Raw genomic sequence first — 121,896 nt, forward strand, 5'->3', positions numbered from 1 at the left:
CAAACATATACGTATAATTTGTAAATCAAGTAAATTCAGTTGAACTAAAGAATAAATGAGTTACGGTACCTAAGAGAAAAACATAAAACAATGATGAAACATCAAACTCAGCTAATACTAAATTATTGTAGAAAGAAAAGGATTACAAGGTTGTCTAATAAGTTTAAACGTGGAATAAATTTCCAAATACTGGATAAATATGTGTTTTCTTTTTACTACAATAGTTTCTCCAATATAATTTGTTGATCTGAAAGTGTTGATCTAACATTGGCGACATAAATGTGTTAGTAATTTTGAATTAGGTATGTTTGCACGAGTACTAACTTGTATTCGATAATGTTTAACTTTGACTTTCATGTAATTACATTCCTACAATGTACAGCTTTGGTTAACTTAGCCCATGATGCCCGTTACGGAGAAAAGTTGTGGTTAATACGTAAGGAATTTCTGAAAACTAATATTCTATTATTTTAATTCAAAAATTTATATTTCAGCTTCATATTTTGATCTTTACATCAATGTGGCTAGCATACCGAGTGGTTTTGTTGTACGGAACACTCCTAAGGTATTTGACAACGGAGGTTTTTGGGTCCTCTCTCTAAAAATAGTAAATTTTAAGACCACATAAATTCATTTTAGAGCTGTATTTAAATGCACCTATACATTGGTATTTGTATAAATTCTAGTGTACACCCATTATGTTCGTATCTAAAAGAGAAGCTTTAGAAGTTGCGTTAAAACAAGCACAAATTCAGCAGACTGTGATACGCAACTTAGCACTTCAGATCCAAAAAGCTTTAGGATTTCAAAATATTACAATGTAACATTCAAATTCAGATTTTATAAAAATATATTTTGGACAAGATTCTTTGAATTTAAATCATCTTTGACTTCTACTATCTAACTTTAAACAGCCAATGCTGTATACTATCGACGAACTTGGGCTTTAAAAGCAAAATCTATCCAAAATAATCAATCATTAGTTTAAATAGGCTTTTGCCGTCCTTGCCAGAATCTCTGCGTAGTGAGAGCAACGATCACTTCGACGTATTTACGGCAACAGGCAATTTGAACAGTTGCTAGCTTAATTTGTACAACATTTCGTTAGCAAATCCAAATATGCCAACACTTTTTTCTTATTAATGAAGAAATGTACTGTATAAATGTTCAATAAAAAGTTTTTAAAAAGGTAAAGGTAACTTCCACCAATGGCCGGGCACGCTTGTATAGACGGGCCGCTAAGCGGTCACCCATCCAAGGAGCAGCCATGCTCAACGTTGCTTGACTCAGCTATTTTGCGATAACCGCCCTGCCATGCCCGCAACGCTGTGCCAATAATACTAAGAGGAGGCCATCAACCCGTTCCTAATATGTACCAAACTGATTTATTAATAATAAAGTCTCATCTGCACAGCTCTTGTAAATTAGATATTTATGTACACGATAGATTATGTAATACCTCTTTCATTACCAGTACGGAGATAATATTTTGAGTGTAGGCTGATTGTATTTTCTTTGGAAAGTAACATTCGTAGAATTGCAAGCTTTTTAATCTTGTGCTTAGATTGTGTAACCCTAAAATAATATATGTTTTTATTGGTAAATGGTATACGAATTCATACATATAGTTTTGATATTGTACTCCAGAATAGAGACGTAGAGTATACTATATTTATAACAATAAATTAGGCCTACTATTGTCATTTTCTTTGTGGCTATTAGAGAACACATACGAAAACTTTATTTTATCAAATTTTTATTTTTTACAAATATTAAAACCTATTTTCCTTAATGCTCAGCTATAAACATACCAAAAACCTCCTTCTGGTTTAATTAATATTTCTAAACAAAGCAAGTAGGTACTGGTAATATCTCTAAAGGAAGGTTGTAATATTATGTTTCGAAGTTGTCATCAGTGAAAGTGATATTGTAACGCAAGTTGACAAAATTTACATTTTCCTTCCAATTAGTTTAGATTCCAAGTTTGATAAATGTCATTTTCAGCGCTGTTCCCACTGTGACATGGAACTTTCCCCGTGTAGACTCGGCACTTTGTTACTGCTCTTTATTGGTTTTTCATCTTCACTGATGCTCACAAAATTCATAACACGTCAGTTTCGTAAGTACTGTAATTTATGTACATCGTTAGAGACGTCTGCACATACCTAAATTTAATCTGAATATTGCATTTTTATTGGTTTATTGGCATTTAAATGAAATGTATTTTTAAAAGCATATATCGACAACGCAGGCTATTTTTAAAGCAGACAGTTACAATAAATGTTCAATAATATGTAAATACAGCGTACATGATGTATTAGTTAAAATTTCATCAAATATGGTCATATATTTTTTGTATTTAGTAATATTTCACAAATGTAAACAAGTATACCTACAAATACTGATTTTTAATATTTGTTCAATATTCGTTAATTAAGATTTATGTCCCAACAAATATAAATATTTGAAATGGTTATGACAATTTGGTTTCTGTTTAATGAATAAACAAATCTGAATCTGAATAAAAGAAATTCTAGTGAATTCAAACTCAATCAAAGAAACCTGAGGTTTCTGAATCAAACATTAAAACACAAAAGCTACTTTTTCATGATATCATATTAAGTGTTATAACAAAACTTGCAAATTACTACTTCTAAATTAAAACAAATGAAATGCTGCATTTGAAAAGGAATACTCTTTATGGTTTTTTCAATGTTCACAAATTCTATTTAATTGGTATTTTATGTGTATTATACCTTTATCCAAAGATTCATCTATAGTTTTTGTTTACATTCACTACGGAAAATGTGTGTCATTGATTGGCTTCTCCGATCGACTATTGGTGAATACTGTTAAGAAGGTTACCCATAAAATCGATAAAATAATTATATTATTTCAGAATTTACTTATTTTGGTCTACTTCGAAAGCATTTGCTAATGTTTTTTTATCATTAAAAATTTCTTATCGCTAGACTTCTAATTTTTTCTCAAAATCTATTTTATCCTCCCAATATTGAAAATCAAAAAAGGTCTATGAGTTTTAAAAATAACCAAAGAGTTATACACTTTTTAAAACACCTAACTCAAAGTGTAACTGACAAATTTAAGCCATTTTCTTTGAATAATTTACACCCAGTAGAGTATTTTTCTTTTTTTTTACTAAGAGTATACTGATAATAACATAAAAACCTTTCTATTAAAATCTGCTGATAATCTACTGTTATTTACAGTGGTATACATCTGTTATAAAACTTGTAGTTTTTTATGCTATGAACGGTGCATGAAAAATGGTGCTTTGCCATTACAATAGTTTTCTCTTTTATTATGTAAAGGGGAGAAACAATTTTAGTTACCTTTTTATCCAACGTTCTAAGCTCGTAATTATTATGCCACGCTTGCAAGTAGTCATAAGTATCTGTTTTTGTGGCGTTGAATAGAGACGAGATCTAAATTGTAGAACATTCCTGCGCTCAAATGGTGTCTGAAAGCTGTAATACAGGAGATAGCCAGTCAAATGTTTCCACAGGTCAATTGTCCAGCTTTACGTGTCCGCGGGTGCGCCCCTATACACCGGAGTTTTTCAATGACATAACAAACCAGGAGAGTGATTCAGCTCGTCTCAACGCCCTCTACTCCTCTGCTATGGCTCCCCGTACAACTACAACTGCTCAGGAATTCTACAAGGACAGGTATGTTACTTGCTCTCACAATAGTCGTGTCATCTGGTGTTCAACATGTTTCTACATTGTAATGTAAATAAGAAAACTAATAAATGGAACCACAAACATATTTTCAATTTTGAGTTTGATAGCTGTCCTCCTTAATTTAATTTTACCTGTTGAGCTAATGGCTAGCTAACATCTTATCACACTTTGCATCAAACTAACTTTTATTAAAGTTACAACTAGTTGTGAAAAAAAATAGCATCGGAAAAATTGTGAGTTTTCTATAACTATACAAAGGTTGTGATTTTTAAGATACTTGCAATTATTCATCATCTCTCTTGACAAATTGTATAAACCAGGTCATGATATGGGGGGGGGGTGATGGGTATGATTCTTGTATGCAAATGTTTTGTTGATAGTTTATTTAAGTTATCATGGTTCTTTTTCATTTTATAATGTACGAAGTCTTTCTTTGATTTAAGGTCCCACTTTTCCACGTCCTTTTTATTTTTATTTTCTTCGAGTTTTTCTCCATTTGGTTAATACTCTTTAAAATAAATCTGATTTATACATTTTTATTTTTGTGAATACTGATTGAACTGTTTATACTGTTTTGGAATAAAAATATAAGAAAGTTTTTATTTCAACACATCGTCATAAAATTTCCAAGTTTTACACAACTTGTATGCACTCCATACAAGGTTAAAATAAAAATGTAAAAGCTATATTTAATACTGATAGTCAGTTTTTAGCATTAGATCAAGTTTATTTAGCCTAATGCTATTTACAAGTCACGTTAACTATTATTGTTACCACTATATAGTATTTTGCTTAGGTACAGTCTTATTTTGTCATATTTTTCCACAGCAAATTTCCCCTTCACATTTTATTCCTGAGTTTTTAAAATGGTTTTGTTTTGATTTTAACAGTGTCTCTATAAGGGTTACGTTTTTCACATTTTATCTCATTTCACTCTCAATGAAAAGTTCACTTTCATTCAAATTAGACCTACCTCTAAGTAATTTTAAAATGATACTGCATGTAATTTAAATTTATAAATACCTGTTGTGAGATTAAACAATCGTTCTCGCCTGTTTTAACTGCTTAACTCTCTATCATCGAGTATCGTTATTTAACTAATGCTAGATCTCTGCAAAAAACATAGGAAATCCAACGGGAAGCACCAGTTTATTAGACAGAGGCAACAAGACATCGGCGATGACTGCATCAAAGAAGCTGTGTGTGATAAAGGTGCCAAATTTCGCACTATTGATGGATCCTGCAACAACCTGGAGTTTCCGCAATGGGGAATGGCAGGAGTCCCGCTTGTCCGGATTTTACCTGCTTTCTACTCAGACGGTAAATCACGTAATGTATACTCCACTTAATACACTATAGACTACTGTACATATAGCATATACAACCGAACTCTGATTATGGGATAATTGGGGCGATGACCCCGGGTTTATCCTAGGATATGTAGAAATGTATAGACTAAAAATATAGCACATCATTACTGAAAGCCATCACGTTTAATAATAGAGTACACTAATTCGCTGCCGGCCGCGAGTCTGATCCTTAGCTTTTAATGTGAGGCTAAATTTAAAAACCACGTGAAAAATAAGAACTCGTCCCAAATCTATAAAATGTTCACTTCAGAAACTTAAAATGTAGTCCCGGTTACAATGAATTGTTAAAAATACGATTTATTTATTAATACTAATGGTTTATAAGTTATGTTCAAAATATAGTTTTTGTTATGGGAAAATCTGTTCTGAATATAAATTATAAATAATTAGTACTAACAGATAACCGTAATTTAAATAATTCATCAGCATTGAGATACTAAAATTTAAGTTTATGAAATTACATATCTATGGGTTTAAGACGAGTTGCTATTTATAACACAATTTTAAATTTTAGCCCCATGTTAACAGCAAAGAATGAAAGGAACGAAACCAAGCAAATCCCAATACAAGGGCAGGCCCAGAAAGTGATTAAAGTTAGACCATTGGTACTATGCGGTCTAGATGAGGAGTATACATGTTTGGGTTTCAAATATATTCTGCCAAATAAATGTTGTATTAATTATTGTAAAATAGCTATATTTTAAATTATTGTAATTACAAATTTAAGTAATTGTTTCTATAAAATGAATTAAAGTCTCATATTTAAAACATGGTTAAAATGCTTCATAATGGGTGCAGTTGTTAACTGGTTTTACCAGGGAACCAATTATGAAAATATCAGCATGAAATAAATTGAAGTAAAGCAATAAAATTAATGTGTTGTTGATAAAAATGATATTTTAAAACATATGCTGGCATAAGGGCATTGTACAATAGTGTTCAAAGGTAATTCCGAGGTTTTAAGGCGTTATAGTATTTTTATTGCATTTTACTTACAATTATACAATATGAATTATGTTCAAGACAGAACATTTAAATTGTGTCAGATTGACTGCTAAACAACCTATAAAATCCAACCAAGGGCACCGTTTGGCTTCTTCCATAAATCATAAGTTTGTGATTATATTATTAAAACAAACTCACCCTGAAAATAAAACTAAGTAGAAAACTCTTCCTTTCACAATCACTTTTTTATTCAAAAGGAGTTTTATAGCGAGCAGAAATGTTTTCAAGCTCATAGCTCATTTTTTCAACCAAATATTTGAATCGTAAATATGCAATCTTATCGTGTTTCAATTTAAAGTACCGTACGTTATTATCTTTGTTATGGTACTTTACATATATTTCGTTTTGATATAATTTTGTTACAAGATACATATTCAATATAATGTATTCGTTCAGTTCACGGAGATAAACGAATATGAATTTGCGCAAATGAAAAAACAAAAAAAGTCTAAAATCCTCCACGTGCATGCACTACGTCGCAACACCGCCTGAGCAGCCTGGCAACCGCTCAAATTTACAAACCCGTGGGTTTGCGCGATCAAATTTACAAATCCACGGTAAATTTAAAAAAAACCTGCGCAGTTAAATCGGAGTTACAAATTAAACATTTTGGCTTAAAAAACGACATGCCCATAATAATGACTGTAAGATTTCCATAAAGAGGCCAATAACCAATTTTGTTAACCAACCGGTCAAAAACAAATATTAATATGGCAATTTAATAACAAACTAAAAATCAGTACACTTTCTACTATCTTGTATAAGAATTTAGACTTATATCATTTATTTAAACGAAAATGACATTTAAAAATTTTAAGTACACTTAATATGATACCACTTAACCATAACATATAATGCAATATATTTATTCCACATAATGGCTTAATAAAATTAAAAAATAAAACATTGAATACAAATAAATTGATAATACAAAGACCTTACTGCCCACTAAATAACTAATAACCATCATATATTATGAAGTAATAACAATAACAGTAAGTATACAATAAATAATGAGATAACAATAAATAATATAACAGTAATAATGTTAATATATAAAAATATAACAATAGAAATACAGTATTAATGTAACAGAATGTTGTAATGAATACCTAAATAACAGTGAGTGATGTATGAGAATGTATGCGTGTGTGTGATCTCAATTGGATCACAAGTTTCCGAGTTGAGTTATGAAAGTAGCAGTTTACTTTTTATCAATACTGTAGACCTTGTGTTGTGCCGACTCTCACAGATAACAAACTTATCGAGGCAAAAGGTATCATGGGCTGCATGATGCCACCACTACGCCGAAGATCGTCGCTTTCCGTCGACGTGAAATAATTGCATTATTTCTACTAATAATACGCCCTACACTGTTGTATGTATGTGCTGCTTGATGGGCGTTTTGCAACCAAGAGAACCAACAAGAGAAAGCTGGAATCGTGCCTAAGGAAGGGCATTGAGATTGATTACGCGTCATCCCGGTCTGTACGTAACACTTCCATTCGTAGGTGTTTGCTGGTTACGACGCCGGGAGAGTACGCTGCAGGAAATCTACTCCGCGGGGCAGTAATGTCAGGCTTACCACACATTAAATACATCGCCCGTCGGAATGAACCAGCAGAAATGTTCAGTCCTCGTCCAGCAGCCACCTGCTGTAATAGCTAACAATACTGAGATGCCAAACCATGCCTCAGTCAAGGACGTAACCAGCGAGTGGGTCCAAGGGGTCCGAACCCCCCCCCCCCTCTAAATGTTTTAGCAAACTATTATTATCCTGTTCACTACAGAAAAATATCAGTTGTCTTGAACCCCCCCCCCAAATTTTTTCCTCACTACGTTCTTGGCCTCAGTTGTCAACTGTGTAAACACAACTGTTTTCTAGGCTGCAATACCCGGCAACAACACCTTATTGGGCTATGTCACTATGTCTCTACAGCTATTTTTCAGAAATATACCTCAGCCAGTAAGCAAAGCCCAGTCCCTGAAAATCGCGACGGGTGGATGGAGCAGGTGGTTTTAGTGTGTAAGAATCACAGATATCCTTGCCTCAGCGGACAGGCCGGCTTGCCATCAAAGATCTGTTTGAATTTTTTTCCCACCCTGGTAACCAATAAATGCTTAACGTCCCATAGCAGCAGCCTTGTCTCACTCTACTATTAACGTTTTATTGTTGACGAATCAAAGCCTGAAAAATCTTGTATTTATTTAACTGACTAACTGTATTTAAAATTATGTACATTTGCAAAAACCACTGATTGACCAGTAAATAAAATTATTTCATATACGTTGATTTTCGATATTGGATGAAGGAGCCACTTATAAAGCGCTTTCTTATGCAATAATGGATAAACCTGTATATTACTGATGCAACTTAAATTATTAATACCTTAATATTAGGTGTGGAACAGTTTTCTTTAGTTGGGTTATTGTTTTTATTATTATATTTTTTAGTCGTTTCCTTTAAGGTAGAAAAATTTTACATTTTTTTATTACTTTACAAGGATTTATAGACAGGAATTTTGGACAATTTTGTAACCAGAAATAAAGAAAAAAGCAGAAAATCAGAATGAGATTTTTACGGTATATGTAGACTAGTTATGAATTCATCTAATGACACACTTTTAACAATTAAATTTCTAATGGTATATAATTTATGAAAAATGTGTTTTCAAATAAAATATTACTAGCATTTAAAGATATTGCATGTATTTAGATAAAAAAAATATGCCTTCAATCCTCTTTTATATACATATTGTACAGTGTTTTCGGTTGTTATCTGTTACCCTCACCACAAGATATGCCAAATACTCGTACTACTTTAAATTCCTACTACTCCTTGTAGAATGACAAAAATACTTTTTCCTATTTCTCTTGTTTTCAGAAATAGCCTTTTAAAGAGCGGTGCCTAAAATTGTTAACATGAAAGTTTTCAATTTAGTCTAAGTCTAATAACATCAGTAGACTACACAATTTGCTCGTCAGCAGAGTTGAAAAATGTAGGGATAATGAAGATCGGATTATTGTTGTGGCCAGAGAAGTGTCCACTGCTGTCTAACAAGTTGACAACTTAGAGGTGGGAATGGTTTTCTTGTTATGAAATGTAGCTTTGAATGAAACTGTTAATTTTATGTACTATATGAGGAGGTTTTAAGTTCTTTTATTTTATTAGATACAGGAGAGTTTGCAATCTTACTGAAAATTTAGGATTGAAATCTTTGTAAATGGTCTATAATAGATTTTACACTTAGGAACTTCCCCTCAGTTGTGTTTTGTAGGTCCTGTTGGGTTCAAGATATTTTAGAATTTATGTGATAGAATTAAACAGGTATGAACAAAGTGAATGTATCAATCGAAAACAATGTTTCAACAGCAAATAATCCAGCCAACTGAACTGGATGGTTATAAAAGACTGCACTTGAATTTATTCAGGACGGCATAGTTGTAACAAAGAGAGCAGTATGGAATGTAACATTGAAATTGATTTCTTACCAATTCAATGTAGAAAATTAATGAGATAATAATATATTAGCAAGGGATGAGTGGCAGAGCCAGTTTAAACTTCTGAGGGGGATAGAGTATTGGAATGTTTAAGAAAGGCCCCTCCCACGGAGTTTTAAATTTAAAGTAATAAATTTGTCTTAATTTAACTTTATATACATTTTATTGCTATTACTAACAGTCTTTATCAAATAACATAATATGACATTGGCTTTTGACTTAACGTAGGTTTTCAATAACAATTACTCTTATTATATTCCTGCATTGTCCATGTTATCCAAATAAAAACATAATTTATATCATGAATATATTCTTTTTATAGTTATTTTACATTTCATAAACTGAATAAAATATCTTAAATTTATCCATTTAAAACTGGATTACTTAAAACCCTTAAACAATATTATTTTTTGAATATAATACTTTCTATTTATATTTTATTGCAATATATTTATCATAAATCAAAATAGTAATTTGCTCATATTACTTTTCAACAAATTCAGGAAGAAAAAAAACTTTCACAAAAATCTATACACTAAAACAATTCACTAAAACACACAAAGAAAATAGTAATAAGCAAAACATTTTCATCAGAATAGAGATTATACATGTACTCATTAAATATCAAACGTGACAGTCATTCATTACATAGTTTTCACCAAAGTCAATTCTTTAAAAAAAGAAGTAGCTCAAAATAATTTATTAGAGCAGCCCAATGGCATTTGAGATTGTGTATGGTGTAACTGGTGTTGCCATATCGCTGCTGATCATCAGCTGTTCCTGTAGCTATAATCACTACTGTCAACTTGATTTACTTATTGTCTGAAAACAGATAAATGAAATCAAACAATTTTTTATTGCATCAAATATTGAGATGAATCAATAATCTTTGATAGATGTAAAACTGGCAACAGGGTGTAGAGGGAGGATTTAAATGCTAACACCACCATCAGACTATTTTGGTGTGAGTTGATCTAGGAGTGGAGGGCTTCTTAGTCCTAACTTAACCTGGTGAAATAAGGCATTCTTAATCTTTATGTTAGTATTTAGCAAACACTGTTCACTAAATAGTTGTTAAAATCACTTATTCAAATATTCAAACTGTTTTTCAAAGTAATTGAATACTGTATTTGAATAGAAGAGAAAATCCAAAGTTATGTAATTGTAAAGCATATTCACCTGACTCCATCAGGAGTACTTTTTCATCTTTCACCTGTATATTAGAAACACCTTATCTATAATTAAGTAAAAGTAATTTTTTGTATTTGTTTATGATAACACCAATATCTATCTCACCCTAATTATTGTTGGTTCGTGATTGTGGCAATCTGTCATCTACATTTTGAAAAAGCTGTGAACATGAACTGAACATTTTGACTATATTCTTTTTTTTAATTGTTCAGATATCATTATAAAATGTTTCTGGTAGAGGTCATTAAGCGGAAATTGATATACCATGATAATTAAAGTGCTACTTTGTAATGTGTTTGGTAACTACATATATTTATCTATATTTCTTGTAAACAGTATTATCTAGGAACAAGTTTACTGACATATTTAATTTGGTTGATTACAGGTAAGAAAATGATGCGGAAAAGTGTAAATGGTGACGATCTACCGAGTGCTAGAATGCTTCACACCACATTGCTGACAGCTCCTACCATCGCCGATGATGTAGCCACATACGCAGTCATGAGCTGGGGACAGCTGATCTCCCATGACACAGCCAGAGTTATGGATCAACAACCTAGTTAGTATACCATATAGAGCATGAACTGGGGAAAGCTGATCTCCCTGACACAATAAGAGTTATAGACCTATAATCTATAGATATATATAGAAAATAATCTCCAAAATGTAACAGTCTGACCCAAAATTTGACTTAATTAATAAATATTTTACTCGTTCAGCAGACAAGATTTTAAAACTAATATAAATTTTCAATTGATCTTCAATTCTTAGATTGGGATCAAAATTCAATTTGAGATGTTGGAAAATCTTAAAAATTGATAATATATGTGATCTAAAGTTCGGGTTTCTATTTGGGGGTTAACCCTTGAGACCCATGTTTAAAGGGAAGAATGAGATTTAAATTTATTTCTAATTATATCTAAAAACATACCTGTCACTAAATTACATGAAAAACATAAAACCAATATTTGATACTTTTTTATTGTTTTGTGAGGCCTTTCGATATCAAGGATATCTTCTTCAGACACATCACAATACAATAAAAAAGTATTAAATATTGGTTTTATGTTTTTCATGTAATTTAACAGTGACCAATATAAGCTCCATCTACAGCATACCTGTCACTAGTTTAAAAAAAAATTTTATTTGATGTTTTGTTTTCCTTGAGCCTCAGGACAGTTTCTGTTTTGAACATTGGATTTTCACTGGTTAAGGTTATGAGAGATATCCAAGTAAAAAAAAGAGACAACGTATACAACCAATGACAGTACTATAATACAATAATACTATAATACAACCAATGTACCAGTGGGAGAACCAGTGGGGTGTTAGCAATTTTACTCTTCTATCGTATATAAATCTTGGTGGACCAGGACCCAAAACCGCATCTCTCACTTGCTAAGGTTTAAGAGCCAGCTGTAATTGGCCACCTTGATTGTAGCTCCAAAATAACAATGTTAAACCCCTTACGATCTTATTTTTAAATGTACAATTATGGGAGGTGTCGCATTTTAAAGATATAATAAATACATATCTAAATGTTTTTAGTTTTATCAATAGTTTTATTGATTATTCATAAAAATATATCTAATCTTTTTTTAAATATTCAAAAGGTATACACTACACAAATACCAAGTGTTTGGATGCGTATTAATTATATCTTTAAAATGAAACACCTCCTACAACTCTAGGGTAAAAAATAATAGTATAAGTTACATGGGTTATAACATTGTTTTTATGGAGAAAAACTCAAGGTAGTTTCATTCACTACATTCAGCCAGCTCATCCTTGTTCAATCTTTTACAACAAGGTCAAGTTCCCTGATCTGTAAGGGAAGTTGAAATGACTGAGGAACTTATTTGACATTTCAAACTTTTAACTTCTCACTATCCATTAGACTTTTGTTTTAATATAAATAAATGTCCATGTCTTGTTTAATTACATGCCTCAAGCCTGCTTACATTTGCTTCTGAGCCCTCCTCCAATGTAACTCTAGGCTTTTCTTCAATGACTGTATTTGTAGATAACTCCTTACTTGCTGAATTTCTCGTTTCTCGTTATTTGTTTTTTCATAAAAAAGGAGAGGCTGATCTCCTTTTAAGCCTTATTCTGTCCGTCCTCATGGGCCACTGGCCTGTGCGAGGATCTTATCAAATAGAATAAGGGGGAGAGTCGATACAGTACGAGGTCGATGGTACTGATAAAAAGTGCAAAGGTCACAGACTGGATTCGAACCTGCACTATCTCTAACTCAGACTCAAAGTCCAACGACTTAGACCACTCGGCCATCGGCACTCCAATGAAATATCGTCACACTCACCAACCACATCACGCCTCATATTTATAGTATTTCAATGGCTTAAAATAGTTTTATATATTCACTTTTCTTATATCACACATCACTGTCAGTTAAAGAACAACTCTTAACAACACTATAGCCTTCTCTATACTTAACAAACAGCAAACGTGCCAATGTAGCAACTAGGCTTGTTCTAAAACACAACACACTACACAAACAGCAAACGTGCCATTGTAGCAACTAGGCTTGTTCTAAAACACAACACACTACACAAACAGCAAACATGCCATTGTAGCAACTAGGCTTGTTCTAAAACACAACACACTACACAAACACATCAGCACTGGCAGGCTGTTCTGCTGTTTACATATGTCAATGCTTATGTTCATTCACTCAAGTAGTGTCATAACTTCAGTGTTATAAGTAGGTTTAACAAGTAACAACTATTCTATTTTAAATAAATGGGAAATGTACCTACATTATTCAACCTAGAAGCCATATTTGCTTGAAAATATCAATAATTTTGATATTTTTGACCCAGGTTCTTGGGGGGGTGGAGTTTAAGCCCCTTGAGCCCCCCACCTGGGTGCATAACTGACTGCAAGTATATGTTCTAAAATTATTATTTGGAGATTGAATGAAAATATCTGAGAGGTGTTTATAATATTACACTTTGAAAAGATTATAATACAAAATGGAATCTTTTGAATGGGTGGTGCTCAACTCACCTCTAACAACAAAATAATGTTACAGACAATGGAATGGCGCAGTGCCTATGTTGCAGTACTGTAGGCACAGAGCTGCCTCCCTCCATACGGCCTGGCAACTGTGTGCCAATAAGCGTTCCTGCTAGTGACCCATTCTACTCTTCTTTCAGAGTCTCTTGTCTCAACTTCATGCGATCAATGACTACTGATGATAAGAACTGTATCATCTCACCTGCTCAGTTTGTAAGTGTACAAGATAATGTTCCATAGATGGTTTTGTTTCCATTTTTAGTAACAATGCTCAATAGGTAATAGTCATGTACTTTTAACAGATCTGCAACCAGCTCTGTAAGTGTGCTGAAATTGCTAAACCGCTAACACTGGGTAATTGAGTTCAACACATATCTTATACTGGCTTACAGAGCCACAGCTACAAATTTTTCAAGGGGGGGTAAGTCCTAAAATTGCCGCCCTTTCCTACAAATCAATTCCGTCAGTGCATAACTGTTATGCAGCTTCCTGTGATAAAAGTGAAGTTTTTAACTCCTTTATTTGAAAGGACAAACCAAATAATTTTATATAGTATGTAACTTTTTGTATTTATTTACATTGTAAAAATTACAAAATGTTAACATTACCATGATTATATACTATGTCATTAATATTACTTCTTACTATTTCAAAATTTTTCACAATAGCACAACCAACAAAACTAATATTTGACATTCTCTCAAGTTAAGAAAATCTACTAGCCGTAATTATAAAGGAAGACTTTGTATAAAAGCACACTAAGCTCTGCATAAATTACTACGTGATAAAAGAAGAATGAATTTTATTTAATACAAGTTTTCATGATTTTTTGCTGCAATAATTATATTTACTATATCAAAATAAATTGTATGACCTTTGATTTTCAACTGATATTGTATTTAAACTTTTCACCCTGTTTGTGATGATATTTTCTAGTGATGTCGTATAGTATTAGTTTTTCCTCTACCATTACCAAAAGTTTGTCTACATATACCAATTTGTCAATAACTTCTTCTGACATTTTCTAAGGAACTTGAAACAACACAAAGGAACATACATACAATCCACGAGACTAAAGGAATGTTAGATTAATTTGATGTTGTATGCGCATGGGCGGACCTTTTGCTTCTGATGGTTGCTGTAACACGTAAAATTTGAATTAGGCGTCCAATACATGTTGAAGTGGCTCAAAACGTCCTGAGACAGGCGCTCAGATGGCCTCAAAAAGTAGGCGTTCTGCAAAATTGTAATAGCGTATTGACTCAGACTCTTGCTTCCAACAATCTGCTCCTCCAATGCGTGTCCAGCCCTAGTATTAAAGATTTTTTTGTAGTACATTTCAGAAAATTCTTTTTACACTATTATATCTTGAAAGTGTTAGTTTTTAACATCAAATTCAATTTTTAATTTTGGACTTGGTTCTAGTTTAGTTTAGCAATTATATGCGAATGGTAAAAAAGTCCCGGAACGGTTTAATATATTTTTTACCAATATAGATAAAGTAATGAGACTTGGTATATCAATAATAGCCATAAATGTTTTTTATCCCTTATGGGGGACGGCCCACGAGGAGTCAGACAAAATTCTTAAATAGCAGCATAGGTTGAGTTTTATATCAAATTAAAGGTCTTAGTTAGTAGAACACATTGCCGCAAACCGGACCTCAAAAGGTTCACTCTAACTGAAATGGCGGCGTTTTAAAGTTATTCGTCATTTATCTGTGATGCGATGAATTAGTTCTTCTGTGTTGGCAACATTCATTGCAACAATGGGATTTCCGGGATAGTGTATTGGTCTTGAAAACTCATTAGTGTTTACATCCTTTCTATTCAGTGAAAGTTGTTTTTGACATTCCTGTTGAAAGTCCAACTGCAGGGTCATTAACTGTGTATCTTATCATTCTGAGGGTAGAATGCGTTTAGACAGGAAACTTAATTTTCCTCATGAGCTGTTACAAAGTCGATCTTAAGTTAAGATTTGTAAAGTGTAGATTGGGTTTAATTTAATTGTTAACAGTGACTAGTTGTGAATCTTGTGATAGGGATGTCTCTGACTGAGACTGAGAGAATAAACCTGCTTATGATGAGGGGGTATGGTGACCGTGTACGATCATATGACGAAGTTGTGCATTTATTTAATGACACATTTCCGGACCGGCCACCAATATCAAAGTATACCGTCTGTAGAACAGTCCAATGATTTCTAGATACCGGCAATGTTAAAGACCGTCCAAGAAGTGGTAGACCTTTATCTGCTACTGACGAAAATACATCCATAGAAGTATTACAAAGTTTCATCGAAGAGCCACACACATCAACAAGAACTGCAGCAAGTAATCACGGAATAAGCCATGTTTCAGTGTTAAACGTTTTAAAACAATACCACTATTATCCGTATAAGGTCAGATTGGTCCAGGAGCTTTCGGAAGACGATTTTGACAGATGAGTGGAATTTTGTGAGACAATGATGAATAGATATGTACAAGATCAAAGTTTCTTAGCAAAAGTTGTATTTTCAGACGAAGCTACCTTTACACTTCATGGCGATGTAAGTAGGTATAACTGTTGTTATTGGAGCGACGACAATCCTCACTGGATGAGGGAAAGCCATACCCAGAAACCTGAAAAAGTTAACGTGTGGGCTGGGATTGTTGGCAATCATATTGTTGGACCTTTCATAATCAATGGAAATTTGAATGGGGTGACATATGAATTGATGTTGAGAGAAACCATTATACCGGCTTACGTGCTGTGTTGGGTCGAAGTTATAACACAGTATGGTTTCAACAGGATGGTGCACCACCTCATTATGCTTTACAAGTACGAGCGCTGCTTGACAGAAAGTTTCGCAATCGTTGGATAGGACGTAGGTGAGCAATAGAGTGGCCACCTAGATCACCTGATCTAAATCCTCTTGATTTCTTTTTATGGGGTTATTTAAAACAAAGGGTTTTTTTAACTAAGCCTGCCAACACAGAAGAACTAATTCACCGCATAACAGAGGAAACTCATCAAATACCTCCTGAGATGATTCAAAAAGTTATTGAAGGCTTCTACCACAGATTGGGCTATTGCCAAGAGAAACTTGGACAACATTTTGAACACTTTCTATAACTGTAAGTACTAAATTTTCAATTCTAATTATTAAATTAATGTTATCTTAATGTAAGAGAATGACTTATTTGGATAAATGACGAATAACTTTAAAACGCCGCCATTTCAGTTAGAGTGAACCTTTTGAGGACCGGTTTGCGGCAATGTGTTCTACTAACTAAGACCTTTAATTTGATATAAAACTCAACCTATGCTGCTATTTAAGAATTTTGTCTGACTCCTCGTGGGCCGTTTAAGGGATAAAAAAGTTTTAATACCTTAAAAAACTAGACATTTATGGCTATTATTGATATACCAAGTCTCATTACTTTATCTATATTGGTAAAAAATATATTAAACCGTTCCGGGACTTTTTTACCATTCTGTATAATTGTAAAACTCAATACTATTCTATTTTACAAGATAGTGGATAAAGAGTTATTTACTATTTTCTATATCTTATTCAGCATTTGATTGAATGGTGGATGCTCGATTTACTCCTATATTGTGTACACATGGATAACCTAAGCAAATTTCAAACACTGCTGGCATATTTAAAAAAAAGAAGTACTCCTTTAAAATACACAAGAGGGGCTTATCTAATGCACTAGTAATATAAGCAAATATTATAAGCTGGTTGAACCAGTGGTGAAAATTGCTTCACTATAAGGAGTCATACTAACACTATTCTTAGAACAAAATTGTTGCCTTACGTTTCTATATAAAAATATATTTTAAATCTATTGTATAAACTCACTATCAGATTTCAGATGTAACACATTACGTTGATGCCTCTTTTCTGTATGGCTCAGCAATCAAAGTGGCTCAGCGCCTACGAACTTTCAGTAAAGGATTACTGAAGTCTCAGCTAGTCAATGGATCACATTACCCACCCAACTTGCGGGAAAAGAGTCGTCACTGTCCCCACAGTGAAGCCTGTTACGATGCAGGTATATCAACAACTTTTCCTTTTTGTTATTACAACCTAATTCAACCAAGAGTGGAAGCTACAAAAGAGTAACTGATTAAATGGTAACATGAGAATGGATTGACATTTTAGAACATTCCAAATCGAAAGCTAATAAGAATGCACTCCTGTAGTGACCTGCACTTACTTGTGACTGTGATATGTTCAACAGAGTAAAAGGAGGGGAGGTTCCCTTGGGGAAAAGGATTTAATTTTACAAGTAACGTTAGTATTATATTCAATTTTGTATTTCATCCATTTTCAGTTTAATTCAAATAAACATTTCTTATGAGTGACAGAGTTTTAAGGATCAGCAGGTCTCTCTTAAAATTGTGTCATTGTCTGTCAGCCTATGCGATAACTCTTCATAGGAAGTCCTTGAAACTTGGTACATATAAGAATGATATTGATTTTGGGGTCAAAAGGTCAAAGGCATCTGTCCATTGTAAGTCTTTCCTTACATGCTGACAGGTTCTTTAATACTCTTTTGTAGGTACCTCTCCTGCTATGTTAAAAGTCTTTATTATGAGTACTGCGATTGTTTTATTTATATACATACAGAGAAAGTGAGGCTACCAAATTATAAGTTTGAGTTTTATCTTCAAAGAGCATATAACTGAAAGATAAACTGCCACATCCAAATTAACATTAAAAAGCAATCAAATTCTTTTTTAATGATTGCAAGGGAAGTTTTGAGTTCATCGCTGTAAACAATTTCTGTCCAGATGTCAAAATCTCTTGCAGTAAAAATTCCCTGCAATATTTGTCTTTGTCTGTTTTGCATTTGCGTCTTGAAATCTTAAAGGAGCTGGACTCCTACTCTGTTCTATAGATCGCACATTGTTTCTACACACAACTCTCATTCCTTTACAAAAAACCCCAACATATGTTGGGGTTCAAGACTATATAGTCTTCGAAGAATTCAGACTCTGGCACGTGTTCAAGTGCATATTAAGATCACAAAAATTTCATATAAAAAAAATATTATTATTATATCATATTTTAAAATGTTTTTAAAGATTCAATAAATACTGTTTTTCTTGTCACAGGGGATGACCGAATTAACCAGAATCCCATGCTAGCTGTGCTACAGGTGATGTTCCTACGCTTTCACAACCATGTAGCGGAGCAGTTGTTGAAACTGAACGGTCATTGGTCGGACGAGACATTGTACCAGGAAAGTCGCAAGATTGTAGCAGCTGTGGTTCAGCATATCACTTACACAGAATACCTCCCAATGATTATCAGTAAGTAAGAAAAACCCACCATTCTCTAAAACATTTTATGACTTAACTAATACATTACGCTTACTATACAATACAGAGGGTCAGGTTAATTGAGCAAGATAATCACCAACCACGGGTCACGGGTTGGTTGAGATTGATCTGTCACTGTGACCTTAAGTGTCTATTGTGACATAACCCTGAAATCTATATTGCTCAGGTCAAAGCCTAGAGGCCTTAATAATCCCTAAGACTTACCTAGGAGATCCCAGCTGAGTAAGTTTAAGAGATGCTTTGTAAAGGTGTTTCCATCTAGTCAGGGCAATTGCTTTGCGGTCACAAATGATGTATTTAGCAGCCTCTTTGGACTCCCAACAACCTCTGCCCGAGCTATAATGTCTCATCACTCGTATACAGCCACTTATAACAAGTTAAATAGTTCATTATTCAGTTTTTAAGGAATCTGCTAAAGCACCCCCTGTATGCAGCATCCCCCAAGGTAGTTCAATTTTAAAGAGGGTTAATAAATCAATTCGGGTTATATAAATCACCAAAGCTTCCAATAACCAATTTCAGATGGCACTACAATTTTCAAATTAGAGGTAGTGCGGTGGAGTACAAAGATAATACTTGTTTCATGTACAGTATTACCATAAGGTCTTATTACTATTGAAAATAATATTATTCAATGTACTATGTAGAACGTTATGAATAAAAATAAATGCTATATTATATTGTGTTGCACTTTACAAAACCATCCACTTGGTATTGTATATTATTTTAAATAGTATATACTACAGTAATAGTAATATATATAGTAGTAAATGTAGTATAAAAATAGTATGCATTTAGTTCTTAGTTGGGAATTAAATACATAGTAATAAATCATAATTCAAAAGAATTAGATTTTCATCTTTTCCAGAGTTTTTATGTCGACCAGCGTTGATAGAGAAAGAGTTGGTAGGAGTAGGGGAGAAAATAATTTTCTATCCTAACTTCTGAAAGGTATAGTGAATATGGAATGGGTATTCTTGGTATCTAGGAGATCTAAGGATCTTGAATTTAAATCTTAAGTGATAAAGTATTATTTTGCTTTTACTTCAAAACAACAAACATGTTTTCACTTGAGACAAAAAGCTGAGGAGACCTTTCAATCCACCTAATACTAAAAGAATCTTTGTTCAGCTTCTGAAGAGACAGGATATTTGGGATGGGTAAGAATGGGGAATTGGGGCTGTCTTATACTCCTTGTGATCCCATGGTACCTCCACCATATTGGGTATTTTTTTCATTCATATCACCTTAACAAAAGGAGAGGCTTTCTCTTTTTAGTAAAGCTGTCATGGATTGGCACTTCCTCATGTTTAAAATTAAAAACATCTTTATCACTAAGGGAGCCCCAACCATTACAAATATCATCTTCAACAGAACTAAACTAGACCTGTAGCTCCATAATTTTGACACTCACGTTCAGGGTCGTACTCAGTTTGGCAAGCTCCGGAAAAGATATTCCGCTGGGCCCCATCATGTCCCTTACCGCACCGTCCATCAACACGGTCCCTTCAAATCAATGTGTGGCAAGGCCCCAATATAGTTGTCTGAAAAAACCAGTCTGTGTATGGGCCACCTCACAATTAGTGATGTGCCATTCATGGATATCCATTGAGTTGCCCTGATGTATGTGACTAATCAGTTTTTGCTGTACCCGGTGTAGGTTCTGTTGGCTGGTATAATCCAGCAAGAAGTGATCCCTCCTGGAGCAACACAAACATTACCCATATGTTTATTAGAAACTTTGTATATCCCAATCATTCCCCTTCTTATGTACACAACTGCCATGCAATGAAACATATAAATAAAACCACTACATGTAGTCGAGTTTTTTAATTTCACAACCTCTGGTGTTATACTTTTAACTCACTTTACTGCCGATTATATAATTGAGAATAAAAGACATTAATTTATTTTCTAGGTCCCAATGTCTTGGAAGATCTGAAACTCTCTAGCAACCTAGGGCAAGTGCTAAATCAGTACGACAAGTTTCTAAACCCCGGAACTTTCGTGAGCTTCACTTCTGCAGCCTTTCGAGCTTTTCACTCCATGATCCCCCCTGATATCCAGTGAGTGACTCACACTGTTCTACATCAAGCATGTCTTAAAGTGTTGTCATATTACCTTTAAGTAAGATTAGATGGATTATTAAAAGGAGTTAATTGGACCAATGCATTTTAAACTTCTTGTAAATTAGTAGCAGTATTTAAAATAAAAATATATTTCTTATATTCAATGATACTAAAACTTGAAAAAAAGATTTTTACTAGACTAGATACTAACCTGGAGACGGTAAAATTGCTTTTTTGCAATAAAATGAACAAAAAACTCTATGAGGAATTGTGGACATTTAAATTAGGTAGTAATTTCGGGCATTTTTGTAACCAGACCAAAAAACTGTTATACTGTAATAAGGATATATTTCTTTACTATGGCATATCTGTTGCAGATTATTTAATGATAAAAGATCCTTAGTAAAAGTATTCAACCTTAGTGATGTTTTCTTCAAACCAGACACAATTCAAAAGCCTGGCCTGTTCAACAACTTTGTTATTGGTCTTACTTTCCAGCCTGCTCTGAAAATGAATGAGGCCTTTGCAAGAGAGGTTAGTATCATTTTGACTACTTAACATCCTCTTTATATTTAGTCAAATAAACCACTATTGGAATCATTTATGCTAATGTAGTAGTTTAATATAATCTCCAGTCGAATACATCAGGTCTGAAGTAGGAGAAGCAGCTATGACGGAATGTGTGAGTAAGCGAATATCTATCATTGTATTTCTTCATAATGAGTGATATTATGTATGTCATTATGTGATATTCTGGTGTTTTGTATGCTATGTTCATTGTCTCAGACAATAAAGAAATATCTTGATTATGATTATGATCCTCAACTGGCAACTTAAACAGCCACTGTTATACTTTTCCTTAAAATGATAAGAGATGTCTCCTTAAAAACTACATTATGAGAAATTTATTTAAAAATATAATTATGATAAAAATTAATTTTTAACAGAACAGGGGTACTGAAAAGTGATGAAATGTATTTTTAATTGGTTAAACAAACAAACAAATTAAAATACGCACTGTAAGTCAAACAAATTTCAAAGGTTGAAACTAGGAATCTTTTTGTGATTCTGGATAAATAGGTTATATGTTGGTTGGGTATTGTTAGCAGGCTTTGTATTACTTTTGTAATAAATTAAAATGAGTAACAAAAATGCGTCTCATTTCAGCAAAATGTGTCTCTATTTAATTAACTTAAAGATAGTTATGGATCATTACTTTGAACCAAAAGTACACTAGAGAAATCAGTTTAACTGGTTTTAAAATTGATTGATGGTTAACCTAAAAGTTATAAACTTAGTACAGAATTTTTAGAACTAGATTATTTAAAAAACAGAGAAAGTAATGTTTTTCCTCTGAAATTTGTAAGAATGCTAAGTTGGTAAAGTATATATGGAAAACACTCCTGGCTTAAATCATCTATACTTTTTGTTGTGGTAGATAACAGAGTTGCTGTTCAAGAGCAAGCAGGGTCTGGGTGTTGATTTAGTCGCAGCAGACATCATGCGAGGCAGGGACCATGGTCTACCAAGATACAACCAGGTCAGGCTCTCTTGTGGGCTGTCTGTTGCCTCTGACTTTAATGATCTCATGCAGGATATGCGTGGAGAGGTATAACTCCTTAATTCTCTTTCTGAATTTTATTCAATATTGTGTGTACAAAGATTTTAGTCGTTCATCACTGTTTTAACAACTAATTTTAATTTTTTTTTAACCAGCATAACTGATATTAGTTCAGTAACTAGCCATCACAGGAGTAGATTAAGGGGGTGGAGGCAGTGATTAGCCCTCCTTAATTCTGTAACATCGCAACTGGTTGGCCATCCGACCAGGAAACTGGGATTAAGCCGGGAATCTCATTGTAGCACCTGGAAAACTTAAAACTCGATTTTTCTAACTCATAAGGTTTATGAAAACATGAAATAATTTAAACAGCTTTTTGAATTGGGAGTTGATTATTCTAGTACATTGTATTTTATGCTTCTTTGATTCCTTTAATTATGAATAATGAAGGTTGTTTAATCCAAGGTTGCCTTCACTATTGTAGTTTAGTTTATTTTGGTCAAACCTACTCCTATGTCACATCATGGTGTTTCAGAGGACATGGCCACAATCTAGCAACCTGAACCTCAGCTTTTCTTGTATTTATTTACTTTATAGCTGGAAGGTGTTGTTAGTTTATTAAATAAACGTCTTTTTATGTTGTTGTGATAGTGTGATTAAATTCTTGTGTAGATTATAATTTGAAGATAAATACTAAATGTAATATATATATACCAATAATTAAATTTGTTAATTATGCTAGTATTTTAGGTGTAACTGTGCAGAAGGATGGCCCTCTTTTTAAGAGGAAGCACATATCTAGTACACTGATCTTCCAGTTCTCTAAATCCCTGGGTTCCTTCCTAACCATCTTTCAATCAGAAATACTTGCAATAAACCTTTGTGCCTGGATCAACCTATAAAGAAAACCAGAGGGAGCTAAGATCTGCATCTTATTGGACAGTCAAGCTGCATAGAGGTCTCCCAGCAGCTTTACTTATGTGGCCAAGTTGGCCCGGGACTGTCTACTACATAAATCTCTGGCTATCTATATCAGTATCTCTTTGATGTGGGCACCGAGGCATGATGGGATTGGAATGAAAAAACTGACAGGTCGATGAGAGCTGGAGCTACGTCATGACTCATAAGCCTAGAAAGCTTTTGTGGTTTGACTAAAGGTCAGGTCAAAAATGCTGTTTTGAAATGGGTGGCTGCAGAGCCTTCTCTTTACTGAAAAAACCTATCAGATATGAGAAAAGCGAAGCTGTCATGAGACTATCGATAGACAGTGAAGCTAACTCTGTACATTGGACATCGCTTTATTCTATAGTCTGCTGGCTGGACATTGCACACCTAACTACCATCTGTTTAGTAGGGCATCTCTGAGTCAGAAATATGCCACTTCTACAGGGACTTTATTAAGGAGACCACTCTATACACCATTTGTACTAGGTGTAGACACCTGTACAGGGCATTACTAAAACCTAATGGAGTGGGACTTTTAGCTCCTAAGACGTATTGAGGTTTATCAAGAGCATCAAAGATGATCTGAGTCTAGATTTCAAGTTAACTCACAATATATCTTCCTTTAAATGGATTTAAAAAGTATTTACTCATAGTTTAAAAAGTATTTGATCATGGATTCGGCCATCCTAGTATTACTCTTTCTTCTCTAAGACTAGACTTAATCTAGTCTAACAGTTCTTTACAATTATCTGTTGGACTACTGGTACATTCTTTTCAAATATGAATATTGATCACTTTTTTTATCAACTCAAAGTGTGCAGCTAGTACAAAATCAGTTAAGAGTATTCATTTTCTACAAAAACTGGAAATTAAGAGATTCTACAACCATTAGCCATGTAAATATTCTGAGAGATGATGAGGGTGATGCGGGATTTCTCTTCTCCATTCCACCCTATCATATCATGTGCACTCAACTGTCAAGCTAAAATAACCAATCAACCTCAACCTTCTAACTCCCGCCCCTCAATCCCCCAAACTCCCTCCCTCAATCGTCCTGCAACTGAGGATTAAGGGTGTCATTATGGGGGGTCTTGGCATTGTGGGGGTTTTGGGGTGTGTGAAACATCCAAATCAAGTGGGGGATCAGTGACATTACTGGGGGGGCAGGGCAAAATAGATCTGATCCATCAAAGAGTGACCAGATCTATGTCCTTCCTAAGCGCCACTCTGTATATTGAGTCCACAGAGGTGTTAACAAAAACACTCTATGCACAAAGGTGTTAACAAGAATGCACAAAGAATTACTTCTTTGTCAACCAACGACCTCTCAATCCTGGAAACCAAGCTACTGAGAGCCTATGTTGTGATTTACCAGGTTGATAGGCATGCTATTCAGGATGTAGAAGTGAGTTAACACAAACTACACACCTAATGCACCTATCTGCAATCTTTTCCATAGTTTTAAGTAGATAAGATTTTAAACTAAGAGGGCGATATGATTTAGGCTCACACAAGGGGCCAGTTTTCTAAATGAAAATCACCTCCATCCCACTCCATTGTTGTCTCTATATGTCACAGGATATTACTTGACATTCAGCAAGTATAGCAAAATCAAATAAAGCCCCTGCTGGAGAGGGGCTGGATAAATCCAGTGCTCTCCTCCCCAGGTGACTTGAAGTGGATGAGTTCACTGCCTGTACACTTTGCCCAGAGTGAACAACTTCTTAACAACACGGTTATTCCAAATAGTGGATCAAGGCATTGGTTGCTCAACATGAGAGACTACCTCATTACACCCAGATTGGTTGAAACCCGGAAAGTGACTTCTCATAAGAATGGTATGGGCCCTTTGGAAAACTTTCTGCAGTGTGGATGTTGAGACACACAGATCTCCTTATTCAGTCAAAGTGGCTTTATATTCAGACCACTTTATATAAAATAGGATCTATTGGGAGAAGCTAAAACATGCTACAAAAATTATCATGTTGTACAAAGAGGCCATTCTACATTACACCCTGTAGCATTCCAGGTTTTCTGTGGTGCTATTATGACAGTTGTTATTTTGAGCTGCCCAGAGAAATAATCTTAAGTAATTCTATGTTACTTAGCAAAAGTAGCTTCAACGTTTTCAAAGTACTGTAGGGCACATAGGATGATGTGCATCAATTATTATGTATATGTGAGTGATTCCGTCACAGTTACATCAAAGGCTAATGACATTTATATTCAATAATTTGTTTTAAAAATGGTGAAGGGTAGGAATCATTAGAGTGATACATTTAGTTTGTCCCAATATGTGGTGCAAACAAAAGGATGTCTGATGATACCTAGATTAGTTACAGTCATCTCCTGTATATAGAGTATTAATCATACTATCAGATTTCAGTCCAAGGGGAGAATCATTGGAATTTGAACAGTAATGATTTGTTTTAATTAACTATTAGTATTTTCACACTTTTTGAAAACCTGATATATCTCCAAAGAAACTAAATTCAGATTTTTAACTTTATAAATAATAAACAAAGTAGAGTTTATAATCCAAATTCTGTATAAACCATTTCTTTCTAGAATTTTCAGTTTATCTCCAAGTCACAAAAATTTTACAAGTATATCTCAACAACAAAGAGATGGAGAGTTAAAATAACTTGTTTAGAATCTTCATATTACACAGCTACTTTTGTCTTATATTACATCTAAAGATTTCAAATGTAGCTGTTTTATAGCATTTTCATAATAATGATACAGATTAAACGTTTTTATGTTCTGTGGCCAACAGGCAGTGGAAATATTGAGTAAGCTATACAGTTCAGTTGATGACATCGACTTGTACCTTGGTGCAGTATTGGAACAGGCAATGGAGGGCAGTATAATGGGGCCTACCTTGCAGTGTATAATTTCTGAACAGTTTCGACGGTGGAAGGATGGCGACAGATTCTTCTACACTTTCAAGAACAGTCCTGGTGCCTTCTCTCCTGGTATTGTTCTTAAACTATACAATTTACTTATATATGCCATATAATTGTATATAAGTTCTCTATGGCCAAATCTAACTATTATATGGTCATCATTCTCAATTTTCATTTAAAATCCTCTGTATCCTTACTGGGTTATAAAATATATAATAGCACAATATAAGATTTTTGAATGAAATTGAAAAACCTTAACACATTATTGGTACACAGAGTAATATATCTTCTAGAGTTTGCAAACCTCAACTCCTACGATATATTTTTGGCATCCTCCTCTTTAATTTAGGAGACAATGTTCTCAAGTTCACTCCTTTTCCACTGTTGATGACTGGGTGGTGTCGTGTTAGTAGAGAATGTGTTGTAAGTTTATATGTAAGGATTCACCATGTTGAGAGTACCTATACATTTTTTATAATGGGCAAGTGACTACTCTAATTACTGGCTGAGCAGGTCGCAATGAATGATACGCAGTTGAAATAAACTTATTACAAAAATGTATAGTAAATTATAACTAAAAATGTATTGTATCATTCAATTTAAATCTATATATTAATGTAGCCCATGTTAAGGTAAAGTTAACACAATTCTATATGTAATGACTTCGAGAGAATTAATAGTGATCTAAAATATTTTAATACTGATTTACTTTATACTTATATCATACTTTTCAAGATAGATAAGAAACATAAGCAATAATTATCTTCCCCATTTACATCGTGAGTTTAAGTTATTTTTAGTTTTTCAAAGTTTTAATTGTGATAAAATCCACATCCATTGTCCCATCCTTAAGTATAAAAAGGGAATTGTATTACACTATTTTTTTAAATTGTGGTTTCAGGTACATATCGAAAGTTTGATTTCTTGTTTAATAATTTTACCAACAGTTGTATTCATGTTGTAAGTTACAATATTAAAACAAGATATATTATTTCCAGCTAAAATGGTTTTTGAAAAAGGCATAAATATGGCTTAAATGGTTTAATGACACAATAATAAAATTGATGTTTTTGTCAATAACAATTCATGTCTTTTCTAAAATACATAATATGTGCTGCTCTCTTGTTTCACGTGTGAATTTTATACATAATGCATTTTTACTGTGGTTTTCAACATAAACACATTATTAATATTTGAAATAGTTAAAGATTGAAAGTGTATAAATTATTTAAAATTGTATTCAGTACCATCGATATAGTATGCTGTTAAATTAGGTAGCAAAAGATTATATTTTAAAATTGAAAAGAAAATATTCATAGAATGGCCTTTACTTTATTCAACTATGCATACAAGTCATACTATATGAGTCTGTGCAACCTTATTCTTTCCATATGGTTGCACTCAAAATTATCAGATGATCTTTATATTCTGTTAGACTACATTTGTAAATTGAAAAATATACCATCTTATTAAGAAATATGTTGTATAAATTGTCAACTTAACCACATAACTTCATGCAGCTTAAATTATAATTAATAATGTAGATTTTTTAAATCTGTTCCTCTAAAACTATTAATTTGTCAAGTTGTAATCATTTAAATATTTTCAGTTAGACTGAATATATTTGTACGAAGCATTAGAATTTCAGATCCATCCAATATTTGCCAAATAATTTACTGTTACAGCTCAGTTTGCCGAAATAGAAAAAATGAGTCTGGCAAAAATAGCTTGCCTTGTGGCAAATTTGGGGATGATGCAGCCCCAGGCATTCAAACAACCTAATTTAGGGTTAGTATTTATTTTAATTTAGATTTAATAAAAGTTTAATGTCACTTACAGCCTTATTCTTTCCATATTGTTGCACTCATAACAGTTGTTTCAGTGTTCAAGTTCATGAGAGGGGTAAGGTTGACCTTATATTTTGTGGAAACTAATACTTCATTGTTATCACAAACATGTTTTCTGAACATAGCGGACCAGTGCTTACTTCATACAAGAATCAGCTGAGTTCTGATCTTGATTTATAAGGATTCTGCTTAATGGTATTCTGCTTGTTACTTCCAGGAATCTTTCCAGGTGCAATGTGATTCTGGTTGTGACAGTATCAACCAAGTCCTAATTTCAAACCAAAGTTATAAAATTGGTATCTTATAAAATTCAACATTTAATATTTTAGGCCTATTACTTTACTCAAAACAACTATAAATGTTTATAAATATTTGTCAGGTCTCTTTTGTCTTATTGCAATATCATGTTTTTATACACAACCAGACGTATTAATAAAATTTCATATCCATTTAATTTTAACAGATTTAATTTTAACACAATTTTAAAGATCCCTTCCAGCTCAGTTGGAAGAAAGATAGATTTCACAAGAGGCTGTAATCTCGAAATGTCCAACTTAAGATGCATTATTATAAAGATGTTTGATCCGCACACTGATGGGACAATAACCCTCAATATTAACATGTTAATACAATCGTAACATTTTCAAACAATTAGAAAGTCTATAATACTGAAATCTTACTAGAAAGAAATGTTTGTAACCATATAAATTTCTTTGTAAAAACGTGGACTTGGATTGGTTACAATTAGTTCGTAATTATGTTCATAAACATATTCACTTATAACGAATGGTTCAACTGTATATACTTTTATAACTTTACACAGCTGCCGTCTTGAAACCCTAAAAGTTATTGAAAAATAAGTAGGAATAAATAAATGTTGCTTGGAATTACTTGGAAATGTTAGGAAAAGTGTTTCAATTTTTTTCTTGTGAAATACTTGTGATAAAAATTTTGCCCAAGTGCAAATTTATCAGTTTAGGGCTTTGTTGGGAATTAGTTGAGATAAAAATGTTGCTCCAATGTGAATGGACTTTTCTTTGGTATAGACTGACTAACAACCTCGTAAAAGCTATGTGCATGCACTGCCTTTGTACCTAGTTAAGTCTGGATGTTTAAAAAATTATGCCAGTTATCATGTTTACAAGCTTGCGTTATACACATACATACACAAACATATATATATATACATTTTCGGATAATTACCAATTAATTGCTTCGTTTGATTATGGTGGTTAGGAATTCTGAGTGTGATGATGAAGAAAATCCAAAAAAAATCATGAAGGCGATTGCATAAGGTAGAAATCTAACTAATTCTATAATTCAATGATTAAGAAAACTGTGCATTTTGGGTAAAAACTAATTTATTAATCATTCACAGAACACTGTCCAGCTGGGGTTATATCTATCTTTAAGTCAATCCATTTTTAGATATGTCCTCTTACAAGAGTTCTGGGATATCTTCAATTATTGGTATACATTTACTATTGAGTAAAGGAAAATAAGATGAATATAGGAGGAAATGAAATGATAATGCCATTAAAACTCCCATTTGATTTATGACATTTACCACAATAACTAACAGAATGTGGATCATGCAATTTTGCTTTTGGTGCTATAGGTATCAGGAATGTTTTGTTTATTGTCATTCAGTTTTTCTGATGTTAAGCCTTATGGGATGTTCATAGCCATTTTATTTCAATGGTTTAGTTTCCATGCGTACTAAATCTTATGTCTAAGGTTTAGACACCCGAAGAAAAGGACCCATAGTAGTTCTTGAAATATAATGTTCGATTTTCTATAACATATGACAATAGCAAATGTCTGAAACCATGTTATTCTTTCAAAACATCAATTGGCAACAATGAGCTTAAAATCAAGAATATTAATCAGATTGTGTTTCCTCTTGTCTCCATGTAAAAGAACAAGAGGATCTTGATCTACTTAAAAGTGTATCATTAGTCCCTTAGCTATAAATAATGGTGCATCCAGTTCACAGCATTCTTTGCTGAGGCTGCATCAAAACAAGAGTGATTAATTTTTTGCTGTTTCTAGTTAATAATTTTCTCGGAAATAAAAATTGACAGTTGAGAGCATCTTGCAAATGAGCATGTTTTGCAGTTTTCCCTCCTTCAGCCCCTTAGAAGATGTGGTTTGGTCACCAATCAAAATTCACTGTGAAGAAAGCCGTCAAGGAACGATTCAATACCTGTGCAGTTATTCACCTGAAATTCTGTTTTTATAATGCTATTCCATATTTCATTTTATAAAAAGTGAAAAGATAAGATACTGGATATTCAATAAACTGTAGTGACTTACTGGCCATCTTTCCTCTTTAGACAACTCATCTTTGCCTACCGAGGCAAACCAGGCACTGAGAGAACTTAATGCACTTTCACTCTTGCAGTCCCATTTAGCTGCCTCTTAATATAAATAAGAAATACTCCAGGTCTGTTTTTCAGATTGGTGGAGGTACGGTAGTGCGTTAGCTGGATAGTTTTGTTGATATAGAAAAAGTTATTGTTTATATTTGTTCTTATACTATCTTTGCTCAAAGTAAAAATTTATGTTAATGAATAGTACTTATTTAAATGTTTTATTAAATAGGTAATATGATTATTTTTCTTAACTCATATTCTGTTAAGTTGGTACACCAAATTTAAAACATTTATAAGAACTTGTGAATGTAAACCACTAATTGATGTATTTACTTTATTCCAGATCAAACACATTGGTACCATGCACCTCAATGGAATCGATGGATCTCAGTCCCTGGTTAGATTCAAACAGATAACAAAGCAATACACAAACATTGTCCTCAATTCATCTCCTCATTTTATTGATAATTTTACTGTTATAAACATGTCATTTTCCATTTTTATTGGAATGCTTTTGTTAAGTGGTATGTGTCTTGATTTGTCAATGTGTTAGTATAATACAATCACTACTTAAATTTGTTATAAACGCCTAGTTTTTATTATACTCCCTCATATTAATTTAGTACAAACTTAAATTTGTATTTGGAAAAGACCTGAATAAATATGTTGTATTCATAACATCTTTTCATAAAATGTGTAATTTGGCTAGAAATAAGGTTGGAAGCAGGGTGACCAGACGTTCGGCTTTAAAAGAACATGTCCTCCATTTTAATGTTTGTCCTCCCAGCTTTTGAAAATTATGTAACATGTCCGGCTTTAAGGCGAACAATTAAATGTTCAAAAATAGTAGCATCACATTAAAAAAGGCCCGAAGATAGGTCATGAAAAATTATTGCGGCACACATGTAATGCCATGACATTGTGAACTACTGCTAGATTCAGTTGTATGATGAGTGTTGTCTATAGAGTCACTAATTCACTGTTGCTTCTACCCGTTCAGCTGCAATGGCACTACTACCTCTTGATTTCCTATTTATCTATTATGAATGATTAATTTAGATTTTAAAGTAGTTAACTTTGTTAGAATACATTAAATATATTTCTGTTACAGTGATAATTTATGAAAGATGTATGTTAGATTATCTTAATAATAATGTAATGAATCAGTGCAATGAATTAATTCCAACTATTTCAAAAACCTTATTTTTAATATCATTCTGAAAATTTGGGTACTGATCAGCTATAATTTTTAAAGAGAAACATTATAACAATAAATTATTAAATCTTATGCCACATACAAACCAATAGCCTAAAATAATACTTTTATCTATCAATATGCACTTTAATATTATGAATTCCTTTTATTTTTAGATTTATATGTCAAAACAAATCCAATTTGAGTTCTTTTCTTTGTATTACAAGCAGTACAGTACAAATTTATCATGTGCATTTCTTAATAATGTATAAATACAGAGGAGTCTCGCTAATCCGAACTAATTGGGATCAAACAAACCCATTTATGTAATGTATTGTACTATACACAGTTCGTCCTAATACTGTACACGTATTTACTGAGTTTTTTAATTATATAATGCACCCATTTTCATTTTTTAGGTAATTATTTGCTATAACTGCGCATTACCGTTATAAATAAATATAAGAAAATCTTAATCTTAACCAAGTTCGGATTAATCGAATGTTCAGATTAAACGTGTTCTGATTAGTGGGACTCCACTATACATTATTTTCACAGTTTATGAGAGTATTTAATCCTATCCTCCTTTTTGCTTTAATGTCCTCTTTTTTCATCCCCACAATTCCTCCTTATAGGAATTTCCGTCTGGTCATCCTGGTTTGAAGTGGGCCGTCACCGTGTGGTGGCCTCTTGAGTCATGCCATACTGTACACAACATGCCCAGTATTGTATGCCTATTACATTTTTATCAAACTAGCCTATTAAGTCTTCTGCATTGAATTACTAACTTACTTAAATTGTCAATTGTAGTAAAATAAAATCTGTAAATGATAATTTGATAAATATATTAGTAACAGTTTATTTGAATGAAATGCCTGTACCATAGCAATTCATTCTTTGTTTGAAGTTTATTTTTGACGATGGAAGGATTATGAAGGAAACAGGATTATTCCTGACATTAGCCATCGTTCAGTGAAGCAAAATATATATATATATTTTTTACAATTGAAAATGATCAAATTGTTAGTTCTTATTTTTATCAAATATTTAATATACACCAAAAATTTGTTATTGTTTTTCAAATAGCCTAAAGTGAATGAACAATTAAGTGTACATAATATTAGTAAATTTTAATAATGTATAGTAGTGAAATAGTGAGGTTCAACGCTCTGTAGTGGATGACTCATGCTCTTCATCCTCACTCCTTATTAGTGAAACCGCTCTGACAAGTGTTCACTTGCTGCCCACATCATATGCTTACTTCTTTCTTTGGTCTGTGGACTTGACGACGGGATCTTCTGTATTCTATTGATGGAAAATTGTCTAGGGAAAATTAATTAGTCAATAATAGAATATACAAGTAAATTTCTTCTAAGATTGTTTGTTTGGGAAGCTGCCATGTGTTGTGTAAAAATATTTTACATTCACACATTCAGTATGATTTTGTATTCACACATATGGAATTACATCCAAAGAAGCTATGTCAACTTTTTGGAGTTTTTCATTTATTAAGAAATGATGATAGTTTATTTTTAAGTTACGTATGAACTATCGTTACAAAATATCAATACAACATTCAATTGGAAGTGTAAATGTTACATTTAAAATTAACTTTATAGTAATAGAAAACTGGTCATCTACATAGAATTATTTATTTAGTTGGAGTTTTATTAGTGACCTGATATTCCGCCACCATATAGCCAAGCCTTGAATTGGAGCAGCCAGTTTTGGTTGAGTTAATTTTTTCATAGTCACAGCCTTTTTAGATCAGTTCTCTGATTACAGAAAAATATAACAGGAATTTTGAACACTTCAAGAAAATTATGGGCTTTCAAACAAGGAATTTTGTCATTTTGTATATAGGCTCAAGAAAAAACAACTGGAATATCATGATTTTAAATTATTTATTACTTTAAAATATTTTTATTTCATTAAATATTTTGGTTATTACTATTAATCCTATTCCAAATAAGCAAGGAAAATAGTATACAATTTTTGTTTGTTATTTATTAAAATAATAGATTTCTTATAAATAACACCCTATGACCAGGGGTGTTATTTATAAGCAATGTAGTTACACCAGGACTACATTGCTTGATCAAGCCCCCACTTTGCTGTGAACTTCTTTTGTTTCTGTGGTCACAAAATAATTTCATACATGGTATTAAAAAAGATATGCAGATAAAATAGAAACTAGTTTATTTACATGAATTAAAAATGTATAAATATTACTTCTCCGGTACTAAAAGTAACAAAAGTATGAAATACAAGCAATATGTGTCCTTTTTAACATTTGTTGTAACTTGTGTGTTCAAAAACAAAGTAAAATCTATACAGGTGTATGCTCCTAAAATTTTAGTAAACAAGCGATCGATACTTTCAATTTTGTTACATGAAAAAAACAGCATCTTTATTTACGATAGTTCAGTGATAAACACTAATGATGATGTTCCATTTTAATGCACCTTTTCAAGGCAGTCAGTACATTTTCTCTGAGTTTCACTTTACAGAAACCAATGCTCGATAGTGTCGACTCGGAGCTGTAACGACCCGAACCCAATATGAACAATATTTCAAGAAATTATGCTTTATTTGGTTATATAAAAATTTCATCCATTTAGTAAAATTTAACTGAAGACATAATAATTGTAAAGTGTACAGCACTGTTGAGTAGGACAGCAATAAGACTGCTGACAATGCAGACTCAGCACCTGCATGTGCTGGAAGGCAGTCGAGATCAGGCCTCAGACTCGTAAACATGTAATTCTCTGTCGCTCTATTATAAAATTTTCTAAATTCTTTCAATAATGTAATCCAATCCTTTATTTCACTCAGAAGGGATCTCCCCCTTTTAAACCAATTTAAATTGTGTAATTTTTATAAATTAATCATTAATAAACAGTGTTTTAAAATTCAAACGTTGTTGCACAAAATTTATTTCTTTTTCCGGAATCATCCAGTGGTGGCAGCGGATACCAATAAGATCCCCAAATCTGTTGCGTTACAGAGCTGTGTTAGAGGCATAGGCGAAACTTTACCTTCAATCTAAGACTTGCCATGTTTTTTTATAATAATCTCAGCGAAGTTCCTGTGAAAATTCAAGAACTGTCCAATAGCTTTGTTTCATGGTAGTACCTTTCTGTTGAGTATCCAGGCATTGTTCATAACTGCATCAGTGAGGTAAAAAAAATAGGCCAAACTCAGCAAAAATATGCTCCAGTATCAACTGGAAATGTGTGTATTTCCATGCTACACAGTATTATATTTCTAAACAGATATATAAAATCAACAATCTGTTCGAAATATTAAAAAATATTTGCACTTAAAAGTGCAGTAATCAAATAATTCTTCCAAAGAATTGACACAAACTTTAACCTATATACAAAAAAAAAAGTAAAAAGAGTGTAATGTAAAACCCTTAGTAATTAGCAAATTAAGGTGAATTCCAGCTTTACTAGTCATTTAAACCATTATTTTCACTGATGATCAAATAAGTCAATAATTAATTTTCTTCTAAGAGTGTGTGCTTATCTATAAAATAAAAAAAAGTATAACAAAGTTAATTATTTAATTAATTACATGATAGGTACATTTTCTCCAGTAATTGGCATTTTTTTCAAATAGCTGATATTAGACATTCCAGTAATTGGCACCTGATTACTTTTGCTAGCTGCATGTTGAATTTACATTGCCTAAATTAGAAGTGTACTGAATTACAAACAAATCAATACATACTTTATCAGAAAATCTTCCATCAATTAATAGCCTAATTCACATTCAATATTATTCTCTAAAAAACAGTTTAGCTACCATAAAAAAAACACTACCTAACATAATAAAACATTTCATTAAATAAGTAGATATGTACAAGGAAATTTCTTAGCTCAAAGTAATGATGTCAAATCTTAAAATAAAGTATGAGTGCATTTAACAGTTAAATACTCTAAGAATAATCAATACGAGTATGTCAAAGCATTTTTCAGTTGAGAGATAAAAAAATTCTTAGAGGAAAATCACAGAAAAAATTCATCATTTCCAATATCATAACTAAGAACAAGTTCATCTTCACTACTGTTCTCAATACACAAATGGCTTAAAAAATCTACCTCATCATCCTGTTCATCTTCTTCTTCTAAGCCATATTTATCAAGATGTTTCTTAGGGATGCATTTATAATGAAATTTGTAGCAACACCTGTCACACTTATCCCATTTCCGGAGTTTATTGATTATAAATTCTGCAGAATATCTTTTGGTGGACAACTTACAAATCCAATCTTCTTCACCTTCATTGACCTGTTTTATGTTTTTCTTGTTATTATGAGCCTTTTTTCTCTTCTATCTTTCTTTTCCTTCCTTCTTTAACTGTTTGTTCTTGTTCTGCCTCTTCAATGCAGATTCATTTAAATGAAGTAACAACTAAAGGCAGCCTTACTTTGGAATTGTTTGTTGATATTTTATTCTTTGTTGTGGTCCAACCCATAGTAAAATGTTCATCAATGGTGATGGGGCACCTTATCCTCCTTTTCAGGAGACAAGACTTTGGCTATCTTAGCTCTTTTCCTAGGTGACTGGAGTTTGAAGGTGTCTGATCTTAAGTTCCGGCCGGAAGGCTGATTTAATTTCTGAGGTGTTACAGACCTAATGGTTGATTCATTAGTTTTGGTTGGTGTGATTTCACTGCTGTGTTGTTCTACATTAAGCTGGGGAAGCATGTGTGTTGTCTGAGAAACTGAACCCGCAGCTAACTGTTCTGCTAACTCTGTCTCCAAATGTTGACCTTAGGTTGGAAACTTAGATGATAGCAGATCATCAAGAGGATTTGAAGCCATAACTGACACACATTGAGTTGAAGATTGTGTTTTAGCTGCATTGAGGGTACTGGCCTGATTTGAATTATTTGCTGGTTTTTACCTATCTTTCAATTTTTTCCAGACCACATATAAATCATGTGCTGATGTGATTGCCCCCAAATAGGTGTGAACAAGTCATTCATACCTTCAAACTCAGTAAGTTTACTTGGCTCGATAACTGATTCCAATAGCTTGAGACATCCTTCACCTTCAACATTTTACTGAAATAAATAGCTCCTACACTGAAAGGACAAAAACCACATCCAAAAACTCAAATTCCATTTGTTACAGATTTTTCTGCAAGCGTTTTCTCAGCTACAGTCTTAAGCAGTGAAGCAAATTTAAATTTAGTAAGCACTTGGCCATCTTACTTTGGATCCATTTGCCACTGGTGTACTGATTTGGTTAAATACTTTCCCATTCATCCATAACGATTCCAATCTTCCCAATGTCCAGTCTTCCTCTTGTTTTAATAGTTGATGGAAGTCTTTGGCCAGGGAAAACCACCAATAATGGGGCGTTCTTTGCTGCAGCATTTACTATGATCAGTACTCAATTTTCATCTTGTTTACAATATATTTCATGATTATTCCCAAATCAAATTTTGTCACAGTGAATCCTCTGTTCACCATTCCTCGGATTCAAATTGGCTAGCATATTTTGTTATTTCAAAGCCTAATTTAGGATCTGGCCCCATCTTGCTCTGAATTGGAGGCTTGTCTGTACTTTTATTCACTAGAGTAGGTCTAGGCACACCAAATCTTCTACTAACTGCAAATAGAATTTCTCCTTTCCACACAGCAGCAATAGCAGCTTTCATATCAGCCTTACTGTACTCAAGCTAAGGTCTTTCCATCCATAGGTGCGTCATTTTTACCTGCAAATGAATAAACTAGTTATTACCAGTTGTTTTTAAAGTACGTTTCAAAATCACTTACAAGACACATTAATAAAAATGTTAGTTAAATAAGCTAGATTGTTGAATGTTTTATGAATTTCCTGAAACAAACTTCTAATTCCAGATTAAAGCATGCTTAAATAACCGTAACTAAACAGTCAGTTTAGCAAGTAGGCCCTAAATAATGCAAAACACAATAATGCTGATCAACTGAGTCAATTGCTGAATTTTGCTAGGCACTAGCGGTTAGCAGTCATTGCCAATAACTAGAGAATCTGCCACTTTAAAACCTATTAATAGGCACTTTGATTTTCCCTCTAAATAAGTGGAGGTTAAATTGAAATTTGAACTTGAATTAAGAGGTAATTTATCATAGAACCATTATGTATTATTATTCAGTAAAACATTTCGTTTGTTTGCGAAAACCAGGTGTTGATGGTTACCTCTTAGCAGATAAATAAGAAAATATTAAAATCGAAGCAGCTCAGCATTTTATCTTCAAACCTACCAAAAGAGAGACTGAAAATGAAGAAAATATATCACATACCAGGGTAAAGCAATTTCTCTAAAACCATTGAAAGGCTTAACCAGAATGGGAAAATAAAATATAAAGTGCCAATTACTGGCAACTTTACCTTACGTCTAAACATGAAATAAAAATATCTTGTAATGTATTGCATGTACAATGAGCAAATAAACAATGATTGTACGAACAGTATAGTACAGCCGTTGTTGTTTGGGTACATTTGTACACAACTTCAAATCATCAGTGAAAATAATACAGCTCAGTATGTAATCTTTCATCTACATGTCGAATAATGTGAGGCTGAGGTCCGAGCTTTAGTAAACCAGAAGAAGTAATAAACACTTTTGAGAGGGCAGAATGAATCTGAACCTGAAGGCTTATTTTCTGGAAATAATGTGTGAACCATTTCAAAACTGTTCACCATTTCACAATCTTTTACACGGGTAGGATGTTATGCATTTACTGCTATTCTTCTATAACACATAGGAATCAAGCAGAACCATTTACAAAATGTGAATACAGAGCTTCTTGTACCACTGAAAACACTTTCGCTCACTCAGATAGTAGCTACCATTTGATCTTACTTATCAACCCCACTCATGTACTCAATAATTGTTAAGGGCTTCAACTTTTCTTGGCCTCTCGTGTTGACTGAAACATTCATGACCCTTTCAAACTGAGTGAACAGGTATGTAACGACTCTTACATCCCTCAATCTGCCTACCATAATACCGTGACAATATTGTGCAGTGTTTTATCCTTTCTGCAGCTTTTCCCATATAACTGCAGTCGGGATATCCAATCTATCCCCTTGAAATGTGCCTGTTATACAGGTATTTTGTCCAAAAGAGCTTTTAACAGAAATATACTATTATAAAAATTGTCTGCATATACTGTGCCCTTTCTCAAATTCTTCTGAAAGCATATACAGACAAGTTGTTCAGTGTTTCCTGGACCTGAGAGAGTGTCCATTGCGCCTTCACACACACTGAACTTTAGTATTATGCCATTAGGCTCACTCAGTATAAAAAGTTTGATGCTGTATTTATGCCATTTATTTTTAATATTCTGTTTGAACAGTAGTCGTCCTCTCCAAAAGATCATCGATTCATCTAAGGAAAGTTCATTATCAGGCAGGTAGAGGTGTTTTAATTTTGTTATTGAAATAATTAATTACTGGTGTAATATTGTACATGCGGTCAGGTAAATCATTGTCATTTCTGTGGTCAAATGCAATGCACATAGAATAAGAGAAATCTGGCATGTGACATTTAGTCTCTGAAACAAGTTTTAAGTAATTTATCAGTTCTCAAGTACATTTGTAACTGAGGCATTTACACTACTTCCATATGAAACAATAAGTCTAAGAATGTTTTTATTCAGTGAGTGCCAAAGTCTTCCACTGACAGATTCATGATTTTTCAGTAATAGATGCTAAAAGTATATTGTCTGTATTAGCATTGGTTTCTCAACACTCAATTCGAAAAAGCATCAACAACAATTTTAATATAATCTAAAGGTTTATTGCCATGTACAGGTATTCGCAAGCCAGTAGACTGAGAAAATATAAAATTTGTCACGTCTGGGATATCAGACCAAGGTAGTGTCAGTCGGGGCTGTTTGCGTCTACGAGGTTGATTATTTAGGGGCAGATTTGATTGTGGCATGTTGGTTACCTGAACATGACGGCTGTGGTATTACTTGGGGTTGCGATTCAGTTGAAGTGAGCAGAAGTGGGCTGTGGTGGCACACTATAGTTTGGAGTACTGGTGCTGGTTTATGGTTGAGTAATGTTCAAATCAGTATCACAGTCATCATATTCAATATCACTCTCCGAGTCACTAGGTGCCTCCAACTGTCACCACAACTAAACCCGTCTTCTGATAGAGAGTCATAGTCAACAACTCGATCTATTTAGCATATTGCAGGATTATTAGGATCCCGTAAGTTGCCTTCTCTTTCGTCATCCATTTTAGAAACACACTAATAATAATAGCGATTTAATTCAACAAATGAATCACATTAGCAAGAAAAATAACCTTAAAAGAGGACTGAACAGTACTATTAATTACCATTGACTGCCAGGTTACTTAGGGAAATGTGAGCGTGCCAAACCAGCCCCATATTGACGTCGAACAGTGCCGGCGGCACGTGCCATCGGTTCAATATGACGCCAATAGACGTCATCCACAGCGAGCATGTTAACTTGCGCACCAGGCCTTTTCAATATCCAGTTCTATGGCATCAAAGTGCTTTCTCTCTTTTAGTGTGGCCATAATATGTGTCAAAAAGGCAGCGATATTAGAAAAAGTAGAACGATCAGACTTGATGCTATGCTTCCTCCCCGATATGGAATGGCGGACTTTGAACTGTATATTCTACAGAGCAAAAGTGTCTCAAATATGTTTGTAAAGACAGACAAAACAGCTATGGGCCTTTGGTCATCTGGGCACATAATATAAAGTGTCACGGCGTACCTAACCTTCAGATACTCGGGAAATACACCAGCTACTAATGACTGTTTAAAAAGCTGTTTAATGCTAATATAAAAATGGCGCAGAATCTAGAAACTGCTAGGAAGATTAAGTCAGGATCCGATATCTTAACCACTACAAGACTCATAAGAGCATTGCGGCTATTGCACTGATTAACGTGTCATTTAGAGAAGAAGTCAATACCATATAATTAGAACAGTTATGGGTAGCATTAAGAAAGGTCGTCGGATGATTGTATATCTTTGAAGGCCAATAACATAGGGCTGAGTCAATTTTGTGGCAAACCATAACGTGACTAAAAAATATCTTAGGATTTATACTCTAAAAATAGCTATGAATGTTTGTAAATTTTGAAATTATGTTTCTTGAATAGTCTCGAATCTATACAGTAACATTTGTAGTTATATACACATAATTCTCTATTATTTACAAATGCTTTTCCATTTTTTTTAATTTTCTGGAAATTTAGTTCTAATTTGTTCTTTTACTAAACGAAACATTAGTTCCTCATGAACACAGAGGTTGAGAGGTTTTAAGAGTAAATAAATATTACTGACATTGAGTTGTTTAATATCTTAAGAAACTGTGATATGGTATTTCACAGCACTCTTCTGCAGAAATCGGTGTTCTAAAATGTTTCAATGTTAGACTACGGAAAATAATGCTATTGATCTGAATCATTGACTATCAGATAAATACCATGGCCTTTAGTTTCTTACACTTATAGTAATTCACTGATGTTAGGAGACACAGTGCTCGTGGTTATATTTCCAAACACTATTTTATAAAATTCGAAACATTTACCTTTTATTTGAACATAATGTAAATAAAACAGTAAAACAAGAATACACTATAACAATAATGACTTTTAAATTTATCGTTCGTTTTAATTATCAATGGTTGATTCTCCTATCTTGTAACAAGTTTTCACATGAGGCTCAAATACGTAACATCGTCTAATATCATGGGTATAATATATGATAGAATACCTACCCTGTTCTATTACATGTATAACGCTGTAACAGCGCAGGGCAAAAGTGTTTTATTGAATAAATCAGTTTACCTTCCTTTAATTTTTTTATACGTCACACACTTCATGCTCTTCTGCATTCTCTCGTCGGAATTCAGAATTATGATGTAAATAACTTCAGTCAGTGAAACTCTTCTGCTAGGGTTAGCAGAATCAGATTTGATACTCAAAGGTTCCAGTTGCTATTCACAATAATTGCTTTTGTCAATTTTGTGTTCATCTTATTATGCCGCTGCCAATCAAAGTGTAAATGTGGAATTAACTGGTGGTCATGGGTTGAGTGAAAATTTATCGTATAAAAAAGAATAATTTAGGTTTTGTGATGGATGGGGCATTTCAGATACATTGTTGTTTATTTGACAATTAGTTGTATTACGTAGAATATTTAAAAATTCATAAGTAATTCAAATATGAATTTTTAACTCTTTGTTGGTGTTTGATTTTTCTAACAATGATTGGATTTGATTTTTATTTTATGCTAAAACAAATAAATCTGTAGTGTTGAAACCGTAATAATTTCATATCTTAGAATTGTTGATCGTAAATAGTATTAATTAAATAAAAAATGGAAGAGGAAGATCAACCTGATATTAGGGAGCAGATGTTTCACAGCACTGTTCGGGAATATATAGTAAGTAATTGCATTTATTCTTCTGCATGTTATTTTTACACTAGACTGTTGTAAACATAGGCCTAGCTAGACCCTTTATAAAGTTTTAAATCAATAGCATTAGAAATACATGAATCATATAGGCCTAGTTTATTTTAATAAGCACCTGTTACATTTCTAGATAAATAAAAAGGATCTAAGCTCAAATAATTCAATATTTTATTAAATCTACCTAACCTGGGTATTTATTATGGGTTGGTCTATTTTACATGTATGCCGAAAAGTTGGAAAGCTTTTACAGTATTTTAAGTTATAAATATTTGGTCTAACACAATTAATTTGCTGTTCTTAACATTTTTATGAGATCACTTTAGTATTTAGGCCTTATTTATTATTATTTTTAGGTCTATCACATTAGCTAAAGAGGGTACTCGTTTACAAGATGCACTTTATTGATTTTTCTAATAGAAAGTTCTTAAGAAGTGAATAGAATAACAATAGACCTACTCTGTAGATAAAAGTGAAAAAAACAGCCTATAAAACTAAACATTCTTTCCCTCAAAATGGGAGAAAAAAAACCTCTTTCATGGGGAGGTAGGCTAAGCCCTCAGGTAGAATGGTTGGCTCTTGGGTAAGGTGGTAAGCCCTTGGATAGGCTCTCGGGTCTCAAAGTATTGGTAGATTAGATTAAAGAGGGGGTTATAAAGGAATCTTAGCTCTCAATGTATCAACCTAAGCTTATTGCACACCCTAAGTTATGCAAACTGTAGGCTAGCGTACTCTTGTATCTTCAACAAGTTCCAAGAGCTTCTGCCCAATGCTGGCGTCGAATTCATCAGCTAACTAGAAGTGATTTGGAATCACAGTAAAATGAGCTGCTATTTGTAAGTTTCTGTATAGTTGAAATGTAGACGCCATCAATATGTGATTTTGCAGACAATCTCCAAAATTGCAGATAGTACATGCAGAATAGCTGATAGTGACCATATAAGTTATATAGGAGGCAGACAGTTTATTCTTAGGCCTATATGATTTCTTAAGACCTTTAATAAGGTAAATTACGTGGAAGATTATATGAAATTGCTGTAATATTTCTTATGTATTTTGAAAATTTTAACCTTAATTTAACAAACTTGTTTATTTTTACTTATTTCATTCTATATCTAGCCTAGTGAGCAATTTTTATTTCATTCAATGCTATCATTTACTCACTGATATATGTAAAAAAATATTTTCAGTACTGACTCACTATTGTTTCTCACCTGCTTTTAATTATAATTAGACATTCATTTATAGAGACAGTTCAACATGTTTCATGTTTACAGTTTTGAATTGTTTTACTTCTATAATAATTCAGCTGTTATTTTGGATTTTTTAATTTTGTAGAGAATAAAATGAGTGATTCAAAGATGTAGGCCTAACAGATATTTTGGTAATAGTTTTTTTCCTTTTTCATACACTTAATTAAAAAAATAAGAAATATAGACTTATATTAATTTTTTAAATAAAGCAACATTTTTAGTAAAATACATTGCAGTTTGCATAATTAACTTATTTAAAAATAAAATGAAAAAAGAAATATGGATATGTTTACAAAAATAGTGTTTTTACAATTTTTTAGTTTAAAGGGTTAGTTTTGCCTAAATGTGGGAAGTATTGGTATAGGCATATTTATGAATGTCTGACACTTTCATTATATATGTGGAAATTTTGTTTGGCACTAAAAGGGTTAACTTTATTTGGTTGAATTGAATACAACCTATCTTGAAAAACTTTTTAGCCCACACTATTTAAATACTTACTGGAGTTGAGTTAATATGTATATCTAGGACATTATGGGTAGGTGAGTCTGTAATATTTATAACTGTCTCAAACATTAGTTTTTAGATCCTGTAGGTCTGTTACGGATGGTACTACTTTTTCTAAAGCCATCAGGGCAAAGGAGTATTTTTGGTGCTGCCACAACCTGCGCTGATGACCAGAGGCTTTAGTGTCAGCCTACTAGTTCCTTTTATGAGGTTTTTTTTTATTATTAGAGCTTTCTGGCACCTTAATTCTTTTCTGTGTGTTCTATTTACATTTTCCACTGAAAAAAGAACAATAAATAATTTAAAAAGTGACAATTAAAAATAAATATTTACCAACATTGTACTTTGTTTAATACCATGGTATCAGTAGGCCTAATTTTCCTTGTTTGTAACATAGCTATAATTCCAATTCATGTCACTATTGCAAACTTTCTGTTTAATTTTTTTCTTAGCGACAGTTCCTCTATATCAATTTTATGAAAAACTAGAGTTTATCCTTTTAAACCATGGAAATTGGCTCTTGTTCCCAGACTATTGTGATAATCTATGGATAATCTTGCATAACTGCCACATAACTTCTTATGAATTAGTAATATTTCTCGTAAGTAGTTCTGTACTGCAAAACCTCTGATAATATACAATTACACCACTAATGAATGCATAGTCTCAGTTAATCTAGTGTAGACCTGCTAATGATTAGGCAGGTTGTAAAGAGACAGTGTACACATTAACAAGTGTGTTTACAGTTTGTAAAATACATTTATACAGTACTAATGTAATTTCATAGATTAAATTTCCGTGTTATTCTTATTTTACATGATGGACCAATAAAAAGATACAATATATAAATAAGCCTGTATAATTTACTTGAGTTAAAAGTAATGATTTATTTATTGCAGACTAACATAAAGAGAAGTTACCAAACTGCTGCCAAATAATGAATAATAAGTAATTCATCCATTATTATAGTAAAACACATTTTATTTATTGATATTTCAACGTGATAATTTGTAATGTAGCTTAGTAACTAATATGGTAGGCTATATTAATACAATGACATTTGTTTAGAGAAAACAAATGATGGGATTGTAGTGTAAGATCGTACATGTGTCAATACTATCATCACAATTCATATCACTGAAATCAAAAAGGGTTGCTGATTTTATTTTGTTTTGCTATATTATAGTGATGCTGTATTTACAATATTATTAATATCAGTTGAAAGTAAAACTGTTCCTTGGTGATCTGGTATGGTCTTCTCTAGTCTTGGTATTGTTTTATTTGAACTGTAAAGGTAATTATTTGATGAAACAATAGTTTTTTTACTATCGGTGACTGTATATAACCGATAGTTAACTTCTTAGATAGTATTGAATGGGTAAATTCCTGATGTTATGATGAGATATACAGGTTGATCATATAGTTCACCGTGCTGCTAATGGTTGAACAGTTTGTTTGATAAATGAAAACTCAGAGTATTACTGAACAAATAGAAAGTACTTTTTAGCATGTTTCAAATTTTTAAACATTCTTTCCCTAAAAATTCTCAAACTGTAATCCCCTAACTCACTAATACCTTTAAACAAAGGGTTGAAAAAAAATAAAAAAATCCCAAACTGGAAATCTTAAATGGTTTATTGAAATATTCGTTTGTTGGTTTTAGATCTCAGTATCAAAGCAAAATGTAACATTATTTTTCAAAGTTCATAAATTATATTTAACAATTTTGCTAAAAGTAAAATGTGGGTTTAAAAATTTTAGTGTTAGAAGCACTATTAAGAGAAAAATATAGCACAGTTTTAACAACAAAACCCTAAGATCCCTCTTACTAACCCCTAACAATGTAAAAATTGAGTGGTAAGGTTTTTCTAAATCAGGAGGAGCTTTTTTATGATGACTTGGATAGTGATTAAAACAATTAAGAATAATACACTTAATTTTTTACCAGGCAGTAGTTCAGCTTGTTGACAAATTCTGCTTGCACATTCCTGAACATTTCAGGTGTGACTTTTCTGCTCTCTTCGGTAATATGAAGCTATGAACATAATTTTTGTGTGGTTTGGTTTTTCTAGAGGTTTGAGCTTAATTGGTAGCCTATCTACAGCAACTGTGATTTTTGTAACATATATTTCAATAGCTGAGTGCTGGTAACTCTGTTCCAATTCTCATACTCAAATCATATTAGTTATAATTATAGAAAAACCTGTAAGAGATTCTTTAATATTTTACTTTAAAGAAACTGGTTTTGTATATAAACTCCAAAAAAGAAAAAAAAGAAAACTACTAACTTTTAATCGATACTCTTGAGCCGGTTCTATACCTATATCTCCCCGGCTCATGTGTGTTTTATATAGTGTGTGTGTGGTTTATTGGCTGCAGAGGCGACTGACCATTTGAAGGCGTTTGGCCTTTCCGGCAGAGTGGAAGAGACTCCGAGCCGTGCTGTACTAGTTGGAAGTAGCTCCATTTAATATTTATTTAATTAAGTGTTTTGGAAGTTTTGCTGAGCATTTCTCCTTCTAACATGTGCGGCTAAGTCTACGGCCCCTCACTGATGAGGTCCAAGGGATGAATTGTTTCCTCCCTGTCATCTCTCCATCATCATGCGTGGTCCGCAGAGAACCTTCGCCTTTGCACTCTGCTGAAGGACGGCCACCATGATGGACATACCTACCAGTCAACATCTGTGATACCCTGTGAATATTGTTATTGTTGCCATTTATATAGTTTATATTTTGTTATTTAATTTTAAGTTAGTTTTAGATATTATTTAGTTATTTCTTGGATTTCATTAGGAAGCCCGCCCTTAGCCGAAGGATACCGGGTGGCATTGGCATTTCTTGTTTCAAATTATGGCATTTCTAATTTTTGTATGCAGGTGCACCTGACGAGGATTGTTTGAGATATACTACTGCACTTTTATTTTTTTTATTTATAGTATATATATTTATACATAATTATATTGACAGGATAGGCCTGTGTTTTCGTAGTAAATGAACCTGAGTATGCTGACCACGGTGTTCTTTTTTTTACCTAGTTTTTTTGATCCGCATCCCGTTCGCCACCATGGCGCGCGCTTCCCTGATGTTTGCTGTGGGTGTGCGAGCGGCCGATGTACCGGTTTTCAATGGTAGCAGAGCGTGGTTAGCTGCTCTCTCTCAGCTGTCTCTCAGTTCTGGTTTTGTTTGTTGGTGTAGGTTAGTGTTAGGTAGGGGGAGGTTAGAGTACACAATTTTTTTTTTCATTAGGAGCTCGCCCTAGCACAGGATACCGGGTGGAATTGGTTTAGTGTCTTGCTTCCTGCAGACTTACCCTTTGCAGGGAGCAAGGGACTCTAAATTGCTTAACGCTAAATTTATCTAACTGTACTCTACTTCTCCCCTATCAATGTGTTGTTTTTGTTATATTTATTGCTTCTGTGTTTGTAGGTTGTGGTTAGTGTATATTTGCAGGGTATCCTTCTATTAGGTGGCAGGTATTGAGTTCTTCACTTGGACCTCGTCAGTGTAAGCCTTTTGTGAGTTGAGTCCACTTAGGTTACTAAGTATTTTTTTGCGTACGCTTTGTTGTTTATTGTTTATTTATTTTTGTCTAATTGTTTGGTATGGCTTTTTCTCTGGTGCCTGAACATCTACGCAAGCCCGAGTTGGTTTTTGAGGTCCTGGCGAGAGGACAGAAGCCCGAGGCAGATGTGAGGGCATTAAGAGCTCAATTACGGGCTTGTATAGCGTTGGACCGCAGCTGGAATGCAGAGTTCCAAACTAACACAGAATTTGAGTTTTGTAAAACCCGAATGGAGGGAATTGGAAGACGATATTAATTTTGAGTCACTTCCCATGTCCGGGTCAGCAAAGGCTAGATTGGCATCTCAGCTTTTACATTGGCGTGACAGAATAGTTTTACTTATGTTCGGCTCCTAGTTTAGACTCTGATATTAAAAGTTGGGCTTTTTCGGCCAGTAATAAATTAAAACAAGCCCTAGATGGTTTGAGTGAGGTGCGCTCGGTGAAGGAGAAGGGGGTACTATTTACCGCTGTCACTCCAACGGAGGTTCCCACTACCATTACTTTGCTAACCATCCCACCGGCTCTTTCTTTCGAGCCTCCCAGAGTTACTATGTCTCCGATGGGTAGTGGCCCTCCTGAAGCGGCTGGTGAGGCTTCATCTATAGTTGTGCCTTCCTTTTCTAGCTTTGGCAAACTGCCTCATCCTTTGGGGAGTGTGTTACAACACTTCCCCAGAGTTGATGGACTTGACACTAAATTTACTTATCCATTTTCTTCTGGAAAGTTTTTAAGCTGAGAGAATTTCCTGGTATGACAGATGCCATGCTTATGCAGATTTTAGCGCAGTTTTCCTTAAGGCCCCTTTTTGATCGCCTTGTAGACTGCCTTAAGAGAGGTGCGCCACCTTTGACCAGTTCCACGCCGAGATATTGGAGTTCTTTGTACCTGCTCGGGTTAGGAGCGCTTGCGGGTGGAACGCGTTTATCGTCCTCAGGCACCAGATGAACGTTGAGCCATTTTTGTCGGGGAGATACGGGATGTTTAGCCCGGGTGTTGCGCTTGAGCTTGAGCGAAACGGAGTTGGTGAGCCTTATTTTGGAGGGCATTAAACCTGAAGAACGCCTCCCGTTTGATTTTTTGTAGCCGTACCCGCATCTTTTGCGGATTTGGACCGGCTCTCCATCATCTCTAGAGGGGTTCAGGATGCGGATGATCAAAGGGAGGCCATGTCGAGGCATCTTCCTCACTTTGCCTCCGGGGCCGGTCCATGCTCCGGTGCAGTCTGAGCCAGCACAGCTGCTCCTTCCCGTAGGCAGCCTCCTACCTGTTATGGCTGCAAGCAAGTGGGACATATTAGACCGTTTTGTCCACTTAAATAAAAAAAACTAGTAAGCTTGCGGACGAGTAAGCCCGACTCGTGCCGTAAAGGTAATTTCTGAGGGCAAATATGTACCTAATTTTGATGGTAAAAGGGTAGCTGGTTTAATACAGAACAGAAAGAAAACAGAAAGAAATAGACTTGGGGGACAGTTATCATCGTTGGCCGAGAGGGGAGGTTGCTGCCTCTGGCTGCGCAGGGAGTAAGGGCTGCCCGCTCAACCTGCCCACAAACTGGATGTGTGCTTGTGGGAATGTGGTGCAGAAGGCCCTGGTTGATTCTGGGTCAGCACGCAGCCTGATTTCTTTGTCGTTTTTTGAAGATCTAAAATCCTCTGGGCTAATACGGCAGGTTTGAGCCTAGTTCACTTTATCTGCTGGACTGCTCTTCACGCACACCTTTACCTATTATCTGTAGTGCCCAGATTCACATCAAAATTAATTATTTCTCTTGGGATTGGAGCTTTTTTGGTGGCTAAGAGGACCTGACTTTCCTTTCATCTTGGGAGCAGATTTTATCGGAAAAACTGGCATGATTTTGGATTTGGCCTCCAGTCATGTTTTCTTTGCTTTCGCCAGGCGGGTGCTCGTTCCCTTTTCAGATGTCGAGTCTCGTGGGACTGCTGCCTTAGAGATGGAAGATAAGAGCTTGACTCCTCCTGACCAACTAGGACATCTTACGCCGAAAGAGGCTGAGGACATAAGGCAGATTTTTGTTCCCGTTTTCCTGAAGTCCTCACTGACAAACTGGGCCACGACCAATCTCTTTGGAATACGAGATTCGTCTTACAGACACCCGTCCTGTACGTTCCCCATCCATATAAGCTTGCTCCGCCCAAGATGGAAATTCTGAGAAATATGATCGATGATTTACTTAAGAGTGGGGTAATCGAGCCGTCTTGCTCAAATTTTTCCAGTCCAGCGTTTCTAGTGCCGAAACCTAAATGGGAAGTCCAGATTGGTCCTGGATTATCGAAAGCTCAATGCTCAGATAGAAATTGACTCCGTGCCTCTCCCCGATTTGCATTCTGCTTTCGACTGGTTTGGTAAGGCCAAGTATTTTCTCCATTTTTGATCTTAACCAGGCATACCATCAGAATTCCTCTAAACACGAGTCTCGACCTCTCACTGCCTTTTGTGTGCCTTGGGAATTTGTACCAGTTCACCCGAGTGCCAATGGGCTTGGCTGTGGGGGCCCAAACACTCACCAGACTCCTGGATTCTATCTTTCATGATGTCAAATTTAAGTTCGTGTTCAACTATCTGGATGACCTGCTTGTGTACAGTGAGAGTTATGAGGAGCACTTGACTCATCTGGAGGAAGTTCTAACTAGGCTGCGAGAGTCTGGCCTTACCGTCAATCCTGAAAAGGTGAGTTTTGCTCAGCCTGAAATATCGTTTCTGGTCATCTTGTCTCTTCTCGAGGTGTTTGTAATTGATCCAGAGAGAAACCCAGGCAATCAGGGAGTTTCCTCCTCCTAAGGATGCCAAGGGGATTGCCCCGTTTTGTGGAATGATAAATTTTTATCGTCGTTTCATCCCCAATGTTGCTGAAGTGGCGGCCCCTCTGAACTCTCTTAGGAAAAAGGGTGCCAAGTTTGAGTGGGGTGAAGCGCAACAGACTGCTTTTGAGCAGCTGAAAGAGGCAGTGATGCAGCCTCCAGTCTTGGGCTATGCCTGATTTCAGTCGTAAGTTCGTCTTGCAAACTGATGCTTCCTCCTTAGCCGTTGCTGCTGTTTTAATCGCAAGAAGTAGATGGTATCCGGCAGCCCATAGCTTATGCTTCACGCACGTTAACCCCTTGTGAGAAGAAGAGTTGTTCTGTTTATGAGCTGGAATGTTTGGCTGTCGTGTTTGGAATTAACAAGTTCAGGCGTTACCTAGAACATAAAGAATTTTTGTTGGAAACCGACAACCAGGCACTTTCTTGGCTCCTTGCCCACCCCCGTCAGCTCGGGAAGATTGGTCGCTGGTAGTCCAAATTTCTGCCCTTAAGTTCACAGTGCAGCACGTGCGAGGCACCCAAAATATCATAGCGGACACTCTGTCACGCATGTATCACTTACCCAACGACCACCAGGATTTTATCAGAGCCGCATGTTGTGGCGTGCTCCTAGACTTTCCTCTGGCATTTTCGGACATTGTTCCACACCAACTTAAGGATCCCGAGCTGACTGCTATCATCAATGAGCTTAAAAACGGAGGTGCCCACCCTCCTTATTTTCTGTACCGAGGTGCTCTATGCTGCCGTGACAAGCAGCGGAGAAAACCTAAGTTAGTGCTGCCAAAGCTTTCTTGTACCGATGGTCTTTCAGTATTTTCATTCTTCTCCTGTGGGGCGGACATCTAGGAATTCATAAGACCATCGCGAAGATTAGGGATCAGTTCATCTGGAAAGGTATGGACCGGGATATTGCAGCTCGAGTACGTTCTTGTGAACTGTGCTCGCTAAGCAAACCCGCTCAAAATACCAAGTTGGGTCTTTTGTCATCTGAGGTGGCGGAAAAAACCTTTGGAGAAGGTTTTCATTGACTATGTTGGGCCTCTCCCTCGTAGCAAGTCCGGAAATAAGTTCCTACTTGTTTTGTGTGGATGCCTTCTCCAAGTTTGTTTGGTTGTTCCCATTGCGGAGTGCTACCGCGCAGCTCACGGTGCAAGCACTTCGTAACCATTTCTTTCAACACTTTGGAATCCCCGCCACCTTAGTTTCCGATAATGGTTCACAGTTTGTCTCCAATATCTTTAAAAGAATGTGCTTTGGGCACGGAATCCGCCATGTGACTACTTCCCCTTTCTATCCTCAGCCTTCTCACGCCGAACGGTTTAATCGCAATCTTCGATCTGCTCTCATTGCCTTTCATGCGAAAATCAGACCACCTGGGATCAACAACAACTACCTTGGATCCAATTTGCCTTTAATACGGCCCAGCATGAAAGTCACACAAGGCGGTACCTTTCAAGTTATTATTTGGCTTTCCGCCAAACAACCCTTTGGCGAACCTTTGGAAAATTAGCGATCTTCTGCCACCTCCTGGTACTCCCAATGTGAAAGCCACTTGGGAGGCAGCCAGGCGGAATCTCATTCGGGCTAGGGAATTAGTAAGGAGGAAGTACAACCGAGGTCGTATTTGCCAATCCCTTCCAGGTGGGGGATCTAGTTTACTGCAAGGCTCACCCAGTCAGTTCGGCTGTGGATAAAAGAGCTGCTAAACTTTGCTACAGGTGGACTGGTCCCCCACCGCATCTTGAAGTTTCTGACTCCGGTGACTGCCCGACTGGGAGAATCCTCAGTCCGGGAAGATTTTCAGGAAGGCGCACATATCCCATCTGAAGCCTTGCCGGAGTCATCCGTGATTTCTCTTTAGTCTGTGCGGGAGGGTTTTAGGTCCAGAGGCCTGATCACCTCTGCTCCTTCTTCCTGATCAAGGTTCCTGTGTTCTTCTTTGTACCCACGCTACTCTTGGAGGGTTTTCTTGCCTCCAACTGATTTTTCTTGGTTTTCCCTTCTGCAGACTTAAGGTTTTTCCGGTTTATTTTTCTTCAACCATTGGGGGGAGAGGCATTTCGTTTGGTTCTTCATTTTGAAGAAATTAACAGAGGGGAGTTCCTCCTTTTGGGGGGGGAGTCTGAGCCCGGTTCTATACCTATATCTCCCCGGCTCATGTGTGTTTTATATAGTGTGTGTGTGGTTTATTGGCTGCAGAGGCGACTGACCATTTGAAGGCGTTTGGCCTTTCCGGCAGAGTGGAAGAGACTCCGAGCCGTGCTGTACTAGTTGGAAGTAGCTCCATTTAATATTTATTTAATTAAGTGTTTTGGAAGTTTTGCTGAGCATTTCTCCTTCTAACATGTGCGGCTAAGTCTACGGCCCCTCACTGATGAGGTCCAAGGGATGAAATTGTTTCCTCCTGTCATCTCTCCATCATGCGTGGTCGCAGAGAACCTTCGCCTTTGCACTCTGCTGAAGGACGGCCACCATGATGGACATACCTACCAGTCAACATCTGTGATACCCTGTGATATTGTTATTGTTGCCATTTATATAGTTTTATATTTTGTTATTTAATTTTAAGTTAGTTTTAGATATTATTTAGTTATTTCTTGGATTTCATTAGGAGCCCGCCCTTAGCCGAAGGATACCGGGTGGCATTGGCATTTCTTGTTTCAAATTATGGCATTTCTAATTTTTGTATGCAGGTGCACCTGACGAGGATTGTTTGAGATATACTACTGCACTTTTATTTTTTTTATTTATAGTATATATATTTATACATAATTATATTGACAGGATAGGCCTGTGTTTTCGTAGTAAAATGAAACCTGAGTATGCTGACCACGGTGTTCTTTTTTTTTACCTAGTTTTTTTTTGATCCGGCATCCCGTTTCGCCACCATGGGCGCGCGCTTCCCTGATGTTTGCTGTGGGTGTGCGAGCGGCGATGTACCGGTTTCACTCTCATGGCGTTCAGGGACATAAAGTATGCATTTCTTCTAATAAAATGTATTGGAATAAATCGTGGCTCTCCCTCAAGTGCAAGCACTTTAATTTATTATGCTATTAATTGTACATTTATTAACAATATGTATGTGCATGGTTTTACATACCAAATATTATTTTTATACACGGTTTATGAGGTGGAAAGTGTGAATTTATGTACTATTTTAACTTTGAGTTTACTTTTAAATCCCCTCCTCCAATATAAGACTAAAATAGTTTCATGCTATATATTATCAAATTTGATAATTATCATTTGCTATATAATTATACTTTGAATCCTAATAACAAAGCTTTCTACACTTTTAAGGTGGTATAATCAATGTAGTGGATGAATGCTTATGATTTAAAAGGATTTTAGTCACTTTAACACCTCCACTGCTGTTCCATTTATAAATCATGCAATAATGTGTCTAGGCAACATGTTAAATTTCCTTAAGACAAGGAAAATAACTTTTTTGATAATTGTGGGCATTTACTGTAATATTTTGGGCACATCTTAATCAGGCCTTGAAAGAAATGGCTAGGCAGGTAAGGATATGGTATATTTTCGAGTATATATACGTAAGATTATTGGAGAAATAATATGATTTTTATTTGTAAAAGATTTAGTATCTTTAAGTAATATTTTATCATAAAACGTATAATTTTTTAATTATATTTATTTTCAAAATGTAATCTGGTAAGGTCATCATAAATAAAAAAAATATGCAATTTCCTGAAGTTATATTTCATATGTAAAAGTAAAATATTAAATATTTGATCTTTATGTGCTTTTATTAGGGCCTAGTTATTGAATATTCTTTCTTAAAATGCCTATTCTTAAAAGAAATGCTTATTTCTTCTAAGTTACTGTACCAAAAACGTGGCCTATTTTATTCTGTCCTGCAATGTTAACCTAAAGAACTGCAACTCTGGAATTGAAAAAAAACCTAAAAAATTTTTATTAGCACCAGTCAATGTAAAAAAGTGGGATTTAGTCCTCTCTCTTCCACAAAGGATAAATATAAAATTATTTATTTATAACCGAAATTTTTACGTACTATACAAAATATAGAACAGATTTTTGTGATTAATGCTAAATTAAGAGTTTTAAATGTAAGTTAAATCTAAATTAATATTTAGTTAATATCTAAATATGTGCTAAGAACATTACGATACAAAACATATACAGTTTTTTTAATAGGATGATAAAGTTGGGTAACCATTTTTGTCCTTTAAAAACATATTCTAAATAGTATAGGTAAACACAAGACACAGAATTTAGAAAGGAATACTCAGCGAAAATTTTATCTTTCAAGTAAACAGTTATGCTATGAGTTCTGTTTCATACTTAATTTAAATCTAATAGTAATAAATATGCAGAAAATATGTTCAGAGTTTAATTTGTTCTCTTTGTAGGAAAATCAATAGAAATTTTCCTTTATATCTAAGCTATTACTCATAAAATTATTTTTTTGTGATGTAATCAGGAAGTCTGCTAACTTCACTCATATGTTCATGCAAATATGTGTATGCAAGTGGTGATGTGGTATCACACAGAAAGATAAGACTCATATTTATACCTCACTATACTATTGTGCTTGATAATTAAGATTTAATGTTATCAGTTATTGCTTATAAGTTATGAGTATATAGAGTGCTACGCTCCTGAATATCAATCTTGAATACTAGTTGTTTAAAGAAGTGCAGATTGTGAAACATTTATGTAGGAAATTGTCAAAATATTCAAAATTTCACATTTCTCAATTTTTTTAACATTGTCCAGTCAATCACAATGGAATACTCTATTATATTTAAGAAAATGTTCGGTAAAGTGTTTTCTGAGAGTTTAGTAACCAATTGAAATATTCTGGAGTTTGAAATTCAAACCTCTCTTTTTCTTGTTGATTATTATTGACATTAAATAATTTTGAAATGTCTAACTTTATGCTGAGATGATGTTAAAACCTCTTTACCACTGCCGTCAAATCATTTAGCTCCATAATCAGTCATGCTGTAGAGTGAGCTAAAATCAGCCTCATGCCCATCTATCTGAGCAAAATGGTGGTAGTGCCTTTTGTTCATAACAACGATTTTTTATGAATTTGGGCACAGTAGCATCAAGAGGGAAAAAATCAAGCTCGGTGTTAGTTTTCCCATAAATTCCAAACAGATATTCTTCAATCGTGTAAGCAATGTTGTTTTGAGAGCTAAGTAGAATTAGGTTTATATGTGGATTGCTTGATTTATCATCAACACAAATTCTTACCTGATTACACATTCTTGGTCCAAAGCTATCTTGGATATGGCACCTTTGTTGTGATATTGTGATAGGGATGAGGGTTACACAAGTTTTAATGCTTTAAAACTTGCTAATTCAATAAGCAAAACAGAAATAAATTTATTGAACTTGTTGCATCAGTAAATTGACATTAGGGTTATCCCCTAAAATAAATGGCAGTGTAAATTCTTACAGCTAAGATTGAAATCTTTAAACAAAAGATTCAGGTGTAACTGTAGATGTGCATTGTGTAATTTAGATGAAGGTGGGAGTGCCTCCCATCCTGTCCCCACATCCCGTAGGGTGGAACCCATTGTTCTGGGTCTCTGAACCATGGCCAAGGTTCTCCATCTGGCCTTGTATTTCATGCTGAACAATTACAAGATTTATTTGTATAACATTTGACTCTTTTCAAGGAATTTTAAAAAGTGTTAAAATATTAGTTTCGTTATGCTCAAAATCATTATAATGGTATTCTGCATTAGAGCAATGAGAAAAAGGAAGTCCCTTGATAATTGTAATCTTATGTGACAGATTCTTATCCAAAATCATAATTTTGTTAAAGTATTAATTAAATAAATAATTAAATTTTTATCATTTATTACTTTATTCTCATTTGCATAGAATTATTTCCATCATGCTATAAATTTGTACTATAATCAAGTTTTATTATTGATGGTTCAGATCTATACTTACATTAATATTAATTTGGCATGATACAGATAAAAAGTTAGTTAAATGGTAAAATATAAATAAGAAACCAATCAAATTCTAGATTCATCAAATTATTTGTGTTCTTGAAGGTAGTTGAGTTTATACTTTAAGGTTGATTTACTAGGGTCTTTTGATCAAATAATAGTTTTTTAAAATACAATTATGCAAAATTATTTTGATGCATGTTTTTAGGTTTGAATGAGTAGGTCTTTTAAATCCATATTTAAAGTGATTAAGTTAATTTAAATACTAACCATTTTTTGTCTTAAACAGACATTAATTGTATCGTAACAATCCCTTAAATTATTGTTTTTATAGTTTCTTGTTGAATAAATATAGACTAAAGGACTTTAAAAAAATCTCGTACAGTATTCATGAACAAGATTGTTCAATTGATTTAGTGTTATAAGATTTTGTTACGTGGATAGTCTTAATTTTTAATTTTAATAAATGTTCCAATATTTCTCTCTGATTCTTGTGTATTATAAAGTACTATTACAAAATATGTTATTTATTTTGGAGCCCATTGTATTTCTGTCATTTTTGTTAAATGTGTGATTTTTGCCTGAATGGACATGTTTTTGTTGTAAGTACATTGTTTGCAACACTTATTATGTACATGTAATTAATGTACACTTGAATATTCATTGTAAAAGTTGGATAATGTTTTATATTTTGATAAAGTAAGTAGGGTACATTGGGTAAATTCGATCTGGTGGTTTGGCAAGGGAAAGTGTTGTGTTTTTAGTGCCAGGAGTATAATTAACCAAGATGCTGCAAGCCTGTATAAATTTAGCTAGTACTTCTCTTGAAAAATTACATAAATATACCTTTGCATTGATTGTGTATAAAAAAATGTTTAAAATTAATCAATAATATATTTTTGAACTAGTATTACTATCATGTCATTTTCTACGTGACTGAAATCAATTCAAGGATATTAATATGTGTTAATTATTGGTTTAAAAAATAGTAATTCAATCACATTTTTGTATTTTAACTAACTTTGATAATAATACTTTGTCATGAACAAATATTTGGGCTTATAGTAAAGGTCGGGTTTTGTCAGAGTTTAAAGACAATGTGTATTTCAGAACATTTTTTAAAGAATAGCAGGAAACAAAGGGTAGTAATACTTTGTAATCGAAAAACATGAAGGCTAGGTTGAATGGAACTCAGAATAAAAAAGAAGCAAAGAAGATGCCAACCTAGTACAAAGTCTATATTGTTGTAGTGGTCTGATGTTTGTTTATGTAGAGATGAGTCAGATGCTATGATAGCACCAAGTACCTATAAGAAGTTTCTGTGTGGTTGGTCTGTGATAGGAAGCCAAGGCCAGTGGGCCATGTTGTTCTACTGTGGGGGCAGTGGTGCCATCAGCTCTAATTTAGCTCTAAGCATTGTTTTCATCTGTTAATTTTGTATTATACCAAGTTTTAAAATATATCACAATATTTTGTTTTTGTTTAGTAAAAATAAATTTAAATAATACAACGTTTATTTCTATATCGGAAAATTTCAAATTGTAAACAAAGTGTTTTTGTCATATTGTAAAAATAATGTGTAGTTTTGCATTACAACTTTGAATATTATATATTATAAAATTCAATTCAATTTAAAACAGCTTTATTCATTTAGCATATACACATATATACAAGAATAGTTTCAGGATTTTAACTCATGTCCTTACTAGATAAAAATACAAGAATACATACAGAAAACACAAGATATATCACAGGAAATAGAGAAAGTTTAAAATACAATTATTACAGTTAAAAGGTTATTACGATGAATACCCTATAGAGATGGCGACTCCTTTTGTATAACTTGTTACAAATACAAGTGAAGAGGACTGATACAAGTTACATATAATTTTAGATGTCTACAAGAACAGGGCCAATACTAGCTATTTTGCTGAACTGTGCAAATCAAGTTTTTGTCCACCCTCCAACTTTTTGTGAGATGACTAATTGAGGTACAATTTATTCAGTCCTCAGAAATTAAACATGATAAAAATGTAATAATTTGGTTTTAACCGTATAATTTTTCTACAATGTGAAGAAAATATGAAATTTAAAATATGTGGTTTTAAAAGAAATACTTCTTCATACTGTACTTTCTGTTAGAATAATAGAAACATAACATGTTTATAATTGGTATTTTCCATTCTTCTTCAGGTGTAAAATCTTATAACATATTCTAAATATGCAACAAAATAAACGTATCAAGACATGGTGATCACATTAACAGATCATCATGTGAAATGGGATAATATATCATCAAGAGAATTGTTTTAAAGAAACATTTCTTTAGGTGAACAATGGTATAGGGGTGGACAGGAGGGATGGACTGCACACTAAATAATGCAACAATGATCAATCCATTACAACACTTCTCATGTCACCAACACACATGACTAAACTTTCGCCTTGATGACTTCCCATAGACACCAATTCAGATTATTAAATCACTATGACATTAGGTATTACACTTATAGATTAAATGGCTAACTGTAAGTGTAGGAAATTTATATGTAAAATTAAGTCTTAAAAGAAGGAAAAAGATTTAAAATACAGTAACTGCAACATTATTTTTCTTATTATTATTTACTTTTTTAATTTCTTACCCCTCCTTGATTTGTGTGCTGCCCCTCACTGGTTGTTTCCGCCCTGTGCGTTTGCACATTACGCACAATCAGTCATGCTCACCCTGCTTGTTGAGACATAATCTTATTATAATAGAAATAAATTAAATATGGAAGACCTTAACAATAGAGTGGCTCTTCTTCAAAATGCATATTAACATAATAATAACAATAATATATATATATATATATATATATAATATAATTCATATTATGTTGTATTTACATTTTTTATATTTCTTATTACATACTAAAATGTAATTCAAACAATTAATAAAGTCATGTAAAGTAAAAATACAATTTTTCTAAATAATTGTATATTCTGAAACTCCAAGAACAAAACTTAAAGAATTGTGATTATTATATAACCTCAAAAGTACCACTAATTTTTTTCTTATGAAATAGTTGTATACCATTTAGTAGTATATTATATTATATTGTCCTGAAATTATTAATAATGGCTTTGTGGCCTTAAATCAAATGATTAGATGCTGGATATACATCTTCATATAAGCAATCAATATACTGGTAGTATAGTTGTATGTCAATGTTTGGTCATTTATTCAGTAATAGTTCAGTTAAAAATAAGAATATTTAGATCATATAAATCCTGGGTTTAATTAAAACGTCAGTGAAAACTGCTTTTAATAATTTATTTGTTGAACTTTAAGACGAGGAGCCCGGGAGCCCGGATAAGCTCCGGCACTGGGAATACATACCTCTGCAGTATGGGGTATGCTTGTGTTGGCAGTTCCCTAGTCCATTCTGTCAACATATCAGCTGGTTCACTTATCACACTGCTGACAATTCTGTCACGCTGTAACTCCATGATACCTCCATGATACATTTAAAGATGTTAATTTTATACTTCTGTTCATCAATAAGTCGAGTTTATTTCATTAGTAAACAATTCTTAGTTTGATTTAATTTAAATGCTCGCCCCAAAATTAGCATTTTCTGTAATTGCCAGCATGGTATAATATAGCTTTCTAAAAATATGTACCACATAAATGTCATTGCACATTATATGTGGGGAGCAATATATAGTTATGTATATTCCAAAGTATGAGTTGTTTGTAAAATTTATCTGTGTGTTTCAAGGAACAATCAGTCCACTTCCTTTTTACTTGGCTATGAAAATAGAAAGATTTAAGTAGTATGTTAAAGTTAATGGCAGTTTTTATTGTTTGTAAATTATTTATGGATTTTCTATTCCTTCATAGTGTGATTAATAGAAATTTAAAATGAACCTGTGTGGTTGAATTTATTGGACATTATAATTTGTCTGTCTGGAGCAGAGTTTTAAATAACATTTAGTCTGTTTTTGTTGTAAATGCAAGTCTAGACAGACATACGTAGGTACACAATTCATAATGTTTAGGGTCTTGAGGGAATTCCTGGCATTGCTCACAATAGAAATGTGGGTCAGTCAGACATTACTTGGCTGCCAGTGATTTCTGCCTTATTGCCGGCAGCCCAGTTAGAGTGCTCATACCACCATCAGAGTGCAGTCTTAAGTTCTTGACATAATGACACACTTACAATAAAAGACTCAATATGAGTATTTCTAATATATCTTATATTAATATCCACCATCAATCAAGTCCTACTCCGGTAGTCATTATTTTCTTCAATTATCCTGTGCCAGGTGGACAATTTTATTTTCTCCTTTTAAATTCTCAGTCAATTAATATACAGTTTTTAATTTACATAATCACCAAGAATGTTTATGGAGTATTTTCAAACTAAAACTAATATGATATTACAATAAGTGACATATTAAACTATGATGCTCTGTATTATTATTATAGTTTAGTTTACACTTACCGTTTGATTAAAACGTAACATTAAGGTTAAACTACTTTATATAATAATTCACCGTTATTCTGCTTTAATTTTTATATATTATATATTCAATATACACTTCTGGATCAATTGTTTATATGTTGTTGACTGTTACAAAATTTGTATTGTTTAAATGGCAACAAAGAATTTGAATGGTTTAGTTGAACCAAATATGGTCATTTGCATTAAAAATGACAAAACACTTACAATTTATAGTAAAATTATCATAACATTTTACGAGGGCTGTTCAGAAAGTAACCTCCGGTTGGTCACAGTGTGGGTAGTGGAGGGGAGTAGCGCGCCATCTGTGCATTCACGCACTAAGCAGGTCAGTCGGCATCAAGCTGTAGTCGAGTGAACATCGTACCTGCGCTAGTTTAGTTTTTGTGGCAGTTTGAAATGTGTGCTGCAATAGAAAATACCGCCAAATGTGAAGTGCGTGCTGTTATACGGTTTTTTACAGCCAAAGGATACTCTGCAGCAGCTATTCATCGTGAGCTTTGTGCCGTGTACGGACCACAAGTTATGAGTGAAGGAGTTGTCCGTGAATGGGTACTTTTATTTAAAAGTGGACGAGAAAACGTTCATGATGAAGAGAGGAGTGGTAGACCATCCTTGGTGACTGACGAACTCGTTCAGACAGTTGATGCAAAAGTTCGTGAAAATCGACGTTTCACAATGGCGGAGTTGTCTACTGATTTTCCACAGATTTCTAAGACTCTTTTGTACGAGATAGTGACAGCAAGATTGGGTTACCGTAAGTTATGTGCACGATGGGTGCCCAAAATTCTTACCGACCACCACAAAACTCAAAGAATGGCCTCTGCATTAGACTTTCTGTCACGTTATGCGGACGAAGGAGAACCATTGTTAAACAGAATCGTGACCGGTGACGAAACCTGGATTAAGTACGTAAACCCTGAGACAAAAGAACAATCAAAGATGTGGGCACATTCAGATTCGCCTACCAAACCAAAAAAAGCCCGGCAAGATTTTTCTGCCAGAAAACTGATGGCAACGGTGTTTTGGGATGCCAAAGGGGTGTTGTTGGTTGAATTCATGGAACGTGGGACGACCATTAATCAAGACGTGTACTGTGAAACACTAAAAACATTACGACGGGCTATACAGAACAAACGCCGTGGTATGCTGACTTCCGGTATCGTTTTTTTGCACGATAACGCCCGTCCTCACTCTGATTGCAGAACAACAGCCCTTCTTAAGTCCTTCAAGTGGGACGTTTTCAACCATCCACCTTACAGCCCAGATCTGGCGCCAAGCGACTATCACCTCTTCATGCATATGAAGAAATGGCTCGGGTCCCAGCGGTTTGATGACGACGAAGAGCTCAAAGATGCGGTCACAGGCTGGCTCAAGGCACAGGCGGGTGATTTTTATGCAGAAGGAATTTCAAAGCTTGTGAAGAGATACGATAAGTGCCTCAATCGTGATGGAGACTATGTCGAAAAATAGTGCAAAGATGTAGTTGTAAGATGTATATATTAAAATATTTTTACTTAACTTGGTGTATTTTTTTCAATCGACCGGAGGTTACTTTCTGAACAGCCCTCGTAGAAACCTAACATAAGTCTGTTGTTAGTAAACTTGGAACTTGATACATGGTAATGATCTATAGTCAACGATTAAAATGTTAAACCATAAAAAATGGCTGACAGTGTTAATAAATTAATCTAAACTATACAAGATGTTGCTGATTTTAAGTAAATATTTATAATGTTGAAACTTGTATAATAAAATTTTATCTCTTAGATAATTAGATGCTATAGCCAGAACATAGAACACCATTAATGGTTTCTTGAGATCCATTCAAGGCACGGGAAGTTTATTTTATTGAATCAGATACTAGAATATGTTCATAAATTATAAATAAGACCTTATTCACTAAAAGTTTGTTATTATAACGAATGGCAGTAATACAATCTTTTTGAAGAATTCTAAAAATGTAATCTGTAATACATAGTCTGGAAAGTAGTTTCCTAGACATTTTTGATAACCACTAAAACAATTATGTATGAAGTCCATTGAAACATAAGTTGATTACTGTTAAAAGTGGTTGGGAAATGTAATAAACTGTGTTCTGTTGGTATATATCCCATACTATTTACTATTTTTGTTTCTAAAGTCTTGGTAGATTTTTATACTTTTATCAGTTATAAGAAATAATCACAATTCATATACAGGGTTTTCATAAATGAATGGTACAATTTAAACATAAAATAAAAAGAGAACCGTACAAAGTACATTAAAAATATTTATTTCATTAGAATCCTTGTTAAAAACAATTTTATACTGATACATTTAGTACATTTCAATGTGTCCACCACCGATAGCTCTGCAGACATCTAATCTATGGTCGATCTCGGCCCATACACTGTGCAGCATGTCTCTTGTAACTGATGATACTGCCTCATAAATCCTTTCCTTTAAATGAGCTAAATCACGGATCTTCTGAGAATAAACAATGTTTTTCACGTATCCCCACAAAAAAAAAAAATCGCATGGAGTCAAATCCGGGCTTCTAGGAGGCCATGCTATTGGGCCACCTCGACCTATCCATCTTTGTCCAAACTTGTCATTCAAAGCATCACGAACAAAGTCCTTATAATGGGGTGGCGCACCATCTTGTTGAAAATACACCATATTGACATTATAAAACTCGTCAATTTGAGGAAAACAAAAATTCTCTAGCATGTCCAGATACACATTACCATTAAGACTTTTCTCGGCAAAGAAAAAAGGTCCAATTACTTTGTTTTTAGTCAGTCCACACCAGACGTTTACTTTTGGTGTGTCTCAGATTATTTCTATGATCTCATGAGGATGTTCAGAACCCCAAATTCGAACGTTGTGTCTATTAACACACCCGTTAACATGAAAAGTTGCCTCATCTGTAAACATAACATCATTTAAAAATGATTAATTTTCTTCAATCTGATTTAAGATGTAAGTTGCATACTCCACACGTTTATTTTTATCATTCGGTTTGATCCCATGCAACAGTTGAACTTTATAGGCATGAAAATGCAGCCTTTTATGCAAAATTTTATGCAGAGTTGTCACTGGGATTCCAAGCTCCAGACTCCGACGTGGAAGAGATTTTTGTGGACATCTAAGACAACATTCTCTAACGTTTTGAATTGTTACCTCTGATACAGTCGGTCTCCCAGAAGACTTCCGTTTTTGTACCGATCCAGTTTCTTCGAATTGTTTACTCCAACGCGTAATGTTGTTTCTATGAGGTGGATCTTTGTTAAATAATCTTCTAAAAGCCCTTTGCACTAAAACAGAAGACCTTAATTCACTAAACAATAGCACACACTTGGCTTTTTCTTGATCAGAAAACATGTTTCTAGATCAGAATCAAATGTTTGAAGTTATTGCACAATTTAACCAACAACAATGAAACAGCTGTTTTCTAACACAGAGCAATAAAACTAATTGAGCTGAAGAATTCAGAGGTGCCAACCATATTTTTCTACCTTGCATAGCAAATTGTTTATAAGCATTCAAAATTGCACCATTCATTTATGAAAACCCTGTATTTATGGATAACCTACCTGTATATGAATGTACAATAACATATTCACATTATTGTTTAGAAACATTAGTTGGCTACACATTATTATTCGGTTTTATTTCAATCAGGAGGTAAACATAATAAATAATTAGGAACATACTTTGTTAAGCTACCTTAAAAGTTGATAGAATATAAGTCTATAAAAGACTATGCAAACACATATTTAGGTGATTGCAATGAAACTAAGAAACATATATTTTAAAAGAAAAACACAAGTATGTTATATTTAACAGAATATTTGCGGATGAGTTAATTTCCATTGAAGTCAAATCAGATATCACTATTTTTATATCAAATTGTGCTTCTGCCTATTAATATTTTGCTATCAGTGATCAAGTAGGTTACTAAGCCACTGAATTGAGTAATCTGTTATTGCTGTTTGATACTAGACTCATTTGCACAGTAAAGTTACATTTTCTGAATGTTTTAATTAAGTGTTTTATTAAAATTACCTCTAGTGTATAAACTTTAGGGTAAATATATTTATTGTGTCAGGATCATTAAAGAACTTTTAAATGTGGTATAATGTACAATTGGCAACAGTGTACAAATCAAATATTAAAAGAGTATACCGTACTTAGCTGGTAAATTATTCAAACGCAACCAGAGGTTTCCATCAATAAATTATTTCTTAATTATTTATAGAAATTTGTTCTTTATTGGTATAAAGCCAATAATGAGTTGGTTAGGTTGTGGCTCTTCAGTAACCTGAGTTCCTAGGCACACCTCTACAAGACTAAGTTTGTTTATCTTTTTGATGTGGAAAATGAAAAGGGACCTTGTAATTGACAAAGTACAATTTACAGTCAAAACTGTCGGCCAGGGTAAAAAGTATTGATTTCCAGTTGCTCATTGACCATTGTTCTCAGACTCTTGTTTACAAGCTAATATCGGTTTTTAAGTAATTTTGTAACGAAAAACTCTAAAAAATAGTAACCAAGCAACTGGTGTTGTCTGAAAAAAGGGAATCTTGTTGTTACGGAGAAATTACATGGGTCCTACAACAGATACCTTTTTCTTAACCAGTAATGTTGCCTATAGTGTGTCACAAAGTCGTTGTTTGCAACCTAGTTAAATTTTATGGAATGACTAGTTTCTCCTAAGTACAGAATAGAATGTTTTTATCATATTAATACCAGACCTGACAACGGAAATGGTAATACTTCCTTGTTGTATTATACCTTGTTGTAGTTAAAAACCAAGGCAATGTACATCTTTGTACTCAAGTTACTATTAGCTTTCAATACAACACTGATAACGTGATCAGAGAAGATATATTTTTTTAAGAAATGAAAAGGGAGTCCCTCAATACTTTTTGGGAGTCAAGATTAATAGTACAAACCTGACCTCATTGCTTGGTTTGATGATGTAACCATTGAACATTATGATTTATGGCAGTTAAACAGTCTTTATCATGATGCCATGCTAAAATGCAGACATAAGGTGACAAACAAAACTGCACATAATTTCACAAATATCTTATTACAACAAGAAAAATAGACTTTGTTTTACAGTTTGTGAGAGTTGAGAGGTAATTTTGGACCCTGCCTTTATTACAGACATCGGTAATTATTTTACTGTTGCTTTTATATATGCAGTACCAAGTTATATTAGAAGTTTTATGGGTGATGTCATCAATATGAATAAATTCAAAGGTGTAGAGTAGACAAGGATATATATATATATATATATATACATACACACTCTGTGTGTTCAGTGAATTTTAAAAAACTAAGATTCTGTGTAACTGTAACTTTTTGTTACCGTTGTGGCACCAAAAAAGCTGTTTAACTCTCACATTATCGCTACATTGCAGGCATCAATGTAATTGTATGGACAAATTTGAACAGATATAATAGTATCTATTCCATTCAAGAAATATAAGACCTGCCATGGTTCTTTATTCTCATTCATGGTTAGATAAGTCCCAAAATATGATTCTAGCAATCAATACTGAATCACTTCCACATTTTATGTAGATACCATACCACAGGTTTTTTATATTGGTCTTAGTTAAGAAGGAATGTTGATCCACTTGTCTTGAATCAGTTTTTAAGTACAGTATAGTATGCCTTGTCTTGAATTTTGAATTGCTTGGTTCTGGCATGTTTACATCTGGTTCTGGGAGTGCTAGCTATGGTGTCTGTTCAAGAGTGAGTCTCTCCAACATAATAACAAGGAATACTGAGAATTTCATTGTCCCAATAAAAGTTTTACACACATTTACAACTGACAATAATAGTCTGTGATTTTCACACTGAATACTTCCAGTTGTTTGTCACTCAGCTTCCAACTTTCTAGAACTAAGAATATGTAGAAACAATTGTTGAGGCCTTAAAAAATGTAACATTAGCAAAAAAAAAAGAATAAACATAAAAAACTAAATTATCACAGACAGTCCACATAAAGATCTTAACAACTCCAAGCAGCAATGAACATTCGGCAGCATAATGGCTGCAACAACAACCATTGATAAGCTCTAACAAGTTGCAATAATATTAAATTGATATACAGGACTTCACAAAGAACGATTTTGTTATTGTTATTGTTGGCACAAAGGACATGGTATAAAACAGCTAATTACCAGGACCCTGAAATTCTTGTGTTGCTTACTTATACTAACCCAACCAATCAGATTGTGGACATTCTCATCTATCTTCATCACCCGATGAAAAAATTTCTAGCTTAATAGTTTGATCATTGATAGAGTAATGGCATAAAGAACAAATGCTGTTCTCCTGCCTCTTATAATTTACCATGCTAAATATATACTTATCCTGATTAATAGTTTAATAAAGGTGGAAAGAGAGAATTGAATAATTTTGGACATTTTTCAAATAAATAAGGCAATTTTTCCAAAGGAATCAAGTAATTTGATACCTCTACCTGCAGCAGGTGTACCATCCTTAAGCTATCATTAGGTGTAAGTGAATTGCCGACAGACACACAGAGACTGTCCTTGTTTCCCTCCATAATCCTCCAACTGATAGGGACACAATGGGCTGAAGTATGTATACATTGCCAACTAAACAAGTCATTAATAGATAAGATAAACTGGGATAATTGAACTAGTATAGGCTATCAAAGTGTTATTTAGGCTTCCATTGTCCTAGTAATAGGTAGTTAGCTGATATTGTTTTGCTAACTAAAATTGTGAAAACTAGCTGAAGTAACCATGGCTGTTTAATACTAGATCAACTTCTTTATGCCATTAAAGATATTGTCACAAAATTTATTTTTACCATGTTGTTTATTTTTTATAAAATTGTCAACATCAATCATCTGGTATTCTTTATTTAGAAGCTAAACTTGTCTAGTTAGAATCTTATTTGGTAGTTTTATATGAACATAAGTTTAGGGATTCTGACTTGAAATTTTATAATATCAATATTTAAATTCAAGGTACAGCACATTTGTACAACAGGAACACACAGTTTGGTATAAGGTAGATGGAATGTAGGCCTAAGATTTTACCATCTAATATGAAAAGTAGAGTTTCCTCAGCAATTAAATGAAATCAAGTTTGAATTTTATATTATAGAGATTATGAGACTAATATTGGAAGATTTATATAGTACTCATTGATATAGAACTTGTACTAGTTATGGTAGTTGGCCTATATCTATTGATAAGAAAAAAAAATGGTCATTCTTTACTGTTAAATATTAAACATGGTTTTAGCCAGATATATTAATGTTTTAGGTAATGATAAGAATGCCAAAAGCTTAACTATACTTGAAACAATATAATACACATTATCTATTCGGTTTTCCCTTTTTTGTTAATACATGAAATAACGGTTAAATCACTGAATTATCTATAATGGTGCTCAGATTCTGGAAATTTCAATCTGTAACAATTATACAGTTTTGGTTGAAATAATTCTTTTCCATTTACGAGGAGTGTCAGGCATTTGAAGCAGAATTTAAGGGCATGTTATAATCAGGCCCTAAAGAAAAAATTTGCCTAAGATAAGGATATGAGTTTTTTACAGTATTTACAGAAAATATGACTGGAGGGAGTAATATGTATTTGATTATAAAAAATAAATTTTCCTCATTTCCTGGAAATGGTTATTAAATACATAATGTTTTCTGAAACAAATATTAATGAAAACAAAATAACTTCTAAAAGCATTTCAATCCCTGAAGCTATAACCTATGTACATATAGTAGAAAGTTTACATTTTTATATTGAGCCATGTTTATTTGTACCTGGTCACAAAATTGCTTAAACGTTTTATTTTAAATACATTTAATTCCTTGAGATGATCAAAAACATTTTTCTCTACTTTTTTATTACCAAAAAAATTATCTTAAATGGTTATAGATTTAAAATAAAAATAAATATTTTCCTAACTAAAATTCAATTGTACCACCTTAATCCATTGAGGTAAGGTTATGAGCAGAGCAGATCATTACATTGGGACCAAATCAGTCCCTAGTCAGGAACGTGACTCAATCTAGTTTTAATGCTGATAGTTGTTTGTTCTGTTGTCAGATAGCAGATAGCATTGGCATGGTGTTGCTAGACATTCACAATCTGAATGATTTTGATTATTTTCTTGTCTAAGATCTACTGGCTAATCAGCTGCTTGTTTTTTCCACAATCAGCTGTTTGTTTATCAACTCACTGTGATTTCATATGAATGATTGTCACTTGTTCTGACAAAGCTGTGTCTTGGTTATAAATAATTATGTGCTCCATCCATTGTGTGATAAAATATTATGGCTCATAAAATATTGTATGTCTTTCTATTAAATCATGTACTTAGATAAGTTCTGTAACTGACTTTTCTTTAACAACCTTGTACTCGTATACTGGAGTAAATATGAGAAAAAGTAGAGTTGGCGTTCTTTTTTATTTGTATTAAAAAATCAAACATATCCTCCTCAAAGGTGTAACTAAACTATAAATAAAATATTTAGTTACTTTGGAGATTTCCTATGACTATATTTATTTTAGTAGCTTATAACAGTAAAAATGTTAAATATTATTATATGTTTTTATAATTTTATTGTTTACCATTTAATGTTTTGTTACAGTTATTTATTAACAACATTGTTTGTAAAATCTAATATAAAATTTTAAACACTTCCTAATAGTTTACAAAACATTGTATTTCTTCTTATTATATCATCCTTTGATGTAAAAAAGTATAGTTGTCTTACATTAGTGCGATGTTACATATTTTTAATAATAATGATTTAATTTTCTACATAAACGTAATAAATGACCACTCATCATAATAAATTAAGAATCTTTCATCTATAACGTATGCAGCATCTGTTACATTAGTGTCTTTCTGTAAGCAGCTTTAAAATACCTTCATAACTGAAGACCTTGTAAGTTTTCAAAATGAAACATTGTTGAAAAATGAAGGTGGTGCTTTTCCAACAGATACATTAAGTACACTCTTAACTTGTGTGGATTATGTAAAACACATACAAAGTTCAAAAGTTGCTGAGAATTTATTGTTACTTCTTTTGAATGATCCTTTTTCATTTTGGCCTGAGTTTTTATTAAGCATTTCAGTGTAGCTTAATTTCACCAGTTTTTCTCTTTGAGTTTTCTGAGCTGATATGCCAATCTCATAGGCTTGATCACAGCTCACCAGATACATTACCAGATGATAAAGAAACCAGCTTAGGAGAGTTAGAATGAATGGGTTGTTTTCTTGAAGCCATACAGGCTTTCCTAAATCTGTAAATCTGGCCTTTTTTGTTTTGTTCTAACTACCACATATTGTTAACTAAATCCTATTTCATTATAAAAAAGGTTTCAATTGTATTATGTATTTATTTATAATGTCTCATTAATCCACTTAGCGTGTTTCACTCTTGTCCGTTTCATGTGTTAAACTTCCAACAGATTTCATTGCATAGCTCGATACACATATCTGTCTAAAATTTCCCTTTCTTGTGTGTGAACATTCCTTTATTTGTGAAAAGCTCTAGCTTCCCTCTCTGTTAGTTTATTATTGATATCCTTTATTGTTGAACTAAATGTACTGACTGTGCGTATGGTAAGTAACCTGCAGCACTAAAATGTTTCAGCATCCTGATAGTTCCATCCAAATACATTTGCCGTAAACTCGCTCTTTCAAAGCTTTTTGCATTTTCTTGCAATTGAATTCAAAGAATTAAATATATGCATTTTAAATGGTTAATCCATGTTCTACTTGACGATTTTTGAGTTTCCTAAATTTATTTAGCTTATCATAGATTTCTATTACTTCTGAGTCTTTAAAATTTCTGCTAGGTTTATATTTTCTAGTATTAGTTGCCTATGAACTTTTTTAGAAAGGGAATGTTTTCTTTGAAGCCATTGTTGTTTTTCATTAATGCATTGACTAAAGTAGAGAGAGTGAGTGTGTATGCATGGATACATGTTGTATACAGATGACCGTTAAGTATATTGGGAGTTTTGTTTTGCATACTAAGTTGACCATAAACATTGAAGTCTATTTTCTTCAATTATTAGGCTCACAGACCCCATATATGGTGTTAATAAGTGAAGTACCAACTATCAGTGAAGATAAAGAGTTTTTTAAGTCCTTTATTGATGTGCAAGGTTTAGCTTAGGCCTATACAAATAAAAATATAATATTATTTAGTAATTTATGGTAATGTCTTAACAAAATTGAATATGATCAAAACTGTCATTAAAAGTATTGTGGATTTTAGTGAATTTTTGTGGAATTCTGTGGTTAAGGCAGTGAAATTTTAAAAACCGTTGCTTAGTGGTCACCTAATAAGTAATTCGAAGTTGTGTACAAAGTTCCATGTAAATCCCTTTTGTGGTTTCAGAGATTTTGTGATGACTCAGTCAGTAGATTTGGGTTATAATATGTATATGTTATATAGATGTCATTAAAAATAACATGGCTTCCCACATATTTGCGTGGTTAAGCTACAAAATATCTAGAACCATTTCTAAGTGAGCACATATTATGTTAGACGAACATATTTAAAAGTGTAATATAAATGTGTTTAGTAGTTTTGGAAATTTTGTAATGACAAACATTTTTACTACCAGTTTCATGATTTTTTGCGAATTTCCATGATGAGTTATGAAAAAGTGAACACAATTTGACTTAAAGTTGTTCATAGAATTCGTGTGGGACCCAAATGGTAGTTTTAATTAAATTGAATGTGATAAAAATTGTCATCAGAAGTATTGTAGATTCCCGTGGGTTTGGATGTGATATCTTCAAAACTGTTTCTTAGCGAGCATCTGAGACGAATTTGTATACAAATTTTCATGTAAATCTGTGTGGTTTTGGAGATTTGGTGTAGTTAGTCAGTGGATTTGGCTTTTATATTTAGAGATGCAAATGTAAGCACTTTTTGATACACGTCAGTTCACATTTATAATTGTTCTTTGAAAATTTAAAGTTATGCCAAATAATAATTATAAATGTGTACTAAGTTCTTTGTTTCTTTTTATTGCAGATATTCCTGTTGTTGTTCATCATGCTATATGCTCTTAGTTTTTTAATTATTCGCAAGTTTAAAAGAAAAGATAACCAAGAATATTTTCACACCGATGAAGACGAAGCTACAGTGTATCGAATCAGGTTTGTAGTTACAAACCTTTTTTTAAAATGTATTACATTGTTAAAATGTTATACATCAATTGAAGTGAAAAATTATTTATCCTTAATGAAGCAATAACTTAATTCATTGAATACATTTAATTATAACACAACTGAAAAGATATCATGTAAAACTATATCCGATGGCATTGAATTATACTTTTGTTGATATGAAATAGAATCTAGTTTCAAGGAGTAAATGTCATTATAAGGAATGTATGCTAAAATTCATAAGTATTATGGAATGGTTATATAAAAGAACAATTCTTGTGCATAAAAACAAGTATTTAATTTTTTAAATTTTACAGAGATAGTTATTAAAAGATTCATGTTTAAATAATAATTGTTGTCATATCTTGTTTGCGATGTTTTATTATTTTAATAGAACATACAGTAGTTTATATGTAATTTTATACATTCTGATATGATATATTTTTATTCATTGCTTAGTTCTGAGTAGATTGAAAAAGATTTTCGTTCTCGAAAAACAACTATCATTGGATTTATATAATTAATTACTTGTTTTACTATTTGTGACAATGGAAGAAACTTTCATTTAATCTCTGGGGTTGGATGTGAGTTTCTAATAATGATGTCTTTAATTATTTGCCAATAAGTTGTCAGCTATTGTTGTGGAGGGAATTGGAGAAACGAGCAAATACTGATTTTAGTCTTAGGAGTCTTTAATAGTGTTTATCAAATGGGAGTCTTTAATAGTGTTTATCAAATGGGATGTGACTAGACAATCCAGTGAGCCTTCAGTGTGAGACAGTAGTATGTGCATAGTGAATATCGTAAGTTTATGAGGGCTGTTCAAAAAGTATCAAACATCCAATCCCCTTCACAGTAGTCTTCTTGGTGATGTACACACTTCTCCCAGCACTTCTGCCACTGTCCAAAACCTTTCTGAAAGGCATCTCTTGGAATGCTGTTAAGCTTGGTCGTAGTATTTGGTGTAATGTCTTCTCTTTCTTGAAATCGAGTACCCTTCAGGGGCATTTTCAGCTTAGGAAATAAACAGATGTCGCAGGGAGCCATGTCAGGAGAGTATTGAGCTTGGCGAACCAGAGGTGTTTTGTTTTTAGCGAGAAAACTCTGAATTAGATGTGCAGAGTGGGCAGGTGCATTGTTGTGATGGAGCTGCCAAGTTTTTGTTGCCCACAGATTCTGTCGTTTGCGCCGCACAGCATCACATAGGTGACTAAGAACCTCAAGATAGTATTCTTGTGATGATTTGGCCGTGTGGTGCGTACTCATGATACACCACTCCACTGGAATCAAAGAAGACTATCAACATGATTTTGACTTGGCTGCAAACTTGCTGTGCTTTTTTTGGTCTTGGAGATGTTTTGTGTTTCCACTGCTATGATTGAATCTTGGTTTCTGGGTCGTATCGATAAATCCAAAATTTGTCATCAGTGATCACTGTGTTCAGGAAGACAGGGTTACTGTTTGTACTTTCCAGCATGTCTTGGACAATTTCAAGGCCAAGTCGTTTTTGTTCCATTGTCAGCAATTTTGGAACAAATTTTGCTTACACTCTTCTCATTTTAAAATCCTCAGTTAAAATCGAATCTACTGATCTAATGCTGACTCCAATTTCTTCTACTAGTTCTCTGACTCTAAGACAACGGTCCTCGGTGACCAAATTTTGCACTTGTAAAATTCTCATTCCGGCTTGTCGATGGCCTGCTTGAACGGTATTCACTTTCGACTAACGTTTGACCATTTTTGAATCGATTGTACCAGTCTTTTATTTCCCAAACATCTGTTGAATCTTGCTAATTGTTTCCATTTGCAAATTGCCAAGCTTTTGGCAAAATTCAATGCAGTTATGCTGCTCACGTTTTTCTGTCGTTTTATAACTTGATAAAGACAGCTTGGCTGCCAGCTCTTTATTTGTTTAAGCGGGAGGACAAAAGGTCCGATACTTTTATTATGCAGCCCTCTTACTGTGCAAGAAATAACGGTGCGTGATAAATTATAATTCCTTCAATAAATTGAAGAAAATTGTCTCTACAATCTCGTCCTCACTATTTTTTATAAAGGATACATAAAATAAATAATTAAATATAGGAACCATCTGTATGACATGATAATAATTTGTTCTCTTTAATAAATCAACTTGAATTATTAACTTTTTAATTATTTTATGTGTTTAATAAAAAAGGTAAGTTTTAAATGAAATGTTCTGTACAAAACCTAAATTTAGTTGTGGTACCTAAGTCTAGTAGATCTAACAGTAACAGTTATTTTAAGTTTCTTGTGCTATGTTCCAGTTTATGGTTGTGTACATTCTCTTTCTCTGTGTGCCTGTGCGCCACACTGCTTCTGCCTTTCTCCATCGCCAGCAACGAAGTCTTGCTGCACTATCCCACCAGTTATTATGTTAAATGGCTCAACCATTCTCTTATACAAGGTCAGTAAAAATACTTTATTTTCTTTAGGTTAATTGTTTAAAATGTATTGTTGATGATGAGTGATTTAAAAAAATACAGGATTTAGAATATTTGTCATCATTATGTGTTACATGGGTAGAAAACTACATTTCGAGGATTGGAATCTATTGTTTTCTTCAGATGTAAGGAGACTTGATACGTAGGGTTAAGGAAGCACAAATGAATATATGGCGATGAACCTGCCAAAAATGTTGAATGTCAAGAAAGTAATATTCCTTTAGATTACAATATTTTCAGATAAATAACAAATTTACAGTTGGGTTGTGTTAATTGCACTGTTTGTTAGCCTAAGGTAGTGGGAGTATGAAGTAGGTTGGATTATTAAGGATTCATTAAAAATACAAAATTGTACTCAACACATAGTACTGTTGTAATAACACTTTTTGCTATGAAAAGTTTTAAAAACACTGAAATTATTAGGTTGTACATTTAGGGCTTTTAAATAATGTAAAAAATAATACATACACAAATAAATGTATTAATGTACTACTGCAGTGCTTACTTAAAAAAGTTATGTACATTTTTATGGCCTGATTTCTGTTTAGTATTACAGAAACTGTCATGTTGTATCTGATGAAGAATGGGAATGTTATTGAACTGGTAGGTTATTTTTATCTGCATACCTATGCCAAACAATTGAATGCCTGTAGTGCAATAAAAAATCAAGGCTGGATAGGATTATATTGGTAACTGTGAGTCATCGTAATCTGACAGTCTTATCCTGTACTCAAACAATTTCCTCATTTGTAAGGATATCATATCATCTTTTTTTAAACTTATCACTTTAATAGCACACAGAACGAAAGAAGTAGTTAGCAGAAGTTCACACTACCGACAACCTGTGCACTACTCAACAGGGTTAAAACAAGACAAATTGATTAATTGTTTGATTATCTTGTCTCAACATGGAAAGGAAATGTCACTTTACAGATATTCGATTCGATAATATAAACATACTATTTGAACATAATTCTGGTTCAGGTAAAATCGTGTTCAGATAAATCTGTATTGGGATTCAACTTAATATTAACTTACGACTTAAGATTAACTTGTTTAAACCTAAGTTTTCTGCTAAAATACAGACTGTACCATTTTATTATGATTATTAATTTATTATTATTTATAAATTTATTGTGCCATTTTAATAATATAGCAATGCTATAATTTCATCATACACTTTATCTCTTCAAACTTACCAAACACATATTTATCGGAGATAAGAGATGATTAACAAAACAAATTTAGAGAACATATGAAGATACAGTTATATTTTATAATGTGAAGCACACTTAATATGTCTAATTTTTTGTTACAGGTCTGTGGAACTTGGTGTTCCTGTTTTCCAATGTTGCATTGTTTTTGTTACTACCATTTGCCTATCTCTTCTTAGAGTCAGAGGGATTTCTTGGTTGCAGAAAGGTAATAAAGGTTTTATTTATCAACAATTTCAGATAATACCATCAATATAATATCAATTAAATAATCAATAATTAATATTTATTATTATTAAGCTAAATATACTACTGTAGAAGTTTATCGATTCAGACGACAAATTGATATCCAAGAGATATCTGCGGTGTAACCCTTACAACTGAGGACTAACAGTGAATTAGAATCTGTTCTGAACACTTGTTTGTATCCTGGCTTATGTGGTAAATAGTATGAAATGTTACTTGTCCACAACACTCAACTGAAAACAGTAAGAGAGAAAAATTGTAATGCTGTCCAGTTACTGCTAGATATATCCATGGTGTAACCCTTACAACTGAGGACTAACAGTGAATTAGAATCTGTTCTGAACACTTGTTTGTATCCTGGCTTATGTGGTAAATAGTATGAAATGTTACTTGTCCACAACACTCAACTGAAAACAGTAAGAGAGAAAAATTGTAATGCTGTCCAGTTACTGCTAGATATATCCATGGTGTAACCCTTACAACTGAGGACTAACAGTGAATTAGAATCTGTTCTGAACACTTGTTTGTATCCTGGCTTATGTGGTAAATAGTATGAAATGTTACTTCTCCACAACACTCAACTGAAAACAGAAAGAGGGAAAAATTGTAATGCTGTCCAGTTACTGCTAGATATATCCATGGTGTAACCCTTACAACTGAGGACCTTTAAAACAGGCAAACAATTATTTATCTGTATTTGCTTCATTATCTGGTGAATAGGTTTGGATGAAAGCAATTTTCTGTATCAGTTTAATTTCACGGCCAACTCGAGTAACGCGTTCCTCTTTGCCCTTCTTTTCTCCCTAACCAACCTTGGATATCACCTGGCTATGAACAGAATTAGTCGTCTGTATAATTTCCATTCTACTACAGCAGATATTTTTCATCATTCATTTAAATATTATATAACATGTGTGTTTGAATTACTAGCTGGCTCATAGAAAAGTCATAAAAAATTTATTGATAATTTTGTGTATATTTGTTGCAACTATTGTTAGTATTAATTTGTTGTCATTTGCTTAACATATTATGTTAGTCATGTAAGCTATACTAATGGAATGTGTTACGTTTGCCTGTTATTTAATGTTTAGTTTATTTTAAATTAGTTTAAACTAGAAAATTGACTTAAATATTGTTATTAACTTGTAGATTAAGTTTCAACATTTTATTTGTTTGTTTTCAATTATACTTGCAGCTGATGGTGCCTGTAGTTGTAAGATAAATCAACATGGTTGCACATTTGAATTTAATTTAATTCTCTTATTAATGAAATAATTAAATTTAATTTTTTATTAATGGTTTTTGAAGTGATTTCTCTAGCAACGTGCATTTAAGATGTAGTTATGAAATAAAGAAGTTTTGTGAGTTTTGCCTGGGAATGACATTTAATACGAATATATTTCCAAATGTATTGTAACAAAATAAAACTCTTAGGTTACAATAGTCACACAGTTTAAAATGTTATTTCAGGGAGTGATGTCTCGAGTACATGAGGCACTAGCAGTTTTATCTCTCTTGATGCTGATGGTTCTGGGACTTACCTATGTCATCTCAGCTCTTATTGACAAGAAAAATGCCAATATCCAGACCTTCTTCAGTGAGTTAAAAAATTACTTTTAAGTTTAGACATTTTAAATATAAATTTTATTATCTAACCTTTTGAAGTCAACCAAGCATACTTAAACGATATACAGTAATACCTAAAGCAAGATATGTTGTAAATTACGTATTAACATATTAAAAAGCAAGTTGTTATCCAAATGCAAAAGATGACAGAGTAAGTCATTTTTACTGTCTACTGCCATTTTCCAATGTACAAGTCCAATATCTGGGGAGTATTGACCAATAATGAATAGCTTTTAATTGTTTTGTTCTGTGTTTGCCATGCTTCTCATAACTCACTATTGCCCCTTCATCAGCTTTTTGTTTTATAGTGTAGCTCTGCCACTCCTGTTTACTCAGTGTTTATACTGTGTTATTAATTTATGAGGTAGTTTTATTAGTTTATATACAAAAAAACTAAGTCTAAGGTACTTAGACTTCGACAATTTTGTTCTGAGAGTTATGGGCACTACATTTTCAAGTGTAGTTAAAAGTTGAGGACCATGAGCAACAGGGAATTATTATGAAAAATTAAGGTGAAAGTGTATCTGAATTGGAAGAAGAACATTAAGCTTTTATCTCTAAATAGCTGTGTTCAATGTTTCTATACCTACTGGTACTTGTGTATGAAAAAAAATGTTGATGTGTTAACAAATTAAAAAAAAAAAAAAAAACATCCAAGAGGTTTTAAAAACTGTTAACCCTTACATTGCAGCGTCACAAATGTTGACTTGGTAAAATTTCCATAAATGTAAAATTTTCATCAAACACTTCAACGATTCATATTTCAATAATATTAAATATTGTAGTATATCATTCCAGTTATTTTACTGGGTATCATCATATTCAATAGGTACCAAAATATTTATACAGGGTGAGTGGCTCTTGGTGTGACAAAATTTTTTGGGTTATAATGCAATGTAAATGTGATACAATGGCGGTTATAAAAAAGTCTAACTCCAAAAATTAGGTCTGAAATGAATTATTTTCAGTTTTTCTAAAAAACCCGTGTTTTTGTACGTAAATATGATATTTCTCAGCAACGTATAGCCATATGTGAGCAAACTACATCATTTTTAGATTCTACGTTAAATTTTCAATTTGAAACAGTTATCGGTTCAAACGGTAAGAAAAGAAAATTAAGCTTCAGGTCGATTCAAATGGCAAAGTTGCTAAGTTTCAGAAAAACTTAAATATCATTGAACCCCATCTTTTTGCCACACCCTGTACACAAGAATGTGTCAAGTGATATTAAAAACTTTTCCATTTAATATGCTTTAAAATGGTATGCCATATGACCAGCTATTTAGGTGTTTTGCCATTAAAAAAATCAGTATTGGTTGTTAACACTGAGTAGTCATAGGACGGTATAATAAACATAATTTTTGAGCATTAGGAAAGATATTTAATAATGGAAATTTAATCAATTATCAATAAGGTAAATGAAAATTAGAATACCTCATGAACACAAAACATTAAAAGTTGATTTCATTGCAGTTCATTCTCAAAATGGCGACCTTCTTTTCTCACACATGCTCTTGCTCGCTTTCTCATTGCTCCTACGGTCATTTTAAAAGACAGTTTTCCCTGAAGCCTTTCAGCAGCCAGACCAATTTTGCCTCGTAATTCTTCTTCTGAGTTTACCGGGGTGGAATAAACTTCCTGCTTAAAAAACCCCACACAAAAAAGTCCATAGGTGTAAGGTCGGGAGATTGGGCAGGCCATGCGACAGTTCCCCACATTCAATCCACTCGGGATATTTTTCAGTCAGCCATTGACGTACTGTTGCATTAAAATGTGGAGGGGCTCCATCCTGCTGAAATATAAGCTCGTCTCTTTCAACATTATTCAAACCATCTAGAAGGTTAGGTAGTTCGTGTTGCAAAAAGTCTAAGTAGTTTGTTCCATTTACAGTTCCAGCAAATATGTGATGACCAATCAATTGGTCGCCTATGACTCCACACCAAACATTAATACTAAAACGCGTTTGAAAGGATTGTTCCCTTGTTCGGTGTGGGTTTTGTTGATCTCAGTGGTGCATATTATGGCAATTGAAAATTCCTGCTCTTGTTAACAATGACTCATCAGTCCAAAGGATTTTTCGAAAAAAATGACACTGCTCTATGTCTCTGTTTAGCAACCAACGACAGATTTGTATTCTAGGAGCATAATCAGTTGCTTTCAGACCTTGAACAGGCGTAAAATGGTATGGATGGAACTGCGTATGTGAAATGTCCAATACCTTCCATTGTGATACACCTACACTCTAGCAAGTTGTCTACTGCTAACTACTGGATCATTCCGAACTGAATTTAGAACTACTTCATCTAATCCTACATCATGAACAATGTGTCCTACTTCGTTAGGTCTTTTGTGAACTGTACCTCCCTCCACAAGACGTTGATGGAGTCTTGAGAACACAGAATGACTGGGAAGTCGGCGATCAGGGTAGCAAGCTTGATACTCTCTTTGGGCAGCACGCGCATTTCCATCACAAAATCCGTAAATAAAGTGCATATCAGCGTATTCTTGAGTAGTGAACTCCATGGCAGCCTACACTTGACTAAATTGAGCAGAAAAATAGTTTATTGGAGGTAGAACTAATTCATATGGACACTGGTTTTACAAAACAAGACAAAGAATGAATGTACAGTACTGGTGAAAGTGATAAGATAAGGAATTAAAACATTGATAAAGGATGTGACCATTAATCTGTAACTAGCATCCAAAAATTATTTTAAACTGCTTTACTTTTTTGTAATCTTCAATTCCTTGTTTTATGAGGCAGTTTTATAAAACATAAAAATTTAGTACAGTTGTTATTAAATTGTTTTAATCTTTTTGTAGCTTGCATGTTTTTTAATATTCAAACCAATAAAAGTAAGTAACCGAATACTTAAATATGGTCATATGGCATACCATTTTAAAGCCTATTAAATGTCAAAGTTTTTAAAATCTCTTGACACATTCTATTGTACAGGGTGTGATAAAAAGATGGGGTTCAATGATATTTAAGTTTTTCTGAAACTTAGCAACTTTGGCATTTGAATCGACCTGAAGCTTAATTTTCTTTTCTTACCGTTTGAACCGATAACTGTTTCAAATTGAAAATTTAACGTAGAACCTAAAAATGATGTAGTTTGCTCACATATGGCTATACGTTGCTGAGAAATATCATATTTATGCACAAAAACACGGGTTTTTTAGAAAAACTGAAAATAATTCATTTCAGACCTAATTTTTGGAGTTAGACTTTTTTATAACCGCCATTGTATCACATTTACTTTGCATTATAACCCAAAAAATTTTGTCACACCAAGAGCCACTCACACTGTATATAGGAGTTGTGTATTGTATTTCTCTCTCTCTGTCTATTAATTATTACAATATCTTCTTGTGACAGCTGACATAGTGATTGAAAATGCACATAATTGGATATTTTGATGCAAACAAACACTAAATAAGTATATTATTGCACTGTAATACCTTTTATTGTATACCATCACTGTAAATAAGTATCTTTCTAGAGGTAACATTAATTTTTCCTGATTGTTGCCTAGTGATAATACTGAATATTTCCTTTTGAAATGATAATAGAAATATGTGAAGAAAATATTGCTGACAACAAGATTATTATTTTACAAGTACTAGACGAAAGTATCTGTCCTACACCTTTTGTTAACATTAGGCTGGTCGGTAGCGATGTTGGTCGATGGTAGCGATGGCGGCAGCAGGTAGCGTTTTATTCCAGGTCTATATTAAAATGCCAATGTTTTTTGCATTTTTAAAATATGTATTGTGTAAGGATTTTATATGGATTTTTAAGGTCCCTTACATAGAATAGTAATAAATCTAAACAATAATGTATAAAACAAAACCCTCTTCAGACATGGAATTGCATCAGTATAAATCATTTTTTTTTGCTCTTGAAAAATGTATAATATGTAAAATTTGGTTTGTTTTTAATGTCCTGGAAAAAACTTAATTGAATAAAACAGTGAATGGGTATTTAAAATAAAACAAATTTACAGAATGTGGTCTGGCACTTCATACATATGACGTTGGGAAATAGCTGTGGCACTCAAAACAGTTAAATAAACCAGCAAACCAATCAGAATATTTTTTCGTTAGTAAAAAAACCAAGAGTAAAATTCTGTAATTTGGTCCAAGGACAATGTCTTGGGAAAATAATTAGGTTTTCAGAGGGTTAAACCATATTCTTAAATACTTGTATATTAATCAATAATGTGGTACAATTTTTTAAAAGGATAAAATTATATAAAAAATGCAAAAATGCATCACAATTTTGCTTTTATGTGATGATTTGTTGTGACTCATTTAACCTTTGTACATAAACCATAATGTTTGTTGGAATAATATATGGGGATTATTACTTAAATCCGATTATATAGACGTATGCGAAATAAATTATTAAAAAAATTGGACCGACTCTAGCCGTCACCTTACAGTTCTTCTTCCATGTCGGATAAATTTTCTTGTGGAAACAAGGCAGGTAATTAAAGGACTTAAAAAAGGTCATGGCTTTCAACATATAGTTGGACTGAGTTTTCGTCTAATGAAAAAATGCCTTGTACAGTTTCTAAGGAGACCGAAAGTACAGATTTAATGAAATTAGCATGAAAGAAAGGAGAAGCTTTTACATCTTTAGGTTCTCCAAATTTTATTTTCACTGAAATAATGAAACTTAAAATCATTTTACAATACTTTTATTATATAATTTTTTAGTTTGCTTAAAATTATTTATTACTATCAGACAACAAGAAACATTGTCTATCCAGCTATCATTGTCCCGAACTGGCATTTTACAACTTTTACAGCTTTGAGATGACATATCACAATCTCAAACACTTTTCTAGTGAAAAATCAATTTCACTTACATAAAAAACCTAAAATAAGTTTTGGTAAACAAGTCTCACCGATTTCTTTTACTCATGCTGCTATATTGCAATCAGCTGGCAGAATATTGCCTGTTGAATATTGACAAAATTAAACACCTATATCAACATGCATTTCTTGCTATATGAACACAATGTTTTCTGTCGGTTACTTAGCTGAAATAATTTTAAGAATTGACGGCAAGACAGAACCATAAAACTGGCTGATGATACCCATTGTGTGGGACTATAATCACTTAATGCAGTCATAAGTTGGTGTGTTTACGTAATGTCAAACTATGTTGAAGGGTAAAAATACATCATAACATTTTTGTGGAACTATAAAAAATTATTTATGTAGTAAAAGTAAAATAAGGCATAAAATACCCTTTCTGTAACCTCTATAAATATGAATATTTGTTTGCACAAGTAGCAAGATTTCAAAATACAGCAAAATTCATTGTTACAGGTTGTTATTTAATATTTAGAGGTTTGGTGGAAGAGGGAGGATAGTTGATTTTGGATTTTTAAATAATTAGGCTTGAGTTCTCCCTAAGCTTGAATAACCACCACAAAACAAAAAAGTCCATTTCAAAATGTTTATAGAAACCATATGTTCTAAAGTAAAATCACTTGTAATACATAATAACATAATAGAGATAACATTGATTAGTGTAAAACCAAATTATTTATTAATATTAAATTATTTCAATTTTTTTATTAATTTATGAGTATAAATTAAGGGAGACAGATATAACTCAATCCATTTTAAGCAATGAATTGTAATTAATAAGTAATATGGTCTTATTTCTAACTTAGAGTGGTTACTTCATTTTAGTACCACTGGCAGAGCTGCTTCCAGCATGGTAAACAAAAATATTTCCTATAGATTGCTCAATTATTGGTAATTCATATATTTAGGATGAGTTTAAAGTTTTGCTAATTTCCAACAATGTTGTCACTAGTCTTTGAATATATGAACTTGAACAAGTACAGTATATTGTCTTGTTTCAGATCTTGGGAGCTACTACCTGCCGTTTCTGTACTCTTGCATCTCATTCCTTGGAGTTCTCTTATTATTGTGTACGTAGTTGATATAATGTCACTAATATACAGTAATATGTCTTGTAGGATTTCACTACATTTAATATGTCTTATTGCAATAGTGTTATCCCGTTTTAATTACTACATCTAGGTCTTACCCAATGAAAACTAAGGGTAAAGATTGTTTTTGGAATTATGGTGTATCATTTAATTGTAATTCGAGTGCTACTATTGACAAGGAAAGTTTATCACCTGTTATTGACAGTTAGTGATTATAAATATACATTGGTAAGTAATTAATCAAAAACATTATTACACAACATTTAATGCCATTAACTAGAGGCATGATAACATAATATAGAGGTTATGGTATGATAATTTGATATTTAAATAGATAGATCGATGTACATAGCCTGATATAACTTGTCTGACTTCACACTAGTTCCAGATGTGGTATGACATGACATTTGTAATGATACTTTAGTGAATTAAACGAATATCACACGGTTATTAAACACGATTTATTATGTGGCATTACTGGTATATAAAGAAATTGAAAAACTTGCCAGTGCATATGCCCATTGTATAAAGCATACTAAAATTGTACTATATTCTTTTAAACCGAATGATATGTAAAACAAACAAATACTTAATTTATCTCAAACTTGAATGGCTGAATCGAGTACTTTAGGGCTTGATTTTCTACTTTAAGCTCCATCTTGTCTACCCTACACAAATTGGTCTCTGTGAACATTTAAAACCCAATACTGTGATTGCAAATAAAGTAATTAACAATAAAGTACATTATTAAGTTCAATTTTTAACCAATGACCTCTTACTCACATTACTTTACTATTAATTGTTTTGAAGAAAATGAAATTCTATTATATTAAATTTCAGTACCACATACTATTTACAATATATTATACTGTAAATTTATAGTAATAATTAACATGAAAAAGTAATTCACTAGATCCATATACATTTCTACACTTGGTTATTCAACTACCAATACTTGGTATTTCATTATTTTTTAATACTGTACAAATCTGGCACATAACACTAAGTTTTACTACACAGATTACATGCAGTTTAAAAAAATTTAAACTGTTTATCTAATAAATCGTGTCCAACGTCTAGCAAGAGAGAATATGTATGGTCCCCTTTCCATACCAAACAGTTAATATTCATCCAGCTTCCACATCACTGCTTCCTCCAACACCGGACAGACACCTTTATATACATTATATATATATATATACATATATACATTATATATACATATATACATTATATACATATATATATATATATATATATATATATATATATATATATATACACACATACAGCTTGAACTTGGTGCTAACTAAGTATGCCACAAATTGATTTGATGTTGAAACAAATACAATTCAACAAGGCATTGACTAAAACATAGTCTTGATGCCAACCTAGTTGTTACCCATCATGAAGATAAGTAAATGTGGCATGATTTGTTGATTCATATTAAGCTAGATATATGGTGACAAGTAAAGTCGTCGCATGAACAAAGAATTTGGTGTAATTTTTTCCATTTATTTGTAAGTACACAATAACTGAGTCAGGACTAAATTCACATTTTTGGTGAAAAAATTGTTCAATTATGAATTGAATGATGCGGTTTTTAAATTTTTTTGTTTTATCTTCAGTGCTATACATATTTTGTAAGTTTGTAATTTAGTTACATGATTTGCAATCTGTTTGTTGTTAGTTTTTCTGGTATTCTTGCTATTTTTATATTATTGAAGTTCCTTTAGCCACACTTCTTAAATTAAAAACATTTGGATTGTAGACTATTACATTTTACTACAGAACATGATATTCAGCTGGCGTAACAATAGCTTAACAATTGTTCACTCCGTTTCGTTTCGTTAAACCTGATACAGATAAAAGTTAGGAATTTAAAATGCACAATTATGTCAAACTTTTTGTGAAAATTCTTTATATAGAAAGTGGTTGTTTAAGTTACAGCTATTTATGAAGGGTCTGTCTTATCTGTTGATTTAATATGCTGAATGTGGTAGTCATGTTAGCTCATCATATGATTAGTAAAGATCTTGTAGTATAGTATAGAGGCGTTAACCCATAGCGGTAGACACACATGCTAATTATGTGTCATTCGGTCAGGACTGAATGCTGAGTCATGTGCTGGTTACAGGGAATAAGTGTGACATTAAACTGTTCACTTAGTTTTTGTATTTCCACTAGATATCGTTGGAAAGTTCCTTACTGAGTATTTATATGCAACAACTAACCAAATTATTTTGTTCTTATGAGTGTGGCTAATCTGATTTTTGTTACCTGTTTCTCTTGTCATCAACTGGCAGCTCAGCTGTCCATTGTATTGTCTGACAGTTTGTCTACATTACATACGGTATATTGATGGAACGTGAAAATGGATACTTAAACAATGCCAAGTGTTGCTACATGTTTGTTTGTTATGCACAATTGTTTTAAGGCTTCTTTACGTTTGAAAAATATTAAAGAAAGAACAATAAACCATGTAAATACTGTAAGTATACTATGTATATACTATAAAAAGAGTTTGATGACTTTTAAAAATTCTGTGTTTTGAACTATGAATCTTGCCATGGAGCAAAATAGTAACTGACTTTTGTTTGGAATAATTGAAAAAGAATATTGTAGTGTGTTTATTTTCTAAGTTTGAATATTTATATATATATATTCAAACTGTATATATGTAGTAATTATTTTTCTTAGTGTGAAAAACAGTATCAACTATAAAAAAATGTACAAAATATACACTTAAAAATGGCCATTGAAAAAAGTGTCATTTTAGTAAAAATATATTTTGTTAATTTAAATGTTATACAACAATAAAGAAGAACATTTATTTTCAACAATGTTTCAAAATTCTATTGCTCTACCATAAACAAAAAAAAGTTATTACAACAACCAAACTCATACATTTTTACCAAAATGAATTGCTGCCACCAGGCCTGTAGAGAGGCCCACTACCGGAAGTTATCTCTAAAAGGTTTCAATGTTTTAAGTGACATTTTAGGAAATGTACTCTAAATTAGGAACAGTGGAATGGTATATTTGTTATTTCACTACTAAGAAACAGAACACTGAGACGAATCATCTTAATCTAAACAAATATATCATTTGGAGTGTAATAAGACAAAGGAAAAATTGAAAAGTTGAATATGCTAGCAAATTCATTGTCTACCATGGTTTTCAAACAAACATACCTCAGAGCAATATGCAAGTGTGTGTAGTGCCCACTTGTAGTACACACGCTGGCCAGTATTGTTGTCTCTCACCATTGGACAGTTCAAGGACCTTTCAGAAAATGGAAATTAATTTTTTTTTTTATTCAACACTAAATAAAACAAAAACTTTAATTCTGTTATCTTGCACTATTTAGTTTGAACTGGATATACAAATTCTCACCTTTAGCCTATCTTCATTTGAAAATTATTTAAGTTGTCTGTGACTGATTGTTTGAGTCAAGACTTTTATGTTTTATAAAACCAGTTGCAAGTTACTTATAGGCTGTTGCTATTTTTCACCTATTTTTTTACTAATTGATCCCCTCCACATCTCCTTTCAGAACAGCTGGAAGATAATTTTCCAGCTCATAAAAAAGCTGTTTTTAAAAATAATACAAAATCTCCTTTTTATTGCTGTTACAACTGCTATTTAAATACACTGATTTTTTTAAATCTATAAAACATGTTACACTAGTTTTTAAATATTTTGTATGTTAAAAAGCCACATATTAATATTCCAAAGTTAATTTTAGATCTTTCTTTAGGTTTTGATTCTAGTCTTTTAAGTAAATTAAGAGCGTGATAAACTTAACCCTTCAACAAAAATAAAATACCCCTTATAGATCCATTTAAGGCCCTTTAAGATCTTCTAAAGTTTTAACATGCGTCTTTATTTTTCAGTATGTACTCCAATTGGATTTGCAAGACTGTTTTCTATAGTCAGCAGTTTTCTGGTTAAACCTCAGTTTCTTCAAGATATCAACCAAGATTTCTATGTTGCTAGCTTACAAGAAAACTGCTTTAGAAGGAGGTATAGTATTTTAATTTACTTAGTCTTATTGCTATTTACATCTGCTATGTTAACAACTTCCTAAAATTGCATATAAATCAAAATATGATGGTACTAATATATCTTATTTCAGTTTTAAAAGAAATTAAAAAAAGAAAAAAAGAGCTTTCCTTAATTAGCAATGTACAAAAAACAAACAAAGTGTTGGTTATAAGCTGGTAATTATTTTGTTTCTATTAAAAGTTGCTAAGAGATACTGGAGTAGTGTTGTACTGGGTAAAGTGTTACGTAGCTGTGTTCATTTTCCCCACTAAGTGAGTGTCACAACTTGTTTACATTGAAGTTAGTTAGTGAACAGCTGCCAGAATAGTGCTGGGCTGGATGGAGCTTTATTAGTATGCATTTATACTGCTAAGTGAGTGTCATACAACTTGTTTACATTGGAGTTCCCAACAGTTGCCATAATAGTGTTGTGCTAGATGGAGCTTTACCAGTACACATTTCTACCGCTTAGTGACTTTCACACAACTTGGACAAGTTGGATCCAGTCAGCAGTGTTATTTTGGAAGATTGTGATCAATCTTAGTTGTCAATGTTTCTAAAGTAGTTTCACGGTTCTATTTTTATGGCAGATTTAAGTGTAAAACACATTGTTGTAAAATGAGCTTCTTGAATGGAGAAAACATTGCAGAAATAGTTGTGATGTTGCTAAGAGCTTAAAAGATTAGTACTGTGGGAAATGGATAATATTCTTTATTGACACGATCTAACAAATTCTCTTTCAGTGTAGAAAAGTTGTGATTGTAATCATTATGTCAGCATCTTCTTGAAGCTGTAAAAAGAGATTCTCTTTGCACGTCTTCTGAAAGGTGATTGAAGTATAGTGTTCCTTTATATAAAATATTGAAAAAAGAGTTCTGAAATGATGTAGAAGTAGAGCAAAATCTGAGGCATTACGGGTGTTGTGCTTTGTACATCTGTGTGTCTGGTCTGTCCTGAGCTGAATTATTCTCAAATATAGACAGCTAATAAGGTTAGGAAGTTGCTTTGCAATTTTCCCCAGAAATTGAGTCCTGGTAAGTCTTGTAGAGCTCTCTTTTTGTTTTACAAGCACCCTTTCCAAGTTGGTATTGACAGTTCCTTCCACAGTGCTGTAGCTTAGATGTGCCTCAAACAAAACAAAGTAGTCTACTATTCTTGTCCGTAGGCCTCTTACTTGTTTTATCATATGTATTACAAGGGGTGCAAGCTTAGTTATTAGCACAGCACAGTTGGTTGGAAAGGAATTTCCAAGATAGATCAAAATCAACTGTGATGTCAAGGTACACAATGTAGGATTTAGCTGTTTTGTCGGTAGTAGGTTTATATATTTGTGTTTTATCTAAAAGTTTATTCACTCTGTTTCCTTTTTGTTTAAAACTATAACAGTAATTGGCCGTGCTTAATGTAGCCTTTATCTTGCATACAAATCAAATGTATGAGTGGTTCTTGTATAAACAAAATATCAATTAAGAATAAGCCTTCAAATATGACAAACTTGTAAATTTCTTGAATACAACATTTTTAAATATATTTGTGCGATTGCTCAATAACAGAGTCGAAGAGATTAATTAGTTCCATGAAAATACTTAAAGTTTGGATTAGTGAATTTTGTCAAAAGATTTGGTGATGAGAAGGATTATTTCAAAACAGTTTGTTTTGAAATTTCACACCAAGACAATGCACTTGTTTACACAATTATCTCATTGTGCTAGATTAATAAAAAAACAAGATGACTTTCTCACCTTGTGATTTACTTTTTTTTCTTTGTGAGTGAAGAGAGACAAGGAAGTATAGTGTTTTTGACAATATGAAAGAGTTAAAGAACACAATAAACAAAAAAATGAGAAAAGAGAGGTAAGCAAGCAAAACTGCTTTTACAACAAATTTAATTTTACTGGACACATACATATTCAAGGTCATAACAATGCTTCTCGATCCATATTAAGATATAGATTTAAACTGAAATTAAAGTGTTATTTTATATATGTTAAGTTCAATTCAAATCATACATGATAAATTAATGATGAACGGGAAAATAAACAAACAGTTCCACAACCTAGAATAATTATTGTGAATTTTTTTAAAGAACAGGATTTGAAAATAAAAATCCTAGGATCGGGGAATCCAGGAAGAAGTTAGAAATGAATTTTTCTTAATTAATGATGTCTTGGTTGTAAAGAGTACATCTATAATCTTGTTATTTAACAATTGTTACAGACTGGAGCGGGCAACACTGAGTGGAAAGACTTATCTAAGTCCAGAACCCATGTACACCCCTCCACCAACAGTAGAGAATGAGGATTCTGAATTGCTGAAGTTGCAGAACGGAGCTCTGCAAGCTTGCCTGATGGATAAAATTGAAGAAATGGCTCATAATAGGCAGTTGCTAGGTACGTTTGGCTGATCCTTGAAATAACTCATAGAAAGTATCATAATTATTTATTTGTTTAGTGTTCATTAATGACAATTACATTACATTTGAAAGGACAGCAGGATTGCGAATGTTTGCCATGGTTATATATTACAAGATAGGGATTTCTGTTTTTGTAATATATACAACTAAGGCAAATGTCCATAATCCAAATATCTTAACATTTATATAACTAGTACAAAACTGTTAACCATTTGACAGTATGTTGCTTGTAAATAAATTGGAATTAAATTACTTTTATAATTTTGAATGTATTTCAATATCATTTTAAATACTATTTCTATCAAAATGTACACATATTGTACAACCAGCGTTGAGTTTCTTTTCCGTAGAAGTCTGCTAGCTGATCAGCCACAACCACAAAACAACCTTTGACGTTGCCATTGCACATACTGCCTAGATATTTTCTTATAGATTATTTACAAATAGTAGTCACTGGGCTTTAGATCAGGTTGGATTAAAAACTCATTACCTTTATCTCAGTACCACTCGAGAAACTGCTCCTCACCACTGTATTCAAGTCTTTAGTTGGCAAAGATCCACTATTTTCTCATCATGAATATTTGCACACCTTCAAATAATCTAAGCAATTTTTTTAGCATTGCATGGTATTTACATTCTTAGGAATAATGTTTTCCTACCCTTCACTAATTGTTCTAAAAAATTTTGATTTCTTCCAGATCATTTGCATTAACCCTAGAACACTAATGCCCATTGGAGGGCAATTACTCTTAGTACTACATAAAATTGATGTGTGGAGTTTAAATATTCTTATTCATCTTCGTTTTTAACTTTTTTGTGTTATTATAGTATATAAAATCAAACATTTTTACAAAATATAAAAAAACACACCAAGTTTAACTAAGTTTGATATCTGTAACTAATTTTTAACAGACCGGATATCATAATCGTTATTGAAATTCTGATCTGTTCCTGAAATGTCTGGGATATATTCAGGTTCAGCATCACTATCATATTTATCAGAACTTATATTATCCAATTCTAAGTCATCTTCATCGCTCACATCATCTTTGTTTAACAGTGTCTTTTTCTCGCTCATTTTCAAAGTTTTTGACCTAGAATTATTATTTAGTCAATTATGTACATAGTCCGCCAACTGCATTGTAGTACTAGAATTGTGTAAAACTTGTGTATTATACACATTCACTAATATATTTACAGCCGCTACTAGTGCTACATGAAGTTTATGTGTTATTCAGAGAACAGGTTAAGTAACTGCACAATAAGTGAGCCATTTACTTTAAAAAATACGGCTTATACATTCCAATAATAATGATGACTATCACATTAATTATAAAAGAATATTTAAACTTACTACACGTTGTATAAGAAGGTAAATATTTTAATTTCAAACATAGTCTTATTCAAATCATCTGAAATTTTCTTCAATGTATCTATTTATGAGATACAAGAATAGCTTTATGTGAGAATATTGGAAGAAATCCGATTAAAAAAGAACTATTGAGAAAGCATTTTTATCTGTATTCCTCCCAAAGAAATTCAGTTGATAATTACCATTTATGGATCCTTGATGATGTAGCAGAACATTGTCTAGCCCATATTATTGTAAGGTTTAACTTTTGTACTATTCCTAGAAATTGATATAAACACAACTCATTTTGTTTTGAAAGTTTTAAAGATGAAACTCTGAAGCGTGATGGTCAAAGCATGTATACTCTGTGTTACTTTTGAATATATGCAGTAATTTGTGTAAAGAGTATTGTTTGTAAGTTTTTTCTTTCCTATACAGATAGACAAAGACACACTTGGGTTCTACAGCGTAACGTTGTGTACCCAGTCTGCATGCTCATCCTTCTCGCACTAACAGCTATAACTGTGCTGATAGTGGTGCAGAACACCATAGAATTACTCATTGGCATCAAGGCATTGCCCATCAGTTCTAGGGTGAGTACCACATTTAAAATTAACCACTGTTCCAAACCAGAGATTAAATTTTGAATCAAAGCATAGTAAACAGTTTGAAAAATCAAATACAAATCTTCAAAAGTATTTGATCTAATTATATAATTAAACACAAAATTAATTACAGATTCAGGTCTGGCCCACATCAAATTTGTAATAGTATTGTTCTTTTTATTTAGAGAATTAGACAGGTAACTGATGTTATTTATATGGCTAATTGCAGTTGTTACTCAAGACCATTGGGAACCTGCAATTGTACAGTAGTTGACATGGCAAAATGTTCTAGTAGTTGACAGTGTAAAAAATTAAAAAAACACAAATACATTCAAAACTCATCTCAAGCCCCTTTTGGTGTCTAAAGTGTTTTACTCTGTTGAAAAATTCATGATTAGCCACTTGGAAATTTAGAAAAAAAAAACGCTGGATCTGATGTTGAAATGGGTGTATGGATGTGTCTGTATGATTTTATAAAATGTATGTCTGACTGCTAGAAAACGTGTACATGGTTTTTTTACAAAATGTATTAAAGTTGTTGATTGCGGTATAATGTCAGAAATTGTTAAATGCAATAAATGGATTATTATTATAGCTGGTGATATGAGATTTTACCTCAGTTACTGGGTTGAGCAAGTCATTTGACACTAGCCAGCCGTGCTGCCCATAAATGTTTAATACACAAGAATGTTACATTTGTGCCTCATATTTGTACTGAAGATCCATATTCAAGAAATCAGTTGAAAAGTCTATTCTTAGATAACTGTCTTTTCATTTATTTATAGTATAAGTATCTTAACATAAATCATGTCTTCATGATAATTTATAAGTAATATTTACAATTTTTATATTCTTAACCCTCCGACTGATAATAAGAAACTCCCAGAATGATACACTGGTTTTTGCCTGTGCGTAGCATAATTTTCAGATTTTTTAAATGTATGCTAAATGTTGAGTAATAAGTGTTATATATCAATCTTTTGTTAGAAACCAGAGAGAAGTGTAAAATAATAAAAATAATGCACTTATTAGAGTATTGCTTTGGGATATTGGGGTGGATTCACAGATCCTCACACGTCAACCTGAGCTTATTGTGTGCCCCTTTGATGTTAGAGGGGTAAGCCTATCTTTGTGCCCTTAATTAGGCTAAGAAGCTTTTCCCCGATACTAGCATCTGGTTCGTCGCCTGGTTGTTTATCACCGAAAAGAGCCCTTCTCCTTGCTCCCAGTCTCTCACAGTCCAGTATTATGTGTTTTGCAGTCTCTTCAGACTTATTGCAGAGTCTGCACTCCGAGTCCTCATGTCGTAAACCTAGAGTGTTTAGGTGTTTCCTGAAGTGGCCGTGTCCAGTGATCAAGGCAATCACTTGCTTAACCCGATCCCTGCCCAGCCCCATCAGCCATCTGGTGAAGCCGGAGCTAGAATCAGCAAGCAGTCTTTTGCCGAGTGCTTGTCCTTGGTGACTCTGCCACCGCAAGCGGTGTGTCTTCCTGGACCATTTGTTTATACTTTGGTAAGCGGCTGACTTGCTTATACCACAACTCGGTTCTGGACCGGTGTATGGCATGCTTGCTCCGCTTTTGGCAAGCCTGTCGGCGCATTCGTTACCACCTATGCCTGTGTGGCCCGGTACCCAACCAAGATGCACAAAGTTGCGTGATCAAAGCTTGCAGAGAGTGTTAAAGCACTCCCACACAAGCCTGGATGAGATGCTGTTGGAGTCAAGAGCTTTAAGAGCTGCCTGACTGTCTGAAATTATACAGATGTTCATTCCCTGGTACCCTCTAGTGAGGCCTAGGTTGGCACAGGCTAGGATACCATAGATTTCGGCTTGAAATATGGAGCAGTTCCGACCCAAACTGCCGCAAAGGGCAGTTCTAGGGGATTGACTAAACACTCCATATCCAGTTCTACCCTTAATAAGCGAGCCATCCATGTACCAGACAAAGCTCTTTCTTATTGTTGGGATGTTATCTTGCGATTTCCACTTATCTCTGGAGTAGAAGTCAACAGAGAATGGCTTATTGAATACGAACTCCGTTCTCATTATGTCGGAGACCATTTCGAGAATAGCGCTTGGGTTTACAGCTTCAGTGATGGCGCCATGGCTCGCGTTAGACACGCCATTCCTCCACAAGCCAGCAACCATCAGCCGATAAGCTGACTTACGCGCTTCAGCTTTTATATGGACATCAAGAGGTAGAAGTCCTAAAGCCACCTCGAGGGTCGCTGAGGGACTGCTCCTGAATGCTCCGGTTGCAAAGATTGTACCAAGCCTTTGTAAGCTTTCAAGCTTGGCTTTGGCAGTTACCTGATTCACCTTTGTCCACCAGACTAATGAACCATAAGTGATTTGAGGCCTTACAACTACTTTGTAAAGCCATAGTGCTATATGGGGTTTTACGCCCCATGAGATTCCTGCAAGTCTCCTGGACGTCATGAGCGCCCACTTTGCTTTGTGCAGGATATTGTTAAGATGATCATTCCACGTAAGCTTATGGTCTAGAGTCAGTCCTAAATATTTGACTGTCTTTGACCACTCAAGCTGTGTGGATGCGAGTTTCAGCCTAGAAAGAGACTCTAGTTTCTTTTTCCTAGTGAATGGTACAACTACTGTCTTAGAGGGATTTACTTTCAGTCCCTCTCCCTGACATCAGTTGTATACATGTTGAAGATTGGTATTCATGATATCAACAACAACATTTGTATATTTTCCCTGTACCATAAGGACTATGTCGTCTGCATATCCTTGGACATAGATTCCATTGTTAGTAAGGTCCTCAAGTAGACCATCTACTACTAGATTCCACAGTAGAGGTGACAGGATGCCTCCTTGAGGACATCCCCTTGTGGGTGCGATCATGAGCGATTCTTCATTGAGATCGGCCCTGATCCGTCTGGAGCACAGCATGGCCCTAAGCCTATTAGAGTATTGGTTTTTTTATTTGTACACAAATTGAAAAATGTGCATTATAAATTTTTTGTTTTCTAAGTTTCAATCCATGTAACTTCCACATGACTTGAGATAGTAAAATACTGTAAATGTACAAAATATACACAGTTTTGTAGTGAACAAAAATATTATAACATATATACACTTATTTACAACACAAAAAGTTTTTGAGAAAAATGTAGAGTATGTACTACTTTTTTTGGCAGTATCCATATTGGTATTTGATGAATTCTTTTGGCAAGAGGGATACCAGATAATGATGAATTGTTGTCACTATCACTATCAATTTGTTCAGAACCCAACTCACATTACACAGGTTTATAATCATCCAGACTACCTGACAACAAATCTGACAAAGAAATATCATCATGCACTTCATTTTTCGATATGTCACTTTCATTAACAGAACTAATATTTTCATCATCCAATAGTTCATGTATATCATTTGAACAACAACAATCACCCATTTCTTAAAATAAAACAATCAATCATAAACAACTAGCTTACATAATAACCTAGCAACAAAGAACCTCAAGACCATGCAGTGTGTCACCTGCTGCATAGTCCGTCAGCCGTATGCTGTGCGATTGATATCAGCTGACAACGAGTAATATTACAAAATAAACTATATAAAATGAATTAGTATTTATGAGTAGAGGATTCGAATGTTGCAAGTTATGTCTTTATAACTCAAACAGTTTCCGCTTAATAATAGCGGAAAGTTGACCGACCGCCGTGCCTTTATCAGTTCACAAGCGGTATTGATGAACGTCTGTGCCGTCGGTTATCAGTCGGAGGGCTAAGAGATCAGAAGTAACAGGACTTATATTTTACATTATTGCATTACTATCATATAAAAGGTCTTACAGTAAATGGGTGAACTGTAATATTCTATGACAGTACAACATGCAAATTAGGATCAAATTAGTATAAGTACATTTTTGTTTCATCAACACTATATTGTCTACAAAGAATTTGTGATGGGATAATCTTTAATAGTTTGGATTATAAAATTCAAGAATTGGGTATCTATGATATTTAAGGAAAATCAGCTTTTATTTTAAATCAAATTATAAAACTATAGTATAAAAAGATAGTTTATTAAAGAAAACAAAATAGTAAAAATATTTTACATGTTGTGACAGTACCAGACCATTGATTGAGCAGTTTGAGAACCATTTGGTTATCAATCTTTCATTATAACTATTATAATTGTCAATCAGGTTGTTCAAGGTTACTAAAACGTACAATTGAATTTAGAATCAAATAAGTTGAAGTAAAATTGAGAATTTACATCTGTCATAAAATATAATCAATGGTTCAGAAACAAATTTAAAATGTGGGTTATAACTTGATATGTGTATTTAGGATCTATTATTTCACCTGGACTTTGGCTTTTGTGAATTTGAGTTTGGTTTAACTGATTAATTTCAGTAAGATCCATGGCTGAATTTCATCACTATTGTTTTATTCACATAATGTTAATTTACTATTATATTTACTATTTATTATTATAGTCCTTAAAGAACTATAAAAGATATGAAGCTTGACATTCACAATATTTGCACTCTTATAAAAAGAGACCAATTATAAAATATTTTCAGGGTCCTTTGAAAGAAGATATGTTTTTGACTAAAGAGTTTTAGAGGAAACATGTAACATGTGATACATATATCATAAGAATATAATAATATGTGATTGGTAATAATAACAACAGCTGAGTGGACCATTTCACATGCCACGTGGGTGCATTAGGTGGGAAAGTAAACAAATAATTAAAAATTTATATACATGTAACAGAATTTTAAAATTATCTAAAAGATTATTATTTACATAAGTAGAACATTCCTCTTACGATTAGTATCAATACATAATATACTTTTTGAGTAGATTTTAAAGATGTAATAACAATAACGTTGGTCACGTTTAAAGACCCGATATCGGGTGCTACTGTTCAGAATACAACTAAAACGCCCGACATTGGGCAATTGCCAGTTTCAGAATAAAAGTGTATAAATATAAACATAATACATTACAGAAGAATAATAGAGGCAAGAATTGCTTTATGTGATTATATATCTTGTAGTATGTGCTTATTGCTTTCTTGCCTGCTCCTTTGTTTTATAAAACTATGCAGGACACATGAAAGTTGTTGTTCTCACCCTGCCATCCCTACATTAGTTCAGTGAGTGATGGCAGAGTAGTAGTCTTTCAGTCAACTGAGACAATTTTATCATGCAGTTGGTATACAAATACAAATTATATTTCAAATTGTGTATATAGTTTGTCTTTTTAAAATACTTTACACTTTTCAACAAAATAAGTTTAGTAAGGGTTTTGTTCAATGTATGTATAAACCAATACCACTTAAAATATGTAAAATAATGAATACAAGTTTAAAATAACATTTTTTACGTTATAGTAACTTGCAAATTAACGATCAAACATGTACATTGGAAATTGAAGGTTATACATCTTTTCAAGCTTTTTCATTAAGTAAAGTTTTACTGTTTTTAGTGTGCTTTTCATTGTTTCCTCTACTATCCAACATTTTCACTTATTCAGTGGTACAGGCATTTGTTTTTATACAGAATAAATAAGGCATTACTGTATGGAAATGTACAGGATTCATTAGTTCTAGTAGTTATTCTGTTTTGATAATTTATTCTTTAATAATTCAATGTTTTATCATTCTAGATGCTTGGGAGTGAATATTTGTAACAGAAGGCCTTCGGTTGTCAAAATTTTTTTAGTTTATTGTAATATTATATTCTATAGTTTGTGTTTCATGTTTTCTGGATAAGCATAGATGAGCTTAGATGTTGGTGTCTTTAGTTTTGTTAGGTTAAGGTCAGTGGTTTTGTGGCTGGTTGTTTCATATGCTTTATAAAAAAAAATTGAACACAAATATTAAAAATCAATTATTGACCCTGGAGGATTTTGAGTCGATCAGATAACTTCCAAAATGAGTCATACACTAATTGGGTTGATTTGTAATCTACTAGTTAGAAATATCAATACAAGTTACAGACTTTAAATTGATACACCAATCAAAAGTCTATGGAGTTTAATTTTGTTTGGTTTAGAACTCTTTGGTTTTGATTTTACTGTGTAACTTTTTACTGGTGTAATTGTTTTGTCTTCTCATTTTGTAATGGACGTCTGTTCAGGAATACAAAGAATTTCACTGAAAAATTTACTGCATTGTTCAGGTATGATTTATGTGAAGTGTGCGTAATGAGCCGTATAACAGATTTCAAGAAAAATTTAAGCGTAATTACTTAAGTCCGTAAGAGGAATCTAGAGGCAGCTTTTAAGGGCAGAAGCAAGTGATTCTGGGTAAAATCCATATCCTTGTGTAAATAATTTTTCATGTTATGGTTAACAAAAATTTTCTTATATACTTACTACTTTAATTCAGCTAACATCAATGTTTCATTATTGTATTACCTAGCAACTACAAATAAATGAAAAATTTCCAATTTGTACTTGTTTAGTACACATAAAAATCGTTACGGATACCATAAATAAACCCTCATAAAACTATATACAAGTCCATATACAGGGTGTCAATTAAGTCTGGAACCTCTTTTTTAATTTTTAAACCACAATATAAAAAAATACCAAAGTTCACACGTGCTTACTGGTGATAGTAACGCACACATCTGCCCAATTACCGACCGGATAATCCCTTTGGAGGACGGTCCACAAGGAGTCAGACAAAATTCTTAAATAGCAGCATAGGTCAATTTTGGTATCAAATTAAAGGTCTTACTAAGCAGAGTACAATGCCGCAAACCGGACTTCAAAAGGTGGATTCATTCAGTAGTTATAGCTATTTGAATTTTAATACAATTAAACAACGTAAATTATTAAGTATTACAAGTAAACACCAATCTTTAAGTACCTGTGATCAAAGTAAGTGTTCAAAATGTTCCCCTCCCATCGTCTGGCAATGTCCTAGGCGGTTGTAAAAGCCATCCACTGCATTTTGAAGGTAGTCATGAGGAATATCTTGAGCTTCTTGGACTATGAGATTTCTTAGGTGCGCCAAATGTCGAGGCTTAGTACGATACTTTATCTTTGAGGTATCCCCAAAGAAAAAAATCCAGCGGAGATAAATCAGGGGAACGAGCAGGCCACTCTACTGCACCATGTCTTCCAATCCATCTGTGAAGGAATATTGTATCCAAGTATTCTCTAACAAGGAGAGCAAAGTGTGGTGGCGCGCCATCTTGTTGGAAATAAATTCTTTGAAATTGTCGACCAAGAGCAGCTTGTAGTGCAGGAATTATCTCATTTTGGAGCATTGCTAGAAACGAGTCACCATTTAAATTACCATTGATAAATAATGGGCCCATAATTTGATTTCCTGTAATACCTGCCCAAACGTTAAGTTTCTGTGGATGCTGTGTATGACTCTATCTGCCACTTTCACATTCTAACAGTAGTTGTGTTATTGGTAATAATTATTGATTCCTGGTTTCGATTACTGCATTGTCAGATGATGGGAGGGGAACATTTTGAACACTTACTTTGATCACAGGTACTTAAAAATTATTGTTTACTTGTAATACTTAATAATTTACATTGTTCAATTGTTTTAAAATTCAAATAGCTATAACTACTGAATGAATCCACCTTTTGAAGTCCGGTTTGCGGCATTGTACTCTGCTAAGTAAGACCTTTAATTTGATACCAAACTTGACCTATGCTGCTATTTAAGAATTTTGTCTGACTTCTTGTGGACCGTCCCCCAAAGGGATTATCCGGTCGGTAATTGGGCAGATGTGTGCGTTACTACCACCAGTAATCACGTGTGAACTTTGGTATTTCTTTATATTGTGGTTCAAAAATTAAAAAAGAGGTTCCAGACTTAATTGACACCCTGTATACAAATAACATTATAGCTGCCCAAAAAATAAGACACTTTGTAATTTAATAGGGTATATTAAATTAAAAATACTAAAAAAATTATTTAAAGTGTAGAATATAAACAATTACGCAATGCCTAAGGCTTAAAGAGAATTTTATTCAAGGCCGAGTTATTTTCTTCAGTAATATTGTTAATTAATTATAAATTACTCAAAAAACACTAATTTTTTTATTATTAACCAATTTAAAATTATTGGTTTCAGTAACAATGAAACCCTTGTGTATGTAAATATTTTAACCATATGATTTTTTTGCATTAAAAGTAATAGGGTTAAAAAAAAAATTAATAATTGTTATTTAAAAACCCAGAGGTAATATCTGTGATTAATATATCACGGTTCAAATTTAGTGCCCCCTCTCTATGGTTAACACAAAATCATTCTATATCACAAATTAAAATTTATTGACATTAAAAATAAAAACAGCAACATTTTGTCTAGGTTTAAACATTTTTATGAATTTTTGTGTAACAATTTTCTGTTAACATACTGTATTTAACAGTTATGAAATTTTTCAGCAATTTACACTAGGTCTGACCTCCTTATCAAAGTTAGGTCCCACCGGCGCAGTGTTGGAAGTAGTTTTAATACTATACCTGGCTGTCACCTCCACCGTAGGGCTCTACTCCTTGCCTTTGTTGTGGCGAATCACCCCATGCCTTTCCCAAACACCCTTCTATTACATCATTGCGAACTGTGCTCTTCTGTTGGTGCTCAGCTCTGCCCTACCTCTTCTATCCAGGACTCTTGGTAAGGACTATTTTTGTTAAACAAGCCGGACCTAAACATAACAGTGATGACACTGCTTGTTTAACTGAAGTCCTTGACTTTTAAGAAAAATGTTTGTATGCGTTTCTTACCATGCATAAACAAGAATGGTCATGCTTTTCTTATTTAGAGAAGTAGCATAGTTTAAACAAGAAGTTCTTTATTAATAATCTAGTATTAATTACATGTAAATATGTAGATATAAAGTGGTACATTAAACAGTACAATTTCTATATTTTCATAGTCATTAAAGTAATAAGTCTTTAAGCACAATGGAATGTGTAGAACTACATGAAGCCTTAATAGATTTATTAAATGGTAAACATGCTGTTATATTCTCACTGGCTTAATATATCAAATCTATGCTCTTTATAACAAATTGGTTTCCTTTAGCTAAGTAAACTTTTAATTTCAGTTAAGTTAATGTAATTCTAATATAGTCTTAGTCAGTGATGTAAGAGCCTTACATAGTGTGTCTTGTGGTTATATTAGAATAGGTCATGATTTTCTGTAGATGTTAATTAATTAATTAATTAATTAGTTAGACTGTGAATAATGTTGTTGGCTTAACTCTTTGGTTTAGCATGTAGAAAACAACTTTTATAGTGTAACATGTAATAAACAAAAACTATATTTTTGAACATGAGAGTTTTTTTAGGATTGATTTTTACCAGCTAGGAAGGATTTGCTCCTCTTCTTCCTAATACACAGACATAGAAAAGAACTTACAAACATGATATTGTCCACACTTTGTCAACCATAGAGAGATTCAAATAAAAAGTGCACAGTGTTGCCTAATTGCAGAAAAAAGAGGGTGTAAGAAAAAAATGGTTGTATTTTCACTGTATCTATTTTATTCACTATACTATATTAGTACACAATACTATATCTATTTAGTATTTACAGTTTCTGTGTCATGTTTTGTATTAAACCTGTAAGAGAAGGAGGGGATTAAGCAAGGAAATTATCTTATGTTTAAATTAGGTGTCTCTCTGGATTTGGTTACCCACTGATAAGCCGTTCCCTTCTTCGCCTCAATTGGAATTTAGGAGAAGAAATTGAAAAAGAAAAAAAAAGAAAGTGTAAAAGCCCTATCCAAAGGCCTGACTGGATAGGGCTTTTACACTTTAGTTTTTTTTTGCAGTTGCCTCTGCACTTAGTCCTAAAAGGACCTTTGCACCTCCCTTACTTGTGTTTGTGCCTCAGAATCTGAGACTTACAGAAGTCAATCAAATCTGAGGGCCCCTTTTCTTGGATTTTCTTGGGGCTGAGAAGATACGCCCCTAGGAATCTTTTCCTTCTTTTAGATATGGCAGAACACTTTAGCCATATGTGTTCGGCTGATTCTTCTGCTTATCCGCAGAGTCTGCATTCATCAGTCTGATTAAGACTCACCTTCATCAGATGTTTCCTAAGATTTGATATAAAGTTTTAGAAATTTTGAACAGTAGAGAGAGCAAGAGAGCGATATCGCGTGAGCCTAACGCGTTCAATAATCCGGCACAACTGCTTTGCGAACAATGGTCATCATCTCCCGCTCTTGGGTCAATCTCCCCGGAATGTCGTCATCACAGACACTACCTCAGCTGATTCAGCAAATTCCAGCATGTTTACTGTGACTTAACTGCACATCTGTTCTACACATGGGAAGGTTTCAGGCTTACTGGTGACAGGCCTGGACGTATAATTCACATGCTGTACTAAATTATATATCTTCTCCTTCTCCATTGCTTAACCTAATATGACTGACTGCATTATATTGATAGTTCATTATCACAATCAAACCCTTAAATGTTATGTTACAAAAAATCAAATATATTACTAATAATTTAATATTTAAAATTGGCTGATTGAGACTGTATAAGATGTTACCGGTCTGACAATACAACTATATGCTGAGGAACGTTATGCTCTCAGCAGTAGGATCCAATAACATAGTCAAGTAAGTAAATTCAGACCATGTAAACTTAGTTTTTGAACTGGTATGAAATATGAATAATTTATGCAGGAAATGTACATTTTCAGGGATAACTAACTTTGACCTGTTGGGAGTGTATGGCCAGATAGAATGGCTGGGAAACTTCAAGATCATACTACTGTACAATCTGACATTTGCTGTATCAGCAACTTTATGTCTGTTCAACAAATTTTCACTAGCAGTGCGGCGTGAGCTATACAATAGGTAACCAAGCTTACTCATTGTTCATAGGAGTAGATTTTATTCTATAAGTCGGTAATATTTCTTGTTATTTTAAGCCTTTTTGTTTGTGTTACCTAAGATTTGTTATAGCTAGTAAATATATTATTCTTGTTATAAAATAAATGTGTAGTTTAACTAATTCACACTTTGGGCTTGTGGGTAAGCAGATTTAAAAAGAACCATTGTTTGAATTAAAATCAAACCTTTTTTGTATTTAATGGGTACTATATGATCTACGATTGAAAACCAACACAACATACAATTCAAATAGATAGTGACAGTGCATTATGTTTATAAGTATCTAACTAAAGAGAAATTAAAGAGTATCAACTAGGTCTTATATCACTGTACTGCATTCAGACTATTGCTAACCCCCAATGTCAGCAAATATTAAAAAAAGAAAAAACTAATTATATAATTTATATGTTGCTCATACTATGGTACTTTGTTTCATCATCACTCTTTAAACCATTAGTTTCTGTTAATCTATCATTCATGTTCATTTCTGTGTATAGGCATTTACAATGTTCTTTTTAACATTTGCTTGACATTGAACACAAGGACTCCAATTTATCATCAGTAATAACCCTTAAATACTTATGAGAGGTCCTCCCATTCAAATATACCTCTATCACAATATGGCCTTCTGTGAATCCCCACAAGAATGCATCATCAGCACCCTTCAAGCTTGCCATTTATAGATTCGCAGCAATTTGGTTTTGTTAATGTGATGTGTCAGAGATTAAGCGGCAGGGAGTATTTTTAAGTCATAATTTCACCTTTTAACCCTGGGCACTTGGTAGGTCATTAAGTCCTGTATATATCTCTTACTCAGTTCACGTGGAATTAAAGATAGTTGTCCTCTTAGTTTGGCGGATTACATCTAGTGGCTGAACTGTATTCTGCGTCACCACTCGGCGCTTGCGTAACCATGTATGTAATTTTGACTTGTATTTCAATAACAGTATTTGATCTTGGGCTCTTTAAATAAGATATTTAAATGAAATTCTCTAACAATTTACAAAGTAAACTGATAATAAAACTTCAAGGTTAAAGCATTATCATCTGGTTATTTATTATCTGCTCTTAAACCTACCAAGTAATTTGTAATTTAAGTTATGGGTTGAACTATTTTAAAAGTATTTTTATTTGCAAAGTAAAAATAAAATCTGCCTTAATTAGGTCTCTATTATCAACAGAATATAAACTCGTTTTCATATTTTGAGGTATGGCTCCACCAAATGCGCTAGTGTTTTAATAAATTGAAGAATACACTTAAAGAAGCTACAGTGACATTGATACTCTGATACAAAACAATTCTAAACTGTTTGGCTGAGAGATTGCAGTACTTCCCGGAAATGGATTGAATTTTATAATATAATGGGCCACACATGTCAAGCTCAATGGCCAAAACAGCATGGGCAATTAAGAGCGACCTGGGCGGCTGAGGGACAGGACATGGTCATGAGGGACAGGGCGTGGTCGTAAACTTCCTACATATCTAATAGAACAGCTATGGCTACCCATAGTGGCTCCACGAGCTCAGAGGACAATCATACAAGTTTCATTTAATTTTCATTTATTCGTTTTTTTATAAAGAGACTTTGCTTCAACAAGCCATGCAAGGCTTGTCGGTGAGGACCACATGCAAATCAATCTGTATATATAAGTAGATATAGTTATAATTTTTTGCATGTATTCTAAGTTGTATAATTTGTTGTGGAATAAATAAAGTTGATGGTTTAGGGACAGGCACTAATGAGAATCTTAATGAATAGTGGTTTTTATACTAAAGATGAAACTTGTACTAAAAGTTACCATGAGACATTACTATACGGTTGCCATACATGTACAGCTACTTACAATCACTATGCAATAACTATGTAAAATTACATTATTTTTTATGTGTATAAATATTAGGAGGAAACGTATTGGAGGTGAATTATTTAAAATTATTTGGAACAGTTGAAGGAATTATCGAACGATTAAGTTATCACTAGTCCTTTACTAATTATGCATGATTAACTAATTGATTGTGAGAGGGACAAGTATGGCTTGGACATGCCTAATTACTCCGGCGATAAGCGGCGGTCAGTGGAGCATACAGTCAATGGAGCATACACTCAATGGGAATCCGACTTATACAGTGGAATAGGTATTCAATTGTGCTCATTAAAAAAAATGTATTATGTATAGTCGTTTTTTCTGTAGCTAATAAACTTCTGTGCCTGTTTCACCTGAAAGTACATTGCGTGCGATTTGACGTGCTATTGATGATTTGATAACAGAAAAAAATCACTAATTTTATCGAGTGAAGTTTGTGTAGTAGTTTTATGTGTGAGGTGAGTAATCAGTAAGCCAGGGACTGCTGTGTCCACACCTAAGAGGTTTCACCTAATGTTTTAGCGCCCAGGATCTGTCAGCTAGTCGAGTACAGCTTTTTTGTAGGTAGAAAAATATATTATATTTCCAATCCAATTGGGTAACTGATTGTATAAATAAGGAACTATATATTCGGGTAAACGTCTACAATATTCTGTTCTTGGAATAGGAGTTCAATACTTAACTACATTTCTCGTGTTGACATTTCGTGGCTTTAGTTTTTGTAATGATTGTCACCATAGTACGAGTGACACCTGAAGAAACACCTCAGACTGCTATTCCATAATGCAGGTGGCTCTCGAATAACATGTGATATGCTATTTTTGTGGCTTCATGAGTACTAGTTGTCTTAGTTCTTTTTAATGCAAACAACGCTGAGTTAAGCTTCAGGCAGGGGCTATCTATATGGGTTTTCCAACACATGTTCTTATCAAGTATTATGCCAAGATGTTTAACACGCGAGCACACGCACCCGCGGCAAATTGCTGCATTTTTGTAATATTGAGTGCTACTGTTTCATTTTTTGCGGGAGAAGGTTGGGCGGCTTTGAAATCCTTGGCAAACTATCCCCCTACGTGACCTTGGGCTGGGTTACTGTTTTGCAGACCGCCGGGATGTGCAGTCCTTATTTTATCTCAAGCGCTACCCCAATTGTGAGCAGTTTGCCTACGTGCGTGCTGTCGCGTTTTTACCGTTAGCGATCTGCTCACGCGCGTGCTGCCGAGTAATCTGGTGTATTCAATATATGATTATCGATACATAGTGTTTTAAAAATTAGTTTTAGTGCACAAGTTTTGGATATTGAACTTAAAACAACTTTATAAGGTAAAATATGGATACATATGAAGAGGAACAGAGACACATACGAGACTTGTTAGTCTGTTCCAGAACCACGAACGAGCGAATTAGACGCTCCATCATTACATTTTACAATAAGATCAATGTGGTGTTGATGTAAATGGTGCCATGCAAAAACAATATTCCGTGTCAAGAATCTCTAACCGTTGGCTACTAACACTGTTTCTTTTCCTTCTCAATGTTGGAGGTATTAATGCTTATGTGATACACAAAGCAAATAATCTAAGAGTAGCTGATGATACAGTCCTTTCAAGAAGAGTGTTTGTTTCTCTCGAATCTAGGGCGACAAATTTTGACAGACCTTGCACAAAGAAGAGTAAATGACAAACTATCATTACCTCGACAAATCAAAGACAGATTACCTGACATCTTCAAGATTCAACCTTCTCATATTCCTGTCGATGTGCAGCAGACTCATGCTATGCAAAATGTGGTATATTTCCGAGAAGTAAAAATCGAAAAAACAACAGTGCAAACAATGCACAAGATGTTCAGGTGAACCAGAAGACGCCAATAATGAAAGTATGGATTTTGAGTAGAAATTTTCAATGAGAATTTTCATCAAGTTTTCAAGTTTCATACTGAAATTATTCTTCCTTTTTTACACAAAAATAAATGCACAAGTGATTTTCTTTGTATTTAACAACAGAGTAGGGCTGCACAGGTAATTTAAATATAATTTTGTTTTAATTTTTATCAAAAGGTAAATAATTTATATAATTTTAGAAATATTCTTGTATGTCAGTGTAGTCCTAGTTATGAAAATAGTATAAAGTAAGTTAAATTTTGTTTAAACTATATATAATTGACAGTACTCTATTTCTAACAATAACTAGTACATCATTAGGATAAATATAAAATTATCATATAATAATGACATATTTCTATCTTTTTAGACGCTAAAACATATAAATTGTACTGATTTTTATACAATTGTGGAATTATTATTACTTTTAAACCTGATTCAAACAAACGCGGCAATATGCTAACGGCGCGTGCTCTCGCGCCACGACCGGAGGTTCATAGAGACCGCGGCAATTTGCTAACATGGCGTGCCACGGCGTAGTTAAACGAAACTATGATTTTACAGGATATTTGTAAAATATTTATTTTAATAAATTGGAAAACTATTATCAAAGAATATTAATACCTAGAACAAGGTAATATAACGGACTACACCCAACAATTAGTATTACAGCATAGGGATTAATGTCAAGACCGTGAGAAACAATATAGTAAGATGTGAGCAAATTGCCGTAGTGCGTGTCCTCGCGAAAAAAAAATGAGTGCGTGTGCTCACGTGTTAACTTTCTCAGCTGCTTGGATATTGGGCTGTTCAGTTACAAACACCTTTTTGCTGCCTAGAGTCATTTGTTTTGTTTTTTCTCGTTGAGAACGAGGTTGTTTTTCATTGTACATTTTTTTAGGGATGTTGAAAGCTATGTATGTGTTAATTTCCAGTTGTTCAGTATTTATATTTACTGCTAGCAGAACTGTGTTGTCTGCGTACATGATCATTTGACAATATTCTCTCAAGTGTTCTGAAAAGTCATTTATAAATAAAATAAATAAAACTGGTCCAAGAACCAAGCCTTGTGGAACTCCTCTTCTCGCTGGTAGGGGGTGAGATTGTACTGATTGTGAGTCCCTTGGATGTTTCCTTTAGTTCCACTATTTGCTTTTGTCCTTTGAGTTAGCTTTCAAGCCAAATGAGGGGTATTTGTCAGATACCAACGTTTTGAAATTTACTCAATATGAGTTCATGTGCAAGGCTTTACTGAAATCCAGTATAAACTGGTCTTGGTATTGCTGATCTCCATATTGTCAATTATATATTCAGCTAGGTCGATAATTGCAGTTGTGGTTTCCATAGATGAATCCATGCTGCTTGTCAGTTAGTATTTGGTTCTCTCTTAAATACTGTAAGAGTCTAATAAGAGTTACTTTTTCAATAAGTTTTGAGACTGATGGGAGAGAGAGATTGGTCTGTAATTGGCAATGTTTTGAGGGTCACCTTGTTTTAATTTCAGATGTTTATGTCTACTTATCAAAATTTAAATGTTAAATCTCAAAGTTAATTAACAGAATGTGCTATCGTTGTCATACTCATACAAAAATAGAAGTGTCAAAGTTAGATAAAAATACATTATTATATTTATTTTCCAGATTGCAGAATGTTTTCTTAATATTCTGTAATGTCGATCCGGATCAATCGACAAGAGCTGCCTCAGCAGCTAAACAAGACTGATTTTTTAAAGGTAAATAAAACTTTAAAAATGTTACCTAGAAATTAAGTTTGATTCTCTTAAAACTAGGAATATGTGAAATTTGAAATGTTTGATATCAACTGATATTATGCAACCAAAACAAAGCAATGCAAAAAGGATGCATTCTTTTGAGACATCCATAGCCTGGCTATAAACTCCTCAAGAAAGTATGTTTATTTTTCATCTGGAGATTACTTGGTTAAACACAAATTTACAACTAAACTGATAGCTTTTACTCTGGGATTGTTATGTTGATGAGAGGCAACACCTCTTTGAACAGTAGGTAAGTCACCAGATATCCCAGAGATTTTCACCATGTTTGTCCAAAAGAAAACATTTTACCTGTAAGAAATTTGAATTATCTGGTATTGCAGATGTATGTAATATCCAGTCTGGCCTAAGACAGAGGTGAAATTGCTATAAGAAATAGTGTAGTATTTTTTATATTCAGAATGCAGTATGGTTGTAAGGAAGAATCATTGTGCTATTGTGAAAGTCAAAAATAGAAGCTCTATATCTCAGTAGACAATCTAGTTTGTTTGGCTAAACAATAGTTATACTCTAGTTTTGAACTAGAGGTCTGAATTTTGAAACCTTTCAGAATATGAATTGACATTCTTATTGACATGTTTCTCACAAGTGTTTCTCATAATTCTTTTAACTTAGATAATTTTTTATATTTATGCATAGTAAAATTTGCCTCTTAAGTTGAACGAAAAAGTAAAATAATGGTTTACTCAGCAGTCTACCTTGAGATCTTTTAATGCCATTACACAGTGTAGCTATCATCAGATGCTGTATAAAGTTATTAGGTCTTCCTAATATCATTATAGGGGATTTAAAAATGTAAACAAAAAGCAAAATACGACGGATGACTAACAAACAAACCACATAGTGTGCTACTTTAACCAATTACATGCGTGTTTAGATGTATGATGACCAGCACCAGCTGTTTAATCTCTTTAGCTTCCTGCTTACTCCTGTTGTCAGTTGAATATTCATCTCTACTGTGTTGCCCTATCTTCAAATCTCTGTCCTTAGACGCTTAACCAGAACATTGAAAATAGAGTGGAAACTATAATTTAATTTCTTATTTATATTTAACATACATTCAGGTTAGTTTGTTTGAGATTAAAAAATCCCCCAAGGAAGAAGTGCAGGAGTAATTCATTTATTTCTTCAAAGAATATTTAAAAGGGTAAACATTTAATATGTTAATTTACCAAAAGAGCATTTAAAAGGATAAACTTTTAATTAAGGTTATTGTTTAGGTTATTCCAAAACTCTGCTAAATATGAATGTGTTCTGATGCATATTTTTTACTCTCTACAATAACACTGAAACTGCTGAATAAAATGCAGTTTTATATATATTTATCATACTGCATTATAAATGTTAGATGAATTAAAGTAGCATTGATGGGTGTCAAAAGTTCAAGTCAATGGAATATTACTGACTTGCTGGTTTATGGTATAGGGATATTACATATTTAAATTAACAAATAAGAATGAAAAAGTAGCTTTTCACAATAGAAACATAAAAAATGAAAATGGTTAATTAGAAAATAGATATAAGAATTCAGTTGTTGTGAGTAACTATATTAACTAACATTATTAACTAAACTGAATAATTGTACATAAGTAACTTACACAAAAGCTTTGAAATTTGTTGTGTTGAGATTGTAGGTATATAGTGTAAAATATAGTAATGTGGTTACAATCTAAGTTTCAAGAAGTAATTCCTGTGGAAGATATCACGTTTCTCAAAATTAAAAAAGAAAAATATTAATTAACACATTCACTGCCACCTCCTATTTTTGACAACTTACTTACACTGCCACCCATTTTAAATGTTTTTTTTTTTTAATAAATATAATATTTTAACCAATTATAAGAAAACTATGGGACTTAAATTTTTTAAAGCCGAGTTCTTCCTCTTTCTACACAAATACTCATGTATAAATATTTTAAAAGAGAAAGTCTTGTTTTAAAATTAAAAACATAATGGTTTTTGTACAAAATAAAAAGGTGACCAAAAACATCACCATGTACTAGTCTATAACATAAATATATTTCTCATTATTATTTGCTGTATTCAGCATTGTTATTGTTCTGTCTCTGTAGCTACACATATTTACAATAGAAATCCACTTATGTTTAAATTTTGTGTGTGCAGAAAGTCTTGAAACATGGTTCTTTGCACATGGCAATTTTGCACTCACTAGTATCTCTTTTTGCAGCCTTGCCTGATTATTTTTTTTAGTTATCAAAGAGCATAATAAAAGTTTTTATTAATATTGATGACATTTGTTATTTGAGTAAAAACGAAACAATGTCGGCAAATTACTTTCATCTCCAAGAAGTCCGTTGGTAGTAAAATCAGGATCATTATCTGTGTGCTCTTGGAATAAATCATCACTTTCACTGTCACTTGAAATCGGAGTAATTCTTCTAGCAGTTGATTGTCTTCAATACTGTTATGATTCATTGTATTTACTTACAAAACAATCGTTGTATAATAAAGTAATAACAATCAAAACAACAACACAATGCAGATGACGAATTAGCAGAACGATAACAAACAACGTGATATGACGATAAGTTTGTAAACAAACCACTTTTTTCCGATATTCCAGCTGACTGCCAACAACATTTCATAGTTCATAATCCATATAGTATGAAATAAAAATATGGAAATACCAAATGACTATCAATGCCGAAGTCCAAATATGTTTAATTGCATTTTTATTACTGTAAAAGTAGGTGCCGTCAAAAGACGTTGTCGGCAGTCTATAGAATTCCATGCGCGACGGCAAATGACGTTGTCAGCAGTGAAAGTGTTAACCTGCAGTGACTGATCATTAATACAAATAATAAGCAATCTTCAATTCCTCCTGAATAGTTCTCTGGATAAATAAATAAATTATATATTGTTACAGCATTGGCTTATTAAAGAATGGGGGAATATTTTTGCCAGTTATTGGTGCATTACTGTTATGTATAACATATTACATATGTTACATATTAATATAACATTGCAGGAATAAGTTAAGTTGTACTTAGTTTAAACTTCTAAATAACAGTAGAACCATAGTATGAAAAAATTTTAAAGATTATTAGAAGAATTACAAAATTTTAAATAAATGGTTGTATTTATGGAATGAAATCAGTCATCATGTTGTTATTGTTAGATTTGTTTAAAAACAAACCAAAAGATCTATGTTAGGCTCATGAGAGCTAAAAAATGTGTGTCCTATATACAGGGTGAGTCTGACCACCCGTGCAGTATTTACAGCTGTCTTAATAACTGTTTTTCACACTTTTTCTATCTCTTTTCTCCATAATTTGACCTCCCTGAATCCGTTTAAAATTATTTTCAATGTTGAAAAATGCCCTAAAGGGCCCAATTTGGGGGGTAGGGGTGCTTTTTGGGGAATTTTCAAATGTAAACATGGGTTGTGTGATACATCAATTTAAAGGTCTAATTACACCGAACATTTTGGCGCAAACAAAAGTTAATTATCTTTAACCGTATGTACAGAGTGTACCAAAACGTTTTGAAATAGGACTTTAAAATAAAGTACAGTGTTACCCTACCTACAATACGGAACAGCTCCAGATTTTTTCCTAACTTGCTATTGACCTATTTTTCAATGAAATATGTGGTACAGGCATTTTTCATTGGATTTTCTAAATTTCAAAGATATTCAAAATTTAAGAATACAAAAAACCCTAACACTAAAAATTCTTAAATAGCAACATATAATAAATGTTATATCAAGTAAAAGGTTTTAAAACAAACATTTTTTGTATTTAACTTTTTTTCTATCTCTTACTGTTTCAAAATGGCAGCCGAAAAAACTGAATTACGTGTGTCTGTTTACAAAATGTAACAAATTGTTTTGAAATGATATGAAATAAAAATATGTCCTATAATTTTTAATTTGCTTAATAGCTCTGAATGACCTCTGAACTAGCCATAATCTTACCTTTCATTGATTTTGCTAGTACAGATGCTCGAATTGTAGTCCGTCATTTGCTAAACACAGTTCTAATCTGGAATTTAAGCTATCTACAGCTCGCAACACTTCTTCGTGGCTGATTGAATTTATAGCATTCCGGATTCGCTGGATCATATCTTCAGGTGTTGTCGGTCGTAAAACATAAACTAAGTCTTTCAGCCTACCCCATAAGTAAAAGTCCATACAGGTCAAATCAGGGGATCTTGGTGGGTAGTTAACTGGACCACCTCTTCCAACCCATCTTCCAGGATATTGTTCATCAAGCGTTTGTCGCACGTTGTGCGAGTAGTGAGCCGGAGCACCGTCGTGCATAAACCACGTATTGCCAACAACTTCGTCAGGCACATCTATTAATAAGTTATTCAGGTGATTAATTAAAAAAATGTTATAAGTCTCTCCATCTAGGTGTCCTTCAAAGAAAAAAGGACCTACAATTATCCTGCCAACAATACCACACCAAGTATTCACAGTCCAGTACCTCTGGTTGTCAACCTCTCGTATCCAGTGGGGGTTCTCATGTTGTGACGGTTAACTTCGCCGTTGCTCCGAAATGTAGCTTCGTCACACCATAGTAAATTGCGAAAAAAATGTTCATTTTGTAGCAACTTTTGAACTCTTGCCCACAAACAAAAATTCATTCTTTGAATGCCATCATCACCATGAAGTTCTTGGTGCAGGGACATCTTGTAGGGATGCATTTTATTGTCTTTCAGGATCCTCACCACTGAACTTTGGCTCATACCAGAATAAATAGCTATTCTTCTGGAAGAATCATTTGGGTTTAGTTGCACCGCCGCCAATACTTCTGGTGCCCTATCACTTCTTACAGGCCTTGCAAGTGTTTTTCCCTTATTGCTGTCAGGCTGTACCTGTCCTGTTTCACGAACTCGAATAGCAAGTCTTTGAAAGGCCATTCGTGAGTGAGGTTCTATATTTGGAAACCGTTCGGCATACACCCTCGCAGAAGCCATATAGTTTTGAAAACATTCACCTAACACCTTTAGCATATCGAATGCCTCTGCATTTGTGTACGGCATTTCGAAGAATCACAAGCTGTCCTTAACAACAGACACCAATGAACTGACTAAGGGTAGCCTTATCACATTTGCCAGATAAGATGTCTAGCCAGCATACCACAAGTGATAAGCCTGTTGAGGGTGGTACAAAGTACCTTTCTAGTCCAAGACTGCATTGAGATTGTGCATACATGAATCATTGTTATCTTTAAAAGATAAACATGGAAACTACTACAAAAATATTGGGCCACATTGGAAAATTAAAACATGTTGAATTTTGGTCTGATTTCATGACAAATTCTGTTTATTTAATCACAAAAACCTGTTTGTTCAAATAAAAATAATTTGTTACATTTTGTAAACAGACATACATAAATCAGTTTTTCGGATGCCATTTTGAAACAGTAAGAGATATGAAAAAAAGTTAAATACAAAAAATGTTTGTTTTAAAAAGACCTTTTATTTGATATAAAATTTATTATATGTTGCTATTTAAGAATTTTGAGTGTTAGGATTTTTTTGTATTCTTAAATTTTGAATATTTTTGAAATTTAAAAAATCCAGTGAAAAATACCCGTACCACATATTTAATTAAAAAATAGGTCAATAGTAAGTTAGGAAAAAATCTGGAGCTGTTCCGTATTGTAGGGTGGGTAACACAGTACTTTATTTTAAAGTCCTATTTCAAAACGTTTTGGTACACCCTGTACATATGGTTAAAGATAATTAACTTTTGTTTGCGCCAAAATGTTCGGTGCAATTAGACCTTTAAATTGATGTATCACATGACCCATGTTTACATTTGAAAATTCCCCAAAAAGCACCCCTACCCCCCAAATTGGGCCCTTTAGGGGCATTTTTCAAAATTGAAAATAATTTTAACGGATTCGGAGAGGCCAAATTATGGAGAAAAGAGATAGAAAAAGTGTGGAAGTCAGTTATTAAGACAGCTGTAAATACTACACGGGTGGTCAGACTCACCCTGTATGGTTGGGTATGAACAGTACTATTTGGATAAATTATTTTATAATGTATTTATGTATTCAGCTTACTTATATGAGGATACTTTTGTTGTTAAAAATTCAAACTTTTAAATGTTTCAGATGTAGTTGCAGTTTGAAGAATTTCCAAAGCAGTAAAGGACTTATGTTTCTATTCATAAAACTTAAAAATCTGTGATGAATGTAAAATTAGTTTGTAAGGAAAGTTTTTGTATTACGTTAAAAATGTCAAATGTGATAATGTATTGAATTTTGTTGTAATTTAGTTATTAAGATACACATAGCTTATTTATTTATTATAGTATATTTTTGTTGTACCTTGTTAACATTGTTAGAAAATTAATGTGGAACTATTTCATTTCAAGCAATAATGTAATGTTCAAATTATCGAGAATTTAAAAATTATCAATGTGTAAAAATGTAATGGAATGTAAAGTTGGAAGTTAGAGTTAATGTAAAGCTTGATCATGACATGTCAGATTGAAAATTTGTTAATAGTTTTAAAAGTTAAGTAAACAATATTGTTCCTATGACTACTCTTTAATCATAGATATTTTAATGCATTATTTTCAGATATTAGGAAGCTCATCATCTTTAAATCTTACAAGAGATCTAAATGAGAGTTGATAGGGTAGGAAAAGCAGGCTTACCTTTACGAAATTGGTACAATATTTTTTCTTCTTAATATAGAGTTATTTTTATGTTAATTTTAATGTCTTCGAGGTGGGACAATAAAGTAATCAGACTGATTTTCTTTGCAAGATCTGGCAACCCTACAGGTTTGCATAGGCATAATATTTTTGACCGTGGTCTATAAACTGCTTTTAGTCCAAGCGTCACATCAACTCAACAATTCGACTGGGCAACTGCTCAGTCGTGAGTTGTGCTGTAGTAAGTTAACACGCGTTTTTGTTTCTCGTCAGGAAAATAGAACCGCATAATATTGCGCAACGGTATGCCATTTCTTGTTGTGTTAAATTGGGTGAAAACACTATGACAACTTACTGTAAGCTTCAGAAGGCTTTTGGAGAGGAGGTTATGTCAAGAGCTCAAGTTTTGGATTCAATTCTGGATCACCATAATGCGGCATCCCATACTGCTATGTCAGTACAGCAATTTTTAACCTCAAAACAAATTTTAGTACCACCACAGCCACCTTATTCATCAGATATCGCTCCATGCGACTTTTTTCTATTTCCAAGAGTCAAAACGGCAGTCAAGGAACACCATTTTCAAACAATACAAGATGTCCAAAAAGCTGTGACAAGAGTCTTAGAGGATATTACAGAAGATGAGTTCCAGAAATGTTACCATTGATGGCATAAGGGCTGGAAAAAGTGTGGGCAATTAGAAGGGAACTAGTTTAAAGGAGATGACACTAAACTTGACTAAAATGGTAAGCAACATTTTTTTAGATCAGTCTCATTACTATATTGTCGCACCTCCTATGCTAATAAGAAGAGGAAAATCCTTCAAATCTGGCAACAGTATGCCTGCTCTTTCTATTCTATGAGAAATCTCATGTAAAAGATTAATAAAGCTTTTGAAAACTAAATGATGAAAGCTTTCAGAATGTGCCACATTAGATATAAACATGAATAAAGAAAGGCCTTAACTGGCCTATCTTCCTTACATCCAAGAAATGACTGACTGACAAAATAGAGACGATTTTAAGGTCACAAAATAAAAAAATCTGTATTGAAGCTGGCTCAAATACCAAAACTGTTTGAGATCAGTAAAGGACACAATTGTGGTGTGTACCCTTACACTACAAAATTGCGTGTGGTTGTGGTTCAGTCTATACTGGAGAAACAACATGTAATATCTACATGAGTTGGTGAACACATTAAGCAAAGGAAACATCAGGATGCAGAAAAAAGACTGTAACAGATCACAGTTACAAAACCAAACATGCTTCAACTTCACAGTTACAATACTCATGCACTACTAGAACACAGTGTAATTGGTCATAATATTGCCCTTTTTCAAACAGTCTCTTGAAAGGGCTGCAGTTTGTAAACCATTCAGAATATGACATATTGTTGTTGATTCAATCTCAATTAAAACCTCACTGTGAGACGGCCATATATCTTGTCAAGTGAGATCGTGCATTCTTACAACAATGAGATGCTTTATTTATATAATAAGCTCATTTGCAAATTGAAACAGGAATCGATTATTTGAAGAATGCGAGGTGTGTTCAAAAAGTATTGCGAATTTTGAATTTTCACGGGTTACGTATATTCGAATTTCGATTTTTTTGTGGTGTTATGTTGGTACATATGTCTCTCACTTATATTGACAATTTCGGCCATTTTAAATGTTCAGTTAATTGTTGACAGCTGCTTTGCTTGCACGTGTTTTGGTTCGTCTTCGATTTTTACCTATCCAAAAAAATGGAACAAAGAACCTGTATCAAATTTTGTGTGAAAAACGAAATTAAGTGCGCGGATGCATTCCGAATGTTGACTGTGGCATACGGAGAAGCTACATTGGACAACAGCAACGTTTATCGGTGGTACAAAATGTTTTCAGAAGGCCGAGAAGATGTGAAGGACGAAGAGCGTGCCGGACGCCCGAGCACTTCAACAACAGACGAAAAAATTGATGAAGTGAAGAAAATGGTATTGGCCAATCGTCGAATCACCGTTAGAGAAATCGCCAAGGACCTAGGCATATCGATTGGCTCGTGCCATTCGATTTTAATCGATAATTTGGGCATGAGACGGGTCGCCGCAAAATTCGTACCAAAATTGCTCAATTTTGATCAAAAACAGCATCGCATGAACATTGCTAATGAGATGTTGGAATCTGTCCATGACCACCCGAATTTGCTCCAGAGGGTCATAACTGGTGCCGAATCGTGGGTTTATGGTTATGACGTGGAAACCAAAGCTCAATCATCTCAATGGAAGCTGCCGCACGAACCAAGACCGGAAAAAGCACACCAAGTTCGGTCGAATGTGAAAGTTTTGCTTACAGTTTTCTTCGATTGCAGGGGCGTGGTGCATCATGAGTTCTTGCCACAAAGTAGAACGGTGAATAAGGAATATTACCTGCAAGTTATGTGCAATTTGCGTGAAACAATCCGCCAGAAACGCCCGAATTTGTGGAAAAACAAAAATTGGCTTTTGAACCACGATAACGCCCCTGCTCACACATCGCTGTACGCGACTTCTTGGCCAAAAACAACACACTAATGATACCGCAGCCACCGTATTCCCCACATCTGGCCCCCTGTGACTTTTTCTTGTTTCCGAAACTGAAGAGGCCCATGAAAGGACGACGCTACGCCACGATTGACGAGATACAGATGGCATCGAAGGAGGAGCTGAACAAGATACAAAAAAAATTATTTTTGAAGTGCTTCGAAGATTGGAAAAAACGTTGGCACAAGTGTATAATATCCCAGGGGGATTACTTTGAAGGGGACAAAATAGATATTCACAAATAAATAAATAATTTTTGAAAATACACAAAATTCGCGATACTTTTTGAACACACTATGTATAATATATTTAATGACATAGAACAAGTAGTTTAGGATGTCTATGAACCCAAAAAAGTAGTATATCAACCAATTATATTTATATAAGTATTTATTTTGTAAAATCGTAATTCAAGAAGAAAGGAGTGATATACATTTAGTATTATTTAAAATAAATATGAGCTGTCATAATTTTATCTTGAGTTATACTCTGGATAGAATAGATCAAATAATGTATTGTAGCTCAAACTGATGTGAATTTGATTAGCCGTACTTGTAATGTATGTGAAATTTACTTTCTTTTTCAAACCAATTTTACTTGATGTAAATTTAGAGGGTAAGAAGAACTACTTATGAATATAGGACAGTTTCAAATCAGTGTTATTACCTGCATGTCTTGAAAGTGAGAAATTGGAATAATTATTTTTATTTTATAATCATAATTTTGTTTTCTTCATTGTCAAATTTGGGAAATAGTGACATCACAGGTTTCTGCTTCGATGACATGGTTGTCGTGTTGAAAGTTACTAAACAGTTACACTATGATAAATATAGGATCATGGATTAGGGTTGGTTGAATTTTGTGACAAAAAGAATCAAAGGAATGCAAAAATAAAACGTTAAACTACTGTAACGAGTAGTCTCTTTTAAGTTTCCACTGCAATGGAAGTTTGTCTGATGTTCCTATACATAAAAATAACATAAAAGAGCATTGAGGAGAACATTCCAAAGTAAAATAATAGCTATATAAAAGTAAGTGTAGATGGGAAGTTATATGTCCGTACTAGCTGCGCAGATGTTGATTGTAGATGAAGAGGCTAAGATTACTTGAAGTAGTAATTGATGTTGAGTTAGCTTTAAACATGATGCCTGTATGTTGATGATTGTGTGGATGTTGTAATGCTACTGAAATAAGCAGGTGTCAGACAACATAAGATCAGCAGTGTTAGTATCAGCAATTCAGTTTACTAAAAAAAAAAAAAAAAAAAACATAAGTTTTAGTTTACGTTCTGCTGATTATATCCTAAAATAGGTAAGACATATGTTTTTAAATGATTTATACACATATGCAACTAGAAGAAGTATAGTTATCAAGTAATTTATTGTTATTATTTTCTTCTATGAAAAGTCAAGTATTTTACTCAAAACATGTAATAGAGCTAGTTATGTGTTCTGTTGATTTGAACCTGAATGAACTGAAAATAAGTTGAAAATTATATATTGAACTGTGAAGTTCTCTATCATACCACTTCTTTTAAATATTCTGTGTCTGAACAAAGTTAATAATTCATAGGGCATTAACTTTTATTCATATTCAAAATATAATGAATTCTGAGCTTGAGCAATATCTTGATTCATTCGCAATGTGGAAAAGGCATTAATGACCAGTAGCAATGACATACAAAGTTTGCAGTCTAACAAGCGACAAACCAGATACACCAAGTCCACTGTTGCCCTAGTGGAGGAAGCAAATAGGTAACAGCTACAACCATTCGAACCTAACCACAAAGAGAACAATACAGCAATCTCAAGTTCTCCAAAAACACTTTACCAAGCATGAGACTGTGATAATAACAAGGAAATAGAAACAAAACAAAATTCTTAGGTGCTGTTAAATGTAAAGGCAGCCTTAGTCATACAATCAAGATGCAAGTTTGCCACCCTCTCTATCTCGGCTAGATCATGTAGTCAATGCCCAGCATTGAATGTGAGGAATAAACACAATTTCCCTTGAGGTGTAGATGGGAGCTGTAACACCTTGGTATTAACTTTACTTAGCAGGAATAGAAGTGGAACACTGCCCCTGGTAAAATTAAACAAATGCCTTTGTTTTGTCTCTTCTTTAACCTGATTTAAAGCTGTCTGAAGATTACACACAGCAAACATGAGAAGATCTGTCGGAAAAAGCCTAAAATTGATCCACTGGCTCTTAATCTCAAAGCCAGACGACAATGGATTATCATGACCTGTATCACAACCAACACGATAAACCTGAGATCTCTTGCCTGCCATTGTCAAACTCCACTCATAGAGACTTGACACATACTCGTAAAACCCTTTTAAAACCGAAATATTGGCGATAGCAAAGTAGCTCACACTGTCAAAACCTTTAGCAATATTTAAAGATGCAATGTGAAGCTGATTAAAGGTTATCCGTAGATCTGTAAAGATGATACCTAAATCTGGTACGTTCTCAATAAAGCTATCTTCAAAGCACCGGAGATTCAGTTTAATTACATTCATTCTTTAAATGAACACATTTGCCAGGGGTGACGACAATATTGACGCGCCATGGGGATGACGACAGTAGCAGACATCTGCTCGCTTGGCCGCTATTGCCTCAGTGTGAGTCTAGCAGTTACTGTTTAACGTTGTGCCGTTTGCTGCGTGTTGTGCCTGTTTCATACGTTGTTTATTCGCAATCCGTTTGTGGTTCGCAATATTCGTTGGCTGGCTGTGCTGTATTGTTTATTGTGTGTATGGTGTAAGGTGACTGTGTATGTGTTTATTATTGTATTTAGGCAATATGGAGGACGACAATGAACTAGTGGAAGACTATGAGTGAACAGGACGATTCTGATTCAAGTTCTATTTTTACTATTTTTCCATGTTTATGGACTGTTTTCAGTTTTTTACACAAGCAATTTTTTCACTATTTGTGCATTCGATAATGGTGCTGTCTTCCGCGAGTGATAGTGCCATTTGGAGTAATACACCAAGTGTCCTGCGGTACTGACTAAGCGGGGACGGGTGTCAGGTACAGCTGTCAACAATTGTTGCCACAGTTATGATGACACCAAATCTGGCAGTGGGGTTACCCAAACGTCACCAAACCTGTACAACCTTTTTGGCTGCTCTGACATAATTTGGGTTAGTTCAAAACAAATTTTTCCCGCATTTACCATGACCGGTCAAATTTTTTTCAGAAGCGAATGTGTTAAGGACATAATCATTGTCATTGGCGGAACAATCATTGGCTGAACAGAGTCATTTTAGAAAATAAAATCATCCAGCTGATTTAAAGATTGTAAGGGAAACCATCAGAGCCAAGAACGAGTCAGAATAAAAGGGGTACAGTACAATAAATAGTGGAATTGCATTCAACTACATAAGTGTAATGTGATGATGTTCAGGCACAGATGAGACCTAATTGGTCAACACCTGCTCACAGGGAACTGGAAGGGCAAACAACAGTAAAAATTCAAAAATAAACCTGTTGGACCTGATGTTTGGCCAAAAAATGGATTCTTCTGATGCTCTGCTGTTACAGTTTCAGAGTCCCTGTCTTGGCCACAACATTCAGTATGAGTGTCTCTTGCAGTTTTTCACACCCAGTATATATTATACTTGTAAATTATGCAGTGATACATATTCCTATTGTCCTTTTTTAAGAGTTTAGTAAGAGAATAGCACATCCTAAATGTATACAATACAGTCTTAACTGCATTAATTCATTGTTCCACAGCATCCTCTGCCAAACTTAATAATTCCAGGGGTTCTAATTGATGAAAGAAGTCTATGTGCCAACCACGGATAGCTTCTATTCTTTGTTTATAATTGACAATGGATGATTTGAAAGAATAACAGGATAGCAAACATTGATGTTTGTTACAACGGTTGCAAATGTATGCAATCCTGTTAACTTCAATTACAGGAAATGAACAACTGATAGCGGATAGTGAATCCTAGCACTACACTCAAGTGATCTGATATAGAGAGATCTTCTCAGGTTTGAATCTCTACATTAACCTCAATTAAATATGGTCATCACCGAT

At 33.4% G+C, this 121,896-nt stretch overlaps 2 protein-coding genes across 2 annotated transcripts; both read left to right on the forward strand.

Moving 5' to 3' along the window:
• Nucleotides 1–3,474: 3,474 nt before the first annotated feature.
• On the forward strand, nt 3,475–26,863 carry LOC124369449 (chorion peroxidase-like). The gene is made up of 14 exons (XM_046827455.1): nt 3,475–3,689; nt 4,831–5,024; nt 11,157–11,330; nt 13,824–14,020; nt 14,110–14,125; nt 15,849–15,985; nt 16,597–16,672; nt 17,670–17,849; nt 18,916–19,113; nt 21,062–21,209; nt 21,590–21,746; nt 22,651–22,821; nt 25,340–25,537; nt 26,495–26,863. The coding sequence occupies exons 1-14, from the start codon at nt 3,475–3,477 to the stop codon at nt 26,735–26,737; spliced, it is 2,304 nt and encodes a 767-aa protein (XP_046683411.1). The 3' UTR covers nt 26,738–26,863.
• Nucleotides 26,864–41,942: 15,079 nt separating this feature from the next.
• LOC124368996 (protein Lilipod) lies at nt 41,943–115,169 on the forward strand. The gene is made up of 13 exons (XM_046826593.1): nt 41,943–42,473; nt 72,157–72,281; nt 74,579–74,718; nt 76,074–76,177; nt 77,686–77,812; nt 83,727–83,795; nt 87,713–87,842; nt 90,081–90,253; nt 92,066–92,220; nt 100,639–100,870; nt 102,914–103,070; nt 108,495–108,586; nt 114,736–115,169. Exons 1-12 carry the CDS (start codon nt 42,408–42,410, stop codon nt 108,574–108,576), a joined length of 1,560 nt encoding a protein of 519 aa, XP_046682549.1. The 5' UTR covers nt 41,943–42,407; the 3' UTR covers nt 108,577–108,586; nt 114,736–115,169.
• Nucleotides 115,170–121,896: the final 6,727 nt, after the last annotated feature.

The sequence above is a fragment of the Homalodisca vitripennis genome, chromosome X, assembly GCF_021130785.1.
Source record: "Homalodisca vitripennis isolate AUS2020 chromosome X, UT_GWSS_2.1, whole genome shotgun sequence".
NCBI classification, from domain to species: Eukaryota; Metazoa; Arthropoda; class Insecta; order Hemiptera; family Cicadellidae; genus Homalodisca; species Homalodisca vitripennis.

Coding starts and splice junctions, on each gene's coding strand:
- LOC124368996 (XM_046826593.1), top strand. CDS start 42,408: ATGGAAGAGGAAGATCAACCTGATATTAGGGAGCAGATGTTTCACAGC. Junction 74,719..76,073: donor CAACCATTCTCTTATACAAG/GTCAGTAAAAAT, acceptor TTTTTGTTACAG/GTCTGTGGAACTTGGTGTTC. Junction 87,843..90,080: donor GAAAACTGCTTTAGAAGGAG/GTATAGTATTTT, acceptor CAATTGTTACAG/ACTGGAGCGGGCAACACTGA.
- LOC124369449 (XM_046827455.1), top strand. CDS start 3,475: ATGGTGTCTGAAAGCTGTAATACAGGAGATAGCCAGTCAAATGTTTCC. Junction 3,690..4,830: donor CAGGAATTCTACAAGGACAG/GTATGTTACTTG, acceptor CAAAAAACATAG/GAAATCCAACGGGAAGCACC. Junction 11,331..13,823: donor AGTTATGGATCAACAACCTA/GTTAGTATACCA, acceptor ATAATGTTACAG/ACAATGGAATGGCGCAGTGC.